Source organism: Alnus glutinosa, chromosome 12 (genome assembly GCF_958979055.1).
Source record: "Alnus glutinosa chromosome 12, dhAlnGlut1.1, whole genome shotgun sequence".
Taxonomy (NCBI): domain Eukaryota; kingdom Viridiplantae; phylum Streptophyta; class Magnoliopsida; order Fagales; family Betulaceae; genus Alnus; species Alnus glutinosa.
The window spans coordinates 16,391,083-16,524,204 of record NC_084897.1 but is presented as its reverse complement, the minus strand read 5'-3'; the positions used below and the strand labels follow the sequence as shown (position 1 = coordinate 16,524,204).

The 133,122-nt window shown below is 38.2% G+C and overlaps 5 protein-coding genes across 11 annotated transcripts; 2 read left to right on the top strand and 3 right to left on the bottom strand.

The window, feature by feature from the left end:
* The first annotated feature begins 12,301 nt into the window (after window positions 1–12,301).
* On the top strand, window positions 12,302–18,053 carry LOC133852297 (eukaryotic translation initiation factor 3 subunit C-like). The gene is made up of 4 exons (XM_062289029.1): window positions 12,302–12,465; window positions 13,690–13,760; window positions 13,877–15,667; window positions 16,812–18,053. The coding sequence occupies exons 2-4, from the start codon at window positions 13,734–13,736 to the stop codon at window positions 17,775–17,777; spliced, it is 2,784 nt and encodes a 927-aa protein (XP_062145013.1). The 5' UTR covers window positions 12,302–12,465; window positions 13,690–13,733; the 3' UTR covers window positions 17,778–18,053.
* A 954-nt stretch (window positions 18,054–19,007) lies between these two features.
* LOC133883142 (uncharacterized) lies at window positions 19,008–22,376 on the bottom strand. Its single transcript, XM_062322362.1, has 3 exons — window positions 22,222–22,376; window positions 21,228–22,139; window positions 19,008–19,869 (listed from the first exon to the last, which is right to left on the bottom strand). The coding sequence occupies exons 2-3, from the start codon at window positions 22,125–22,127 to the stop codon at window positions 19,642–19,644; spliced, it is 1,128 nt and encodes a 375-aa protein (XP_062178346.1). The 5' UTR covers window positions 22,128–22,139; window positions 22,222–22,376; the 3' UTR covers window positions 19,008–19,641.
* Window positions 22,377–29,495: 7,119 nt separating this feature from the next.
* Window positions 29,496–30,329, bottom strand: LOC133852595 (uncharacterized). Its single transcript, XM_062289366.1, has 2 exons — window positions 30,237–30,329; window positions 29,496–30,155 (listed from the first exon to the last, which is right to left on the bottom strand). The coding sequence occupies exon 2, from the start codon at window positions 30,141–30,143 to the stop codon at window positions 29,496–29,498; it is 648 nt and encodes a 215-aa protein (XP_062145350.1). The 5' UTR covers window positions 30,144–30,155; window positions 30,237–30,329.
* A 7,004-nt stretch (window positions 30,330–37,333) lies between these two features.
* On the top strand, window positions 37,334–116,995 carry LOC133851185 (uncharacterized). 7 transcript variants are annotated; one of them, XM_062287514.1, is made up of 33 exons: window positions 37,334–37,408; window positions 37,567–37,693; window positions 38,269–38,356; window positions 45,790–45,898; window positions 46,092–46,190; window positions 46,683–46,725; window positions 63,337–63,408; window positions 74,076–74,171; window positions 74,310–74,546; window positions 77,233–77,416; window positions 82,872–82,983; window positions 83,085–83,171; window positions 83,311–83,449; window positions 83,758–83,854; window positions 83,974–84,030; window positions 84,484–84,593; window positions 88,830–88,934; window positions 89,625–89,698; window positions 90,739–90,814; window positions 91,936–92,172; window positions 93,570–93,641; window positions 106,508–106,579; window positions 106,660–106,724; window positions 106,819–106,921; window positions 107,007–107,138; window positions 108,121–108,264; window positions 112,850–112,957; window positions 113,071–113,121; window positions 113,251–113,328; window positions 113,409–113,522; window positions 113,910–114,106; window positions 114,560–114,629; window positions 116,461–116,995. In XM_062287514.1, the coding sequence occupies exons 2-33, from the start codon at window positions 37,583–37,585 to the stop codon at window positions 116,647–116,649; spliced, it is 3,528 nt and encodes a 1,175-aa protein (XP_062143498.1). In that variant the 5' UTR covers window positions 37,334–37,408; window positions 37,567–37,582; the 3' UTR covers window positions 116,650–116,995. The 7 variants fall into 7 exon arrangements, 3 of the variants coding, with proteins under 3 accessions (XP_062143498.1, XP_062143497.1, XP_062143496.1); XM_062287513.1 differs by having other exon boundaries at window positions 83,971–84,030; XM_062287512.1 differs by having other exon boundaries at window positions 83,968–84,030.
* Window positions 116,996–117,901: 906 nt separating this feature from the next.
* Window positions 117,902–124,352, bottom strand: LOC133851680 (uncharacterized). The gene is made up of 6 exons (XM_062288211.1): window positions 123,956–124,352; window positions 123,659–123,836; window positions 123,363–123,460; window positions 119,122–119,218; window positions 118,185–118,270; window positions 117,902–118,106 (listed from the first exon to the last, which is right to left on the bottom strand). The coding sequence occupies exons 1-6, from the start codon at window positions 124,181–124,183 to the stop codon at window positions 118,053–118,055; spliced, it is 741 nt and encodes a 246-aa protein (XP_062144195.1). The 5' UTR covers window positions 124,184–124,352; the 3' UTR covers window positions 117,902–118,052.
* Window positions 124,353–133,122: the final 8,770 nt, after the last annotated feature.

Genomic DNA, 133,122 nt, shown 5'->3' with positions numbered 1-133,122 from the left:
CAGAGCCCGAATCTCAGCAATTTTAGTTTTCCTGTAAGCCTATAAGTAGAGGGCCCTAGGCTTGTGTTTTATACAGAATTCGACAGCGAATTCCATAGTGCTTTGAGATGGTGTTTAGGGAGAATCGAAGATCCGCTAACTCTCAAGCCGTTGCCGGTGTGTGTTCAGCTGTTCATGTGAAGTCTATCTTAAGGGTCGGCCCTAAGGTAAAGGAATCCATCAAAAACCCCTTCAGGTGGAAGATGTGGTTGGGAAGCGTTCACGATGGGTTTCATGTCAGAGTTAAAGGTATGACTACTGCATAGGGTTATGTGAGTACGAGTGTCTTGTAACTAGCTTTGTTTTTGGATAGTGGAATTCTTGGGTTTGGCTGCCCCGGAGTGGTTTTTCTCTTCACAGAGTTTCCACTTCGTAACAAATATCTTGTCTTATTTAAATTCTGCATTTAAGATATTTGTTTGCACACAAACACACACACTTGGTTTAAATTAGAAGTCAATAATTATTTTCAATTGGTATCAGAGCTTGGTACACTCTATTTTAGATTTATTTCTTGAGTGTATCCTTTTGACTTCTTTTTTTTATTATGTCTCAAAATCTTAATTCTGTTCTGTCCTTTGATAGGACGAACTATGGCTATTGGAAAGCCCGAATGCGCTTCTTTTTAAAATCTACTGACGTCTGAAAAATTGTTGAAATTGGTTGGATTACACAAGAAGAAACAAACGAAGTTACTGTTATTCAAACAAGCGCAAGGCTTTCCAATGATAAAGCTCTCCATGCACTATGTCAAGCACTTTCACCGTTTGAATTCGCAAGAATTTCAAATTGTGAAAACTTAGTGAGTATTATACAGCCGAGGTGGTGAACTCATACCTTCACATATACGGATGTGACTAACACCACGACCATATAGATGTTAATGCTTTGGCTGCAGATACCACGGATGCAGAAGATGACCTAGTTGCCTAGAAGTTGGGATATTATGATTGAAGCATATCGCGACGGTCATATGTTACGAACTCAAGGGTAGTCCGCATTTTGTAGTCTTTTATATATGGCTCGTGTCGCTTGTGACACATGTATTTGTAGAGTCATTCTTTTAATATGTAATTAATATTTTGATAAGTCTTAAACAAATAGATGATGTTATGGCTCTAATTGTTGTAATTAACTTGTGATAGTTTATAAGAGTCGCTTTCCGCTATACAGATTATGTTTTCCGCTGCATAGATGTTGACTTTGAATATCAAGACATATTATGGGATGTGTACCACATGTTGGCTTTGCAACAAATAGTCGTGCCACTGTGATGATCCATTTTGTGTGTTGTATAAAAAAAATGGGTCGTCACAACTGGTAACCCAAGATATTTATTGTACTGTTGTGTGGCCTGCAAGCCAGATAGCTGAGTGATCTCTAGTCTCTTAGTAGCACTGGTATTGCGGTTGAAAAAGATAGAGGTCTTCGTCATATTCAATTTCTGCCTTGAAGCAGCTTCATATCTATCGAAAATCCTCATAAGTCTCCACCATTCCACAAAATTAGCTTTGCTAAAAAGCATACTATCGTCGGCGAAGCAGTGATGGCTCAACCTCAGCTCATGTTTAGAAGTAGAAACACCAGTGATGCTCTTCTTGAGTTCAACTTGTTGAAGGATAGAGCTTAGGGCCTCTGCACAGAGTAAAAACAAATATGGGGAAAGAGGATCCCCTTGACATAGCCCTCGTGTGGGATATATTGTCCCAACCGCTTGGCCATTTATCAATATAGCATAAGTCACTGTGCTGACACAAGCCATAATCAGCTGAATTCTTCTTTTAGAAAACCCCAACCTCCTCATGACTGCTTCCAAAAATAGCCACTCCACTCTATCATAAGCCTTACTCATATCAAGCTTAATCCCCATGAAACCAACTTTGCCAGTATATTATTTGTGATTAGTCTATCAGGAATAAAAGCACTTTGATAGAGAGAGATGATAGAGGGGAGCATCTCCTTAAGTTTATTTGCCAAAACCTTAGATGCAATCTTATATAAAACATTACAAAGGCTAATAGGTCTAAAATCAGCAACACCAACAGGGTTTTTGGATTTGGGGATGAGAGCAATATTGGTGACATTGATAAAAGGATCCATCATAGCAGTATGGAGGAAGTGAACAGAAGCATTACATACCTCAATGTGAATCGTAGGCCAGTTCTGTTGGAAGAAATCAACAAAAAATCCATCAGGTCCTGGCGCCTTGTTGGGAGCCCTTTGAGTAAGAGCTTTACTAACTTCATCACCCGTGAATTCTGCCAATAACAACTGGTTCATAGGACCCGTTACCTTGCTTGTGATGGCTTGCACACATGGCTCAAAATCCTGGGGAATACTAGAAGTGTATAGAGCCGTGTAATATTGAATGAATGCTTGTTCAATGTCTCTTTGATTGGAGCAGAACTGCCCATTCCCATCAAGTATTCTGGAGATTAGATTCCGTCTATTTCTAAAATTTACACAAGTATGGAAGTACTTGGTATTGCGATCACCATTCTTGAGCCAATTCTCATTGCTCGTTGTTTCCACTTCATGTCTTATTCTTCTTCCAAAAGTCCATGCAATCCATCTTTAATGGCTCTCTCAGCTTCTAGATTCTGGTCTTGGGACCTCGTCTGCATAGTTGCCAACTCGCTTGTCTTCTGCTGAATAAGCATCTACGTATTGTGTTGTCTTTCGCGCCCACTTCTTCAATGAATGTTGGTAACCCTGTAGTTTCCCGCGTATGGCTTCCCATTTATCACCACCGTGACCTTGGCCCTCCAAAATTTTTTAACAGTTGGTTTGTAATTTTTATAGGTATTCCAGCTAGCCTTAGTCCAAAAACTTCTACACTTTTGCCATTGAATCTCCTCATTGGAACGAAAGGTGAGCAAAATTGGGTTATGATCAGAACTACAACAAGAAAGCATGGAGACCTCAGTTACCCTATGCATATTGCACCACTCTTTGTTTGCAACACCTCTGTCCAACCACACCTGGGTGAGCTCTCTTCTCGATCTGCCATTGGTCCATGTAAATTTGGGATCATAAAATCCCAAATCACTTAATTGTCATTCCTCTAGCGTCATCTGAAAAGCTTCCATTTGACTCCGGGGTCGATTAGCTAGACCCAGCTTTTCGGCCAACAATAAAATTTCGTTAAAGTCTCCCACACAGAGCCATGGCATAGGTTGCAATTGAGAGAGATACCTCAGCAGAGCCCAGGTCTCATTCCTCTTCATTGCCTCCAGATTGCCATAAATCCCAGTAAACTTCTACTCTATCCCTTACTGCCTCAATTTAATCACAACATTAATATGCCTAATGTTGTAATTTTGAATTTCCAGCTGAACAGAGTCTCGCCAAAGTAGAATTAAACCTCCATTGCGCCCCTTACAATCTACAACAAACATATGCTCAAACCTGAGCTTATGTTTCAAGTTGGTAGATTTATTGCTCCGTAATTTGGTTTGCATGAGGAAAACCACCCCGGGTCTCTTCTCCTTCACCATCTGGCAAAGGTCTTGAACTGTCCGGCAATTCCCAATCCCCTGGCAGTTCCAACTCAGAACACTCATTGGAGAGGGCGGAGCTGAGATCCAACCTCCGCCAACAAATTTTGGGCCTCTTCCACAACGTCCAGCCGCTTGCCCATCTTACCTCTCGTACTAGGGCGTCCCTCTACTGAATCTTCACTCTTCTTTTTCCAGTGGTTTTGACCACCCATTCATCCTGTTTGCCCACCGTACTGCCAGCCCGAGCTCGTTGCTTCCAGCCAGAAACGGAGTCACCTGTCGGGTGTGTAAGTTGAAGAAGAGCTAGGCCTGGGGGAGTGATAGCCAAGTCTGTCTTCGAAGCCTCTGGAACCTCAGGGATAACCTTTTCCACTGACAACAGATATGCTCTGTTGTGTGGCCCTAGAAAACCCACGTGTGAGGTCACCTCCATCTCTTGATTATGTGGCTTAGGAAGGAGATTACCATTTTCTTTGCCAACTGGCCCCAACTATAGGTTATCAGGCTCATTCCCTTATAGAGCCCACATCATTTTACCAGTCAATGAATCCCAGCTACCCACATATTTTGGGGCGTTTTTCCAATTCTAACATCCCTAGTGTTAGTATTTTAATTGGCTACATTATGGATAAACAAAAACACTTTATGTAATGGTTGCAAATTAACAAGGTGGTCGGTTTTAAATTCAAAATCTTCATGTATTCAGACAATGATCAAATCAAAGACAATAACTGATCACAGCTTCTTAAAGATGTCCATGAAGAGTCCTTGCAAAATCCAAGACAAAAACAACAGGTTCCTGTGCAACCGTCCGTACGGGCCTTTGAAGGCGTCCAGACGCCCCTCAGTGTCCAGCAAATAACAGTGAAGACGTCCGGACGCTAGGTCAATCAGTATTCAACAAGGAGTTGGATTTCAGAAGTCGACACTGTTTGGGAAGTCTCTGCAAGCTGTCCGGACGACGTGGCAACACATCCGGACGATGTCCAGTATTTCAGAATATTCCAGAGTTCCGTTCGAACGCGGAAAGGATTTTAGCGAAGACCGTCCGGACGGTCGGTCAAGCCGTCCGAACGTGAACCTAAAAAAGATAGAATTGCGTTGTTTCTGAAATGATATCGCAGAAAACCGCCTGGACGAGGCTAACTTCCGTCCAGACGCTCGCCAGCCAGAGCCTGAATCTCAACAGTTTTAGGTCTCCTGTAAGCCTATAAATAGAGGGCCCTAGGCTTGTGTTTTGTACAAAATTCGACAGTGAATTTCATAGTGCTTAGAGAGGCTGTTTAGGGAGAATCGAAGAACCGCTAGCTCTCAAGCCGTTGCCGGTGTGTGCTCAACTATTCGTGTGAAGTCTATCTTAAGGGTCGACCCTAGAGTAAAGGAATCCATCAAAAACCCCTTCAGGTGGAAGATCTGGTTGGGAAGCGTTCACGATGGGCTTCATGTTAGAGTTAAAAGTATGAATACTGCATAGGGTTATGTGAGTACTAGTGTCTTTTACCTAGCTTTGTTTTTAGATAGTGGATTTCCTGAGTTTGGCTGCCCCGGAGTGGTTTTTCTCTTCACAGAGTTTCCACTTCGTAACAAATATCTTGTCTTATTTAAATTCCGCATTTAAGATATTTGTTTGCACACAAACACACACACGTGGTTTAAATTAGAAGTCAATAATTATTTTCAATTGGTATCAGAGCTTGGTACACTCTATTTTAGATTTATTTCTTGAGTGTATCCTTTTGACTTCTATTTTTTTTTATTATGTCTCAAAATCTTAATTTTTTTCCGCCCTTTGATGGGACGAACTATAGCTATTTGAAAGCTCGAATACGCTTCTTTTTAAAATCTATTGACGTCTGGAAAATTGTTGAAACTGGTTGGATTAAACCAATAGAAACAGACGAAATTATTGTTATTCAAACAAGCGCAAGGCTTTCTAATGATAAAGCCCTCCATGCACTATGTCAAGCACTTTCACCATCTGAATTTGCAAGAATTTCAAATTGTGAAAATTGCTAAAGATGCATGGCAAATTCTAGAAACAACATATGAAGGCACAAAACTAGTAAAATCTGCCAAACTTCAAATGTTGATTTTTAAATTTGAAGAAATTAAGATGCTAGAAGAAGAGACCTTCAGAGAGTTCTACACTAAGATTAGCGACCTAAGAAACTCGATGGTGAGTCTTGGGAAGCAAATCTCGGATGTAAAACTCATCCAAAAGATACTAAGATCTTTGCATGAGCGTTTCAGGATTAAGGTAACAATAATAGAAGAAAGCAAAGATCTGGAGGAGATGAAGATTGAAGAGCTGGTAGGATCTCTTCAGACATATGAATACTCCTTACCTCCAGTCAGAAAGGTAAAGACAATTGCCCTCAAGGCATCTAAGGCATCCAAGAAGAAATCAAGAGTCTTATCTGACGAAGACTCCGATATTGATGAAGATGCAGTGGCAATGTTAACCAAGAACTTCGAGCATTTTATGAAAATAAATTCAAGAAGAAGTTCTCTGACAGACTAAGAAAGGCTCCCCACACAATTGATACATAAGAAGCAGAGAAGAAAGATCCGAGGGGTCCCCAGTGCTTCGAATGTTCAGGCTTTGGGCACATCAGGACTGAAGGTGCAAATCTGAAGAAACAAAGAGGGAAAGCCTTTAATGCAACTCTCAACGATGAGTTTGAAAAGGAAGAAGAAACTCCTGAGGAAGAAAAATTACTGGCCTTCGTAGCCCCACATGAAGATAAGGAGGATTCTCAGTCCTACTACTCTGAGAATAGTGAAGAAGAAGATATGCAGTCAGCCTATCAACTTCAATATGTTGAATTTCTAAAGCTGAGGGAGAAATACAAACAGCAGGTACTTGAGCTTAACAGCCTCAGGACAGAGAAGACCTCTATGCTCATAAAGATCAATGATTTAGAAGATAGGCTACTGAAGACACAGTTGCAGCTAGAGAGAGTTTTAGACGAGAAGCTCACTCACATGTTCTCTATTCAGAAGTGCCCAACTGACAAGACCGGACTCAAGTATGTTCCTCCTTCTATTTATGATACTCCTTCTACCTCCAAGACCATTTTCGTGAAGCCAATTATTCTCGAATCTCCACCCTCAAGAGTGGATAAGGGAAAAGCTGTTATGAAAGGGGAAGTTCCTATCATCCCTCAGCCTCCAACCAAGCTTCCTATCAAAAGAAAGCCTCTCACATGCCATCACTGTGGCGAGCCAGGGCACATCAGACCTAACTGCCCACATCGGCAATTTCAAAGGAAGAAAAAGTGGCAGGTTCCTAAAACTCTCATGTGTCACCAATGTGGAGTTAGCAGCCATGTCAGACCTAAGTGTTCTCCACCTAAGTCACCCAGGCAGCATAGAACTCCGCCCATAAATCATACTCCAAGGCATCAGTAGCTGCAGAAACCTATTCAAGCAAAAAAGACTTGGGTTCCCAAAAAGCTTTATTTGGAAAAACAGAAGACTGCAGAAAGCAAAATCTGTTATGAAGGAAATTCTCCTGCTAGTTCTTTCATGCAAGATCTGGTAAGATTTCTAACACTACAGCTAAAGAAGGAAGGACAAGACAAAGATGAGGACACCCACTCCCTGAGGGGGAGCAGACCTACCTAGTAGGTAAGGTCACACATGCCTAGGATTTTGGTTCCTAAATCCTAGAGCATGACAGGTACACTTGCATAGTTTACTTTATTTTATCATCTTATAAAAACTTTGCATGTTGTTTTGGAACCATCATTTCTATCCCTATATTCCCTCTTGGGTTGTCTTGAGGAAATTCTGCAGGTATTAAATAGGGATGATAGTAAAACCACGTCCAGCGACTGCTTTTCTATCTTGTTACTCTCAAACCTCTCTCCCTGAGGTCATGTTTGTTTCTACCTTACATGCTTAATCAATTCTATCTTTTTTATTGTGAAGCATGTTTGTTGTTTAGGTTTTTTTTTTTTTTTTTTTTTTTTTTTTTTTTTTTTTTTTTTAATGGATAATTACACTTAACCCCCCTGATTTATCCACGGTGTAGCGATTTACCCCCCAATGTACCAAAATTTGTACATGACCCCCCCGAACTTGCCAACGTGTGGCAAAATCAACTTTTCGTCCAATCGACCGTTCGTTTGGACGGAAAGTCGGTCATGTGCAAGTCATGTGACTTGGGGAGGGTCTCTGTCTTAAACGGTCACGTGACTTGCACGTGACCGATTTTCCGTCCAAACAAACGGTCGATTGGACGGAAGGTTGATTTTGCCACATGTTGGCAAGTTCGGGGGGGTCATGTACCAATTTTGGTACATTGGGGGGTAAATCGCCATACCGTGATAAATCAGAAGGGTTAAGTGTAATTATCCCAATATATATATATAAAGGATGGGATAAAGGATGCAGAGCTTTGTTGTTCCATTATATAAGTTTCCAGATATCTTATGTATGTTTAATTAATGTTTCAGTTTCTGATGCATTTATTCATTTGCCTTTATATAACTGAGAGTTTTTCCTTGATATCTGCGAAGTTTCCCAGTGGCATCCATACTAGATAGTTGCTTTTCTCTTGCAATGAAAAATGTGCACTTTCCAAGGCTCCCCTAAGGTATTTTTGTCTCTCCTTTGACTTTTAGCTTCTGGATTTTTTTTAATGAGAAAGATTTTTTTTTTTTTGCTAAGATAGTCAAATTGTCCAACTCGCTAATTGAACCTAGAACCTATAAATTCTAGCATTCTTTCTAGGTTGCAGCACTAAGTGATAAAATACATTCAAAATTGAATAAAAATGGATAAACAAAAAGATCCACTGCGTATGCTATAAATCTGTTCTTGATCTTGTCCCTAAAGAAACAGTCAGTGACCACATCATTGCGGAAATAGACGCTCACAAAAGGACATAGTAAAAGAAAAGTGCTGCAGCTTAGGGGGAGTGTATCAGATGAAGGTAACTAGGCCCTAACATAATAAGGTTTGACTTTTGACTGATCTAACATTGATTTTCTCTCTTCTTTGAAAAGTCTGGGTTAGTTAAGTCATATCAGTATACTTCATACCTTATTGAGAAAGCCTTCACACACACACGCATTGCTTGAGTTAAGTTTTCTATTGAAAAATGTCCTTTTGCAGGGAAATTATTGTGCTGATTAAAACTTAACTCTCAATTATATCTTGGTTTCTTTTTTAAATGCTAATTGAACTAAGATATCAGTGTTATATACATGCGTGCTCTGGAAATTATTTGGGAAATATTTTTCTGCTCTTTTTCCTCTCTTTTTTTCATATTTTTTTTTTTGTGTGAAGCGTTCGGACGGTGTTTCGGGACATCCGGACGGTGCTCATGTATGTCCGAACGGTTATTCTGGTTGTCCGGACGATACGATTGATTCGTCCGGACGTTCATTCTTCTTGTCCGGATGAGCGTGTTTTTGCGACCTCTACGTGGCACTACGTCCGGACGTCATTTAAGTTACGTCCAGACGGTGAATCCTGTAGGGTTAAATCCCTTTCTCCCCGCTCCGCAGCCCATTTTTTCGCCTCTTTTGGTTCGTTTTTGTCGTATTGTGCATTTTCTTTGTGTTTTTTATGCGTAACTCTCTAGTGTACGTGTCATCTTTGCAGTTTATCTCCACCCCAGGTATATTTTTGTACTCTTTTACTAATTTATTTTAAGTTTTCTATACTTAAAATAGGTTGTTTTTGAGTTTCTATTATTTTGAGTTCAATATGTATTATCCTCAAAATATGTTATTATTTGGGTTGAGATTATGCATATTTGGTTCTCCATATTGTTTGAGTTGTGTTTTCTTAATGTTGTAATTTCTGGATAGTCCATTTTACAGCCGTTATAATGCCCAAATTTTTTTTTTGACTAACAAGAATTAATGTTTTCATGGATTTGTGTCTGTGTTTTTTTTAGTCCAGGAACTACGTCTCCAGATGACTCTCCTCCCCAAGTCAAGCAAAGAATTGAAGAGTCAGTGGCTAATTGGTTGCACCACATGCGCTCACGACAGGTCCTATCCGAGCGCAATCTTCTTCGTGCAGATCTGAGAGACCCAGTTCTGCTCCTCATCGCTTAGATGCTACTGGAAAACAACTGGGAGTACTTGTATAATTGTGCCTGCCCAGCATTTCCCAGACTGGTGCGGGAATTTTATGGCCATATGATCGTCATTCAGGATGATGACAGAGGACTGATCATGCAGACTATGGTCAGAGGCCAGACAATTCTGGTTGACCCCCAGCTTATCAGTTCTGTGATAGGTGTCCCTGTTCTACCAATCTCTGGAGTTCATTTTCCTGATGAGGCTCCCAGCATTGATTTTTTACATGACTTCTTTGGGACAAGACCACAGCGAGAGGACAAGTCCCACTCCCAGATAAATATCGATGCTTTTGCTCCTATGCACCGATTCTTAGCAAAGGTTGTTGTAACAAACCTTTGGCCTCAAGCTCGGTGGAGTGAGCTTACTCTCAAGAAGGCCACCCTTCTCTATGCCATAGTGATGCAGACTCCCTTTTGCCTGTGCAAGCACATATTGCACACTATGCTCGAGGTTCAAGCTAAGAAGAACACGAGTCTGTCTTTTGGGTGTTTGATCACTCAAATCTACCATCAGGTCGTGACAGATATTTCAGACTCGAAGCCCTGCTCACGTATCCCAGATCCCCTTGGCATACAGACTCTCATGAAGTCTAATGCCCAGTTGCGGCATAAGGCTCAAGGCGCTGTTCCTCAGCCTCCACCAGATCTCCCCACAGCAGTTGCATCATCATCACAGGCTGTGCCTCCCTCTTTTGACATTGAAGCTGCTTTTGCACTGCTTATGACTTCTATGTCCGCTCTCCAGCGGGAAGTCAATCTTATAGGAAAGCGTGTCGAGCAGAGCCAGATCGACATAAGGGAGTGCCTGAAATATCATCATCCCAAGCCGCATGATGATGATGATTGAGTTTTTTTTATGTTCTATCTTGTTTTGGTTATCGAACAATTTTTAAATTTGTGCTGACACTTTGGTGTACTTTTTAAAACACTTATGTTTTTAAATTAATACTTTGTTTACCCTTTGTCATTGTGTGACAAAAAGGGGGAGTATTTTTTATTGTTTTTGGTTTTTAGACCGGGAATGTATTTCCAAACCGGTCAAGTGTTTTTGTCCCAGAATGGCCAAATGGGGAGTTTGTTAGTATTTTAATTGGCTACATTCTGGATAAACAAAAACACTTTATGTAATGATTGCAAATAACATGATGGTCAGTTTTAAATTCAGAATCTTCATGTATTCAGACAATGATCAAATCAAAGACAATAACTGATCACAAGTTTCTTAAAGATATCCATGAAGAGTCCTTGCAAAATCCAAGACAAAAACAACCGGTTCCTGTGCAACTGTCCGAACGGGCCTTTGAAGGCGTCCGAACACCCCTCAATGTTCAGCAAATAACAATAAAGACGTTCGGACGTCAAAGCAACACCGTCCGGACGCTAGGTCAATCAGTATTCAACAAGAAGTTGGATTTCAGAAGTCGACACTGTTTGGGAAGTCTCTACAAGCCGTCCGGACGATGTGGCAACACGTCTAGACGATGTCCAGTATTTCAGAATATTCCAGAGTTCTGTTCGAACGTGGAAAGGATTTTAGCAAAGACCGTCCGGACGCTCGGTCAAGCCATCCGGACGTGAACCTAATAAAGATAGAATTGCGTTGTTTCTGAAATGATATCGCAGAAAACCGTATGGATGAGGCTAACTTCCGTCCAGACGCTCGCCAGTCAGAGCCCGAATCTCAGTAGTTTTAGGTCTCCTGTAAGCCTATAAATAGAGGGCCCTACGCTTGTGTTTTGTACAGAATTCGACAGTGCTTAGAGAGGGTGTTTAGGGAGAATCGAAGATCCGCTAGCTTTCAAGCCATTACTGGTGTGTGCTCAACTGCTCGTGTGAAGTCTATCTTAGGGGTCGACCCTAGGATAAAGAAATCCATCAAAAACTCCTTCAGGTGGAAGATCTGGTTGGGAAGCGTTCACGATGGGCTTCGTGTCAGAGTTAAAAATATGACTATTGCATAGAGTTATGTGAGTACGAGTGTCTTGTTACTAGCTTTGTTTTTGGATAGTGAATTTCCTGAGTTTGGCTACCCCGAAGTGGTTTTTCTCTTCACAGAGTTTTCACTTCGTAACAAATATCTTGTCTTATTTAAATTCCGTATTTAAGATATTTGTTTGCACACAAACACGCACACATAGTTTAAATTAGAAGTTAATAATTATTTTCACCTACTTATGACTTGCTCGGTTTATTGCTTCAATTCCCTTCAATTCTGTCCGGTTTATTGCTTGCCAAAGGTTGGCTATCTACCTCTGTTGGTTGATCAGAGCTTTGCTGTCTGGCTGGCAGTGTTTGTCCATCGCTTTGGCCACTCGGTCCCGTTCATGTAAAAAATTGCAAGTCCCGACTCTAATCCCTTCGCACTCTCAAAGTCTCAAGCTTTTTGCACCGCAGCCTGAAATGTATTTTCTTATTTTTTGTATTCGGAGTGGATAAAAAATGGTTCTTGAGATGTAAACAAACGGTAAAAGAAAGATTATGAGAAATTGAAGAAAGATGAACGAAAAGAAAAATGAGTGAATTCTGATTGTAAATGGGCTGATTCAGCTTATGGGCTTTTTATAGGAAGCCCATTATTGACTAAAATCAATTGACACCAAACGCACGTTTTATAATCCAAACGATGCGTTTCACTTACTCAACCCTACCACCGTTCCGTAATACGTTATCTCCTCGGAAACAAAAACAGACATGAAACCGAACATAAAGCCAGATTATTCCCAGCGTTACTCTATCTACTGCTTCTTCAGTGAGCCCTAACTGCAGCCAAGAGCCGCTCCTTTTGCGCCGACGCCGACGACGACGACCTACCGCTCCGATTTCAAGGTTTCTTTTTTCTCTCTCTGCTTCGTTTTTCTCATCTGAGGCACTTCAAGCTTGTTACAAGTTTTGCTTTTTGTTACGTTTTAGGGTTGACTGTTGAGTACTCATCTCTGCTTTATTTTTGGTATAAGTATGAATGAATTGGTTTTATATCCCACGAAGCTTTATTTTTGGTGTTCTTTCTTTGGGCGCCTTTCTGTGATTGGGCTAATTAGCGGAGCCTTTGCGAATGGTTGTGAGGGACGAGGTTCTTCTACGTTAAAAAGCAATGCGTTTTAGTGTGGAGCTGGAATCTCTAATTTCAGTTTTAGCCTAGAATTCAACTGGCTCTTGAAGGATTTGTTTTGTTTACTATGATTTTTTCCAATTGAAAACATCAGAATTCATTACTTGTTTTCCTTTTTTCTGCCATCAATTAAATGATACGTACGCATGGGAGTAACGTGTAAATGTTATTCGAGTTCAGGTTGAATTGGGGGATTCAACATCTTTACTTTAATGGGTGGGTTTCCCTTCGTTGCTTGGGTTAAAAAAATTTCTCTATGCATGCATATATCGCCTGCAAAAGCTTAGCTCTTTTTTATGTGATTATTTTTATCAAATCATTATTGGTTAAAAATTTGACTTTATTTATTTATTTTTATTTTTTTTGCTGAGAAATTTGTAGAGGTATGAAGAGTGCAATTTTGGATTTCATTGAATCGGTTTTATATGAAAGATTACTTTTATTTTATCTTTTTATGCTCTTTTGCTCTAAAGAAGATGATCAATCGAAAATTGATCGAAGCTAAGCCAAGTGGCTGCTTAAGGTCTAGTTGAGCATGTTTGTTTGTGTTTGTGTGTTCTTTTGTTACTTGTAAGTAAGAATACAAGGTTTAAAAGTATTAACTTCAAATTTACAATCTTTTCCTGACAACCATTTGCCCTTTTTAGGTTTTTAGCATCCTTCTTGTGTGTTTCTTTTTTCTGTTTTGTGGAGTAAGTGCTTATCTTATTCAAGTTATTGTATTATACAAATTGGTCCTGACAGAACTAAGGTTATTTTCATTGGGACACTTCAATTTTAGATGTCAATTCACTGAGGATGTTGCCCTTTCTAGTTAGGATGTTCCTTTTGTATACTTGATGTATACTAGGGGCACCTTACTCTTTCAATAAGATTGGTTTTATTAATTATCAAAAAGAAATTCACAAGATGTCATAACTTTTGTTTGTGTTTAAATGCAGTTTCTTGAGGTTTCTGATCTGTTGCATTTAGCTCGTTAGTGAGAATGGCTTCACGTTTCTGGACATCCCAGGTTCTTACTTTTTATTTCAATACCTTGTTAGTAACAGTTATTGGATTCTGTATTATGGTTGAACTGTGAGAGCCTTTGTTAAAGGATTTTATAAAATGTTTTTGTGTTATTAACAGGGTGGCAGTGACTCTGAGGAGGAGGAGAGTGATCATGATGAAGAGGTTGAGAATGGACCTGGTGACTCTACCACCGAAGCCGCTGGAAGCAGATACCTTAAAGAAAATCCAAGTGATAGCGATGACTCTATTGACCAAAAGCGAGTTGTTAGGTCCACAAAAGATAAACGCTTCGAGGAGATGTCAGCCACAGTTGACCAGATGAAGAATGCGATGAAAATAAATGACTGGGTGAGCTTACAGGAAAGCTTTGACAAGATAAATAAACAACTGGAGAAAGTCATGCGCATTATGGAGTCTGAAAAGGTCCCTAACCTTTACATTAAAACACTTGTGATGTTGGAGGACTTTCTCACTCAGGCTTTGGCCAACAAGGATGCGAAGAAGAAGATGAGCAGCAGCAATGCCAAGGCCTTGAACTCAATGAAGCAGAAGCTGAAGAAAAACAACAAACAATACGAGGATTTAATAAGTAAGTGTAGGGAGAGTCCTGAGAGCGAGGAGGAAAAAGATGAGGATGAGGAGGATGAGGATGAAGAAAGTGATTCAGAGATTGAGGAGGATCCAACAAAGATTGAATTCAAAGATTCTGAAGATGAAGATGATGAAAAGGGTGGGGATAGCCAAGACGAAGATGACGGAGAGTGGGAGAAGAAGATGAGCAAGAAAGATAAGCTCATGGATAAGCAATTCAAGAACCCTAGTGAGATCACATGGGATACGGTTAACAAGAAATTCAAGGAGGTTGCGGCTGCTCGAGGTAGGAAAGGAACTGGAAGGTTTGAGCAGGTTGAGCAGCTTACTTTTTTGACGAAGGTTGCCAAAACCCCTGCACAGAAACTTGAAATTCTATTCAGTGTTGTCTCTGCACAATTTGACGTCAATCCGGGTCTCAATGGCCACATGCCCATAAATGTATGGAAGAAATGTGTACAAAATATGCTTGTGATATTGGACATTCTCGTCCAGTATCCCAACATAGTGGTGAATGATATAGAGCCTGATGAGTATGAAACCCAGAAGGGGCCAGACTATAATGGGACGATCCATGTTTGGGGAAACTTGGTTGCCTTTGTTGAAAGGATAGATGTTGAGTTTTTCAAGAGCTTGCAGTGCATTGATCCCCATACTCGTGAGTATGTTGAGAGACTCAGGGATGAGCCTATGTTTTCGGCTCTTGCTCAAAATGTCCAGGATTATTTAGAACGGGCTGAGGACTTTAAGGCTGCTTCAAAGGTTGCGTTAAAGCGGATTGAACTCATCTATTATAAGCCACAACAGGTTTATGATGCCATGAAAAAACTGGCTGAGCAGACGGGAGACGGAGATAATGGAGAAGCAGATGAGGAGCATAAAGTAGTTGAGGAAAGTAGGGGTCCATCTGCATTTGTTGTTACTTCAGAGCTTGTTCCTCGGAAACCCACATTTCCAGAGAATAGCAGGGCCTTGATGGACTCTCTGGTGTCCCTCATCTATAAGTATGGAGATGAGCGGACTAAGGCCCGTGCCATGCTCTGTGACATTTACCACCATGCTATCTTGGATGAGTTTTCAACTTCACGTGACTTGCTGCTTATGAGTCACTTGCAAGATAGCATCCAGCATATGGACATATCAACACAGATCCTTTTCAACAGGGCAATGGCACAACTTGGTCTATGTGCGTTCCGGGTTGGATTAATCACCGAAGGCCATGGATGCCTTTCTGAACTATATTCAGGTGGAAGGGTAAAGGAGTTGCTTGCACAAGGTGTTTCGCAAAGCAGATATCATGAGAAGACTCCAGAACAGGTACTGATGTTTGTGTTGTTGTTCCATATGTAGATTAATCCATAGTTGGTGTTGTTCATCTTTTTTTTTTTCTTTAATTGTTGGAAGTTTGTAAATCTGCTTGGATATTCCAAGGTTGATATTTTCTGAAAATTCCCATCTAGGCTACCTCACTGTATGTGCAGAACGCATGGATTGTTATGTCCTCTGAAATAGTTTACTTGTAGTTTCTTATAAGAAATTATGTTGCAAATAAATTAGCTGAACGATGCAAATTCCACACTTACTGTAATGTGCAAGTTTGCTATCTTCAGTTTATGATAAGGTGTGAGAAGTGGCACTGAAAATTTTAAATATAGCAGGAAGTTTCACTGATGATGTGTTGATGATGCTATGTTTTTTAAGGACAGGGTAACATGTTGGCATTATTAATTTACTGATTGTGCTATTCTTGGAGATGATGACTTGTTTTTTTTTTCTTCCTTTTGACAGGGTTAAATGATTATAATCAATTTGCTGAGTGTTTTTCTTTCTTTTTTTCAATTTTTGAATGTGAACAATTAAAGAACATCAGAAGGATTTGGTTGTGTTTTGTCTCACTGTGGATTGTAAATTGAGTTGACCGTGGTTGATATAGTACGATTGCAGTGTTTGTACTACATAAGATTTTGAGCAGATGCTGTTTGGATTTTAATATGTTTTATTGTTAGTCCGTATAGACATGCACACATCTTGGTGGTACATCATAGGTTAAAGGGTACAATTTGATGGGGATGATGTTGTGAAAGCAATATGCCATGTGACACATGATATGCCTATTACATTTTTTATGGGTAAGAAAAATCTGAATATAGATTTTTCTGTGAGGCTAGTGTGATTGTTCGGGTTAATTTTATTTCATCTTGCGTAAGATGATAGTTGTATGATGACAAAAGCCTGTAGTTTCTTTAGAAAGTGCTGTATGAGACTATTTTTTGATGATTTGCCATTCCATCTAGAATCAAGAAATAGAAAGACCTTTTATGTTTGCATCTCTTCATGTAAATATTGTTGTTGGGTTTGCTTCAGTGCATCTCCTATGCGATATAAGTAATTATGCCTATTTATTTATGTATATGTCCAAGGGCTCACTACTGTAAATGCTTCTCCTTAAAACCCAAAACAGGAAAGGATCGAAAGGAGACGGCAGATGCCATACCATATGCACATAAATCTTGAGTTGCTGGAGGCTGTCCATCTAATATGTGCCATGCTGCTTGAAGTTCCCAACATGGGAGCGAACACCTATGATCCAAAGCGCAAGGTCATAAGTAAGACTTTCCGGCGATTGCTTGAGGTGAGTGAGAGGCAAACATTCACTGGACCCCCAGAAAATGTCCGAGACCACATAATGGCTGCCACCAGGGCCCTTCGCAAGGGAGACTTTGAGAAGGCTTTTGATGTTATCAAGTCCCTGGATGTGTGGAAGCTCCTCAGCAATCGAGAGAATGTCCTTGAGATGGTCAAGGATAAGATCAAGGAAGAGGCACTGAGGACCTACCTATTTACCTTCTCCTTATCCTATGATTCTCTGAGCTTGGACCAGCTCACCAAAATGTTTGACCTCTCAGATGCCCAGATTCACAGCATTGTTAGCAAGATGATGATCAATGAGGAGCTTCATGCAAGTTGGGACCAGCCAACCCGGTGTATTGTTTTCCATGATGTTGAACACACTAGGTTGCAGGCTCTGGCATTCCAGTTAACAGAGAAGCTTTCAGTCCTTGCAGAAAGTAATGAGAGGGCAATAGAAGCGAGGATAGGTGGCGGTTTGGATCTACCTTTAAGGCGTAGAGATAACCAGGATTATAATGCTGTGGGAGGTAGGTGGCAAGAGAGCTTGTCTTTCACTCAGGGAAGGCAAGGTGGAGGGAGACCTTTGGCAGTAGGCCAAGCTGCTGGAGGCGGGTACTCAAGGGACCGGACAGGTCAATCCCGAGGCATCAGTGCTGGCTATCTGGGTACACGATACCAAGATTCTGCAAATGGAGGGTCAGGGAGGACTTCTTATCAGAGTGGTTCAGCTGTGAGGGGATCCCAGATGGATTCTTCAAACCGCATGGTCAGTCTCAACAGGAGGATTCGTGCTTAGAAACATAGTAGTGAGACTACTGGCAGAGAAAACATACTGACTAAAGTTCCTGCCTTGCAGATAGAAAGCTTTTCGGCTAAGATCTCTGTTGGTTCTGAAATTTAAGCCAATTTTGTTTTCAATTTCCTGCAAGATTTGAATTTTATGAACTTGGAACCTTGAAAGCTGATAATTTATGCTATGCTTGTTGCTGCTATGACAGCAAGCGTACTCTTTCATCAGTTTCCTGTAATATTAGTGTACTTATATGAGATGGTGGAATGGTTTTGTTTGACAGACTTGAAATCTTATGAGTTTTGCCGAGTTAATCTTCCCAGTTTGCTCGAAAAAGTACCCATGCTGCTGATCGAATTAATCTGTCCTCAACTGTTGAAACTTCTTAATATTTCGTTCGCTTTGAAATGACTCTCCAAAGTCGATAAACTTTCAATTTCACCTCTCAAATTTCTGATTTGACGCGGTTAGGTGTGGGCATTAAATTAAATGGCAAAATGGGTGAAACGACTTTTATGCCTTTGAAACTTTTATAAAATTTCAAATTTATTCTTAATCTCAAATTAAAAATTAAAGGGATCCACTTGTGATTCATAGTGGATCACGCCGTGACCCAACGTGTGTTGCAGTTGACTCAAAAGTGTTTGGATGTCTAGCATTTCTCTTAAAAACTCTTAATTTCACCCCCTCAAACTTCTAATTTGATGCAATGTCTCACATCTGTTAAGGTTATGCGTTAAATCTTAACAGTTTTTGTAAAAAGATGAAAATACCCTCTCTTTTTTTGTTTAAAAAAAAAAAAAAAAAAATTGAAACCCATGAGCGATTATACTGGCAGCCAGACTCATGGCGGAGTCTGGTGATGACCAGCCATGCATCAACTGCGACCCACGTTGGGTCACGGCGTGATCCACTCTGAAAGGAACGCTAGACATCCAAACACTTTTTTTCACAATTTAGTTTCAATCTGATGTGTCACAATCTCATGAAATTTATCATTTTAAAAAATGTATCACAATCTCATAAGATTGCAACACATCAGGTTGAAATCAAATTTTAAAAAAAAGTGTCGAGATGCCAAGCATTTCTCAAAAGCTAAAGTACTCACTCTTCATCGATACTGGTGTTTTTTTGTGATGAAAGATCAAGACTATTGATCTTTCATCTCCCCATTTACAAATCTGTGGTTTCCATCGGCAGCTGGCAGGGCTAAAAAGTCGAGCGATTGCAGTGAAGTTAATGGAATAAGTTTTCATTAGCTTTTATAGCATATGAAGATTTACACATGAATATTAGACCCATACAAAGGGCCATAAAAATAAAAAAAACAAAAAAACAAAATTCAGATGCCATTACTTGGGATTTTTCCCTCTACGAATATACAAACATGGCCTGGAGGAACAGAATAAAAAATTGTCCAATGGGAGGGGGAGGTGTTCTTTATAATTCTAAGGGTTTAAGTAATACTTGGAATACGACCATATCTTGAATTTGGAAATTACACCGATAGAAAGGCATCTCACACCATATTACCAGTAGGCCGAGAACAATGTCAGTAGCAGTATATCTGCAGAGTGAAAGGAACAAGTTTCCCCAATTTATCAACTGTCATGGATAACATGAAGCCATCATTGACTTTGGAATATAGAAAAAGAAATAGGTCAAGGAGGGAAAAGGAACCTCAAGATCTTCAACTGAAATAGCAATGGCCAATGGATGAAATGATGTTAGACAGTACTTGAACAAAAGAAAAAGAAAAGGCGAGGTTGTTTTCTGACAAGGTGAAAGATTTTCATATGATGATGAATAGGGTTTTCTGTAAAAAAAAAAAACATAATTGCCAGGTCTAACTTGGACTTTGAGCTTCGCTCTAGGCATTTACTAGATTTGAAGCCCCCATTCTCTCTTGGATGTCCTTGTTGAACTTGATATGGGTTTCATCCAAGGCATTTGATATGTTTGAAATCTCCACATTCTCTTCACTATCCTTGTTCTTGAGGTGGACTTCTAACGGCCCCAGCTTTGCTTCAAGATCCTTGACTTTGGAGGTTAAAGATCTCACCTCTCGAGCTTCAGCTAGCCGACTCGATGATGCTGCCTGGCACATAGCACAGAAGTTTTTTTTTTTTATTAAATAGAAGTAAGGGAGAAGTTGGTATATCTATCATGTCTGAATATACAGCATCTTGAAAGTATAGGGAAGCTAAAGACAGAATGTAAACGTAGTAGGGATTTATTCATAGATTATTTTAGAGACAACGTGAATATTTTGGCTTCCATATCTTTCAAACTTAAGCCCATAGAAAACCCAGCAAAAACCTTATTTCTTTAAAAAAAAAAAAAAAATTCAAATTTTTGCCTGCTAATATGCTCTATTAGCATTTGGACAACCATCTTATCATTTCCCACTGAAACTGAAATACAGTAAAACACCAACAAAAAAAAAAAAAGGAGTTCGATGGAGGAAAATGAAATGCACAAGGGACAAGGGATCAGATAATTCAGTGTCATATGATATCAACAATCGATCATTGGGTTTTACTTGACAACCAAGCATTGGATTGTACTTAATTATTTGCTTTAACTATTTCACATTCTTCAACATATGTTAGCATCTAAAGTTCATTAAGTTAATTCTGAAAACTTGTTCATAAGTTGCCAAATACATTCTTGAGCCATCCCTTGACAAAATGAACTTTTTGAAAATATCCTTGATATTTCTAATTTTTCCTGGTGGTAGTACCAAATATTGAGAAGCCAAAAGTAACCTTTATGGCATAGTACCTAACATGGTTTAAACTGCACAATTTTGTCAAGATGCAGTTAATATAACTTGCAAAAAGGGGGGCACCAACAGAGGCCACTTGCCCAAAATGGACAGATCAACATAAAAAAACTTCAGGAATAAACATGAAGGTTAAGACCGTTTAGAATGCAGAGCTTTGAAAAAGGCCAATGACTGTAAATTTGGATTCTTTTATTATATTTACAATCATAATGGCAAATAAAATTTTCAATCTACTTCTGAGCAAAAATATCATCAGGTTGGTTGATCCAGAATGTAGAAGTGCCAACACTTGCTTAAAGCATTTAGTTTCTAATCCCATTTCCAATCAGGCAAGAATGTATAAAATATATATTGGTGATAAAGCACATGTCCTTGGGTTTCATCACAATTTCACACAAATCTATACATCCTTAACCATCTCAGACTTTTCAAGTTTGTTGTTACTTTCCACCATCTCAAAGTACATTTCTGTTCTAATAGAGAACTGGTGAATGGAAAGTGTTTCTTTGAAGAACAGAACAACAGGCATAGGAAGCCATTGAACAAAATATATAATTTCTTATGCATGCCACTGACAGACAACTTGTCTTTATCACATAATATCAGCTCCTATATGAATTCAAGAATTGTCCAAAAAAAACATATCGAAATACACCTTTAAAGCTCACCTGTTCTAGTTGCTCCACCCGTCGTTTCAGATCCTCCTCAGATGCTTCTTTGTGAATAACTTGAAGAACATATAGCAAGTGAAAATGGACAGTATCTGAACAGTGTTGCTCAATCATACAGGAAGGTAAAGTGGATTGACAACCCAGTGCATAGAAAGGGCAGTTCACAAGCTTCATTGGACAGACAGTTATGCAATGCCTGTCCATCTCACGTCTCATGATGCTATCTGAGCACTTCTGCTCACATGGAATTATCTTGAAGGGACAAACTGAACCATGCCTCTCCAAGTGACTGGCGCAAAATCTGGCATTACAACCTCCATTTGTGCAAGTCATAGGTCTAAAGCTGCAGCGGCAAACATGCTCGGCAAGCCCTTCTGCCGACATGAATTTCCTGTCGCAGTGAAATGCATTCTTGAAGTCAACATTCTTGAGCAAAATACGTGCAACTGCTTCTCTCCCATCCAACAACCAAAACCCATTTATCTCCATCTCTTGAACAAAATCATCAATCTTTTCTTCCCTCTTTTCACTCATCACCCATTCCGAAACCCGACCGAACAAGTTCCTCTTCGAACTAGCAAAGTCATCAACAAAATCAGAAACAACATCGTAGGGATGGTCCGGACCAGCTTCCAAGATAACAGATTCAGCGAGAAAACTCTCGCTCCTCTGGGTAAGATATTCCACCATTTCTTTTCTCATATCAACGGCTACAGAAGCTGGGGTATTGAAGATATCACCTGTGGTGTTGTCAACGCAAGCTGTGGCTAATCCGGGGAGGAACATTTGAGCTATCTTGTGAACTATTTCTGTATCGGATAGATCGCATTTGAATGAAGGGCCTTCCTCTTTCCCATCTCCAATCTTCTCTGCTACAAGTTCTGCATGAAGATCCATGCTCAAAGACGCCTGCATTGCATACAATTTCAGCGAAAATGAGATCATTTTTTTCCAAATTAAAACCATTTCCAGATAGGAGAAGTTGGGTTACCTGAATCGCGAGTTTAAGGGGTCTTCGGCAAAGAGAGAAGAGAGGATTCCTGTTCAGAAGAATGCGCTCAGCACGCTTCTCCCAGGAACGACCCCGCGGAAGGATCGATGTCTGTCCTTCGTAGCTGGTGATATAGCTTCGACTGGACTTTTGATTTGTTTAATAAATGTGCCTTAGGATTATTAAATGATATGTACTTATATAAATTTGGCTTGATTGGAGTAAAATTTTATTTTTATTATTTTTTATAGTGTTGTTTTAATTTTGTAATTAGAATATCTTAAGTAAAGATGAATTCTCTTTTTTTATAGCACTAGAAAGAGTTTTTCTTAAACTTTTTCTTAATTTTGGAAACTAAAAACCATTTTTTGCTTCATTATTTAAATGCAATCCATAATAGTTTCTGTTATCATTTTTTCTATATCATTTAATTTTTTTTTTTAAATTAAATGATATGAGAAAGAAAAATGAAAAGATAAATCATTTAAATATTGTTTCAAATAAATGATAGAGGAATGAGAGATGAAAGATAAAGTTTTTTGTATCAAAATAATGTTTAGGGAACCACTTTTACTTTCCTAGATCTAGGGTACAACTTTTGGTTTTTTTTTTTTTTTTTTTTTGTCTTTCCCCATCTTAGCACAATGTTGGCACCCTCTCCGGTGGGTTTCTTTGGTTTCCCCTCGCCCTCCAACTTTTTCATCATCAATCCCAGCCCCTCCTCTATCCCTCTCTTACTCATTGCCACCCTATACCTCGGGTTAGCAGGGTATTTCAAATATGGTTCCCAAAAACAAGATCAGTTTTTCCACACCAGTCCGGCCACCAAACGCGCCCTGCCATCATCTCCATTGGCCTCTCCGCTTCTTGCTGCCTTTCTTCGCGTCTCCATCAAACCCCCATGCGCCGGCACGTGGCTTGCTTGCTGAAGCCAAACTCCACTTTCCATCATCATTGCCGCTCTTAGCATTGAATATTGGATTAAATGCTAAAAAGATGAGAAAAAACCATACATCTTCTTTACACTTTCAAAATTGGGGAAAGCAATGGTAGCATTAAAAACATATTCTCTAATGTCCCATTATTGAAAAAAGGTTTAAAAAAATCGATAGTATTAGATAAAAGAATCAAACAATATTAAAATCATTCTTAAATATTGGAATAAATGTTAAGAAGATGAATGTTTTATTATTAAAACAAAGCAAAGAAAGATGATTTTTTATTATTATTATTGTCCTTTACACTTGTTATTCAAAATGTAAGAGTGTAAACCCAGAGCCGGTTCACAGTTATTGGGTAATAATTGAGAACTGGCTCCGGGGTCTCCAATTATTGAATTTCAATAGCCGGGTCCGGAACCGAGTACCCCGATTATCTGGACCGGGTAGTAATTTTTTAAAAAAATACTACAACTACATATCAGAGTTATTGAAAAATACTACAACTATATGTTATATATCTCACATATGTCTTATATATTTAATGTTAGTTTACTGTGTCAAACCCAACCTAAAACATAGGTATATATGTTAAGAATACTAAGAATGTGTGTGTATATATATATATATGGATGGTGTTAAAGCACAAGATCAATTCAATCCAAAGTCCATTACTCCAGCTCATAATAATCCTATCCTAGTTAATCACGACACTATCTCAGAAAGCAATCATTTAGTATAACCATGTAACAACACTCACGTAGGTTTAGTGTATCTAGTAGTCCTAGTTCATATCTGTAACATATTCCTAGTGTAACTCTAATATGTAGTTAATTGTAGTATAATTCCTATTTGTAATATGTATTTTTTTTTTAAGAAGAACTCAGATTTTGTGAAGAAGAAGAAGAAGTAGGCTGTAGGTGGCGACTAGCGAGAAGAGAAAATAAAAGTGGAAAATGAAAATAGGAAAGGGCAAAGGGATGTATGTTTAGGGTAGAGGGTAGGGGTAATTTTTTAATTTTTTTTTTAATATATTATAACCCAGAGTCGGTTACCCAGTTATAACCTGGTGCCTAGAAAACTAATACTAGGCTCTGGCTTCGGGTACCCAGTTATAACCGGGTACCAAACCGGTTTCCCAGTTTTTCAGTTATCCGGAGCCGGTTTCCCGACTGGCTATAACTGGTCCGGAATTACACCCCTATCAAAATGGGAAAAAAAAATTAAATGCTAAGAATATGAGGAGTCTCCAAGCATGTTATTCAATTACAAACTATTCTCTTTATAACTTTACATTTTTTTCCCCTCTCTATTTCTCTATTCAAATTGACAGTAATAACCAAAAAAAAAAAAAAAAAAGTTAATTATCAAAATGTACTCATCAATCAATTGCATTAATTTTTTTTATTTGATTTCACGAATTAGTTGTTTTTTATTAGAGTAAATTGAAATTTTATAAAGACTATGTTTAAAAAATATCGAAATTTCTAATTTTACACACAGTTATTATTTTGTTATAAAAGTATATCACATAGATTTGTAAACTCATTTTAAAATTTATACTAATTTATTTAGAACTAATTTATCTTTCCCTATGCAGGTTGAAAGTGATAGATAATCTTACCATACAAATTAAAGTGAATTCGAAAATAGTCCTTTGACAAATTAGGTTTTTTAATTCTATTTTTAAAATTTATTTTATTCTAGACATCTACCGGAAATTATGCATGTGGATATGAAAAACTTAAAAATAAAAAATAATTGTTAGGCCCCAAAATATGTCCCATCTATACCTTTCACTCACTAAAATTATCTCAAGAAAAATGATCATTGTACTCATTTTTCACAACAACCGCACAACAGCTGACGTGGAAAGGCTCTCTTCTTTTTTTTCGTTTTCTTTTTGCTTGAAAACCGGTTGGAAATGAAATGAATTTCATTTCCCCTCCAATGCAGCCCCCCCCCCCCCCCCTCTCTAAAATTTCTCCTTCGTACAATCCCCATCCCTCTCGGTGGTCAGCCTCATCCGTCTTCCGGCGTCCCTCTCCAGCAGATTTCCTCTCTCTCTCTCTCTCTCTCTCTCTCTCTATGCATCGTCCGTAGCTCACTCACCAGTAGTCCCTGTCCCTCTCGGCAGTCGGCCTCCTCCGTCGTCCGGCGTCCCTCTCTGGTAAATTTCCTCTCTCTCTCTCTCTCTCTCTCTCTCTCTCTCTCTGCATCGTCCGTAGCTCACTCGCCGATAGTCCCCGTCCCTCTCGGCGGTCGGCCTCCTCCGTCGTCTGGCGTCCCTCTCCGGCAAATTTCCTCTCTCTCTCTCTCTGTGCATCGTCCGTAGCTCACTCGCCGGTAGTCCCCGTCCCTCTCGGTGGTCGGCCTCCTCCAGCGTCCCTCTCTGGCTTAAAAAAAAAAAAAAGGTTCTCTCTCTCTCTCTGTGGCCGGATCTGTTGGTACAAAAAAAATGGTGAAATTTTTGGCTACTTCACACAGTGGAGGCAGCCAATGCCCGATTTTATTTTATTTTTTATTCCAGAAATTATTTTAGTAAGAAAATAAATTTCATGCCTATTTATGATTAGCTTTGATTACTATAGGGTTTATGATTAGCTTCTCTAGGTGTACCTTTTGAAAATTATAAATTTGAGAAGATTATTTTTCTTGATGATTTAAACAAAAGGTGTACACAGCTATATATACACAGCTTATGCGTGTGTATTTACAAGGCAATATCCCACAATTATGGGATTATATTTTACAAGAATAACTGAAGGCATATTGCCTTCTGTAGCTAGAATCCCTTGAGTAATGTAGTGCTTGATTCTCGTACAGCCTTGCCTCCTTGCTTTCCATTTACTGCACAATGACTTGCTAGACGCTTCCTTGCTTTCCATTTACTGCACATTGGCTTGCTGGACATGCCTTGCTAGGAAGGTCATTAATGACATCTTTCCTTGTGTGTTGTCCGAGCGTTTTCCTGGAATGAGTTGGGATCTTTACTGTGATTGAGTGATCTGCGGGTGAGTGATGTTTGGTACTGACATGAGCTTGGTTTGGCAACCTTACTGGATTCTGATTATTGTTCACGTGACGAGTGGTGGATAGCTTAACACCTTTTCTTGGTTAAGAACAAGTCAAAAACTTAGAATAAAAGTCAATTATTAAATCAACATTATTAAAAAAAAAAAAAATACTGTCACGTTATTCTAATTATGTAGCAGACGATTATGAACTTGGGAGTTCTAATTTATAAATTGAATGTACCTTTATGAACTTGGGTGTACCTTTATTGATTCATCAATTATCATTAGCCCATAAAAGTTTTTCTGCTCTATATATATATGCCAACATTACTTCCAGGGGCTAGCCAAAAAAAGATAGACATCTAAAAATACTCTATAGTTGTTGAAAAGTATATCCAACTTTAATTATGATGGCAAATGTTCATGCTCTTTTAGGTTGTTTTGCTTCTGTTTTGTTGAGGTTGTAGTATCATTTTTTTTTTTTTGAAACATGATTGTGAACTCAGAGTTTTTCATTGCTTGATTGTGAGATCACTATTAGCTTTTCATCTGCTGTGTTGTTTTGAGTGTATAGCTTAACAGTTTTGCCTCTGTTTTGTTGAGGTTGTAGTTTTGGTTGCTTGTTGGAACAGAGATTCCAATGTTTACTGGAGAGTTGTATTGACTTTGTTTGGTTAATTCATCCCAAAAAAATAAATAAATCTTCTGCTGGATCATTTTTGTCATGCTTGCTTTACAATATGTAGTCATGTTTGCTGCTCAATTGTTTCTTTTGTAGTTTTGTTTGGTTGTTTATCTAGAGACAATCTCTGGTTGTAAGGTGTTCTGCTTGGGGTTGTTTCCCTTTGTTTTTACAGTTGACTATTTTGTCAATTAACCATAGGAGGACGGTAATTATGCAAGTAGATTTCTATAATAAATTTGGCTATAATTGTCTAAATTAGAATCCCTCATTTTGAAGCAAGAGTAAGAGGGCCTCACTCTCACTATTCTTGTATTATATATTCATGTCTAGTCTTACTCTTTTTACAATTCTCTAATGTGTAATGGAATTTTATTGTTATTGGCATTAATTATTAACAAATTCTTACATTTTCTCATTCAATTAACTTATAGTACTTTTTAATATAGCACTTTCTTAAATGGACTCTTCAAGTTCACGATTGGATAACGAATGTGAATTTGACGATACTTTAACCCATCAAGATGACCATAAAAATGGTTAGTTTTTTCATTTTTGTTTGAGTTATAGTTTTGTTTTGACCCACTAAGATGGCTGTCTTTTTCTTCTTCTTTTTTTCTTTATTATTATTCTAGGTTTTTTTATAAACACACTTTGTATTCTTTTTTGGATAGATGTGGGTGCAAAATTTGAAGAACCGAAGGATTTAATGACGTTTATTTCAGATGAAGAGTTGAATGATGATGAAGAAAATGTGATACTATTTGTGGTGTTAAATGATGATGAGAAAGTTGAAGAACCGAAGGTATCAATGACATTTAGTTCAATAGAAAAAGTTTGCTCTTATTATAGGAGGTATGCTAAGCAAGCTGGTTTTGGTATAGCGCATAGAAGCTCGAGAAAAAAGAAGGGTATAAAAAGTTACGTAGTGCTTATATGTACTCGTGGAGGTCCAGAGCGAACTAGAACAAGTGATTTTGCGAAGCCAACTCTAGCAACTAATATAACAGGGTGTGGTGCTAGGATTTGTGCAAATTTATGTGATGATGGAACGTAGTTTTTGAGTAAAGTTGAGCTGACGCATAATCATTTGTTAAGCCGGGGCAAAGTGAGATTTTTTAGAAGCAATAAGAAAATAAATGATGCTGTGAAAAGAAGGCTTGAGCTAAATGATAGAGCATGAATACGTTTAAGTAAGAATTTCAATTCATTAATTGTTGAAAATGGGGGGTTTTAGAGTATTTCCTTTGGAGAGAGAGATTGCCAGAATTACATAAACAAGGCAAGAGAACTCCGTCTCGGTAAAGGAGGTGCTCAAGTACTTTGTGATTATTTCAGTAGAATGCAAAAGCATAATAGTGGCTTCTACTTTGTGATAGATATGGACGATGATTGTAGGATACGAAATATTTTTTGGGCTAATGCACGGAGTAGGGCAGCGTATGATTTTTTCGGAGATGTTATTACGTTTGACAAAAAGTATTTGACCAATAGATATGACATGTCATTTGCTCCTTTTGTAGGAGTGAATCATCATAGTCAATCTATACTTTTAGGGGCATGACTAATTTCAAGCGAGGATACAGACATATTTGTGTGGTTGTTTAAATCTTGGTTGGGGTGCATGAACGGCCAAGCCCCTAAAGCAATTATAACAGACCATGATAGAGTTATGAAAAATGCAATCGCTATTGTTTTTCTTGAAAGTCAACATAAATATTGTATGTGGCACATTATGAAAAAATTCCCTGAAAAGCTTGGATCACATGCTAATTTTGAAAGCATTAAGAGTGCCATAAACAATTGTTTGTATGACTCTCAAACATGTGAAGAATATGAGAAAAATTGGAAAGATCTACTGGAGAGTTATAATCTTCATGATAATGCATGGTTGCATGGGTTATATATGGAGAAGACATTTTGGGTGCCGACATACATGAAATATACGTTTTGGGCTGGAATGAATACTACACAGCGAAGTGAAAGTATGAATGCATTTTTTTATGGTTACGTGCACTCACAAACTACATTGAAAGAATTTATTGATGAATATGATGATGCTTTAAGGAGAATGGTCGAGAGTGAGACACGTGTTGATTTCGATTCTTTCAATCGCGCAATCCCATGTATAAACGCTTGTAGTTAGAGAAATAGTTTTAAGTTGTTTACACAAATGCAAAGTTCAAAGAAGTACATGAGCAGTTTGTGAAAATAATTTCTTGTAATAACTCTCTTCTCAAAAGTGAATGTGTGATTTCTACTTTTGAAGTTATTGAATATGTTGTCGTTGGAGACCATTTAATAAAAATGACATTTCTTGTTTACTTCAATGAAGATGAATTGGAAGTAAAGTGCACATGTGCATTGTTTGAAGTAAGAAGTATCTTATGCAGGCATTCACTTTCCGTGTTACGAACAAAGAAAGTGACAACTTTGCCACAAAGATATTTTCTTGACATATAGAGGAAGGATATTAAGCGAGAATACTCAAAGTTTAAAAGTAGTTATGATGTCATTGGTGATAATCCCAATGCCCAAATACATGACAGGTTGAGAAACAATTTTGAAGAATTACTATCACTCACATTAGTAAACACGAAGAAACGTTGCATGAAACTAATGAAAAGAATTGATCAGTTAAAGGATCAGACAAACCGAACCATGCCTCTCCAAGTGACTAGCGCAAAATCTGGCATTACAACCTCCATTTGTGCAAGTCATAGGTCTAAAGCTGCTACGGCAAACATGCTCGGCAAGCCCTTCTGCCGACATGAATTTCCTATCGCAGTGAAATGCATTCTTGAAGTCAACATTCTTGAGCAAAATATTTGCAATTGCTTCTCTCCCATCCAACAACCAAAACCCATTTATCTCCATCTCTTGAACAAAATCATCTATCTTTTCTTCCCTATTTTCACTCATTACCCATCCCGAAACCCGATCGAACAAGTTCCTCTTAGAACTAGCAAAGTCATCAACAAAATCAGAAACAACATCGTAGGGATGATCCGGACCAGCTTCCAAGATAACAAATTCAGAGAGAAAACTTTTGCTCCTCTGGGTAAGATATCCCACCATTTCTTTTCTCATATCAACGACTACAAAAGCTAGGGTATTGAAGATATCACCTGTGGTGTTGTCAACGCAAGCTGTAGCTAATCCTAGGAGGAACATTTGAGCTATCTTGTGGACTATTTCTGTATCAGATAAATCACATTTGAACGAAGGGCCTTCCTCTTTCCCATCTCCAATCCTCTCTGCTACAAGTTCTACATGAAGATCCATGCTCAAAGACGCCTGCATTGCATACAATTTCAACTAAAATGAGATCATTTTTTTTCAAATTAAAACCATTTCCGTATAGGAGAAGTGGGTTACCTGAATCACGAGTTTAAGGGGTCTTCAGCAAAGAGAGAAGAGAGGATTCATGTTCAGAAGAATGCACTCAGCACGCTTCTCCCAGGAACGACCTCGCGGAAGGGTTGATGTCTGTCTTTCGTAGCTGGTGATATAGCTTCGACTGGACTTTTGATTTGTTTAATAAATGTGCCTTAGGATTATTAAATGATACGTACTTATATAAATTTGGCTTGATTAGGGTAAATTTTATTTTTATTATTTTTTATAGTGTTGTTTTAATTTTGTAATTAGACCAATTTTTTTTTTAAAGGAACTTGTAATGATATTAATTATCTGACAACTAAAGTTCAGCATTTACAATTCCCACGAGACAAGAATTATAGGAGTCCACCCAAATCTTGATCAACCACTTTGAGCAAGCAAGTTTCGCAAGAAGGATAGGAGTCCATTTTCCCGAAGCATTGCTTGAACCACCTCATGTGCATCGCCCTCCATTTCTCCAAAGAAATGGAATTGAAACCCATAAAATGGCCAAATTTTGTAGCAAGCCTAGCACCAAAAGCCTCTACCGCGGTTGGGTCCATAACATACTTTTATGAATAACACATGGTCGCTTTTACACAACCCAACTCATCACGGGCAATAAGACCCACCCCCATAAAATTTTGATGCCGATCTAGTGCGGCATCTCAATTCACCTTAATCCGACCAAGCGAAGGTGCATACCACGAATCTGGATGATGTTTGGATTGCTGTATGGAACTTCCCGGCTCTTGGCTGTGTGCAATACGATAGTCCTTCAAAGCTTTACTTACGCCTTTTATCAAACAGGCTGGGGGCTCAATTTTTCCTTAAAAAACGTAACGGTTCCAACGAAGCCAAATATGATAAGCCACCATTGCCATGAACCCCAATTCATTAGAGGCGAACCTATCACTCAACAGCTCGAATGTAGTTAAAAAAATCGGCCACTGTATGGGTACATTCTTAAGTAAAGATGAATTATCTTTCTTGAAAGCACTAGAATCAGTTTTCCTTAAACTTTTTCTTAATTTAGGAAACTAAAAACCACTTTTTACTTCTTTATTTAAATGCACTCCACAATAGTTTCTCTTATCATTTTTTTATATCATTTAAAAATTCTTTAAATTAAATGTTATGGGAAAGAGAAATCACTTAAATATAGTTTCAAATAAATGATAAGGAATGAGAAAGGAAATATCAAGTTTTTTATATCAAAATAATATTAAGGGAACCACTTTTACTTTCCTAGATCTATGGTACAACTTTTAGTTCCATTTTTCTTTTTCTTTTTCCTTTTGTTTTCATTATTATTGTTATTATTATTATTATTATTATTATTATTATTTTGTCTTTCCCCATCTTAGCACAATGTTAGCACCCTCTCCGATGGATTTCTTTGGTTTCCCCTCGCCCTCCAACTTTTTATCGCCAATCTCAGCCTCCCCTCTATCCCTTTCCTGCACACTGCCACTCTCTACCTCGGATTAGCTAGGTATTTCAAACCTGGTTTCTAAAAACAAGATCAGCTTTCCCACACCAATCTGGCCACCAAACGCGCCTCGCCATCATCTCCATCAGCCTCTCCGCTTCTCATTGCCTTTCTTCTTGTCTCTATCAAATCCCCACGCGCCTGCACATAGCTTGCCTATTGAAGCCAAACTCCGCTTTCCATCATCATTGCCGTTTTAGCATTGAATATTGGATTAAATGCTAAGAAGATGAAAATAAACCATTCATCTCCTTTACACGTTCAAAATGGGGGAAAACAATAAGTAGCATTAAAAACATATTCTCTAACGTTCCATTATTGAAATAAGGTTTAAAAAAATCATAATATTAGATAAAAGAATCAAACAATATTAAAATTATTCTTAAATATTGAATTAAATTTTAAGAAGATGAATGTTTCATTATTATAACAAAGCAAAGAAATTGGATTTTTTTTTTTTTATTCTCCTTTACATTTCACGTCATTCATAATGGGAAAAAAATTAAATGCTTAGAATGTGGGAAGTCTCCAAGCATATTATTCAATTACAAACTATTCTCTTTATAGCTTTACATTTTTTTTTTTCCCTCTCTATTTCTCTATTCAAATTGACAGTAACAACAATAAAAAAAAAAAGTTAGGTACCAAAAACTCATCAATCAATTGCATTAATTTTTTTATTTGATTTCATGAATTATTTGATTTTGATTAGAGTAAACTGAAATTTTATAAAGACTATGTTTAAAAAATGACCGAAATTTCTAATTTTATACGTAGTTATCATTTTGTTATAAAAGTATATCACATAGATTTGTAAACTCATTTTAAAATTATACAAATTTATTTAGAACTAATTTGTATTTCCCTGTGCAGGTTGAAAGTGATAAATAACCCTCTCATAAAAATTAGGGTTAAATACACTTCTGGTCATTGAGTTTTGGAAACTTTATCTTTTAGTATCTGAGTTTCAATTCGCATCATAAATGGTATCTCCGTTTTGGGAAAAGATCAAATTAGTACCTTAGTCAAGTTTTCTGTCAAAAAACTAACGGCTCGCTAGGTGTCGACCCTTGAGAGTTGACATGTGTTTTAGTATAAAAAAAAATAAAAAATAAAAAATCTGTAAAAATTAATTAAATAATTAAACTTTAAAAAATTGAAAAAACAATAAAGAAAAATAAGAGGGGTCGCTAAGCCACCCTCTTGACTAGTCTGGGGAGGCTGAACCACCCCATGACAATAAAAAAAAAAAAATTGGTCAAGGGTTTTGGCCCTTAGGGGGTTGTCGAACCACCCCCGTGGCCCATGGGGGTGGTTCGACCACCCCGGATTAGCCACCCCCTTGGCCAAAATGGGGTGGCTGGCCACCCCTATTCTTTTTTTCTTTTTCTTTTTTCAATTTTTTTTAAGTTTTTAATATTTTAATTAATTTTTTATTTTTTAGTAAAACAAGTGTCAACCCTCAGAGGTTGACACTTGGCGGGCCGTTAGTTTTTTGATAGAAAACTTGACTGAGATATTAATTTGGTCTTTTTCCAAAACGAATGTACCACTAAAAAATAAAATTTTCAAAACTCATAGACCAGAAGTGTATGTAACCCTAAAAATTAAAGTGAATTCGAAAATAGGTCCTTTGACAAATCAGGTTTTTTTATTCTATTTTTAAAATTTATTTTATTCTAGTCATAATCTAATTTCTTTTATTTGTAAATATCTTTTATTATAGATATCTACCGGAAATTATGCACGCGGATATGAAAAACTTAAAAAAAAAAAAAGGTAATAGAAAAATAGAAAAATGAAAAAAATTAATTGAATTTAAAAAGATCTCTAAATATAAAAGTTGTTATTAACAATAAAAAATAAAAAATAAATATTAATATTTAATTAAAGAAATTGTCTTACTTAAATTTATCGTCTTGAGCCAAAAATATGTCAGGCCGGCCTGCATGCATGCATGATGACGATACGCAAGATATGCTACATGAAACATTACACCATGACAACATGCAACTGGAAAAATAAGTGAGAGGAGGTTGAGAAGCTCACCAAAGCATCTCATCTTCTTTCTGTTGGAGGTGGCCGGAATCTTCCAAGTTTCCTCAATTTATCTTCCTTCTCTCTCTTGGACCAATTCCATCTATCCCTTTCACTCGCTAAAATTATCTCAAACACTCTTAGCTTTGTGTGAACAAAAAAGCTTGGCAACCCCCTCTATTTATAGTGCTCTCAAGGCCAATGGGTAATCATTACTGATCATTGCCTGCTTAGGCAAGATTAACATTTGCTTGCACACTATTTGTTTACCCTTCTCTATTGTCTTGACCCTTCTCTATTGGTTGCATGGAGAATGGGAGGTGACAATATCTAAGAATATCCAATAATAGTACATGAATTTTTTATAAATTGGTTTAGAGGAAACTCGTACAAATTAGTATTTAAGAACAACACGTGTCTTTTAAGCTATTAAATAAGCGCGTGAAAAGCACATAGAATTAAAAAAAAAAACATGTGCTTCTTACATGCAATGGACACATGTTACTATTAGGATTTGATTTGTATGAAACATCTGCCCATATACTATTATCACAAATATATAAGAATATCCATTTTTCTTAAAAACCTTTAAGAAAATACTTCTTTATTCACAAGAATCCGAGTTGAGCCGATCGTCCTTGTGATCATTGGGCTCTCTAAACCTTAAATGACCTTTCAAAGCTGCTTACATTCACACTGATGCAGCCTGATTCAAAGGTTAGTGTCCTGAACAAATCCATTGGCCCAAAGGTTAGTATCCTTTCAAAGCCTGATTCAGCTCATTGACAGCTTTTATTGTCACAACATATTCAAAGCCCATTGAAAAATCGTGCCTCTAACCCTTTTGGAAAAAAATCGTAATTCTTAGATGCATAGTTCAGACGAGTAATGCAAGTGATAATTTATTTATTTATTTTTTAATTTTTTTAAATTGATGTAATTTTTAAAATTATTATTAAATTTTTGATAAATCACTATTAAATTTTGATTTAATTATAATTTTAAGATCCACATAAATTTTAAGAAAAGTCTTAATTTTATCCTTGAAATCTACGCAAGAAATTTTAATTTGACCTATGGAACTTCCAAAAATCATATCATCCTCTATAGGCATCCAAAAATCAAGAGAATAGGTTTGATTAAACCTTATAGGATTTCTGGTGGCCAAATCATTGCATCGTACCTTTTCCTCGAGTGGCTACAACACAAATTATTATATCTAGAACTCTTTCCAAATAGACCTATTTACTATAATATATAATATACTATTTATTAAATATTCTTCTTGAATAAGGTATAACATAGTAGCTCCAAGTTCTTCTCATAACTTTTTGAAGATTGTATCCTGAAATTGCAACAATTTGTTCCTTAGCCTCTTTACTAGTATTCTTACTAAAAAAATTGCATGTTTTCTCCTTATTGAGTTTCTGACTTAAGACCTTCTCATGTCCATGAACCTTTGAAATATGCACAATTCAAGAGAATTTGCTTTGCGAAATAATAAACTATCATCAGCGAAAAATTAAATGTTTAACCTGGGCCCTCTTTTAGTAATTGGTATACTTGGGAGTGGTCTAGTGCACTCTGCATGGTGAATAGATGAGCTCAAAACCTTTGCACAGAAGATAAAAAGATAAGAGGATAAATGATTCCATTGCCTTATTCTTATGGTAGGAATAACACTTCCTATTGGACGGCCAATAATAATAAAAGAATAGGAGGCGGCGCTTATACAAACCATAATCAACCTTATCCACCAATGAGGCTATGATCAAAACCCCACTCTATCATGTTATATACTTTACTCAAATCAAGTTTTAAGGCCATAAAAATATGCGTAGTATGCAATGGTTTATAAGCAGTCAAAACGTTATTAGTAATAAGCTTCCCAATAATGAATGCACTTTGATTTTGTGAAACGATGCGGGGTATGACTTTTAGGCTTTGTTTGGTAAAAGAGTGTGAGTTGAAAGTAGTAGTAAGAAGTGATAAATGTAATATAAAGTAAAATGAATTTGTATTGAAAAGTGAAGAGGGGGAGGAAGAATTTTCTCTTACTAGTCAAACAAACCCTTAATTTGTTTGCCAACACCTTAAAAATAATTTTATACAATACATTACATAAAATGATTTACCTAAATTTCAAACACTTTAGTAAGATGCTTAATGAAAATGCCTACTATTATGCAACACATAGACGTGAATAGAGAAATCCACTCCATTTTGTCCAATTCCATCTTAGGCTTTATTTATTTCTATGTAATTTTTTTTTTCTTTTTTTGTTGAAAAATTATATTTTTGATGAAATTATCTTTTAAAAAATAATTTCAGTTGAAAATATTTTTTGGTGTTTGACTCGTATGAAAATTAACTACGGCGGCAATGGTTGATAACAACAAAAAACGACTGGCAACTTTCGACAAACTTTGTCGACTTTTGGTCGGAATTTGGCAGTGGCAAGCAACCTCTCCCCTAACAAAGAATAAATTGTGAAAGAGAATGAGAAGCTCAAACTTAAAAAATAATTTACGATATTAAAAATTGAAAACTATTTTTTGAAAATTAAATAAGTTTTTATAGTCAAACTAAAAAATATTTTCGATTTAAACATTATTTTTGGTCGCATCAAACACAGAAAAATATGAAAAATATTTTATGCCAACAAAGAGAGCCTTTAATCTCAAAATCTAATAAAAAACTAAATGAAATCCCATCAAATCTCCATCATAATTATGTTTTTCATAAAAGTTTAGTAGCTCAAATTTTGGTATTACAACCTCAATAAAGTTTAATTTTCTTGTTTTAAACTAAGCTCCCATTTAAAATCAGTAAAAAATATTAAAACATAAGAGATACTTTTTCTACGTCTTTTCACAGTAATTCTATTTCGTTTTGTTTTATTATTTATTTTGAATAAAACAATAAACCAATAAAGAAAAAAAATAAAAAACATGGCTAGTTCGGTAATTATGCTCCTGTGGATGGAGAAACAGCCATCTTTCATTATAAACTAATGAATTCGACGCAAATTCAACACGAAATTAATAAATTAAGATTAAAAAATCTAATTTACTTAAGTAAATAGATTGAATTAAAGTTGACTATATAATCTTATTCTTATATCTTGATAGGCCGATACGATCTGAACTCCACACACAATATAAGGGTCAGGACAATTTTTTATATGATTTTCTAACTTAACATGAATCAAACATAAAATTATCAACATAACTCGTAAGGTTTAATTCATTTAATTAAATGAGATGTATTAAATTGGCCTATATATTTTTTATTTGAGAAATGATCCCTACTCTTTTCTTACAACAGCCCCACAACAAGCTGACGTGGCTAGTAATATTTTATTATTATTATTTTTTTATTTTGTTTTTTATTGTAAAAAAATAATAAAATATTACAAGCCACTTTAGCCTGTTGTTGGGCTGTTACAAGAAAATGAGTGTAGGCATCATTTCTCTTTTTATTTTTGTAACTTGATGCAAAATTATCTTCTTGGCTGAGACACTATAAAATCCTCCATTAGCTTCCCCTAGTTTAAACCCCCTGTGCTTCTTCCTCTTTTCCTTCCCCCCCCTCTCTCTCTCTCAAATCAAATTTATTGGTTTTCTTGCAATCAAACCAGGTCTATAACTCTCTCTCTCTAATCAAAGTTCTTGTTTTCTTGCAATCAAACCAGGTCTATTGAAAAAAAAAAAAGTTTCTCCAAATGTTTCGAAACCAAAAAAAAGAAAAATTAAAATGTGAAATCTAAATATAGAATTTGGTTGTCTCTATATGCAGAAGCTTCTGGGTGAGGATGCAAGGGTCTCCACAGAGCGGCGTGCCTGGAACGGGTCCGGGGAGCGATGGTTTGGCCCAGCTTCAGGCCACCATGCACGCCATCGAGCTCGCCTGCAGTTCTATGCAGGTCCCCCAGTCTCTTTCTCTCACACTCGTGTTCTCTGTTTGCCTGTTTGGTTACACGGAAAACGAGATGAAAGAAAGTGAAATAAAGAATACACACACACACACACACAAATAGACCGGAATATCTGATGTTATATTAATTTTTTTATTTGTTTATTTATGCTTTTGATTGTGGAATTACACATTCTCCTGGTGGGTCTTGAGCCCAAAACCAAATCGTCCAAACCGTTGAGGAAGTGCCATTGGAGCTAGAACTCTTTGGTCTTATGTTATATGAAGTTTTCTGCATCCATCTGTGTTGGTGATAAAAGAAAGTAGTTTTAACTTGATCCGTGTTTCAGTCGATTTGATTGGTATGCAATTTTACATTTAGAACTTGGAAGTGCTTTAGCCCTTATGCTGCTTTTGAAAATATCCATTTTGACTTGTATACTACCCCTCTAGATGCACACACATGGCACGTGTATACAGGGATATTATCTTTTTGAGGGTCTATACATGCATTTATGAACTAATAGTGAAACAGGCACATGAATAGATGCACACTCTAATACGTATTTGTTACCCCTTTTGCAGATGCATATCAATCCAGCAGCAGCTGAGGCAACAATATTGTCATTGTGCCAGTCTCCTCAACCATATCAGGCATGCCAATTTATTCTTGGTAAGTTGTTTGATATGTTCTGCAAAACACATTTCTTTTCCTACTAATTGCTTATTTAAATGGTTTGGACTGCTACTTATCAAAATATAGTAAATGGTTTGGACTACGACACTTTTAAGTTAACACTTTGGGGCATGTAGAGTTAAACATACACTGGAACATTTGCATTTGAGATGGGTTCTAGAAAAATGACTTTTAAATTTAGCTTATCTTAGTGCATAAATGCTTGAAACTGAACCAAAGGCCTCCCCACTTCCATCCCTTGAAAACAATGCTTGAACATACCATTTTTGTTGAAGCTTTAGCAAGTTGTGTATTTGCTAATTAGTTGGGTAGAATGAGAAGAGATTTGTTGGATCATCTGAAAGGATAAAAGCTAGACCAACACAAATGAGAAAAAAAAATGTTGATGACTATTCGTTAATATCATCTGTATTTGCATCAACCGCGAAGGAATTTCTTGGTGTGTATTGAGGATAATTATATTTATCAGGTTGTCATTAGTGAAAAGTCCAACTATGCTAATCTATTAAACCTAGAGGGGCAAAGCCAACAATTTTGCACAATTTGTAACAAGCTCCCAATTTATCTCATATTCTCAGTCAATCCATAAACCAAATTGCGAAATTCAATAAGATTGATTTTTCATTTGATACATGTTCCAATAATTTAAGACCATAAAAATTATGATATGCTCAAAATAGACGAATTTTGAAACAATCATATGAAGCGAATAATAACAAGAATATCACACAAAATTGCACACGCGAGTTTTAGGTGGAAAACCCAATTAGGAAAAACTACGAGACCTATTCCAGCTCTAAACTATATCACAACTAAAGGAAATGAGCATAGGATATATGAACTCACATATAGACCAACACATTGACTTAAAATCCATGAAATTCATGTTGTACTATTCATCCATCTTTAACTGTTGATATTTCTGTAATCCTAGCTTTCTCTGTTCATTTATATTATGCGTTGACTCCTCACTACGGCCCCCACGCTATTCATTCAATATCTTTGAACTCCACAATCTGAAATTCACATGCCGCAATATTGAAGAATTGATCTCAAAAGATAATCGGTTTTTTTATTTTATGAATAATAATCTATTAGAAAGCGTACAGCGCCCCTAAGTTCCGCATTATACGCAGGAGGCTCCAAAACGGGTAAGAAACCCAAGTCATCAAACCCAAGCCTCTCAAACCCAACAAAAGACATGTGGTTTCTATATTACCATCTAGAATGTTTGTAAAGATTCATAATGGGCTTGATACTGTTAAAGATCTAAGATCTTTTTCTCTCTTAATGGTTCTCAATTTTTCTCTTTTTCTAGCCTCTCTTATGCCCTCAAAATATTTAGAGGAACCATCTGTGGTTATGAAAAAAGAATGTATTTATAAACCTTCCGAAAAAACCTTAAAAATTGTGTGTTGACTTTGCTGAAAGGCACTCATTGTTTAAACAGATTTAACAACACTCATAATGAGCTCTTTAAATTTGTCTTTTCTCTAAATTTTTAACAAAACACACAAAAACTACTATTTAACAAACTATTTATCAAAAGTTAAATTTAACATTTGTTAGAATTTTTATAAAATTTATATGCTTGCTTAAAAAAAAAAAAAAAAAAAACTGTCAGAATCTCTCTTTAAATCTAAAGAGCCAAAAAATGAATGTTAAAGTTTTTTTAATATTATTTTTTTGCATTGATTGCTTCAAAAGGTTTGGCTTGACTTGAATTTAATGCATTGAATGCTTTTAGTAGTTAACTTTATCAGTAAAAAATAGTGTTTATTTAAAGTAGAGAAACATTTAGAGAGTTTGTTATTTAATAGCTTTAAAAAGTGACTAGCTAAATCAACAAAAGTAGATTTTTATACTTAAATTTAGAGAAATTTAAAAGAGCTCATTGTGAACGCTCTTAAGTGGCATTCAAATGCACCAGGTTAAAAAAATGCAATTTTGATTTCTAGCCTAAAGATCTACAAGCCAAAAGGTGCCATAGTCGTCGCAAAGGTTCAAGTAAGGACCAAGTCGAAAGCAAGGTATGGAAAATCGCTTAGCGATAGCTATGGAGGAAGTAGGTCTCAAAAGAAAAAGGGGGAGGTTTCAGAATTCCCAAGCGCCTAGTCTGATGAAGGGTCAGTTCAAGGTTAGCGTTAGATTGTGCGCAACGAAGAAATCAATGTATTTGCGGAATCAATAGAGGGGAAAGATTGCGCTCAATCCCTTGCGCATTAGCTCATTCGTTTTCTTGCTGCTTTAGTTTGATTGCTCCCCCTTTGAAATTCCACTTCCTCTTTCATGGCTTTCACATTATCCAATAGTGATCATAAGTGGTGGTACTTTTTAGTGAAAGGTAGGGTTCCAATCCTTCAGCCCATTAGTAGAAATACTCGAACAACTAGATCAGAATGAATGGTGGTATCTGGTTCCCACGAGACTGTCGTAGCTTTACTTAGATAGGGCTTGACGTCGACTTTTTTCTTTTTGTTCTTGTCATTGTCCGTGGACTTCGATCGGATCCCTCTAGACATAAGGCCATCCAGAAAGTCAGCCTACTTATTAATGATTGACTAAAGGCTTTTTCCGTGTCGATTTTGACTGTGACTATGCCCCTATTTGTAAAGCATATCGCCCAGGTCATGTATGTTGTAGAACGCTTATTGCTTTGCTCCAGTCAAAAAAGCCTATTTCTGCTTGCCCACCCAAGCATTAAAAATGAGGAAAGAAAGAATGAAAGCAAGCCACTCGTCTCCAACACCGGATCAGGAGTTTCGGATAGCCTCTACCCTACGGTAGATCCGCTAGCTCCACTCCTCAGTCCTATTTTGTTCCCTCCTTCTCGTAAGTAGGTAGGTACGATCGGATCAATTCTATATCGATATCGAGTTTTTATGCAATGGTTCAAAGAGATCTATCTCGAACCTATTTGGCTTTCTTCACAAGTATGATGCTTCATCAGGCCAGCGCATTAACAAGTCTAAGAGTGCTCTCTTTCTCTCAAGGAAAACAACTGCAACTAGGAAGATTGTGATGCAAACCACTTCTGGTATCTCCGCAAAAGGATTCCAAATCACTTATTTGGGTGCTCCTTTGTATTATGGAAAGTTAAAAAGAAACTATTTTGAGCCCTTAGTTTCGAAAGAAAATAGAAGGCTGGGTTGGAAGATTACTCACACATGCAGGAAGATTTATACTTGTTAAACATGTCTTGGCTTCTATTCCTGTTCACATACTGGCAGCTTGCAAGCCCTTGGGCTGTGCGAGTCTAAGGACTCGCTTGTCGTCTAGAAGCTAGTAGTTTATATAAGCTAGCTTCATTCCGCGAAGCTTATATAAGCTTCGCTCCATTTGCTTCTTTAGTCAAGAAATAGTGTAATTTATATATTACTCATATTTCTGTCCATTATGTGCACGCGTGCGAGGTGTTTACGTAAGTAAACTCACAAGTGGAAATCCCTAAACAAATTCCATTGGGTGGTTTGTTTATATTTTCTAAGGACTGTAATAGATCGCTTATGGATTCCTTAGAAGATTCCTTAAATTAGCTCAAACATCTATTAGTGATATGAGCTAAATCAAGAACAAGCAAGGTAAAGAAGACAGATGAGTTCTCTCGCGCGCATGTACATAATAGTACGTGTGTGTGCATGTGTGTGTATGCACGTGCCGCAGTTCATCTTTTTCTTACGTTTTTAAGCTCTGTAATACAATCTATCGTGAGGGGTTGTAAACTCAAGTTTTTCTTAAACAAAAATGCCATTTCCGGGCGCCTTTGGGTTGTTCTGAAAGGCCTTTTTTTGTGATGTTTGATGTTAAGATCCTAGAGGATAGGTACAAGAACACCCTATCGGATAGAAGGATCACTACCCCTCTTCGCTACGCTCTTCCCCCTTGGGGGGATCCATAGTCCCTAGGAGATGCTTGCTTTGGCTGGGTTTCCTAAGTGTTATGTTTCTGGTATTTTTCTTTCTTGAAGTCTTTGATTTCCCTTAACTAGCTCTTAGTTAGAGCTTTTAAGAGCTTTAAAGAATAGGAGTTGAAGTCTTTTATGACCTTATCCTTAGCTCAGCTCAACCATGCTTTTAGTGCTATGAGCTTGATTAAGGACAATCATAAACTAGGTGGGATAAGAAGGAAAATGCTTGCTTTGGCTGGGTTTCCTTGTCTTCCATTCGTTTTCATTAATTATAATTATTAATACGTGTGTGTGCGGAGATCATTCCGCTACGCTTATATAAGCTTTGCTCCATTACGCTATCTTATATAAACTACTAGCAGGACGATGACGGACCTAGTGGTCCTCCTGCTCCAAGGCCCTATGGTCCTTTCCACGGACCCAAGGGCTGCAAGCAAGCCCTTGGGCTGCGCGAGTCTAAGGACTCTCTTGTCGTCTAGAAGCTAGTAGTTTATGCAAAACAAATATGAGATTGGTTTTGGTTTGTCATTCAAACGGGTTTCAAATTATCATTCCTCAATGCATTTTGTGACATGCAAGTTTTTTCACATTGTTCAGACAGCCTTTGCACAAGTTTCCCACATCAGCTTGGGGACACCATTTGACCAAGCATCATGTTGTTCGAATGGGCTTGAGCTATGTTAAAAAATAAGTTATATAAAAACATTTTTAAACCATTCAAAAATCTCTCACCACATAATGACGTTAGGTTTATGTAAGGTCCAAACTAACCTAAGGTTCAATTTCTAGGTATCTAAGCCATTTACCTTCCTAATTAATCCGATCAATTCATTTGTGGTGGTGTCTTCATGAGCTTGTAGTGAGTTGTCGATGAAGTATGACAAGACTCATTTGACTTACCTTCTTCGGTGTGCTTTGTTGTATTGGTAAATGGCACTCTGTCGGGTTTCTTTAGTAGTTTCCATGGCTTGAGACATGGAAATCTATTGTCCCCCTTTCCGTTTCTTATTGTTATGGAGATATTAAGTAAAATGATTTCTCCTATAGTGAATGAGGGCCAATTATCAGGCTTCTCGATGGGGTCTAGGAGTGGGAGTGCTTTCAACATTTCTCACCTTTTGTTTGCATATGACACCTTGATTTGTTGTTTGTTTTTATGCTTTAAGTGGTTTCAGTTTTGAGGATTAATCTGGCTAAATTAGAGTTGGTCCTCGTTGGAAATGTCACTAATGTTGAAGGTATGGCTTGCATCTTGGGTTGTAAGGTTTCTTCTTTGCCTATGAAATATTTAGGCCTTCCCTTCGGAGCTTCGTTTAAGGCCAAATCTATTTGGGACAACATTATTGAGAAAATAGAACACTGATTGTTTGGTTGGAAGATGATGTGCTTGTCAAAGGGTGGGGGAGTTACCTTGATTAAAAGCACTTTATTTAATTTGCCTGCTTCATGTCTTTTTTTCCTATCCTGATTGGTGTTGCCAGTCACATATAGAATTTGCAGCAAGATTTGTGTGATGGCATTGGTTCAGAGTTCAAATTTTACTTGGTTAGCTAGCCTAAGGTGTGCACTCCAATTTTTGAAGTAGGGTTGGGGGTCTGAAATTTACTTTTGTTTAACTGAGCTCTTTTGGGGAAGTGGCTTTGGTGCTATGCTCATGAGAGAGAGGCCTTATGGATGGTGGTTGTGGATTCTAAATACGGTAGCTAGTGGGGTGGGTGGTGTTCTAATGAGGTTCATGAGTCGTATGGGGTGGAGCTTTGAAAAATATGAGGGGCTGAAGAGAGTGTTCTAGTCATACTAGATTTAAGGTTGGGTGACGACTCCAAAATTAGGTTATGGCATGACATGTGGTGTGGGGATTAAGTCCTCAAGATTGCTTTTTTGGACTTGTTCAGTATTGCCCAATTAAAGGAAGTTTCCGTAGCAGACCATTTGGATCTCTCTAGTGCCTCTCATAAGTGGAATGTTAACTTTCTTAGAGCAACTCACAAGTGGAAGATGGATTTCTTTACCTTGTTCTTCAATTTGTTGTATTCCTTAAGTTTGAGACCTGGTCTTGAAGGCAAGCCTTGTTGGGTACCTTACAAGAGAGGGATTGTTCGACGTTAGATCATATTACAATGTCCTTGTTCCTCATGATAGTATTCCTTTTCTTTGGAAGAGTATTTGGTGGAATAAGGGTCCCTTTAAGAGTGACGTTCTTTACTTGGTCCACTACATCTGGGAAGATGCTCGCCATGGACAACCTTAGGAAGAGACATATAATTGTGGTTGATTGGTGCTGCATGTGTAAGAAGAGTGGGGAGTAAGTGGATCACCTTCTGCTCAATTGTCAGATTGCCACTGCTCTTTGGAACGTTATCTTCAACTGTGTTGCGTTGGCTTGGGGTTATGCCTAGCTGAGTTGTAGACCTCTTTGTATGCTTGAGAGAGCAAGTTGGTAGGCTTCATTTTGATACAATATAGAAGATGATACCGTCCTGCCTTATGTGGTGTCTTTAGAGAGAGAAATAATCGGAACTTTGAGGATTGTGAACGGACATTGGTGGAATTAAAGGCTTTTTTCTTTCAGACACTTTACCATTGGGTTGTTGTGGTACATCGAAGAAAAGCTAAAGCAGGATTGATTGAGGGCATTTAGCAGTTCTTCTAGTTCCATGTCGGGAGTTGATTCCCCGGTACTTTTCTTCTCCTCCCAGCGGTACCATATTAGTTGAACTAGTTTCCCCATTAACCCTTTTTTCTTATTCACCATATCCTCTTCTTTTAAGAAAGTTAACCATTCGTGATATCTGACATCAATTTGGCGATACCGTTCAACAGAACATTTACTATAAGGGAAAAATTGTAGGTGAGTAAAGAGAGCAAATACCCCCCTTCGCTATGCTCTACCCCCTCGGGAGGATCCATAGTCCCTAGGAGATGCTTGCTTTGGCTGGGTTTCCTAAGTTTTATGTTTGTTTCTAGTATTAACCTCATTCTGTAACGTACACTATGACCTTACCTCAGCTCAACCATGCTTCCTAAGCATGAGTTCGAGTGAGTTATTGTAGTTTGAGTTCATGAGTTCCCTCACTCGAAAGTACAGAATGTCAACTATACCCTTGTTAGGGCCCCTCAGCGAGTACCTCGATTGCCCCATCTAACATTTTTAATAAAGTGTTGGAATAAGCGGTTCCAGTTTCAGTAGATGAGAATAATCCACTATTTTCATCTGGAATCGTAGAACCTTGTAAAAACCCCTTCTTGCCTGAAACCATTTTAGACTTTCTTTTTCGAAAGCAACTCTTTGATTTTAATATTTCTAGCTTTCAAGCTTTTCTAGATATCCTCTCTTCTGTTAATTAGGTGTCTCTCTTCTATACATCTTGTGTATTTGGGTTGCGCCTTTGCGCTTTTTAATAGTACTTGCGATTACTTATAAAAAAAAGATAAGATAGTTTATTGACAAATTAGGGAATAATGCGTGTCTTTTTTGCTGATGGTGGTTTTATCTATCCAGAGAATTCTCAGGTGCCAAATGCAAGGTTTCAAGCTGCTGCAGCCATACGTTATGCAGCTATCAGGGAATGGGGTTTTCTTGCCGCTGATGACAAGAGAAGCTTGATTAGGTTGTCATATGTGCTGTTTTTATTCTTAATCATCCTTGTAGCATTCACATCACTAGTATTAGTACATACTTGTTCTTCTGGTATTAACTATGTAATTACTTATTGTAACACTAAGATGTCTTATCATATTACGCAAGTACTTAAGTTGACATGTTTGTTAACCATACACTGACTAAATTTATCCTGCATGCAGTTTTTGTCTCTGCTTTGTTATGCAGCATGCTAGTTCGCCTGAGGGCTATGTCCTAGCAAAGGTTTCTTCTGTGGCTGCTCAATTGATGAAAAGGGGCTGGTAAGTTGTGTGTGATTTTGCATGTAAATTCCTAACAGAGCATGTGAAATAAGCGAATGCCCTCCATTTTTTATTTTTTGGCTAGGAGGCACACGTATGGAACCCTTGTTGGCAGCAGCTCTATCTTATTTATGATATTGCTACCTTATGTTAAATGGATGTAGACCATGTCCTTTATTTAATGCTCTGTGCGCATGTTCCGTGCTTTGGATGAAAATGGTGTGATCCAGGCCTAGTTTCTGCCTTCTATGTGGATCACAAGCAGATTTGTGGGACTTATTGTAGCCTGGATTTTGTCTGACGAAAATGCTTTGTACAGCCTTCAATATATAAATGCCTATTTGCAGATTTGACCAGCCTTTGTTGCATTTTTGTATTTCACTAAACTTTTGTAACATTGAAATCACAATTGCTTAGATTTCTTGCTTAGTCTCTTAAGAAAAGGAAACCTTGATTTTAATTCACTATTTATTTTATTTTATTTTTGTGTAGGCGTGATTTTACGGCTGTGGAGAAGGAGGCTTTTTTTAATCAGGTACCAGTATACACGTGCGCGTACACATATGTTACACAATATGATGTGTATATGCTTTTTCTTTCTACATTTTTTTACTAGAACCTTTTTCTTCTGTCATTGTCATTTTTTTTCTTCTATTTTGGAAGTTGAGATTTTTTTTTTAATAAATATTTGGAATTTAATTCAATAAAAGCGCAGAGGGGCGCAACCCTTATACACGGGAAGTATACAATAAAGCCCCTAAATGGGACGAGAAGAGAATAAATTTAAAAAGTCTACATAAGTAAAATTATTCAAGCAATTGTGGGACACTATCCAAAAATATAACATATTAAGCAAACGCTTCCGTAACTCCACTATTGATGTCTCTATATTTTCAAAGAGTCGTGCATTCCGTTCCCGCCAAATACACCACAATAAACATAATGGAGCTAATCGCCAAGCTTCTTTAGCACGACCAAACCCAACTAACGCACTTCAACTAGTCAACAATTCCAGCACCGTTCGTGGCATAATCCACTCTACTCCAAATAAAATAAGAATGTAACTCCAAAGATCACGGGCGACTTCGCAGTAAAGCAACAAATGGTCAATAGATTCCCTATTCTTTTTACACATACAACACCACTCAATCACTACGACATTCCTCTTACGCAAGTTATCATGCGTCAAAATTTTACTCAAAACTGCCTACCATACAAAAAAAGCCACCTTTGTCGGAGTCTTAACACGCTAAATACTCTTCCATGGATATGCTGGGCCATTTTTCCTAATAAGCACTTCATAATTGGATCTCACCTCAAATAAACTCTTTTTAGAGAGGTTCCAAACTAATCTATCCCCCTCTACATGTTGAACCGAAGTGGAATAAAGCCGCTTGAAGAAAGAAAGAATCATCTCCATCTCCCAATCTTGGATTTGCCTCGTAAAAAGAATATTCCATTGAATAACTCCATTATGAACTACTAAGTTATCCACCACCATCGCATCTTTGTTCCTCATAATACTAAACAGAACTGGAAAGCACTGCTTCAAAGATCTATTCCCACACCATTAATCATGTCAGGAACTAATATGTGACCCATCCCCCACCTCAAAACGAACAAAATTTCAAAACTTCTCCCATCCCCTTCTAGTATGTTTCCACACACCCACTCCAAAGGAACCCGACACCTCTTTTGAACACCACCCACCCTTTAGGCTCTCAAATTTTGCATCAATCACGAATCGCTATAAAGCCTCTCTCTCCCTACTGTATCTCCACAACCATTTGCCCAGAAGTGCTCGATTAAACTGGGTGAAGTTGTGAACTCCCAACCCACCTGAATGCAAAGTAGTACAAATCCTATTCCATTTCACTAAATGAAATTTGGCCTCATCTCCAAAACCATCCCAAAGAAAAGCCTTTTGAATTTTAGCAAGACGATTAGCTACCCTCACTGGAATAGGAAACAACGACAAGAGATACGTAGGTAGATTGGAAAGCGTACTTTTAATAAGAGTCAGCCCCTCACCTTTTGACAAATACATACGCTTCCATCCAACCAACTTCCTTTCCATTTTCTCAATAACACCATTCCAAATAGACACGGACTTGTAAGATGCACCCAATGGCAAACCCAAGTAAGTCAAAGGCAAAGAAGCGACCCGACATCCAAGTAGGTGAGCCAACCCTTCGACATCCTATATCGCACCAATAGGAACAATTTCTGATTTTCCTAAGTTAATCCTTAAACCTGAAGTTGCCTCAAAGCATAGGAAGATACACCTCGGATGTCAAATTTATTCTTCTTGCGCAACACAAAAAATCAACGTGTCATCAGCAAATAACAAATGATTCACAACTAAAGTCTCAGACTCCCTGGATCTCACTGAAAACCTTGTAAAATTGCCCTGATCCAAAGCAGCGATCAGCATTCAGCTCAAAGCCTCCATAATCACCACAAACACTAAAGGAGAAAGATGATCTCCTTGTTGCAAACCACGAGATCTATTAAAGAAACCCGACGGGGTTCCATTCACAAGAATAGAAGAAAATCTCACTGTAGAAATACAAAAACGTATCCAAGCCCTCAATTTTTCTCCAAAACCACAATGGTGCCGCAAATAGAGCAAGAAATCACAATTCACATGATCATATGCCTTCTCCAGATCCAACTTACACAGCAGCCCAGGGTTTCCTAAGCGAATTTGACTATCCACACATTCATTGGCAACAAGCACTGAATCCAAGATTTGTGGACTACCAATAAATGCATTCTGAGTGTTGGAGATAATCTTTCCCAAAACTGATTTAAACCTATTCGCGAGAACCTTTGAAATAATCTTGTAAATCCCCCTACCAAACTAATAGGGTGATAATCTCTCACATACATGGCACTAGTCTTCTTTGGAATCAAAAAGACAAAAGTAGCATTAAAGCTCTTATCAAACTTGCCTCGAGCGTGAAATTCTGCAAAACCAGCCATAATGTCAGTTTTTAAAAAATCCCAACACTTTTGAAAGAAAGCCATAGTGAAGCCGTCAGGACCCGGCGCCTTATTTCCATTCAAATCCCTGATCGCATCCCACACCTCCTCCTCCTTAAACGCTCTTTCTAGCCAAATGTTCTTATCCGCATCAATGGATAAGAAAGATAGGCCCTCCACCCTAGGCTGCTAGAAACAATTCTCAATGTATAGATTGTTGTAATATTGGACTATATGCTCCTTAATCTCCAGAGGATTCCTGGAAATTGTACCATTAATACTCAAAGAGTCCACTTGATTGAATTTACAATGTGAGTTGGCCACCTTGTGAAAATTTTTTGTGTTCTTGTCCCCCTCCTTCAACCACAAAGCTCTAGATTTCTGTTTCCAATTCATTTCCTCAAAAAGAAGAGTCTTCTCCAACTCTCTTGACATATCTACCTTTCGAACCTTTTCGTCATCCTCTAGGTTCAACTAAATCCAGCTCTTGAATACTCTCCAATAATTCTTTCTTCTTCATCCCTATATCACTAAACACTTCTTCATTCCATTTCTTCAAATTTGTCTTCAAAACCTTCAATTTATTAGCCAAAATGTAACTTGGCAAACCAGAAAACTCATAAGACATCCACCACTTTTTAACCTGCTCAACAAAACCCTCATATTTCAGCCACATGTTCTTAAATTTAAAATACCTGTTTCCCCCTCTTGGTGCCCCACAATCCAATAACAAAGGAAAGTAATTGGAATGAAGTCTTGGCAACCTCCTCTGTGCCACTGTAGGAAAACGTTCCTCCCATTCTGGAGAAACTAAGAACCTATCGATTCTAGACCATATTTGATCTTCCTGATTATTTGACCAAGTAAACTGGCCATCTTCAAGGGAAAGATCCACCAAATATATATATATTTTGATAAGTAAGAAAACTTTATTAAAAAAAGCGTAAGGCGCCCCTAAGTACATAGGAAGTATACACAGGAACAGCCAAAACTAACCCACAAAAACCCACAGCACCAAGGCCTCAGAAAACGAAAAAAACAAAAACAAACTACAAAAGGATTCAACTAAGAATAAGACTACCCACAACCCGCCAAGGCACAACAAGCCTACTACATGTGTGTCTTGCCTTTTCTACGCCTAGAGGGATCTTTCGCGACACCGTAATTGATGGAGCTATATAAATTCAGAAGCCCTTTTCCCTTTAGTTTTCTAGCGCGCAATCAACTGGAATTCCTCTTCTATGGCATCTCGAATAGCCATGGCCTCCTCCCCAAAATCCCCATCCATCGTCCAATTTAAGGGCAATCCATCCCAATAATCACCTTCTTCCTCCTCCCACGCCACAATAATAGCCTTGCTGGCTGGTTGGAAGCGTATGTATTTGTCAAAGGGCGGTCGGTTGACTCTTATTAAGAGCACGCTGTCCAATATCCCCACGTATCTCTTGTCGCTGTTCCCTATTCCTTTGAGGGTGGCTAATCGTCTTGAAAAAATCCAGAGGGATTTCCTATGGGGTGGCATAGGGGAAGAGGCCAAATTTCATTTAGTGAAATGGAACAGGATTTGTACTCCGTTGCATTCAGGTGGATTGGGAGTTCACAATCTTTCCCTGTTTAACCAAGCTCTTTTAGGTAAATGGTTGTGGAGATATGGTAGGGAGAGAGAGGCTCTATGGCGTTTGGTGATTGACGCCAAATTTGGGAGCCTAAAGGGTGGGTGGTGCTCTATTGAGGTGTCGGGTTCCTATGGAGTAGGGGTTTGGAAATATATTAGGAAAGGGTGGGAGAAGTTTTGTAATTATGTTCGGTGTGTGGTAGGGGATGGCTCATATATCAGTTTCTGGCATGATCGGTGGTGTGGGGAGATTTCTTTGAAGCTTTGTTTTCCAGTTCTGTATAGTCTTGTGAGGAACAAAGCGGCTATGGTGGTAGATAATATGGCTGTTCATAATGGCAATATTCATTGGAATGTTCTCTTTACGCGGCAATTACAGGACTGGGAGTTGGAGATGGTGCTCTCTTTCTTCGAGCGGTTGTACTCCACTCCGATTCGACAAGGAGAGGGTGACAAGTTAGTTTGGAACCTCTCTTCAAGGAGCTATTTTGAAGTAAGGTCATATTATGAAGCACTTAGTCGGAAAGAAGGTCCATCATTCCCGTGGAAGAAGATATGGTGTGCTAAGGCTCCGACAAGGGTGGCGTTCTTTGTATGGACTGCAGCTTTAGGAAAAATTTTGACTCATGACAATCTACGAAAGAGGAATATTGTGGTTATTGAGTGGTGTTGTATGTGTAAAAAGAAGGGGGAGTCTATTGATCATCTGTTACTTCATTGCGACACCGCCCGTGAGCTTTGGAGTTTTATGTTTTCTTTGTTTGGAGTTGAATGGGTCATGCCACAATCGGTGATGGGTTTGTTGACTACTTGGGGTGCTTTTCGAGGGCATGGCCTAGCAAAAAATGTTTGGCGTTTAGTTCCTCACTGTGTTTTGTGGAGCATTTGGAGGGAGCGGAATGCGAGGCTTTTTGAAGATGTCGAGACGGTAATGGTGGTTTTAAGGAAGCGTCTTCTTAACACGTTATATCTATGGATAGCTCCCCATCTTTGCCACCTAGGTGTTTCTACTTTTGTAGACTTTCTTAATTTATTAGTTGTTCCTCCTGTTTAGGGGCTCTCTTGTATACTTCCCGTGTATTAGGGTTGCGCCCCTCTGCGCTTTTTTATTGAATTTTAAATTACTTATCAAAAAAAAAAAATAATCAAAACCGACTGGCTAATTCCGGGATTGGGAGAAACCATTTAGGCAACCACTCGGAGGGGACGAAAGACCTATCACCCCGCCATTGTTGACCTCCTGAAGCGACGCGGGAGGGTGGAAATTATTGGGGGAAGGTTGAGAAACCCCTTCCTGATTCACTAGCGTCTCTGTCTTCTTCATTGCAGGAGGCTTTGCCACCTGCTCTGCAACCGTAACCCTCTTATCAGCGTAGCCAACAAACATCTTTGCGGCTTCCAGGGAATCAGAAAGAAGCACATCATTCCACTTCAAAGATTGCCCTTCCCTCAATTTCTTCGCCCTCCTGTAGTAACACTGAAAAGCCTTAGAAACCACCATGGGGAGGGGAAAACGCAGCTTCTCTCCCAAAACAGCTGCTTCAGCGAGAGACGGAGGGGCAGAATAGGGTTTAGGAATTTGGAGCGTCCCCAATGGAGTGAACTTAAAGACAGGAGTCGAAGAAGGAGCATGATCCGCCGAAAAACTCAGATCCGGTGCCGATGAAGGGGGGAAACCAAATTCTTTAGAGGTTGGAGTCCGGCTAGAAGACACTGGAAACACCTGGGAACTGCTCGACTCACCCCCGAAAGAAGACATAAACGGAGCCATCCCTGTAATTGTCGCCGACAAGGGCTCTGACTTAAAAGAATCCCCAACAAAAACCGACGAAGCTGGACTCGCGCCCTCTGTGACTCCCAACTCTGTAACCTCCAAATCCCCATGAGGAAGCCGATTCAGAACTAGCCCAGAAGACACCTCCGGTGTAGTCTCTAGTAGGGATGGCGACGGACGGGAAACTGTAGGTTTTTGCATTAGTCGGGCCACGTGGAAACCTAAGGGTTTTCGATTCAACCCTGACCTTGCAAGCCTGTCCAGAAGTCTTCTTATAGCCCGGCCCAATGCCAAATAAAAACCGGGGCCCAACTTACGCCACATCCGCAGTCTCGAATTTTCGAAATTCAAATTTGAACAAGAGTTCTTACCTTGCCAACGGACATGCTGGTCTTTGTCCAGCAGATCAAGCGGATGAGACTCCAACGAGAAGCAATCCACCGCCGTTCTTGGATTAGCCTCTGCATGCCACACCGCTGGAAGAAGATCAAACTCACAAGGATCTGCCAACGAAGCCCTTAACCAAGAACAACCACCACCCACGATGGGCAATGCCTTCGCAGCAGTGGTCGAATCTGACCTCAACACCTTCGCAAAAGAAGGCCCCGTCCACTTTGGAGCCAAGCCCAAAGTCAGCCGAACACCCTTCACAACCTTCTTCTCTGATGTAGAAGAGGAACAGAGCCCGCAACCCACCAAGACAAAGAGAAAGTCTACAACCTTTCTTAGCTTGTCAGAGAATTTGAGCTATCCCCACCCTCCACGGCCCTCGGGGATAAGAATGGATCCTTTCCGACCGCCCAACCTGAACGTTGTCGCCTTTAAGAAGCGCCCAACTTTATTCCCACCTCTCTGAGCAATTAGAACTTTCGATCCTTCTCTGAACGACTTAACAAAATCTTGCTCTTCCAGGAAATCCAACAACACTTCCAACGTTGATGCAATCCACTCGGAGCTTTGAGAATTCAAGATGACCACACCCAGAAATTTTTTCCTCTTCTCCTCCACCCTCAACGTCAACACCCCACCCAAAACCGAGAAGGCAAAAGACTTTGACTCCACTATGAATTTCTTATCCATCTCACGACACACCAGGAACTAAGACGGCCAACCCAAAAAAACCACATCGTCGGAAAAAGAACCACTCAACTAGAGAGCACACCGACTAACTCCCTTGTGTGAATCGCTCCCCAACAAATCAGAGAATTGAAACTCGAAACTTGAGAACTAAGCGAGAGGCTACCTTAAAATGACTTCATCACTGTGTCCTTCAATAAGTACCAAACCTTTCTTGGCTTTTTTTTCCCCCCCTTTTTTCATTTTTTAATAGGAATCTAGGGGATCAGAGATCGTAGCTTCAAGTACAAATCTAGAAAAATCGAACACAGAAAAACCAGCTAATGAAGACCTCACTTCATCAGTTGGAGAAGTATCAACAAAAGAAAGCTTGAAGGAAGATGAAAGTTCTGTGTTAAGTTTTTGGCAAGATGGATTGATTGTGCTCTAGATGATTGCAAGGAGATCTACATGTAGTCACTCGATCCACCAAATTTTGCATGAAAATGAAGTTTGAAAACTCTTCCATAGCTGCAGAATAGCTGGCACCACTAGACCTCACTTGGAAAACGAACCACATTAAAATCTCCCCCAATACACCAAGGCAACTCCCACAAACTCAAGAAGGATATCTGTAGAATAAAAGATAAAGAATTTGCTACTGTCATTGCATGCCAATGAGGTAACATTTTAGTTTTTTTGGTTCAATATAAAACCTTCAATTGTAGATTTTTTGACCTTTGCTTTCTTGTTTCGGTCTTTTTTTTTATAAGTAAGAAAATTTCATTAAAAAAGCGTAAGGCGCCCCTAAGTACACATGAAGTATACACAGAAGCAACTCAGCTAGCCCATAAGAAAAACCCAAGAAAACCCATAAGAAACTACATACCCACAACATCCAAAACCAACAAAAAACCCAAAATACAAAAGAAGCCCCCAACAAACACCTAAGATACAATAGAAACCCCCCATCAAACACCCAAGATACAAAGTAACTACCCATAAAACAATAAAACCCAAGATCCAATAGAAACCCCCCATTAAACACCCAAGATACAAAAGAACCCCCATAATACAATAAAACTCAAGATATAAAGTAACCCCCCATAATATAATAAAACTCAAAACACAAAGACAATCCTAAAACTCACAAGAAGCACCCACAACCCACCCAACCCTATAACCCACAAGGAACACCCAAATTTGCCCACAAGGAACATCCAAAGCTGTCCAAAAGCACCCCAACCGAACAAACCCTCAAAACCCACGAGGAAACCGAACAGCCCTCCCACAAAACCAGAAAACAGCAGAAAAACAACCCAAAATACAGCTGAAATGCAAACCCAAAATATAAAACAAACCCGAAATACAAAAGAAAAGCAACAGTTCAGTCTTGTGCCTTGTATACTTTCTTTGAGCTGGCTTTTGCCTTGTAGTAGAACTCTCCTATTTAACACCTACCGATCTTTTGTCCTACCTTCATGTCAAAAATGATCTGGTGTGAAAATATTATTAGGTCTTCTCTCATTCTTCCTCAACTCATTCGAGTATATTCTTCATTTATATTAACATCTTGTAAATATTTTTGTGCCAGTGTTGATAAGGAACAACTCAAGTGGTTGCCTTGACCAAGGCTTCTTACTTTACCAAAAGAAAAAAGGCAAAAAAACTTATGCTTGTTGAATTACACAGATAAGATAGTGGGGTGCCATTGCTGTACTCTTATATGGTCTATGGCAAGCTCAGAAGTGGGGAATTGGGTAATCCCTTGTTCTCTCTCGTGCTGTCTGTATGTGTGTAGGTGTGCACAGGGGTGTGATTTTTGGTGTTGGCATGGCCAATCCAACCATTCACATAAGTCCAAAGGGTGTAGATGTAGGACAGTATGGGGGTTTGATGGTTGTGGTGATGAAGAGAAATATGAATGCTAGGATGTCCAAGAGATGGATAAAACATGCCAATGGCTATTGCATCAGACCTCGTCATATTTAAAAGTTCTACTGGTTCTCTCTCTCTCTCTCTCTCTCCAAACACACCAATGGAGACAAAGCAGAGGCTCCTTTAGAATGATCTATCTATTCTTGCTCCCATTATGGGAACACCAAGCCCAAAAGAGCTGCTGTAACATTCTTTGGCACGAGTCATGTAAATAAGTAGAGAAGAAAATATCCAAAGCTCCATGGCCACTGGCCAGTGCAGGTAGACATGATTCACTAGTTACTTATCTCTCTTACCTATGCATCTTTCATTTTTTACTAATTAAATGGTTAATCATTGAAATATCTTTAATAGCCCTCCAAATGAACGGAGCAACTCTAAATGGTAACACTTAATTCACAACATTTATTTGGAGAAACCCATCTGTTCACCCTTTTGGAGTGTAAGAAACATGCTCATTGAGAACCTGCATTTAGTGGAACCACCTCATTGAAGTCAATGATTAACATCAAACGACCTTCTCTTGGAAGGGGCACAACAAAGCTTGTCTTCATTGCACCGTCTCAACTTAAAGGAGTAAATCAAATTGAAGAATGAGGTAAAGAAGTCCACCTCCTTGCATGCGTTGCTCTAATAAAATTAATGTTTCAAAATTTGTTACGGAAGCATCCTTAAAACTAACAATACTGAATAACTCTGGGAAAGCTACCTTAAGGGATTGATCCCCACCCCACATGTCATGTTAAAATTTAATCTTGGAGCTATCCCCCACCTCAAATCTAGTATGACTTGGAAACTTCCCCCTCCCCCAGCTTCTAATATCTTTTCAAAGGCCCACCCTATACGGCCCATGAACATCATTGGAAAACCACTCACACTATGAGTTGCCATATTTAGAATCCAATACCACCCTCCAATGAGCTTTTTTCTCATGCACGTAGCTCCATAACCACTTCTCCAAGAGAGCTCGATTGAACAAAAGTAAATTTCAAACCCCCAAATCCCCTTAGAGATCGAAGAGCAAACCCTGGACCAGCTTATTGGTGAAATTTGAACTCTTCACCTATACCATCCCATAAGAAATCCCGCTATAACTTCTCTATGCGATTGGCAACACCTGCAAGGAGGGGAAAAAGTGACATGAAATAAGTAGGTAGATTAGATAAGGTGCTCTTAATCAAGGTAATCTTCCTATCCTTAGACACACACATCCTCTTCCAATCAGCCAAACGACACTCCATCTTCTCAATTATGCTGTTCCAAATAGATTTGGCCTTAAAAGCTCTCAATGGAAGGCCTAGATACTTCATAGGCAAAGACGAAATCCTGTATCCTAGAATGCTAGCCAAACCATCTACATTAGCGACATTGCCAACAAGGATTAATTTTGATTTAGCCAGATTAGTTCTCAAATTTGAGACAACTTCGAAGCATAAGAACAAGCAATTGCAGGTAATGACATTGATTAGGAGTTGCCCCACAGAATAACAAAATGTCGTCCGCAAACAAAAGATGGGAGATGTTAAGCACACCAACATCCCTAGAGCTCACATAAAAGCCTGATAGAAAACCCCCGTTCGCTGTAGCAGAAATCATTCCACTCAACACTTCTATAACAATGACAAACAATAAAGGAGACAAAGGGTCTCCTTGTCTTAGGCCACGAGAACTATTACAAAATCCAGTTGGAGTAGCATTCATGGAACACCTAAGAAATTTATTAGGATGACTAAGAATATTTTGGTATAAATACTAGTTTTAAATTAGATTAAATATATTTGGAAAATATATTTTGTCTAATTTTATATTCCTAGTTTGATTTGAGAAGTGGACAGTTCGAACTAGGCTCAAAGAGAAATGAAATTTGGAGCTTTGGAAATTTTCAAGAGTTTTGTTTTAAAAGAAGAAAAAAATAAAAAATAAAATAGAAAATGTGCATAGTTCGTACAATCCGAACTTGTAGAAATTTTTGGAGCTTCTAGTGAGTTGGGTAAACTTGTTTTGTTTGGAAGGTAATTCTCCATAATCCGAACCAGTAAATAAAAAACAAAAAAATCCAGATTAGTAATTGTTCTCTTAGAATATGATTTGGATTTCTAAATTTTTTTTTGAGTTGGTGACTTCACGTCTACTTCTATTTCAGTATTTCTAAGCTAAAAGTGGTTCTAATAAAATTTGGAGGGTTCTTTGTGCACTATAGAACTCACGTGAACAGTAAAACATGCTGGATTTGTAGGGTTGTTTTTCACCTTCACTTTTTCACACAGTGCAGTGTGCACTTGTAAACTCTAGAAAGAGTAGAAAAAAATCCCACTGTTTGGTCTTTTTGCAAAATACCAAATTTGCCCCAAACACTTTGCCAATAAATAGCCGAACCACAACAGTATTTTTTTCATTCAAAATTTGCTCTATCTCTCTGTGTTACACAGTTCTAGAGTGCAAGAGTGAAAAAAAATAAAAAAAGAAAAAGAAAAAGAAAAAAAATTAAGAGAGAAATATTTAAGAAAAGTAATAAGCTTTGGAGCTATTTGAAGTGAGAGTGCTAGGTATAATTCTTTTATCCCTAGTTTTTATAATGTACTTATAAAAAAAAAATAAAAAAAATTCTAGTTATTAGAATTTAAATTATGTCGAAATAATGTCTAAATTGCTCGAAAAAGTGTGATTGAATATCAAAGTGAAGGATATTATATTCAATCCTCCTTTTAAATAATACAAATGCGTTGTTGTGCTGCCTAAATATTATTAGGTATTTTATAATAGTGTCGTTGTAATGCCGAAGTAATGTTAGAAATTTTATATAAATATTATACTAGTGTCATAGTAATGCTTGTGCGAATATATGTGGTAAAGCTACATAGCCGATATGATGTCCGAATGACATCATGACATTTTAGATATATATATATTTTTTTATAAGTAATAAAATTCAATAAAAAGCACAAAGGGGCGGAACCCTAGTACACAAGAAGTATACAAAAGTGCCCCTAATAAGAGGAAACAAAATAACATGAATGTAAAAACTCAGCAAACATAATACGATTCGGGCTATGCACTGAGACTTAAACATATAACATATTAAGCACATTTCGACATAAGTCCACAACCGGTAAATTCACATCTTCAAATAGCCTTGCATTTCTCTCACGCATTTTAGATATGTTGTTATGCTGTCCGTTTTTAGATAGTATAAGGAAAATAATCAATGGTCTAGATATTAGCCTTTTAAAATTAATATTAGACTAATATACCGTCGCGCGTGGGCGCAACAAATTGCAGTTAGTTATTAAAGACAAGAAGAGTTTTTAGCAGTCTGTGAAGTAGTAAGTATAACTATTTATTGAGAAATGATACTGTTTTAAGTAAGTATAACTACTTACTAAGAAATGATACTGTTTTTATGAGTATTTTTGTTACTGAAGTATTTGATAAAGTTTTTGAATCATGATTATTACAATTACATGAGCCTGAGTATTTTATGAATAACATGATTATATGTTTTTAATTACTTTCACATGTATTGAAATGATTTGTGAAATGAGGATTATGAGAACAAAATAATGATTTTAAGAGAGACATATTATTGCATACTGTTAAACAATGAGAATAAGAGATAGTAAAACCGGGAAAGCCAGAAAGTCTTCCCAAGTTAAATATGAAGCCAAAAGGTTGTCGTTTGTTAACTGTGGAAGCCGAAGGTACCTTCCAGGTTAAATAAGAATCCAGGAGGTCTTCCTAAAGTTAAATGTAAAGCTATAAGGTTTTCCTATGTTAACTGTGGAAGCCAAAGCTGCCTTCCAAGTTAAATAAGAAGCCAGAAGGTCTTAATGTAAAGTTAAAGGGTTTTCTTATGTTAATTTTGGAAGCCGAAGGTGCCTTCCAGGTTAAATAAGAAACCATAAAGTTTTCTAGAAAAGATATATAAACGTGGAGCCGAAGGTGGCTCCTGATAGTCGTAAACGAAAGGTTCAAGTCCTCTAGAAAGTCGGAAGAGCCAGAGAGTTTTCTAGAGAAAAATGAGAGAAGAATGCATTGCATATAATGAATAATGTGATTTATATATTTTGTGATTATTGAATTGTTTCATTGCTTTATATTTATATACATATGCATTTTAGGAGATGCAAGTAACATGTATATTGATATATGTATAAAGCTATACTATATTTGCAAGAGTCGACGGAAAAGGCAAAATACGGTATCAGGGACTTGGGAAGACAAGTATTAAAGAAATGTCAAAGAAAATATTAGTGGATTTTATTATGTATTATTAAACAACTCTATAGTGCTTATCTTATTAGTTACAAATTATATAAAATGATTCTTTTTTGGTAAACGTAACATAGCTGTTATTATAATCACCATATTAGAGATATTTTCTAAAAAGATGGCTCATATTTGGAAATGCTCAGTAATTCTTATACTTACTGAGACCGTGGACTCATTAATCCACCTATGTAAATGTGGTAACACTACAATTACATAGAAGTTGATGCAGGTATAGAAGAGGGTGAAGATGAACCATAGGCCTTTCTAGGGTATTATGGATATGGTTTTTTGTGTCATAGTTTGTTGTAAATATCATGAAAATGTCTATCTTATGGAATGTACCTATAGTTAGACATGTTCTAAGTAGCATATAATTACATGTGCTGTCTGAGACACTCTAGACTAGTGTTGTTTATGTCATGTAAAGTACAATGTAAGAATATATATAATATAGAACTCATAATTTCAGTTCTAATGTATTTTGTGAGGGTTATCTGTTAAAAAAAAAATTCTGCTGTAAGATATATGAACTCTGATACTTATCAAAAAAAAAAAAAGATATATGAACTCTGATGATATTAAGGTTGAGATAGTAGTGCTTAGTGTAAATTGGAGATTTCCACTTTCGCTTTTCATTAAGTAAAGGCGGGCCGCAATTCACCAAAACAGAAAACACATTGAAAAAATACAATGCGCTATCTAATTACGCCATTTCTCCCACAACCGCACCTCAACATATAAAACAAGAAATCCCAATTAACATGATTATAATCCTTTTTCAATATCCAATTTGCAAAGCACACTTGGCTCCCCAGCTCTGATCCTACCATCAAGGTAGTCACTCACATTGGTGAGGGTTGCGCTATGCCTCCTGTCTTTACCCTGGTAGTACTGCTTTAGCAAAACTAACGGTAGGTTATACAGGTTTGTGACCATCTTTCTTTTCATAGGCTGGAGCAAACCTTACTTTTACATAGCTATGCCCTTCAGTTGCGCATGTTCAACATAGGCAAGACCCTACTTGCTTGTTTATCCATCATTCAATTGACAACAAATCGGATGAAAGCCTAATACTTCTCAACTGTAAAGGTCCAAAAACTTAACCGACGCTAAACCAGCTGCTTTGGCAACCAAGCCACCATTTCTTGAGGGTTCAATATCAGCTACAGTGTCGTCGCTAGAACCAACTTCTCGAATAATCGACCTCCAGTGCTGGAAATGTCACCACAAACACCCACATCGGAAGGACCCAAGCTTGAGAAAGACCATTGCAGCCTTGTCATCGGCATTATCCGAAAGGGAGTGAGAGAGCGGCTTCGACTAGGTGTTTGAAGGTGTCACCATAGGTAGAGGACCAGCAGTGAGACGATCAACATTATCTGTTCCCCCCCATATTGCTTTGATTTCAATTCCAAACATCTCCCACACAAGCACCACGATCGTAGGAATTAGACGGTGAGGCTGTCAGAGATCCAACATGCTAGGCGGATCTCATGCTCGCACCATGCTCTAAGAAGCAGGCCTAACCCGTGCCTTCACCATCCACTTTAGTGTGGGATTAAAATTGGGCCAAAACATGTGTTTTACTCGGGGGGGCCGAATGAGAATTGGTTTGAGCCTTGTGTTACAATAGGGGGTGCTTGAGAGGGTTGGACCCTTGTTGGTTGATTGGGCTTCGATGCTGGTACCACGTCTTGTTTTGAACTAATAATTCTTATGGGTCCAATTAGCTCTAGGCCCACATCCAACTACTCGATTACCGGGTCCACTTTTACTCTAAAAAACGCCAACTGTTTTCTCAAAGTACGAAGGGCCCTATTGACGTCCTTTTAACTACTCGACTCACTCCCACTATCTGTAACCCATAATGCACCAACGTGAAACTTGGGATTTGGCACAGAGGCAAGCCACGATTGTTGGCTTTCTGAGCCTTTGACACTCAAGCATCGGGTTTGGCATAGCCCCTCCTCCTAAGAGACTTGGAATTCACTGTACACTGCCCCGGTCCAACCAATACCTCAACATACAACCTCTTGATAGCTTCCCTTATCGGCTCACGCATCACCGACGCCAAAGGCATTGTTCGGCGCACTTTTGAGCAAGACGAATAGTACCCTGGAAAGGCTGGAATGACTAGCTATTTGACCATCGCCGAGGAAAGTCTAAAAAGTTTCTAGAAGCTTCTGTAACTCGAGCACAAAACCAGCCCATCCCTGACCACTTATGCCTTTCAGTATAACCACAGCCCCTCCGACCACCACATTCCGCAATAGCCAAATATCGTTTGAACTTGTTTGCACACCGTAGAGCGATAAAGTCTTTAGAACCCACCCTGGAGGATTTTAGGAACTCCATCGAGGCCTCTACTAGAAGCAAATCTTCCATGGTAGCCAACAACCAATTCACACTCTACCCAGGGACACAAAATGCACGATGCCGCTACTCCTTTCAAAAATTCGTAATACCGAAACCATCTTCCAATGCAAACTTGAAAGACTTAGCTTCCACATAGAATCCACTTGAGAAACCCATCGCAGAATACCAAAAAGGAAAAACTAGACTAACGCCGTTGTCGGAGAAGCCAACAAACAGTTAAGGAATGTTGGGATGTGCCTACATGGGCCGACGAGAGAGAAAAGTAAATGTCAATAGAAAAAGTTTTCTATTTTTTTCTTTTTTTTTTTTTTTCCTATAAGTTGATAGAAGTCTGTACACAAATTAAGCAAAAAAATATGAACTTAGATGTCAATTTTTTTTTTTTTTGGACAAACAACTGAACTAGTAATTAATTCTTTGTTTGCTTTTGCCAAAAAAGAAAAAGCTGAACGAATAACCGGAAAAAGAAAATGAAAAACAACAAAAGCATTACATCAACAATCAACATAACATGCTTAGAAAAAAAAAAATCAACATCTTGTCGCCCACAAAAAAAATAAAAAAAAATTAACATCATGAACGAGACATTCATATGCTTTCACTTAATCACATGCCTATACGAAACAATAAAGCACCTAGGCAGTTTACCAATTTAGCAAGTTTTGTGTTGTTTGTCAATGTGGGCGTGGCCTGTGTAGAGGCCTAACAGGCACATGCTAACAACTAAAGTAGTTAACTCTATTTGGGCTTATAAAATCTATAAACTATTTTATTTCAAGAAGTATATTATGAGAAGCCTTTTCGATATAATTTTTTTAGGGGACCGAATCACCTTATAGGGGAGCCCATATGAAATTTCCTTTTTTTGGGGGGCATGGGCAGGGGCCATGGCCCCCCTAGTCCCCTGTCTCTGCCACTGAAGCTTCCTCTTTACTTTTTTAGTTACTCCATGTTGGGCCAACAAATTACCTCTCTCTTTTATCTTTACTGTTTCTAAATTAATGTATTTGATTTTAACAAAATTTTAAAGCAATGGAATCACCACAGTATCTGGACTTGAAGTATTTGTTGGATAGATTGGGCAATTTACCTTCAATGTTTTCTTCAGCATACTAATGCTTTCACTGTTACAGGTAAAGCAGGCTATTCTTGGCATTCATGGCGTAGACGTGCAGTTCATCGGAGTCAATTTCCTGGAATCTCTGGTATATGTCAATTTATAGATTATCATATTTTATATTATTTATCAAAAAAATAGTATCATGTTTTATATGTAGATACATGTGGAAACATTTCTCAATATTGTTCAGCAACTTAAAGAGTCTTCCCTTTTATTTTTCCCGATCCTGTTTGGTGGGGGTGGGGCACACTACCTTCAAATTCTGGCTCTTGGTCCATAGACAATGCTTCTACCCTGCTTCTTATGCATTTAGGGGGTTAAATCGAACCTTGAATTCCCCAATGAGTCATAAAGTTAGTCATATTCAAAGTACTACAAGTAGAAAAAGAGTAAGAGGAAAATTATGTGGAGCAAAGGTTGGCTGAGAATTGAACTGAAGAACTTTAGATAGGATCCTATGTTGGATGTCACGCAAAGACACACTGAAAGGTAATCAGAATGGGGAAGTTGAGATGGTTTTTCGTTGAATCCAAGTCTTTTCAGTTTGCGGTTGAGGAGTGGGTCTCTGTTTTACGGATTTATGAAGGAAGTAGGGAATCTTACATTCAGTCTTCTTGGGTAAAGTGAGTGTGGTTTGGCCATCGGCCACCATGGAGGCTTTGTTGCAAGCGGAGGGGTTGAAGGAGTTTATGAAGTCTTCTAGGGTTGGAAATATAGCCTTTATTGCCCAACACTGGTCAAACAAACATGGTTGTTTCTTGGCAGTTGTGTATGGAGGTGGTGGTCGGAGTGGTTTTCCTGTCATACTGGAAGGAAGAGGTGGTAAGGGCTGGTGATGTTTCGCTCTTGAGTTGTGAAAGTTTTTAGAATCTATCTAGTCGTCCAACGACGCTAGAATCAAATCAGAACCTCCCAGGTTTTCTCAAGGTGGTTACCCATAGTCTAGCATGGGTGTGTTGCTAACAGCGTAGATGTTGAGAGTTTCAGCTGAAGATGTTGGTATACGGTTGTATGAGGAGGTGTTACTTTGGTTGGGGAAAATTTCAGCAAACACCACGACGCGCAGTAATTCTTCTAGTTTTTCCAATACTATAGAGCCAAAGGTACGGAGCGTCAGAGTGTGGTATAGACTGCATAAGTGGCTCTAGGGGTGATAAGGGCTTCAACTTTGATTTTCAAAACTCGAGGAATGAGCTGGAGTTTCTTAAAGGGGAAATAGACAGTTTAATTGATAGGATTGATGTAGGCTTGGGTCCTGAGTTGGCCTTGAGTGGGCTGCTGTTACTGAGCTGAAGCCCAACTCAGCAGGGAGGATCCGTTCTTCCCGAAAGTCTCTTGTTGGCCTTCAATCTTCAGACACTCTTTTGGGCCAATCTTATAGGGCGAAAGCTAGAGGAAAAGGCCCAGTGCTCATTAATGGTTTTAGGGCTAAATGCTCGTTTCGGCCTAGACCTAAATCCATTTTTAAGTGGAAAGTGAAATTGCTGGTTGGGGCTTCTTCGTCAGGTTCAGGTGCGGTTTCATGCTTGATCGTTCCTGCTGCCCAACTCCCTGGCCTGCTGGTGGCTACGCCGCAAATATTTGAGGACTCTGTTGAGTGTTTCAGAGGAGATTTGAAGGGTATTCAAAGCGTCTTGTTGGTCGGTGTCTCAGAGAGCTCTCTGGCCGGCGGTCCCTTGCCAAAGGTGTCTATCTCTAACAACCAGTCACCGCCGCTTCTCGTTGGAGATACAAAGTTGGGCTCTATTCTTGTCGGCGCTGACTCAGTTGTCGGGCTCTCTAATCTTTGTGTGGGGGTTGACTGATCCATGGAAATGGGTGGGCTCCCAGCTAACGCCAATGTTGATACCTTGGCTAATTCTTGATTGTGTGTTGCCGGTGGTGTGGTTGATCTTGAGGTGTTGGAGTGGGCAATTGATTTTAGAGGTGGGAAGAGGGTCTTAGTTGCTGGTTTTAACCCTCGGGCTCTATTTTCTTCTTATGCAAAGAGGAGAGGGGAAGTTTGTACCGTGGGTTAGGAGCAAGAGAAAGTGTGTTCAAGCCAATTGGAGGTATGCGACCGAAGGAAAGGCTTGCTCTGTCGAGCTGCTCATGTTGATCGAAACCAGTCTTTTCTTAGCTAGTATGAAACTAGTGTGATTGATAAGGTGGGCTCTGCTTAAGTCCCCTCTCTGATCGAGCATGAAGAAGAGACTAGCTTCTATGGAGATGAGATGCGTTCACATTCGGAATTGGACGTAAGAGCCTTGTTACTGTGAGCCATTGAATTTTTCTCTCCCTGTTGGAAATGTAGAGACAGGTTCTTCCGCCCCAGAAACATCAAAGTTTTTTTGTGGGGCTCTCCTGTGAGGGGTTGAAAAAGAGCAAATGGCTTTGTTCATTGCCATTGAAGTGAGTCATAACCAAAAGGAACCAGTTAGATCCCTTATTTCTCATTCTAAGTCAGTGCAAAGAGGCAGCCACAAATTAAAAAAGATTATCTTGTTATATATATATATACACACACACACACAATTCTGATCTAAAGGGAGGTTACTATAGCAGAGGCAGAGGTAAGGGGTAGGTTTCTTCCTGTTGTTTGTGAAGCCAAAAGTCTTGTCTTGGAATGTTACAGGGTTGAATGAGAGGGATAAATGCTAGGGGTCAGGAATCTACTAAGAGAATGGCAGGCATTATATGTTTACAAGAATCTAATTGGAGCATCTATCAAGGGTTGTGCTTAGTCTGTAGGGTTGTCAACATGTGGATTGGTGTTACTTGGGTTTGAGAGGGGCTTCCAAAGTGATCTTGTTAATGTGGGATTGGAGGGTGTTGGAAAAAATTGAGCGTGTGGGGGACTTTACTATTGCTTGCGGGTTTCTATAGTCCTAATATCGACTATGAAATAAGGTTGTTATGGGATGAATTGGTAGGATTGCTTGGTTGGTGGAATATTCCGTGGTGCATTGGGGGTAATTTCAATATTATCGATTTTCGTGTTAGAGATCAAGTGATTCCCAATCCTCCCTAGCTGTGGTGCAGTTATCTGAATTCACTTTTGAACAAGGTCTTATGGATATCCCTCTGGGAGGTGGTAATTTTACGTGGTCTTAATAATCGAGACCCTCCTTCATGGTCCAAGAATTGTCAGGTTTCTTTTTTCTCCTAATTGGGAAGCCCAATATCTAGATGTTTCTTAGAGGAGACTACCTATAGATTTTTATTGGATCACTTTCCAATTATGCTTATTGTAGATGTGTTCATAGGAGTAGACGATATTTTTTTTTTAATAAGTAAATTTAGTCTTATTGAAAGCGTATGGCGCTCCTAAGTACATGGAAAGTATACAAAAGGAAACACCTAATTAGGAATAGAAAAATGAATAAGGAAATCAGCAAAGCTAATTGACAGTAGGGAAAAGCTACCGTCCAAAGATACAACATATGAAAAAACGAAGCTAAAATATCCTTCAAGGAACTCTCAAAATCCTCGAAACACCTAAGATTTTATTTCCTTCCAAAAACACCAAAAAATGCAGATTAGCATTGTCTTCCAAATCCCAGCACTCTTCGGCCTTCTAGACTTTCACCACTGCAACTCTCCACCAAGCATCTCTCAATTCGAAACCGCCATAACCATTTACCTAACAAAGCACGGTTGAACATCAACAAGTTCCTAATACCCAGCCCCCCCTTTGAAATTTGGGTACAAACCTTCGACCAACTCACCAAGTAATCACGAACTCTTCACCAATCTCACCCTATAGAAAATCCCGTTGTAACTTCTCAATGCGAGCAACAACACTCCTCGGGATAGGGAACAGAGACAAATAATATGTAGGTAGATTGGCAAGGGTACTCTTAATAAGGGTAACTCTACCACCCTTGGAAAGGTATAACCTTTTCCAATTGGCCAGTCGATGCTCTATCTTCTCGATTACCTCGTCCCAAATATGAGTGGACTTATAGAAAGCCCCCAAAGGAAGACCAAGATACTTCATCGGCGAGGAAGCAACCCCATACCCTAGAGTGCCGGCTAACCTTCCCACTTGATCTACATTCCCCACTAGAATTAAATTTGACTTTGCCAAATTAACCTTCAAGCCCCAAGTAGCTTCGACTGAGAAGAATGAGCACTACAGAAAATCAGAGTATCATCAGCAAACAGAAGATGCAAAAAAGTAGCATTACCAACTTTGAAACCTTCTAGGAAACCCCCACTGACCGCAACAGAAATCATCGTAGCTCAAAGCCTCCATCACAAACACAAACAATATGGGTGACAAAGGATCCCTTTGTCTCAGTCCTCGGGAACTACTGAAAAAATCATTAGGAGAGCCATTGACTAACACTGAAAACCGCACAGAATAAATAAAATGAGCTGTCCACGAACGCCATTTTCCCCCAAAGCCACACCTCCTCATCATATACAAAAGAAAATCCCAATTTACATGATCGTTTGCTTTCTCCAAATTTGTTTACATATGACGCTTGATTCCCCTGATCTTAATCTATTATCAAGGAATTCATTTGCAATAAGGACCGGATCGAGGATTTGCCTTCCTTTGATAAAAGCACTCTGAGATTTGGATATGACCTTCTCGAAAACCGACTTCAATTTGTTTGCTAGAACTTTAGCAATAATCTTGTAAATTCCTCCCACAAGACTAATGTCTTTAAGGGACTTAGCACCAGGAATCTTTGGAATAAGCGAAATGAATGAAACATTCAAGCTCTTCTCAAACAAACCTCTCATGAAAGTCATAAAATACCTTCATAATGTCCAAGCTCAAGACATCCCAGCATGCTTAGAAGAAAGCCATAGAGAAACTATCAGGAGCCGGCGCTTTATCACCATTCATAGCTGACACTATCTTTCTAATCTCCTCGAAAGCTCTCTCCAACCATCTAGCTTCAGACTCCAAAATAGAATCAAAGGAAATACCATCCACCATAGGCCTCCACCTACATGGCTCAGTAAAGAGCTTTTGATAGAACTTTACCATGTGCTCGCCTATTTCTGTCTAATTAGAAGGAGTATCTCCAATCAATAAGGAGTCTATTGAGTTGTACCTTCTATTTGAGTTGGCTATGGAATGGAAGAATTCAGTGCACTTAACCCTTTAACCACATCACCCTCGAATTATGAGTTTCCAATGGATTGGCATTATATGGGGGCACGTGGGGCCTTGGGTGGGATTTTGATTATGTGGGATAGGAGGGTCGTGGATAAGATTGATGAGTGTGTGGGAAGATATACTATTGCTTGTTCTTTGCGTAACACCGATAACAATTTTATGTGGGTGTTTGGGGGGGTATATGGGCCTAATGATGATGGGGAGAGGAGTGTTTTGTGGGATGAGATGGCTGGTTTGATGAGCTGGTGGGATATGCCTTGGTGTTTTGGGGGAGATTTCAATGTGGTGAGGTTTCCTGGTGAGAGATCGGGTGTGATTGGATTCTTTGCAGCTATGGAGGAGTTTTCGGAGTTCATTTTTGTGGAGAGATTGGTGGATATACCTCTCCAAGGAGGTCAGTTCACTTGGTCCAATAATTAGGTTTGGTCTTAAATTGATAGATTTCTATTATCTCCGGAGTGGGAAGAACATTACCCTGAGGTGTCACAATGAAGATTGCCTAGAATCTTATCGGATCATTTTCCTTTACTGTTGGATTGTGGGACGTAAAGAGAGGGGAACAAATATTTTAAAATTGAAAATATGTGGCTGAAATCTGACAGTTTTGTGGAACAAGTACAACGTTGGTGGGAGACATATGAGTTCATGGCCTGCCGAGTTATGTTTTGGCAAACAAGTTGAAAGCTTTAAAGGTGGATTTGAAGAAATGGAATGCGGAGGTGTTCGGTGATGTGGGGAAGGAGGAGGAGTTATTGGAAGGTATCCGAGAATTCGAGTGTATTGATGAAGGTCAGGGGTTAGTACATGATTAAGGAGTTGGAAAAAACGCTCCTCTTTGAGTAGGTAAATTGGAGACAGAAATCTCGGACTTTGTGGTTTAAGGAAGGGGACGATAACACTAAATTTTTTCATAGGGTGGCCAACTCGCATTGTAGATACAATCATGTGGGCGCATTGAGGATAAATGGGGCTATGTCTAGTGATCCTGTGGACTTCAAGGAGCATATTGTACAGTACTACGACAAATTGTATATCGAGCAGAGTACGTGGTGGCCTAGGGTGGATAGACTCTCTTTCTCATCCATTAATGCGGAGGAAAGTATCTGGTTAGAACGAGAATTTGAGTAGCAGGAGATGTGGGAGGTGGTGCGGGATCTGAATGGTGATAAGGCGCCGGGTCCAAATGGGTTCACTATAGCTTTCTTTCAAAAGTGTTGGGGGGGTATTGAAACAAGATATTATGGCTGTGTTTTCAGAATTCCATAATAGACGCCAATTTGAGAAGAGCTTTAATGCAACATTTGTTTCTCTAATTCCTAAGAAGGCAAATGCTATGGATGTAAAGGATTTCAGGCCTATTAGCTTGGTGGGAGGGGTCTATAAACTCATTTATAAGATCCTTGCTAACAGGTTCAAATCAGTGTTGGGAAAAATTATTTCTAGCTCTCAGAATGCTTTCATTACAGGACCCCCAATTGGATTCAGTTCTCATAGCTAATGAAAGCTTGGATAGCCGAATGCGGTCAGGGGAGGCTAGATTGTTGTGTAAATTGGATTTGGAGAAAGCGCATGATCATGTTAATTAGGACTTCTTGCTCTACATGCTTCAGAGGTGTGGTTTTGGGGAGAGGTGGAGGGATTTGATAGAATTTTGTATTTCTACAATAAAATTTTCCATTTTGGTGAATGGCACTCCGTCTGGTTTCTTTCAGAGTTCTCGTGGGCTTAGGCAAGGTGATCCGCTGTCTCCTTTGTTGTTTGTGGTGGTTATGGAATTGCTAAGCCGGACGTTGAATGCGAATATGCTCCAAGGTTTGTTGACAGGTTTTTCTGTGGGAACCAGGGATAATGAAGAATTAGTGGTGAATCACTTGTTGTTTGTAGATGATACTTTACTTTCTTGTGGTGCACAGGCAGAACTTGTTCGTAATTTGAGGTGTACTTTCTTATGTTTTGAGGCCGAATCAGGGTTGAGGATCAATTTAGCTAAATCTGAAATTGTTCCCATAGGCGAGGTGGAAAATGTTGATTCTTTGGCTCATATTCTGGGGTGTCGGGTTGCGTCATTGCCGATGACTTATTTGGGTTTGTTGTTAGGAGCATCTTTTAAATCTATTTCTATTTGGAGTGAAGTTCTTGAGAAAGTGGAACGCTGGTTAGCTAGTTGGTAGAAACTTTATTTATCCAAATGTGGTCGAGTGACTTTGATTAAAAGTACTCTCTCTAGCATTCCTACTTATTATTTATTGTTGTTCGCCATTCTTGTGAGTGTAGCTAAGAGACTGGAGCGACTTCAACAGGAGTTTTTGTGGAGTGGCATGGGGGATGAGGCTAAATTTCACTTAGTAAACTGGCATAGAATTTGTACTCCAATTAAGAAAGGTGGTTTGGGAGTTCGAAATGTGATTCAATTTAATCAAGCTTTACTAAGGAAGTGGATGTGGAGGTTTGTTCAGGAGCGCGAGGCTTTGTGGAGATCGGTGATTGATAAGTATGGGAGTAAGAGGGGTAGCTAGTGTTCTTTACCGGCAGTGGGGTCTTATGGTGTGAATGTATGAAAGTATATTTGAAGGGGGTGGGATACTTTTGCTAAGTTTGTGCGATTGGAGGTGGGAGATGGGTATCATGTTCGTTTTTGGCATGATCCGTGGTGTGGAGATAGGCTGCTCAAGCTCTGTTATCCAGTTTTGTTCAGCCTTGCTCGTTTTCAAGACGCTTGGGTGGTTGATAATTTGTCTGTGGTAGATGGAGTTGCTCATTGGAGTGTTGTCTTTACTCGTTATGTTCAAGATGGGGAGGTGGAAATGGTTCTTTCCTTTTATGAGCATTTGTATTCTAATTGGATTCGGCATGGAGAGGTTGACAGGTTGGTGTGGAATCTCTCTAAGAGGGGGAACTTTGAAGTGAAGACTTTTTATAGAGCCTTAGCCAGTCAAGAGGCCGTCTCTTTTCATTGGAAGAGTATTTGGTGTGTTAAGGCTCCGAAGCGGGTGTCGTTTTTTGTGTGGACAGCGGCATTAGGAAAGATTTTTGACACATGACAACTTGCGTAGGCGTCGTATAGTGGTGGTTGAGTGGTGCTGTATGTGTAAGAAGAATTGGGAATCCATTGATCACCTTTTACTTCACTGTGATGTGGCACGGGCTGTTTGGAGTTTTTTCTATAGTTTGTTCAGGGTGGAGTGGGTCATGCCAAGAAGAGTGTTGGATTTGTTGAGTGGTTGGGGCACTACGCTAGGTCGTAGTCAAGTTACGCAAATTTGGAAGCAAGTTCCCTTGTGTCTTTTGTGGGATCTTTGGCGTGAGAGAAATGCAAGGCTTTTTGAAGATGTGGAATTATTGGTTTTGGAATTGAGTCAAAATGTGCTTAATATGTTATATGTATGGGTCTCGGCTCATAGCCCGAGTCGTATTATGTTTGCTGAGTTTTTACATTCATGTTCTTTTGTTTCCTCTGATTAGGGACACTTTTGTATACTTCCTATGTACTAGGGTTGCGCTCATCTGCGCTTTTTAATGAGATTTTCTCCCTTATAAAAAAAAAAAAATAATAATAATTGTCAAAAATTTGCACCCCGTTATCCTCAGGTGGTTTGAGGATTAGGAATTTGCTTTTTCTTAACCGATCTCTTTTGGGGAAGTCGTTATGTTATTATGCCTTAAAGAGAAAAGCTCTGTGGAGATTGGTTGTGGATATTAAATATGACCGCATGCAGGAAATGTGGTGTTCTAATGAGGTTAGTGGGTCTTAACAGCATTGGGGTGTGGAATTATATTAGGAGGGGTTGGAGGGAATTCTCTAGATTTATTTGATTTGGCAAGATATGTGGGGTGTGGATCAGTCTTTGAAGGAAACTTTCCTGGAGTTGTTAAGTATATCTCGCTTCAAGGAGGCTTTAGTGGGTGCAAATGATCAGTTCTCTAACGATAAGCTACAGTGGAACATCACCTTTATTAGATCAGTGCAAGATTGGGAGATGGATTCGATTACCTCATTCTATACCTTTTGTATTCTTTCAGGTTGATACGGGGTGGCGAAGATAAGATTTGTTGAATTCCTTTGAAAAGGCGGGTTTTTGAGGTTAGATCTGTTTAGAGGGTGCCAATTTCCCTTGATGGCTCTCCCTTTCCTTAGAAAAGCAAATGGAGGGATATGGCTTCGTCAAAAGTGGTGTTCTTGGTTTAGACGACAGCTTTAGGAAAGAAAGAAACACATTATAGTGTGAGATTGGTGGGTTCAGATCTTTCAGTTTAGGGCATCTCCTCGCTTTCAGTGGCCTTTTCTTCGACGCCGGAAGCGGTGGGTTCTCCTGGCCAGTCGTCTGGTGCACTGGTGGCTTATCCGGCGGTCATTCCACCGCTCTCGGTCGGGTTTGCTTCTGTGGGTTCTGAGCTCTCGTCCCAGTTAGCGTCCTGTAGCTGGGTATCTTCTCCTGTGTCTCCAGATTTTGCCGGTGGTGCTTTTGGTTTGGTTGGGTCTCTGTCCAAGCCGGGTGAGGTCTCTGCTTTAACGGGTCCAGCGCTTTCTTCATTGGTCTCTCCCCTCTTTTTGACGAATATACTAAGCCAGGGCCATGGTTCGCTCACCCCAGGTCTAGATACTATCTGTGACTGCTTAGGGGTCTTGAGTTCTTCGCAGCAACATTCTCCAGGTCAGGAGAAAGTTCCCCAGGCTGGGAAAATAGGATGTGGGTTAGCTTTTCCTAGTGTTTCCTCAGGGGCGATAGAGTTAGGTGAACAACTTCATCTCTCCCTTCTCGTGCCGTTGAAGTTTGGGGCACCTATCTATCCTTCGTAGTCTAAGTCGGTGATGAGGTATTCTCAAAAGCGAAAGGATGCGCAGTTGAACAAGTTTTTGATAGCTGAGTCTTTGGCGGCGATCACCGGCTATCCTTTTCTGCTGGGTTTTTATCCTTTGCCACCTTTGGAGTCCGTGGCAGTTAGGGAACCTCTAGTCAGCTTTTGTCGGCATGGGTTCCTTATTTTGCACAACCATTCTTCCCCGCCTCTATGCCTCCAAGCTGTGAGGATCTTCTTTGAGGAGAACGTAAAGGATTTTTTAGATGTCATGGCTCAAGTGGTTGAAGGGTAGCATTTTGAGGTCCCAGTCTCCACTCCTAAGATTAAAGGGAATAGAGAAATACATAACCTTGAGTGTGATATCTGTTATGATGCTAGGAGTCTTGGTTCTACTCGGGGCAAAAGCAAGAGGGCTCTTGCTGTGATGTACTGTTACAGAGGGTTTTTGGGTTTTTGTTGGGGTGCATTGCGTTTTCTGTTGTGGTTGGGCCTTTGTGGGTGTTTTTTTTTTTTTCATGTTTCTCTTGTCTTTTTTGCCTTTTCTATTTTTGCGTCCTTTTGTATACTTCTTGTATGCTTAGGGGTGCCTATATCTTTTATAAAATTTCTCTGCTTATCCAAAAAAAAATCTCTTTATGTTTGGATGATTGCTTAAACTGTTATAATTTCTCTAATTTTTTTCTTTTTTTTATTTTTTTTATATGTATTCTTCTTCTGTTTTTTTAATTGGGTGTTTCCCTTCTATAGTCCCCGTGTACATGAGTTGCGCCCCTCTGTGCTTCTTGATGAGATTGGATTACTTATAAAAAAAAAAAATGTGTTATATTTCTCTTCAGGTATCTGAATTTTCACCCTCTACTTCAAGTGCCATGGGCCTTCCTAGGGAGTTTCATGAGCAATGCCGGAGGTCATTAGAGATAGACTATTTGAAGGTTCTTTCAGTTTCTGTTTGCAGTCCTCTTTTTAGTTTTCCTTCCAGAATGAGCTATTAATACATGGACTTCATTTTATGGTTCTCATTTGTTTCTTCTGACATTGGTCATTGTTGTTTTGATGCCATATAATAATAGATGTTCTACTGTTGGGCTCGAGATGCTGCTATATGTGTCACAAATAGGATAATTGAATCCAACTCTGCTGTACCCGAGGTTAAAGTCTGTAATGCTGCACTCCGTCTCATGCTTCAGATCCTGAACTGGGATTTTCGGTACAACAACAATAGCACAAAAACAAGTATAAATGTTTTCTCTGCTGGAGCTAGGCATGATACTGATTCACTTAAGAGATTTGAGTGTACCTTAGTGCAGGTAACGAGCTTTGTGTGTGTGTGATTAGCAGCAGGGAATCTTAAACTTAAGATGCTGATTAGAAGCAGTTATAAGAGATAGAAGAGTGGTTGTGTCATGCTAATAGATAGCATAATAAATTCCTGCTTCCCACTATCCTTACAATTGCTTTCCAAATCAAAAAGAAGAGAAAACTTGAGAAAAGAAAAGAAAAGAAAAGAAAAAACCAACCTTAACAATATAATTATAATCTAGTCTATTTTTTGTGTATCTGGGTTGTGTCTTTTGCGCTTTTTAATAATATTTCAATTATTTATAAAAAAAAAAAAAAAACAAGATAATAATCTAGTCTACATCAATGCTGTGTTGACAGCACTTTTTTGGTGTGTTGTCTATAAACTTCATATTATGTTACTTCCAAATCTTTTGCTAGATCACACTACTATACGCTGTGTTTTTAAACTTTTCAAAAACTGTTTTGTTTTCAAAAATAAGAATACTTTTTTCTAAAAACACTTGATAAATAAATCACTTTTCAAAACACAAAACACTTTTCAAAAAGCAAACACAAACACACATTTAAGAAAACTTTCCACTTCTTATAGGAATATTTTGAGAAATCATATGCCTATTTTTTCAGGTGTGAAAGCTGACTTATTACTTAAAAAATTATAAAAATAGAGAGGGAAGGCCGCACAGCCACCCTAGCGGAGGAAAGGGGTGGCTGCGGGGCCACCTCCATAGGACAAAGTGTGACCACCCCTCTCCGCTACTGATGGTAGTCGCACGACCACTATCTCTCTCTCTCTCTCTCTCTCTCTCTCTCTCTCTCTCTCTCTCTCTCTCTCTCATTTCTTTTTAATTTTTTTTTTTTGGGTAATTGCCTTTTCCCTCCATCAACTACCAAGAAATGCGTGATGCCCCCACAAACTACTAACTCGACCAAAATAGAGCATTCAACTACCACAGTTATATACTTTGTCCCCTTCTGTTAGTCAGAGTAGTTAAAATAGACGATCAACGGGTCACGTGAACGTCACATGTCGTCTAACAAATTTCTCTTCCTATTTTACCCTCGTTTTTCGTTGTCAGTTCATGGGGGCATGTTGGAAGAGAATGGTAGTTCATGGGGGAAAAAAGGTAATTACCCCCATGTACCAAAGTTACATTTTTTTTTTTTGATAAACGCCAACAATTCTTTTTTACAATTCAAATCAATTTCTTCATATTTTTATCTAAAAAGGTTTAAAATTACGTAATTAAACTTTTATATTTAAATTTGTATTGATTTGTATGTATCCTCTCCTGATTAATAGTTTATGTAATTTCTTTATATTTTATGCTATACTAATTGATTTGTTAATCTCAATTTGTATATACAATTTTATTGTTGAAAATAGTATGGCATTTGTGTAATTGTAGCTGAATATGGTTGTTTGTATATATAATTTTCTTGGTATATATTACCTACACGGCAATCACCAACAACAATTCTAGTAAAATATGAAGTCAAAGATGTTATCATAAATCGTGTCCTTCCTCTAGCAAGCCCTTTCATCATTTGAGGATTGTCACTTGGAAAACCGCATATAAAAAGCTGAGAGAAAAAGACCAACATCTTAATCAGGAGAGGATACATACTTAGACCAATTTAAAAGAACAATTTAAATATAAAAGTTTAATTATGTAAACTTAAACCTTTTCAAATAAAAATATGAAGAAATTGATTTGAATTGTAAAAAAGAATTTTTGGCGTTTACAAAAAAAAAAAAAGAAAAAAAGAAAAAAGAAAAAAAAACTATAACTTTGGTACATGGGGGTAATTACCTTTTCCCCCTTGTGAACTACCATTCTCTTCCAACATGCTTCTATGAACTGACAACGAAGACAAGGGTAAAATAGGAAGAGAAATTTGTTAGACGGCACGTGACGGTTACGTAACCCGTTGACCGTCTATTTAACCACTCTAACTAACGGAAGGGGGCAAAGTATGTAATTGTGGTAGTTGAATGCTCTATTTTGGTCGAGTTGGTAGTTCGTAGGAGCATCGCGCATTTCTTGGTCATTGATGAAGGGAAAAGGTAATTATCCTCCCTTTTTTTTTACAAGAACTCAGTCTTGCACCTTAAAAAATAAGCTTGTGTTTTCTCAAAATATGTATGTTTAGTGTTTGTTTCTTTGCTGGGTCGTGGTCCTGCTCACCGTGTTTGGAAGCAGGTTCCTCTTTGTGTTTTGTGGGGCTTGTGGCGGGAGAGAAATTCTAGGCTTTTTGAGGATGTGGAGGTTCAGGCTGGGGCTCTTTGTAGAATTATGCTTAATATGTTGTTTTTTTGGGTGTCGGCGAATGGCATGGGTAGTATGTCGTACGCTGATTTTTTACTTTCTTGTTCGTTTCGGTCCTCTAATTAGGGGCTCCTTTGTATACTCCCTGTGTACTAGGGTTGCGCCCCTCTGCGCTCTTTAATGAATTCTTACTTATCAAAAAAAAAAATTTACCAAATAGTTTTCTTAAGTGGACCCTACAGAATATTTTTCAAATGTGGACCTGCCGAAAACACTTCTCAACTTTCTATCACATTAATAATCTTTTCAAATCAAAACACAAAAAACACTTGACAAAACACTTGACAAATATAGCATAGAATTTTGAACTCTTTACGTTTTAGTCATTTACATTCTCTGGATTCTCTTTTAATGCTGCTTGTAGCCTGGTCCTGCTTGGCATGATGTTTTGATTTCAAGTGGCCATATTGGGTGGCTCCTGAGCTTATATGCGGCACTTCGACATAAGTTTTCGTGTGAAGGTTACTGGCTTGACTGCCCTATTGCAGTCTCTGCTCGAAAGCTAATTGTACAGTTCTGCTCATTGACAGGAACCATTTTTCTTTCTGGTACAAGTGTTCCTGCCTATTCACATCCTTTGTTTATTCATTTTTTTTTTAAGAATAGGAGCTTGTCCTTGATGTAATTGTAGTGCCGTTATCTTATTCTGATTGAATCTGTCAAAAGTTTGCTTTTGTTGACTTAATCACTACGTGTTGCCCGTAATAAATTTTGTCAAGAATTTCCTTATTATAAATGCTAATATTTGTGTCTTATTGCTCATTGTATGAGTTCATACTAAGGTATTCTAATTTTAATAGATTTTAGAAGAATCAACTCATTTATAATAATTGTTATGATCTAGTTAACCCCAAGGGGATGGCTCAGTTGGTTAGAGCGTGGGACAATAAGGTTTTTCTCCCATTTGATCCCAGGTTCGAATCCCCCTGGGTGCTACTTCTCTCTTGGGGCCAGCCGCCTGGGTTGTGTGGGGGTCCTTGCGGGCCTCTAACCATCTGCTCATGATTTAAGACCTAATGCTTGAAGTGGCGTTGGACATTGGGCTAGGGATTAGTCATTGGTTTCCTGGCAAGGCAGTCACTGTGCTCGAAAGGTTCGACTACCATCTTGGTGGGATAGTCGTTCAGCGAATGAGGTACATTGCAGTCTATAGGGGGCGGGAGATGCCCTAATAAAAGAAAATTTGTTATGATCTAGTTAAACTTGTTCGCAAGAAGTTACAACTTTTGGATCTTTAGAGCGGTTTTGTTGAATTTATTTTTTATTTTTTCCAAATCTTATAATAGTTCAATGTTTCTTCACTTACAAACATTTCATGATAAACTACATTAGCTTCATTTGTGAGATGATGAAACCCAAACCATTTCCTTAGTAAAATATGAATTTTTTCTCCCGCTAATGTGCCTTGCGGGGTGCCCTGTTAATATTTAAATCACCTTATCATTGATGGGTGGGTTTCAATGGGGTTTAATCTAATACTCCTGATGAAAAAGAAGGGTTAAATTTTAAACTTTAATGATAATTCCAACCCTGCTAACTTGTTAATTATGATGGGAACATTGACATGTGTAAAAGATAGAAGGAATTTTCCAGAGAATGAGTGCGTATTTTGTATAAATAATAATGCCTTGAAAGATGATTCATAGAAATGGAAGGAGCTTTGGGGATTTAGGGTTTTGGAAGGGTAGGGTGCTTGATGAGATTTAGATTTTGGACACAGAGGACGGGGCTTCATATTTATCTCAAGACGAATGGTGTGGAAGGAACTCAAGTTTGATTTGAAAATGTTATTTCAAATGCAGACTTGTTAGTGGCAGAAACTGAGGTTGGCTTGGCTTTCATAGGGTGATAACAGCATCAAGTTTTTGCATCAGCTTAGGCGTTCGCATAGAAAAGCAAAGTTTGTTGGGAATGTTCAATCTGATGGCCCTTTTTTTCAAGGAAAGAGAGGTGAAGGAAGACATAATTTGGTTTCTTGAGAATCTTTATTCCTTTCTCAGCCATTAGACGTTATGGAGTGACTAGAGGGTCTGTTTGAAGATAAGGTAGTTGTTAGGACTGTGGAGATCTTAATGGGGATAAGGCCCTATATCTAGATCTAGTTACCATGGCCTATTGCCAAACTTGTTAAAGGATGGTGGAGGAAGATGTCATGTATGCTTTATTTTTATTTTAATGTTCCGTAGTAAATGTACATATAAAAATTGTCTAGATACTTCTTTTCTTATTGTTGTGCCAAAGGAAGTAGAAAATGTTCCCTAGAATCCTGTCGGACCATTTTCCTTTGATGTTGGATTGTGGTGTTTCGGATAGGGGTAGTAGTTATTTCAAGTTTGAAAATATGTGGCTAAAAATATAGGGTTTTATGGAGCAAGTGAAACCATGGTGGATGTCCTACAGTTTTTAAGGATCTCCTAGTTATGTGCTGGCGTGTAAGTTGAAAGCCTTGAAATCGGATTTGAAGAAATGGAATGAGGAGGTTTTTGGCAAAATAGGGAAACAAAATAAGGATCTTTTGGATGGTATTCGGGAGCTGGATGTTATTGCATAGGGAATACCTTTAACTGAGGAAGGAAGATATTTCCAAGGAATTGAAGAGATTTATTCTTCTTGAAGAATTGAGTTGGAGGTGGAAGTCAAGGGCTCTGTAGTTGAAGAATGGGATAAAACACTATATCTTTCCACCGGGTGGCAAATTCACATCAAAAAAATAACTATGTGGATTCTTTAGTTTCATTTCACACTTGTAGTTTGCGGATGATACTTTGATTTTTTGTGGGGCTAAGCCTAACCACCTTCGCGACCTTCATGCTTTATTTTTATACTTTGAAGCTACCTCTGGATTGAAGATCAACCTAGCCAAGTCAGAAATGGTCACTGTGGGTATTGTTGAGAATGTGGATGGATTGGTTGGCATCTGGGGTTGTAGGGTGTCTTACTTGCCTTTGAAATATCTTGGTCTTCCGTTACGGGCCTCCTTTAAGGCCAAGTTTATGTGGGACGGAGTTATTGAAAAGATAGAACGTCGTTTGGCTAGCTGAAAAATGATGTACTTTTATAAGGGTGGTAGGATTACACTTATAAAGAGCACACTCTCCAATTTGCCTACTTGTTTCTTGTCTCTCTTCCCTCTCTCTGCAAGTGTTGCAAATCGTGTAGAGAAGCTTTATCGTGATTTCTTATGAGGTGGTCTAGGTAAAGAGTTCAAATTTCACTTAGTTAGCTGGTTCAAGGTTTGCTCTCGGATCTCTCTGAGAGAGGGTTGGGTGTTTGGAAATTGTTGAAATTCAACTGTGCTCTTCTAGGAAAATGGCTTTGGCGCTATAGGCATGAGAGAGAGATGTGGTGGAGAGTTGTGGTGGACTACAAATTTGGTAGATTGTGGGGTGGATGGTATTCTAATGAGCTTGCTGGTTCGTATGGGGTAGGGTTGAGGACTAAGGAAGAGCCATTAGTGTCTCATTTATTGTTTGCAGATGATAATATGATTTTTTTTTTTTTTTTTAGGCAAATTGTGAACAACTCCGTCATCTGCGATGTCTATTTTTATGTTTTGAAGCAGTTTCGGGGTTGAAGATTAATTGGGCAAAATCATGTTGGTGACGTGGGTGACGTTGAAGGTTTGGCTCATATTGTTGCTTGTAGAGTAACTTCTTTGCCGATGAAATACTTAGGTTTGCCATTGGGAGCTTCTTGCAAGGCTACATCTATTTGGAATGGCATTATTGAAAAAATGGAACATCATTTAGCTGGTTGGAAGAGGCTTTATTTATCAAAGGCAAGTAGATTGACTTTGATAAAAAGCACTCTTTTCAATTGCCTACTTATTATTTAACTTTTTTCCCAATTTCATTTGGCGTGGCTAATAGGCTTGAAAAACTTCGGAGGGATTTTTTATTGGGGTGGAATTGGGATGAGTTTAAGTTTCATTTAGTGAATTGGTCGATAATTTGTACTCCAATGAAATCAAGTGGTTTGGGGGTTAGAAACCTGATTCATGGCATTAGCTACGGAGATGGAGGCGTTAGCTATAGAGAATTTGTGGTAGAAAATAAATATATATGATTACTTATGGGGAGGTTGGTGTTCTAAGGAGGTAGTGGGGCCATTCGGAGTGGGAGTGTAAAAATATATAAGGAGGGGGTGGAAAGTTTTTCTTGTATACTTCTTTGGTACTAGGGTTGTGCCTCTCTGGGCTTGTCTAATTAGATTGAATTACTTTTCAGAATAAAAATAAAAAAATAAAAAGAAGAAGAAGAAGAGAATTTTTGCTTATTAGTTTAGGGGGGCAGTGTTTCTGAACTTTTGGCTAAGGCATTTGCTAACCATTTAAAGAGTTGTTTGCATTTCAACAGTTGATTCTCAATTTTGCTCATCATTAGTCCTTGCTTCTTCTAAGTTCCAGAGGTTTGAGGCTACAGATGAATCATCACCTCTTCTCTTCATTTAGGCTATGGAGATCCCTAGTAGGATAATAACAAGATAGTTGAGGGTAGGCACCTTGTTGGTTTTCAGGGTGGGGATAGTTGAGTGATGGAGATCTCCTACTAGTTCATAGATGATACCATGTTCTTATATGAGCCTGACTGACCGTAGTATATGGGCAAGCAGAATAAGGCACCATGGTATTCTATCCAATTGAGAAGCCCACACAGTTTTTCAACAGACAAATAACAGCCAATAAAGCCCCAAAACAGTCTTCAAAATACTCAAAATGCACTCCCAAGACACTATAATTCACACCAAGAATATCTAAAAGTTCGTGAAAGAAATCCAGAAAATTTGGAACTCCAAAATGATACAACTTTTCAGAAGTCTTACCTGATCAAAACAACTCTGTGATGCCTTCGAAAGTAGCCAAAAATCTGCCAACAGCTGCGGAAGCTGCGGTTAAAGCAGTGCCAAGGTTCTTCCTGTGCACGGTGAAGCCTAAGCTTCCAGGGCATCTATGGTTGTGGTAGGAAAAAGAAGCTTGGAAATGCTGAGATATCCATGAATTCCTCTTCGCTCTCAAACTTCAAGGCTCCCTCTCAAGGCAATACCCTAAACAGTCCATCTTTTCCAAAGAAACCCGACAGCTTAGTCTGCGTGACGATGGTGACATTTGCCAATATCATCGTCTCTTTACTTGGATCGTCATATATTACTAATGCCTGCACCCCATTATTGCTAAAATATGCCTCCTTGGCACACCCAGAATGTTAGGCCAGAAATTGCAGTAGAGAAGAATTAAATCTTCCAAAGCATTCGCTTACAAATAATTTGTACTGATTTTGCCACAATTGATCATGGTTGCAATGCCGCCTCCACCCCTCGGTCATCTAGCAGATTTTTCGTCTGCTTGAAAAGACACAATCTCAAGTATCGTTCTGAGTTCTATGCCTGCTAGCGCAAAAATCACTGCCCAACCACTACTTAAGGGTGTCTACTCTCCCAACTTGGCAAATGCAGAGCGTTTGGTCTACGAACTGGAGATGAGGGAAAGGAGAGAGAAGAGAAGGGACACATCTATAAAAGATGCTAAGTCAGATAGGAAGCTGTGTTTCCAGTGGTGGATGGGTGAGTAACATGTAAGAACCCGTCCTTGGGAGGGAACAATAGCTAGAAATAGATCAAAAAGAATAATTGGCAGGAATTGAATAACAGTACTTTCAATGTTGTTGAACTTCTGGGGCTGAGCTTAATTGGAAGAGTACGTAAGGCAGAATCCTACTTTTTTAGATTTTCTATATCCTTTTTATTTTTAGATTGTCAGTTCCAGGTGGATCTTTGTTCTCTTCCTGTGAATTGAGGTTGCATGATGGTCAAATAGGCCGAGGGCAACATTCAATTTATGATTAGAGTATTTGCTGGAATCTCTTTTACGTGGATATACTTTTAATGGTTAATTGACTAATTCTCTGATATTGGTAAAATATCTGTTTTTGCTTCAAATTTCATTGGATAGAGATTCTTGATTGTGAAAAATATATGTATTAGTGATTAAGCTGTTCATTGTTGTAGATAATGGGCAAATGCACAAACATCATTTGCTGCAGCTGCTCTCTGGGATATTAGAGTGGATTGATCCCCCTGATGCTGTTTCAAAATTGATTGAATGTGGAAAAAGTGAAAGGTCATATCTTTGTAAATCAACCGTTTTTTCATCTGTATAAATCTATATATATGCACCCTAGCAAACTGCCACGTTAATTCTTGTTTTTTTATTTTTTTCAGTGAGATGCTTGATGGTTGCCGTGCACTGTTATCTATTGCAAATGTAACAACTCCCTTTGTGTTTGATCAACTCTTGAAGTCGATAAGGTTAGTAACAGAGCAGAAGATTTTTGCAATTCATAGTTTTTTATGTATCATTCTTTTAGAGGTTATTCATATGATGGAGCTTGCATCTTTGACAGATATATTATATGTTCCTGGCTAAACGTTTTACCTTGATGTTCAGGCCCTTTGGCACTGTTACGTTGTTATCCAGCTTGATGTGTGAAGTTGTTAAAGTCCTTATGATTAACAATACTGAAGAGGAGACATGGAGCTGGGTGGCACGTGATATCTTATTAGATACCTGGACTGCCCTTCTTGTGGTATATGCCTTTAATGCACTATAATAAACATCTATTTCTCTTTTAGCATATTTTATCTTGTTACCATTTGTGTGAAACAAGAACAATGTTTTCATATTTATGAGTTCATCAATAACTACCGGTTTTGAAAGATTTTGAGGGTGACCTTAAGTCAGATTTGTTCAGTGCTCATTCTAGGTTACTAGCATTGTTGTCATTGATGATATTTTACAGTTTGTTTCTGATAGTGTAATCATTGTGGTGTGTGCCTATTTCTAGCTGTTTGGTATTGGTCATAGAACTAAAGAATTTCTACAATTCTTCTTCAGCCATTGGATAGTACTGGTGGGAATGCAATGCTTCCTCCTGAAGGGATAAGTGCTGCAGGCAATCTCTTTGCCTTGATTGTAGAGTCTGAGCTAAAAGGTAATTCTGGCATATTACATGCTATGTTGCTTCTTCTTTGCTTTTCTACTTGACAGTCAATTTCTCTGGGGGTTTTATCTGGTCATAACAGTGAATGTTATTGTGTGATATAGCAGCAGCTTCTTCAGCATTGACCGCGGATGATGACTCTGAGTACCTTCACGCTTCAGTCTCTGGTATTGGAAAAAGATATCGAAGCATATACTAGGCTTCTTTATTTGTTGGGTTTTTTATTTTTATTTTTATTTTTATTATTTTTATTTTTTAAAGATTGACTTAATGGTTAGTATGGTACAATCTTCTAAATAGATCATGAGTTCGAATCTTCGTAGAAACAAAATGGTTCATAGAAACAAAATGGTGTTTTAAAGTGTTTTGTCTGATTAGGGCTTCTCTTATGTGTGCTAGGGTTGTGCCCCTTTGCACTTAATTAATGATAATGAAATTACTTATCAAAAAATTTAGTTGTCGTTTTTTACTCAACTTTTTATGACAGTACTAGGTCTTGATCAGTGTTAAATGGTGATGCCCCATGATAATGACTGTTCTTTTTCTATTTGTTATCATCGTCTTTATCTTTAATGTTTGGCTTAATTTCACTTTAAGTTATTGTCATGTGGTTCTTGCAGCCATGGATGAAAGGTTAATCTCCTATGCTCTTATTGCGAGAGCAGCAATTGATGTCACGATTCCTTTGCTCACGAGGCTATTTTCTGAACGCTTTTCACGGCTTAATCAGGTGGTTTTAATCTTCCTTTTGAAAGACATTTTCATTGTAAGCTAATATTTGGTGCTCTGATTATCCTGATTGAAATTGCAGGGGGTATTATTTCCTAGAATTGATCATGCGGTCTGACAAATTATGATTTGCATTAGTTGTAGCCTATCTAAGCTTGCATTGCGCTATAATGATTAGGTTTTGTAACAGAAAACAATGCGTTAAGAAAAATTTAGGAAATTGAACAAAGGTTCATATCTTCTCTTCTGTTGCAGTTTGCGGATTTATGTGAAAAATCTTTTTTTTTTTTGAGAAGTGCAAATATTATAAATAACAGCGTAAGGCACCCCTAGTACACACGAAGTATACGAGAAACAAACACCTCAACACCAACCCGCCCCAAACAACATCCCACAAAACAATCCAAACCCCTAAGCCCCTAAAGCTCTCAACCCACAAGATTATCCTCCCGAATATGCTCCTCATCAAGGGCAAAGAGGAAAGCCACAGTCTTATCCTCTTGTCCCTGGGACCCAAACCCCACCGTGGAACATAACAGAGACCACTCCAAAGGAGAGAAAGACTGGACATCACCCGCAGCCTCAATCACCGAAGGAGCATCAAGCAACGAGCTAGAGATGTGGGACGATGCAGAATCACCGCGATCTGCTAGGAAAGGAGAGGACAAGCTCGACTTGAGAAACCCCTGCCTGAGAAAGCCCACATCATCAAGCTCTCCTTGACCCACAACCAACGTTGGCTTCCTCATGTCCTTGTATTTGCACTTATACTGAATCAGAGTCTAAAGTGTGGAGTCTTGCAAGGATGATTTTGGAGGAACCCTACCTTCCGACGAACCCACCTCAGGCGAGGATTGAGGAAGAGAAAACCCTGAACCAGCAGAACCCAAAGCAGAAGCAGCCCTGCTTCCTACCTCTTCCACCACCCAGCATCAACGTTTTCCAACTTCACAACCTCCTGAGCTACGGGAGGGGCATACCCGTAAGGCCAAGAGTATCTGACAACTCTCTTCAGCGGCGGCACTAACAACCACCTTCAGACCTCTCTTAGCCTTGGACTTACGGAAGTAGAAGTTTAGAGGCTTAGACATTGCCGGCCCACTGTCTGATTAGCGAGATTCTTCTCCTGAACAGTCGCCGAGGAAGCCACAGAAGTAATCGGAAAAAGAAAAAGAAGAGAATCGGTGCTCGGATCCGAACCCGGGTTCGAAACCGCATCTGGACCTGTACCCGGATTCGAAACTGTATCCAGATCTGAAATCGAACCCGAACCCAAACTGGACTCCGACACTACAGAAGTGAGCTCACGCCCCGCGGGCCACAGTTACAAACCCTCTAGCCTTCTTCAAGATGGGCTTAAACCCAACCCAAGCACTCTTGACACCTAGAGAGAGTTTGGGCTTCAGACCCAACCCAAAGAACTGGGCCACGGTCGTTGAAACCCGGTCCAAGTCTGACCTAAGGAGCTCGAGAAGCTTCTTCAAAAATCTAGGATACTCCAGCTTCATCTTCCTAACCTTGCCGCTTCCATGACTCCGAATCTTATGTTTCTTCTCCATTAACCCCGGTGACTTCTCCTCCGAATCAAAGCAGTTCACCACCACTCTCATATCCTTTTCGTCTCTAAACAGCGACATTAGCAGCAGATCCAACTCGCGCATCTCCGCCATCGGCACCAGCCTAGCTGAGATCTTAACAGAAGAACCAACAGCCCCATGCACCACCTCCGCGTAAGACAAAATCACCCCACTCTTCTCAAGGCTAACCCTAAAAGAATGTCTACCAGAGGAATTCTGCAACTCCTTCCCCTCCGAAGAACCCTCTGCGACCACCATCAACCCAGGCGCTGATTCTAGAAACGCCACCATCTTGCTAAGCTCACCCGCAACTCGCCTCCAACCCCGCCCTTCTTGACCCTCAGGGAGCCAAATTAACCCTTTTCCGGCCGCCAACTGCGAAAGAGGCCAACTCCAAAAACCTACATGCATGATTTCCACCTCTCCAAACAATCAGCACCTTCAAATCCTCCCAAAAAGACTTGACAAATTCCTCAACCCCTGGCGACTTCAGTGCCTCCTTTACCGTGGCGACCAACCAGGCAGAACATAGTGAGCCCAAAACCACCACCCCTGAGAAAGACTTCCTTTTTACCTCCAAACGAAGCTCAAATATACCAAACTCGCCGAAAAAAAAAGAAAGAAATCTTTAGCTTCCACGGCAAATCTGCGCTCCATGATAGGCCTCAAGCGTCAAGCTCCGAAAAACCACATCACGGAGGACGAACCCAGAAAATAAAGGGGGAAAAAAAAAGGCCTAGCTATACAAAGAAAAAAAGTAAAGGGAGGGAGAGAGGGAGTGAGAGAGAGGAGAGAGATGCGGTTTAAAACACATCATTACAATAGGTGTGAAAAATCTTGTTATCTAGAGTTCATTTCTTGATTGGACCATGTATTAAGAGAAAATTGATGAAAGAGTTGCAACATTTGCAGATCTACCATTGGTTAATATCATCTTAATTTTAATACTAATAGTGGTATCTTGCTCAGGAGGAGAAGATACTCACTGTTTTCTGAGGATATGATTATATATTTGCTCAAGTTTTTTATTTGGAAAAAAAAATGCTTAGATCTAAGATCAGGTAGAATGATGTTTCTTAGCAAGTTTTACTATAATAATATGCACTTTCCTTTGTGAACTTCCTTTAGTTGATCTTTTTTCTTTTTCTTTTTTATTAGCAGATTTTGTGTTAACTTAATTCTTGGATGATGAGGGGGTTAAGACTATTAGTTAACTCTAGTTTAAAGAGTCCCAGACACCTCTCAAATAAAGAAAAAAGAAAAGCTGTAGTTTCAGCTACAGGTGCAAACATACAAATTCCTGTTTGGGTACTTCTTGCTGCTACTTATTGTCATCAAAGTCAAGGAGATGGAATCAACCCGTTAGAATTACATACTTTATATGACTTCTAAAGTGACTGCATTAAGTTTTGTCAATACTAAATCCCAGATCCCTATAGACGACTAATGGTAGGGGCTATAACACCATCCATTTGGAACTACATTCATAGCCCGTGGAGGTATATACGAATATATTGACTGAATGAAGTCAATACCATATTCAATGATTTCTGCAGTAAAAACAATTCATGGCATGGGAATTAGTTAGAATGATGTTGAAAAGCAAGTTGGTAGAAGCTATTTGAGTTTGAAAGATTTGTATTAGCACTTCAATTTTTATTTTTTATTTTTTATGAATTAATTAATAAGCAAAGTCATGCAAATGCACATGACCCAAACTTTGTTGGCACATGTTGCGAAATGCGCAACACTTCTATTGGTGGAAGCTCCCTACTGAATTACCAATACTGCAGTAAGTGCAATAATATAAGTTTGGCGGTTAGTTCCGTTGTGTTTAATGTGGTGTCTTTGGTGAGAGCAGAATGCGTGGTACTTTAAAGATGTAAAGACTTCGATGTTGGAGCTACGGAAGCATTTGCTTAACACGTATATTTGGATAGCGGCTCATGATAGCTTGAATGTTTTTTAAATTTACTTTCTGTCCGTTCCTATTAGGGGTACTCTTGTATACTTCCTGTGTGTATATATATATATATATATAAGTTTGTTCTGTTTAGTATAATATGTTGCAATAAAATAGGGTTGTATCTTCTGAAACCAACACTTAATGATGTTATTTGATGGTACAATAATTTATGTATGTCAATTAGGAATATACACCCCTTAGATTTTAATGGTTCGTGGGTTTATTCTTGCATATTCTGTTCCTAGTAATTAAGAACGTTCCTTGTGCTTTTACACTGTACGGTGAAGTGGTGTGGATTAGCAAATAGAGGAAGGAAATTGTTGGTGTGTCTAAGCTGGAGTGGACTTGTGTAATTGAAGACTGATATTTTAGAAGTACAAAAAATTGAACCAAACGTAGATTTCTGATTGCATAGTTGGAACCACCTTTTTTTTTTTTTTTACATAGATTTCCTGTATAGTGATTAGTTGAAATGTTGGATCAATTCGATGCCTTATCGGTTGAATTCACACCTCAGTGATCTAAGTGCCACTGCTTTGCATTGCTTATATATTTCTGATGACTTCCTTTTTTTTTTTGGGTAATGATCTATCATATGTTCCATTGAACCTTCTTCAAGATGCTTATATAATTATTGAAGGTATTCATCCATAGACCATTTACTCATATCTCAGATTTTTCACTTTGTTTGTAGGGCAGGGGCGTTATTGATCCAACTGAAACTTTGGAGGAAGTTTATTCACTTTTACTGATTGCTGGGCATGTACTCGCAGATGAAGGGGAGGGAGAAACACCCATTGTAAGTAATTAATCATTCTGTTTCTGAACTTTTCTATTGCCAATAAGCTTATACCAAATTTTCTGATTACTTTGTCCATTCACATAAGTTTTTGGTGGCAGTGCTTGCTTATATGTATCAATGAAACTTTGTGATTTTGTATCTGTACTTCATTTGCTCTCTGTATGATATCCAATGTCAACCGAGAATGTTTTGCATGTAAATGATAAAATACTTACTTATTAGTCAGATGTTATATGCTTTAAACTGCTGAAACATCCTGGCTACTACGTATGCAGGTAGGAGTTTATGTACTGCCATTAACAAATAATTGGAAACTCACTGCTGTAGTTTTGTGCGTTTAAGAGCTTTTCGCCCTTCATATTATTGATTTTATACCTTGATTGTTTAGGGAACTTTTATGTCTAGTACATGTTACAGCTGTGCTTATTGGAAAATTATCTACTCAGTAAAGAGAAAAATTATATTTTAGCATCTTTCTTTCTTCATATTTTACATATACGTTGTTTCAATAGCCAGTATTTTTGTTGCCTATGTCATTGCGTCTTTTCAATTGTCAACATATCACTTTATGTCTTAGATACAACTCACTTATTCTCTCTATAATGGGCTTTGTGGCATTTTTGCCATCTAAGACTAGTCAATCCTGTGACTGCAAATTCTAATTATGGTTATGCTATGAATTTTCAGGTTCCATTTGCTATACAAACCTACTTCGCAGGCAACATAGAAGCAGACAAACATCCTGTTATTATACTTTCTAGGCAAGTTTTTTATCCTCTCTCTATCACCACAAAACAGCAATCATGTTTATTCTAACCCATTGTGAAATTCAATGTCAGCATTGCAAAACTGAAACAAATAGCCGCACAACATCTTATTTATGATAACACGTATTCAGAAGAAAAAATATTTAAAAACAAACTGCATTCAAGATAACAATCAAGAGAACAAAATAATCAGCTTGCTGATGCCTCAGCTCATGATTTTTAATATGCAAGACTACTCCTTTACCTGAAGGAGATAGTATTTCTTGTAGATCAAGTTGCTGTGAAGTTTGAGTAGTGACGTTATTTGGAAGTGAATATTGATTATCTAAATTTCAGAAGTTAGTAAATTCAGCTTATGTTTTATTGGTATTATGTCGCCGTGGACCTTGGTATCGTCATATTGTTATACATATTATGTGCCCAGTGGTTCAACTTTTGAAACCAAGTGTGAGGCCTGTTTTGTTTGTAATTGTGGATGTGCTTTATGAAAAACACAAAGGTTGGTGCACAGGTTATGTTGAAGCTTCAAATAATTGTTCCTTTATTAAACTAAATTATATATTAACTATGTACCACAAAAAATTGTTCTTCATGTCAAAAAGTATTGATAATTAGATAGGGCCAGCATCGGGTGATGACCCTTTTCTTAGCCTATCTCCTTGAGCATTTAAGAAATCCTCAATTAGTTCCCAATGGGAGAGAGGCATCATCACACATCTCTTGGCATGTTTCAATAGTCAAGATTAAAATGTGGGTATATTCGATTTTTGATAAGTATTTGACATTTAACCATCAGGACAGGAGTCCTTCTGAAGGTATATATGCTATAATGTGATAAACAGTAAGATTTTGTTGTGAAGCTATTATTACATAGCTGGCGTTGTGCCACCTCATAGTGCCTTCACCATGCTCCCCGAAGAAAAATCAAGTGCACCATTATTCGCCTATTTTTAGTTGAAACTTAGAAATTTATGATTTTCTAAATTTTAGGCTTATTACCATCTCTTCTCCTTTTGCTCTATCATTTGATGCAGCTCAATTATAAGGTTTGCTGAGCAGAGTTTAGATCCTGAATTGAGAGCTTCAGTTTTCAGTCCTCGACTCATGGAGGTAGCAAATGGATTTCATTTCCTTTTTGCCCCAGATTACCTTGACCCTGTTCAATTTGCCCCTTTTAGCATGTGACCAACTACGGGTATCAAATCCCACTCTGATGGCTTTCTTCACAAGTATAGCTTGCAATAAAAGCATACATAACCATAGTAACATATAAATTTGTGATTTTGTATTGAGAAGTTTAATACATTAGCAAGGTACAGTGTTCCATGCTCTCCTCCATAACATTTTTTTTTTTAATTTTTTTTTTTTTATAGAAGTAAATCAATCTCATTGAAATCCGCAAAAAATATTTCCGGCAAAAATGGTTGGTTCTTACTTTCCTTGAGCTGCCATTGATGTCATGCTTGGTTGATATAATTTTTTTTTTTTTTGTTATGTGTGCACCCCCTCATATGCCCTATGTATTTCAGAAAGTAAAGATCAAATTTTGTCAAATACTAACTAGTAGAGATCCTAGATTCCTTTTATTATCTCTGAAATTTTTGTTCACCGTTCCCGTGCAAAGCACCCTTGTAGTGGGATAATGGCATGTTTATTTTTTATGATAAGTAATTGGAATTCAATTCAATAAAAGTGCAAAGGAGTGCAACCCTTATACACGGAAAGTATACAAGAGAGCCCTTAAATGGGACAAGAAGATAATAAATTTAAAAAGTCTACACAAGTAAAATCATTCAAGCAATGGTGGGACGCTATCCAAAAATATAACATATTAAGCAAACGTTTCCATAGCTCCACCATTGAAGTCTCTAAATCTTCAAAGAGCCGCGCATTCCATTCTTTTCAAATACACCACAATAAGCACAATAGAGCTAACCGCCAAGCTTCTTTAGCACAACCAAACCCAACTGACTCACCCCAACTAGTCATCAACTCCAGCACCGTTCGTGGCATAACCCACTCTACCCCAAATAAAATAAGAATGTAACTCCAAAGATCACGGGCGACTTCGCAGTGAAGCAACAGATGATCAATAGACTCTCCACTCTTCTTACACATACAACACCACTCAATCACTTTTCAAGCATGATCTCCCATTTTGAATTTTTCCAGCTGTTTTTTGCCCTATTTTATTGACTCAATGCAGTTAATTGAGCTAATTATTTGTGCAGGCTGTTGTATGGTTCCTTTCTAGATGGTCCCTTACATATCTTATGCATCCTAAAGAAATTAGAGAGGGTACCTGTGATTCAGGTCATGGTCAGGCTCATCAGCTTCAGTCGTTGCAGTCAAGAAAAGTTTTACTTAGTTTTTTTGGAGAACATAATCAAGGAAAACTTGTGCTTGACATTGTTATTCGTGTATCGATCACAACACTGATGTCATATCCTGGGGAGAAGGATTTGCAGGTATGAGTTACAGAAGCATATTTACTTTGACAGTCACTTATGATTTACTTTTGTTAAACATTTGCTCCTTTTTTTTCTTTTTTTTTTCCTCTTGTAGCTCTGGCTTTTCTTTGTATTTTGGGTTTGCTTTCTTGTATTTGGGGTATTGTTGTGTGGGTTTTGGGGGTATTGTTTGGGGGTTTTCTTTGGGGGTTTTTTTTTGTGTATGAGGGGGGGTTACTTTGTATCTTGGGTCTTATTGTATCTTGGGGGGTTCTTTTGTATCTTGGTGTTTGATGGGGGGTTTCTTTTGAATCTTGGGTTTTATTGTATTATGGGGGATTACTTTGTATCTTGGGTGTTGGATGGGGGGCTCTATTGAGTTTTATTTTATTATGGGGGTACTTTGTATCTTTGGTGTTTGTTGGGGGGTTTCTATTGTTTCTTGGGTTTCATGTGGGTTTTGGGTGTTGTGAGTATGTAGTTTCTCATGGGTTTTCTTGGGTTTTTCATGTGGGCTAGCTAAGTTGCTCCTGTGTATACTTCCTGTGTACTTAGGGGCGCCTTACGCTTTTTTAATGAAATTTTCTTACTTATCAAAAAAAAACATTTGCTCCTTTTTCCTGATCCCCAAGTGCATTCTTATTCACAGTCTTACACAATACTTTTTTTGATCCTGCTCTATCACATTCTAATGTTTGTAATGATTTTAACTGGATTTTGTTCAAATTATTTACAGAGTTTGCTTTCGGTATGGATTTTTCTTTTTTAGTTACTTTGGTAGGAAAACGCTCATTATAATTGAGTACATTTTTTTTTTTTTTTGCAATTTTTTAAATACTAAATTACGGGGGTAACTTTTATCTAAGTTTTGTTTGTTTGATATGTAATTTTCCAAACACCTATGTTATTTTGAAAGTGTGTCATCATTTACTGTAGCACCTGTTTAAAATCCTAAATGGTACTTCCTCCACCCCATAAGCATGGGGTGGAGGGTGAGGTTGTGGATTCACAAGCCACTAGGTGCTTGTGTAATTTACAATCATTAAACCGAATATAATTGGACTATGCGTCATGCCCCTGAATAAATAGGAAAACCTAACTGTCAATAAAAGTTTTATTGAATATAACTCTTGCTAATGGCATCAGTTTGATATTCAATGTAACTTCTGGAAAATGTTTTCACTAACTTGATTTATGGGGTTAACATACTCCAAATGACTTACCCCTTTGGTGAGTTCCATACATTATTCCTTGTTCCTGAAAGTGGGAAAATGTCTTGAAAAGCTTTCTTGCATCATGATTTTTGAATGATTAAAACGGTGGACTTAATTTGTAAAATCTAATTTCACACCTTCAATTTCATGTTGGATAAATAAGATATTGCTGGTGCTATGATTTTTGTTTTTGTTTGGCAGGTGCTCACTTGTTACCGGCTACTTCATGCACTTGTTCGGCAAAAACATATTTGTGCTCACCTTTTTCCACTTGTAAGTCATATAACCTGCACATATTTTTGAGATATACAGAACTTACAACATGTGTCATCACATTTTGGGTGTCCTTGCCACAAATATTTCTGTCTTCTCTGTCATTCCTTGTGTAATTACTACCTTATTGAATTTGGTCCCTAGCCTAGTGAAAAGAGGATGTTGCATCCAGTTGACAGCCTCTATAAGTGTCACGACCCAAGGAAAAACACTAGTTACATCAGCTCTATTACTGCAAAAGAATTCGTCAAAGTTACAAATGGAACTCCGTGAAGTCACTTATAAAGTCCAGTCTTATTGATGTAGGACAAGAATTCCATCTTGTTCCCAAGATGCTATTATTACTGAGGGGGCTCGTCTTGACATTGGGATTGTTAACAAATGGACTTATTCAGAAACAATCTTACTATCAGACAAAGAGCTTTACCAAAGAGTTATTAGCAAGCCAGGACGAAAATGTTTTACTGTCGGAACCAAACAATAGGTTCTGACGAGTAAAACTACTTTAAGCGAGACATTTTGTATCGTCGGCACCAAGTGAACATGAGGACAACTAATATCTGGCAGTGGAAGTACAAAAGGAAAAGGCTACCGGCCGGATCGATGAAGAGTGAGAAACGACCGACAGGCATGAGTGGGAAATTACCGGCGGGACTTTTAGTACCGCCGAGAATTAATGTCTATGATGTGGTGACAAGATTGTTTCTTTTACATCCATAACAGATATCATATTAATATACCAAATCAAGATGATTTAAGCAAGAAAGGAAATGGTCAACTATCAGATGTCGTTCAAGAAGGAAAGAGGAGACTATTGACTGATTGTGATTTGAAAGATACTCTGCATAAGAACTTTTCTTAAATTTCCGTATTCCCCTTCTAGAAGATTCTCATATTTAGATTGACGTAGTCGTTAAGAATTACCTTAGTTATTATATTTTCCCTTCTTTGTTTATTTCCTTTCTTAGAAGATTTTACTCTTTAGTAGCTTTAGGATCTTTCCATTTTGGGCTTATGTAGCCACCAAGTATTTCCATTGTTGGTTTCTTTTGTTTTATTTCCATTCTAAAAATATTTTATCCTTTTGTAGTTTTAAGGTTTCATTATAAATTAGGAACAATTGTAATAGAATAAACAGTTCAGTTTTTGTCATTAATAATATTATCAACAGGGGTGGTTCTGTAGTCAGGCCAAGTCTTCCTTCGGTATTCCCTGGGTTTTCGGGTTCTGTAATTGGACTTTCTGAGACTTCCTCTCTTCTTCTAGCACTGGAGACGTCTTCCACCCATACAGATTTATTCTCTTCGGCTGAGATGGATGAGAAGTTGACGTCGGAGTGGGAGATAGATGTTAGGAAGAAGGTTGCTGGGTTTTGGGAGAGGTTGTCCAAGGAATATGCGTGGAATGTATCTGAGGAGCATAACGAGTGGTCCAGGGCTATTACGAAAGAAATGATTAAGCGTCAAGGAGCTTTCTACAAAGCTCTGTTAATTATGGCGACTCTAAAATTTCTTCTAGGTGTAGGAAAGGCAAGACCCATGTGATGTAGGGTTGTTTGCCTTGGGGGTTTTTGTGGTTTTCTCGAGGCCTTAAGGTTGGGTTGTTTTGTGGGCTTCTTGTCGGGTTGGTGGTGAGGCTTTTATTTCTTGTATACTCCGTGTATACTAGGGGGGCGTCTTACGCTGTTTTTTTAATAAAATTGCAATTACTTATCAAAAAAAAATATATTATCAACTTTCTCTATCAACATGTGTTCATTTTGTGCATTGAGAACACAGTTTCTCTTTCACGTTTATCGCTTCTCGTTACGTCACTTATCTAATAAGAAACTAATGTGGAATTTGACACCCATGTAACATCATTAGAATCCACTCACCTAATGCGAGTCTAAATTTTTTAGGGTGTCACAATCTCTCCCACTCAAATCTCTGACGTATTCGTCAAAGCTCACATCACGGTGCAACGTTCTAATGTCACATGGTGTTATTAAATTATTCTAATACCATTTGCCACGACTCAAGGAAACAATTAGCTATATTTGTGCTATTACTCCAAAAGGACTACTCAAAATTATAATTGGAGTTCCTAAAATCACTAACAATCTCACCTAGTAAGAAACCAATGTAAGACTTGGCACATATATAACACCATCACAATCCACCCACCCAATGTTGAATTTAACTTGGGGTGAAACTTATCTTTTTGGGGTGTCACAGTGAGACCTTGTCAAACTGATAAACCCAAAAATAGCACAAAAACAATCATGTAGCAGATTCTAATATTCGGCATAAGTCGTTGTCTTATGTAGTTGAACAAGGCATTTGATTGAACTTTGTCTTGGTTGTAAAGAAAGATTTTTTGATAAGTAATTTCAAATTCATGAATAAAGCGCAAAGGGGCGCAACCCTAATACACGGAAAGTATACAAGAGCTCCTTAAAAGGGAGGAACAAGTAATAAATTTAGAAAGTCTACAAAAGTAAAAACACCTAGGTGGCAAAGACTGGACACTAACCAAAGAAATAGCGTGTTAAGCACACGCTTCCTTAACACTACCATTACAGTCTCTACATCTTCAAAAAGCCTCGCATTCCGCTCCTGCCAAATGCTTCACAAAACACAGTGAGGAACTAACCGCCAAGCTTTTTTAGCTAGGCCATGCCCAAAAGACGCACCCCATGAAAGATAAAAAGAAAGAATTCGGTTATTATTTCTTGATGATAGAATAATACATCTACACCTGTATGGAATTACAATAAATTAAAAAAATTAAAAAAATTAAAAAAAAAAAAAAAAAAAAAAAAAAAAAAAAAAAAAATCAAATCAAATCTGGGAAATTATATCAAAATCTAACCAGTCGCATATCTTCGACGCTCCCCTCAAGCTGAGGTGAAGATCTCTCACATGCCCAGCTGGCACAAAGCTGAATAAAGAACACTATTGGACACGCCCCTTGTCAAAATATCCACAATTTTGTCTCGTCTTCACGTAAGGTGTACAAATCAACCCTCTACATAACTTTTCCTAGATAAAATGTTCATCAATTTCAATGTGTTTGGTTCAATCATGCTAAACTGGCTTATGAGCAATATTAATCGTAGCCTTGTTGTCGAAGTATAATCTCATAGGCTTCTTACAATCATATCTGAGTTCTTTCAGTAGAATCTTCAACCATTATATCTCACATATCCCATAGGCTTCTTACAATTTAGCTTCTGCACTAGATCTAGCAACTACTGGCTGCTTCTTACTACACCATGTAACTAGATTTCCTCCCACAAGTGCGATATCCCGAAGTAGATCTTCTATCTGTGATTGACCCAACCCAATCTACATTTGTATAAGTTTCTGCATTCAGGTGATCATGTCAGGCAAACAGCAATCCTTTCCCTAGTGAAGATTTCAAATATCAAAGTATTTTGTAAACTACTTCCATATGAGACCCTCGGGGTGCATGCACTGATTGCATAGGCAATGTCCGGACAACTATGCAACAAATCCTATTTCAAGAAGGATAGGATAGGTCTAGGGTTTCAAAGAAAACCCTAGTCCTTATCTACCAAGGGAGGCCACACACCTAAGGGTGCGATCTCCCTAGGTGGTGCGGCAACCTCCAAAGCTACCTCTCCTTGCATGGTGGCCAAACCACCATGCCAAAACCACTAAAGATTGAATCTTGATTTTTTTTAAACATATATCAAGACATGCAAATCATTTTTTTTTTCATAAATAATATCATTTCATTAAAAATGCATATTGGGGCGCAACCTCTAAAAGTATACAAGAAGTATACAAAAGTACCCCTAAAAGTAGGAAACAGAAGAGCATGAAATTAAAAACTCCGCAAAAGTTACACTACTTGGGCTATGATGAGCTGAGACCAATAAAAATAAAGTATAAAGCGCAGTTCAACTCAACTCCAACACCGGGTTTCTACATCTTCAAAGTGCTGAGCGTTCCTCTCACGCCAAAGATCCCACATCACACATAAAGGAATCTACTTCCAAATCTGCTTAACTTGACCACGACCCAACGAATTGCCCCAACTACTCAACAAATCCAACACCCGTCTCGGCATAACCCACTCCACCCCAAACAAAATAAGAAAATAGCTCCATATATCCCATCACAATGAAGTAATAGGTGGTCAATGGATTTCCCACTCTTCTTACACATACAACACCACTCCACCACCATTATATTTCGCCAACACAAATTGTCATGCGACAAGATTTTTCCTAGAGCTGTTGTCCACACAAAAAAGACACCCGTGATGAAGCCTTAACACACCAAATACTCTTTCAAGGAAATGAGGAACCCTCTTGACTATCTAAAGCATTATAGTATGACTTCACTTCAAAATGCCCCCTCTTAGAGAGGCTCCAAACTACCCTGTTATCCAAATCAAATTTTGAAACATCACAACATCAAATTAGGGCCAAGAAAGTTCATACAAGTAATCTAACATGCTTAAATGGCAAAGGTCTGTTTAGAATTCAACCAAAATTCATCAAAAAAAAAAAAAACAAACTATTGTGCATTATTATCCATGTGTATTTTCAGCTATACCACCGAAGTCTCTTTATCTTTAAAGCTTTGTGCTTTCCATTCTCTCCAAATACACCATATTAAACATAAATGAGCCAACCTCAAAACTTCCAAAATGCTACAACACCCCACCTGACCTCCCTGCTCATCAACAACTGTCACCCTTTTAGACTTAACACAATCAACACCAAACAAATTAAATAGTGAGCTTTGTAAATCTCTTGCTAATTCACAATGAAGAAGAAGGTGATTAATAGACTCCCCACTCTTCTTACACATACAACACCAATCCATCACAATGATGTTCCCCGTCCTCAGGTAATCCAACGTCCATATTTTTCTTAATGCTGTCGTCCATGCAATAAACGTCACTTTCGAATGAGTCTTAACTCTCCAAATAGTCTTCCAATGAAACAGGAAACTCGTAGGTATGGTTAACACTTGATAATATGGCTACACTCCAAACTTGTGCCTCTTGGAAGGGATCCAACATATTCTATCTACTTCTTCTTGCTTTACTTTGAGAGAATACAACATCTTAAAGAAAGAGGAGACCAAATCCACCTCCCAATCTTGTACGGGTCTAGTAAAAATTATATTCCATTGAATCCTTCCATTTGGAACTGCATATGATCCTCCACCCACATGTCCGTACAATGTACAATGCTAAAGAAATTGGAATAAGATATCTCCAATGGTTGTTCCCCACACCACACAGCATGCCAAAAACGGATCTTTGACCCATCACCCACCTCAAAACTAACAAATTTTAAAAAGTTTCCGACCCCCTCATGTATTTTCACACCCCCACTCCAAATGACCCTATTACCTCTTTGGAACATTGATTTCTATCACTAATCTTCATAAAGATTCACTCTCTGTAACATATGCCATAGCTATTTACCTAATAGGGCTCGATTTTTAAATGGAACAGGATTTCTAACCCCGAACCCAGCTAATATCATCGAGGTACAAATTCTTGACCAAATAGATGTAGCCTTGTAAGACGCACCCAAAGGCAAACCCAAGCACTTCATCGGCAAAGACGATACTCTACGGCCAAGAATATGAGCCAAACCTTCTACATCTCCCACCTCGTCGACAGGAACTATCTCTGATGTTGCCATATTAATCTACAATCCCGTTTCAGCTTCAAAACATTAGAAAAGACGTCGCAAATGTTGGAGTTGTTCAGAATTTGCCTCACAAAAAATGTATCATCTGCAAACAATAAGTGGGATACTACCAGCTCTTCATTATTCTTTGACCCGCTGAAAAACTAGACAAAAGTCCCTTATCCACTATAGTAGTCATCATCCTACTCAGTTCCTCCATAACAACCACAAACAGTAATTTTTTTTATTATTATTATTATTATTTATTTTATGACAATGAACTCTTCCAAGACAGGGCCAATTCATGTACCCACGCTTGTCGGGTAAACCTCGGACCTGTGAAAAGCGCCCCTCCATACAAATCGGATTAGACTATGGCTTCGCTAACGGGTGTGGCCCCGAAGAATTGTTTGCATCCAAGGAAATTCGAGCCTTAGGCCTGATGGGCATGCCACCAAGACCTACACAATCCTCAATCTTCTTCACCACCCCACTATCCCACATTAACAAAATCCCACCTAAAGCCCCTCTCAATCCTAAATGTGTCCAATCCACATGTTGGCATCCCCATAACTATGAATCGCCTCCCTAAAAATGTACTCCAATTTTGTTTTCTTGTAAACAAACAATGTTCGCCTTCCAATCTCTGAAAAGACTTCTAATCCTCAACCTTGTCTCCTTCTCAATTAGCCCCCTTACATTCCAAGACACTATCTTGGGTTTCATGAAGAACCAGTAGATTGCATCCCTTTTCCTCTCTTTATGTCATAATTAACTGAACATTCCAGCCTCTGTAGCTCCTGATTTCCTTTATTCGGTGTTCTAAAAAAAATCTGGAGCACTAATCAAGTTATTATGATGTCTACTTGCTTCAATCACAGAAAATAGAGCCAACATTTGATCCTCAAAGCACTCGCACGACAACCCCACTATATGACAAAAATTCTTCACCCTTTCAAACACCCAATCTGAAGAGTAAATGATGCACTTCCTATGCTTCAATCTCAACAATTGGGTTTACTACTAAAGGCTCATTTTCCTTCACTTCCTTGTTAGGCACTTCCACTGTCTTCTTTCCTACGGCCCATTAGACATGTTAAGGCAAAAGTCCATTTTATTCCCTAAATTATACAAGCCCATTTGCTTTTGGCCCCCTCCTTGAGTTTCATTGCCTTGTACCTTCACTAGGCTTCAAAATTCCCGGCCCATCTCTATTCTCTCTAAACGCCAGTCTACGTCCTTTTTAAAAGCAATCAAAATCGTCTGAAAATCAGATACACCTTCCAAACCAGCCAAAGTCTTCACACTATCATCTCCAACTTGACCAGTGTGACTTTGGGGTGATGTATGCGCTACCTACCTTCCAAAGCTTTCCAAATCTTCTCCGTTTGTATACCCGATTTGCCATTATAAACCTGCTTCTAATCTCAATTTCCTTAAAATTAATCCCTTCCCTACCAGACCATCTATATACAACTGCTGTCCTTGCTCCACCATCCGTGGCTTTTCCTAGTTTGTATTGTCACCCCCCTTATTTCTACACCTGACAACATATTTCTGCTCAAAATATTTCACCACCTTCCACATCTAAGAGATGCAGTTGCCTCACCCGCTACCTTCTCGATCCTCCAGGGTGATAATGAAGCTGTGCTGCCCTCCTACACGATACACCAACAGCTCCAAAAACCTTCCAGAACTGTTCGCTCACTGCTATACTACCATCTCGATGAGTTCTATAGAACTCTCTCAAATTCTCACCTTTAATCAATTCCTCCACCATGTTCAACCACCATTTCACGCTCAACTTTACCATAATCACCGCTCGATATACTCCTCTCAGCTAAACGAACTCCGTTGTTCCCAACTACTGACAGAACCTCAAATGCCTTTGCTTCGATTTAAAAATAGCCTAAATATCTTATCGCTGTTCAACATAAAATAAGACTACAAACTCTAGTGACGGTAATGTCAGACCGTATAGTATGCCACAATCATTATCTAGAGAGAGCTTAACCTTTATGAAACCAAAGATCAAACAAGAGAAAGGTTGGGATGGGACTTTTTCCCAAAAACTAAGAGGGAACGACTCACTTTGCCAAATTATTTGTGCTTGAATTAGCAGGTCATCAGATATCAAGAAAACTGGTTGCTGGAAAAAATTCCAGCAAACTGGTTTTGATGTAATTCATAAGATGCAATCAAACCATGCAACCAGCTTCATGCATTGATCAATCACCGCTTTAACATGTTTCTAAACATCATTTAAAGCCGAAATTTATGAGCAAACAAGTATTGAAGCTTGCTGGAAAAAATTCCATCAAGCTTACCAAAACATGCGATCAAGCCAAATAAGAAGTTTTCATGGAAAAATACAATCCAAGTCATGCAATCAATGAAGCTTTGCTCTGATACCAATTTTTGGGAACACGTGAAATAATCAGATCAATTTCAGCAGAAAAATTCCAATGGTCAAGCTCCATGATGAACATAAACACCAGTTTTTCAAAAGCATAAAACATGTGTATTCTTAAAGAAATCACATACCTTGGTGAGTTAGACTTTAAGAATAGTTTTGGATTTTTGTTTGGCGGCTAGGTTTCATGCTCAAGAGCTCTTTGGTCTTCTCCTTAATTTTGAAAATTGTGACCCAAGAGTGTGGGCTCTCATATACAAGACCCCTTTAAATAGATTTGTGAATCCTAGTTAGGGTAGGACTTGGAAACCAAGTCTTACATTAACACTTAATTGCACACCTACTAGGAGTTCTACTCCTTGTGTTATTAGGCCAAGCTCAACTCCTTGGATGTCGGGTCGCATCTTTTGCCTATGACATACTTGGGTTTGCTATTGGGTGCTTCTTACAAGACCATGTCTATTTGGAATGGCGTCATTGAGAAAATGGAAAAATGGTTGGCTGGATGGCAGCGAATGTATTTGTCGAAGGTTGGTCGGCTAACTCTTCTTAAAAGTACGCTTTCCAACCTTCCTACATATTATTTGTCATTGTTCCCTATTCCAGTGAGCGTTGCTAATTTTCTTGATAAAATTCAAAGGGATTTTCTATGGGGTGGCATTGGAGATGAGGCCAAATTTCATTTTATGAATTGGAACAGGATTTGTACCCCATTGCATTCGGGTGGGTTGGAAATTCACAATTTCATCCAGTTTAATCGAGCTTTTCTAGGGAAATGGTTATGGAGATATGGTAGGGAGAGAGAGGCATTATAGCGATTGGTGATTGATGTCAAATTTGAGAGTCTAAAGGGTGGGTGGCGTTCAAAAGAGGTGTTGGGTACTTTTGGAGTGGGTGTGTGGAAACATGGTAGGAGGGGGTGGGAGAAGTTTAGCAATTTTGTTCGTTATGAGGTGGGGGATGGGTCACATGTTAGTTTCTGGCATGATTGGTGGTGTGGGGATAGATCTTTGAAACAGTGTTTTCCAATTTTGTTTAGTATTGTGAGAAACAAAAATGCGATGGTGGCAGATAACTTGGTTGTTCAACATGGAGTTATTTAGTGGAATGTTCTTTTTACACAGCTAGTCCAAGATTGGGAGATGGAGATGGTACTTTCTTTCTTCGCTCGACTTTATTCTATTTCAGTTCGACATGGAGAGGATGACAGGTTAGTTTGGAACCTCTCCAAAAGGGGTTTACGACACCCTATACACAAAGCAGAGTTCATGGCGACCTAGGGTGGATGGGATTTATTTCTCTTCCATTGATGCGAATGAGTGTCTTTGGTTAGAAAGAGTTTTTGAGGAGCAGGAGGTATGGGAGGTGGTGAGGAGATGAACGGAGATAAGGCACCGGGTCCAGATGGTTTTTCTATGACTTTCTTTCAGAAATATTGGGTGATTCTCAAAAAAGATATCATGGCGGTTTTTTTCAGAATTTCATAATAGTAGCCAGTTTGAGAAGAGTTTGAATGCAACCTTTGTTTCCCTAATTCCTAAGAAAGCAGACGCGGTGGATGTTAAGGACTTTAGGCCTATCAGTTTGGTGAGAGGGGTCTATAAAATTATTTCTAAGGTCCTTGCTAACAGGCTCAAATCAGTGTTGGAGAAACTTATTTCGAGTTCTCGGAATGCTTTCATTGGTGGACGGCAAATCTTGGATTCAGTTCTTATAGCCAATGAATGCCTGAATAGCCAAATGCGGTTGGGGGAGGCCGGGTTATTGTGCAAACTGGATTTGGAGAAAGCATATGATCACGTGAATTGGGATTTCTTACTTTACATGCTTCAAAGGTGTGGGTTTGGGGAGAGGTGGAGGGAATGAATTAAATTTTGCATTTCTACAGTAAAATTTTCCATCTTGGTTAATGGCACCCCTACAGGTTTCTTTCAGAGCTCGCGGGAGATTAGGCAAAGAGATCCTCTTTCTCCATTGCTGTTTGTGGTGGTTATGGAAGTGCTTAGCAGTATGTTGAATGCGTTTATGCTCCAAGGCTTGCTGTCAGGTTTCTCGGTGGGCATGAGGGATAATGAAGCTTTAGTGGTGAATCATTTGTTGTTTGCAGATGATACCTTAATCTTTTGTGGAGCACAGGCCGAGCATGTTCGAAATTTGAGGTGTACCTTCTTATGTTTCAAAGCGGTGTCAGGGTTGAGGATCAATTTAGGCAAATCTGAATTGGTCCCTATTGGCAAGGTGGAAGATGTAGAGTCTTTGGCACATATTCTGGACTGTAGAATTTGGTCTCTGCCGATGACTTATTTGAGTATGCCGTTGGGGGCGCCGTTCAAATCTTTTTCTATTTGGAATGGGGTTATTGAGAAGGTGGAACGAAGGTTGGCTAGTTGGAAGAAACTTTATTTATCCAAGAGTGGTAGGGTGACGTTGATTCACAGTACTCTTTCTAGCATTCCTACTTATTATTTATCTTTGTTTCCTATTTCTGCGAGTGTAGCTAAGAAATTGGAGCGGTTCTAAAGGTAGTTTCTGTGGAGTGGTATGGGGGATGAGACTAAATTTCATTTAGTAAATTGGCATCGAGTTTGTACTCCAATCAAGGCTAGTGGACTGGGAGTTCGTAATGTTATTAATTTTAATCAAGCCTTATTGGGGAAATGGGTTTGGAAGTTTTCTCCGGAGTGCAATGCTTTGTAGAGATAGGTGATTGAGGTGAAGTATGGGAGTGTGAGGGGAGGTTGGTATTCATTTCCGGTGACGGGGCCTTATGGTGTCGGTGTTTGGAAGTTTATTCGAAGGGGGTGGGATAATGTTGTCAAGTATTTGCGCTTCGAGGTGGGTGATGGGTCTCATAGTCGCTTTTGGCATGATGTATGGTGTGGGGATAGGCCTCTCAAGCTTTGTTATCCAGCTTTGTACACTATTGCGCATTCTCTTGATGCTTGGGTAGTGGATAACTTGTCGGTGGTAGGAGGCGTGGCTTATTGGAATATTCTCTTTACGCGCTATGCTCAGGATTGGGAGGTGGAGATGGTGATGTCCTTCTATGAACATTTATACTCTATTCGGGTTCGGCATGGAGAGGTTGATAGGGTGGTGTGGACTCTTTCTAAGAGGAGGAATTTTGAAGTGAAGACTTTCTATAAAGCTTTAGTTTGTCACGAGGCGGCTTCTTTTCCTTGGAAGGGTATATCGCGTGTTAAAGCTCCGAAGCGGGTGGCGTTCTTTGTTTGGACTGCAGCTTTAGGAAAGATTTTAACTCATAACAATTTACGTAGGCGTGGTATTGTGGTGGTAGAGTGGTGTGTTATGTGTAAGAAGCATGGGGAATCCGTTGATCACCTTCTTCTTCATTGTGATGTGGCTCAGGTTGTTTGGAGTTCTTTTTATAACTTGTTCGGGGTGGAGTGGGTTATGGCTAGTAGTGTCTTGGATTTATTGAGTGGGTGGGGTACTTTGTTGGGTCGTGATATTGTTAACCGTATTTGGAAGTAGGTTCCTTTATGTGTTTTGTGGGGCTTGTGGCATGAGAGAAATTCTAGGCTTTTTGAGAATGTGGAGTATCGGTTGAGGCTCTTTGTAGAAATGTGCTTCATATGTTATATCTTTGGGTGTCGGTGCATAGCACGGGTAGTATGTCGTTTGCTACTTTTTACTTTCTTGTTCATTTCTTTCCTCTGATTAAGGGCACTTATGTATACTTCATGTGTACTAGGGTTGCGCCCCTCTGCGCTTTTTAATGAATTTTTTACTTATCAAAAAAAAAATTGTCACCTTATGACTTGTTCTAGGTTAACATTAATTACAACTTATTCCACTCAAAATTTGATTAATCAAGAGCTTACTTGACTTCTTTTAATTGTATTTGACCCCTCCATGAAATATTCGTAGTGCAATTAAAGTCGATTTGAAATTTATTGTCACTTTATTCACTATCTATTAATCTTTGAGTCCCTGATATAATCTCTTAATTATTCTTGTACTGTTGAAATCATATTCATTGAGTATATTTTATTTCGTAACTCCTTACTAAAATGCTCAAGCCTGAGACTTAGAATAATCAATTTCCATTAAATCTATCTCAATGGGATATTTTACATCTCTTTGATTCCAATCAAAGTGATTATGGATTCCATCTTGAGGAGTAGTGTTCCCATAAAGCCACATCTAATCGCTTAACACATCAAGATTTTGATCATAAAATATCTCACTTCTAAATTTATCAAAGTGACTTACACTTTACATTTGAGTTCACATTCCTCTTGAGATTGAGCGTCAATGTTATAAGCAATCGTGAGTTCAAGTTATTCAATTGACAGTGGTTTATAGAATAACAACTCACGTGATCTAGTTCAATGTTTTCTAACCATACCAACTTATCAATTAAAAGTCTCTACTTCCATGACCAAGATAAATCATCATGATTGATTTGTTAGTCTTATCAGATAGAATGTCCAATCCCATCACCGACTATAGACTTGGGTTTATAAGTCCTAAGGTGTTATGGTGTAGATTGTTTGTGCGATAATTTCATTAACACTCCTAAACTATATTCAATGTAATTTAAGGGTTACATATACATAAATGTATATAAGCCACTCCCTCATGGAATTAGATGGAAGAATTTATTTGATAATAGCTCAGATTTTGACTTTAATGTAATACCTTGCTACATAATTAGAAGAAAAAAAAATTGCATATATCAATGAGATCGACATATTTGTTTTCTTCTTCTGAATGGAACTGGTTGATTTAAGTCAGTTTGTTTCAATTTCTGGATATATTCTGCAGGACTCATGGTGCAACCTAGCACATGTTTTTGCTAATGAAAAAAGTTTGTTCTTGTTGAATACTGCTCATCAGGTAAGAACTTTGTCTGCTTTGATCCTTTGAACTACTTTTTTTGCTCCAATTTGTGTAACCACAAAATTTCCCTGTTTCAGCGGTCACTTGCACAAACACTTGTTTGCTCAGCTTCTGGCTTAATAAATTCAGAGGCATCAAACCTGTGAGTCTTCCATTTTAGGTTTCCTTCTGCTTATGAACTTTTCGTTTGCAGATTTTATATGAATCTGTACAGCCTAATATCTGTGTACATAAAGGTACATAAGGGATCTCATGAGTCATACGGCAACATATCTAAGGGAATTGTCTAGCAGGAATGACTTAAAAATTGCTGCTCAACAACCAGATATAATCCTCTTGGTAAGGACATGAGACTTTTATTTGTCTATTATTTTATTTTTGGAGAACAAATAATTGTTTTTATAACATCAAAAACATCATGTAGGTCAGTTGCATGTTGGAACGGCTTCGTGGAGCTGCAAGTGCCTCAGAACCTCGGACACAAAATGCAATTTATGAATTGGGTTTCTCAGTGATGAACCCTGTTCTTGTTCTTCTTGAAGTTTACAAACATGAGGTATACTTCCCATGCATTAGAGTTGCACCCATGTGCGCTTTGAATGAGATTAATTTACTTATTTTAAAGAAGAAGAAGATTCTATTGAAAGACAAAAGGGCATAGGGCCAGTACATGGAAAGCACATAAGAGATACACAGAAAGAAAGAAAAAAACTAGGAGCTGAACTTACAAAGAGCAAAATAAATCCATAGAGGATGAAAAAGAGATTTGAGCAAAATAAATCCATAGAGGATGAAAAAGAAAAATCCCCTAGTGCTCTAATCCAATTGAAAAGCAACCTGAAAAATATTGATTTCAATTCAAGCAATAATACTTCAGTTCCAGCAAAAGTCCTAGCATTTCTTTCCTCCAAATGCTCCACATATGGCATTCCAAAGATCACTACTTTGATATCTTTTGAAGCCTTTATGCCAACATTCCAGGAGCTCCTTCACCAATTAGGAATATTCCAATAAAGAGAACTAACAACCAAAGCTCTCTAGCAATAGCACAATGTAGAAGGTGTAATTATATTCTCTTTAATGATATGTCAACTTTCCAACATGCTTTAAATCTTACTCAAACTACCATTGCCTTAAACACCTACCAGACAATACACAGTTTACATGAAGCGAAGGTAGTTTATGATGAATACTTGGTATCTTTTAAAAAACTATATGATGAATATTTGGATCCTCATGTATCTCTACCTGTTGTTTTCACTCATCTCTATGTTGTTTTTTTTCATAATCTTCTTTTATTGAACATGGCAACATATCTATTCGAAGTCTTCTTTTCCAGAGACCATTGTTTATTGTCCTCCATTTTCTTAAGAATTTTATAATTTTTTTTTCCTTTTCCAAGTTTACAATCTGTAGCTCTCAAAATTGACTTTCACAAACCAATTCCACTTTTTTCTGTTAAAGCTTAATCAGCAATCAACTATGCTTCTGAAATTTAGGGGTTTCCTCATCTATTCTGACCTATAATTGTTGCTTAGTCTGCAGTTGTTTATCTGCTACTTAAATTTGTTGTTGCGTGGGTAAATGGACAAATCACTTACTTAGAGGCTCGCGAAACGGCTGTAGTTGTTGACTTCTGCATGCTTTTGCTTCAGCGCTACTCATCGCACAACCTAGGCAAGGTAAATATTTTGCTTTTCCTGTGTTATGTTTTATGATAGCCAATTAAGCGAGCCAAAAGAAAACTTTTTTGATACATGACGTGTGTGTGTGTGTGTATGAATGTTGTATGTGTGTAAATGTTGTTTGTCCATCTGTTTGTCTATATATATTTTTAGTCCTATCCCTTTCGTTTGCTCTATTTCAACAATCTTTCTATTTGGGAAGCTTTGTCTCTATCATTTATCTTGTGCTTATATGTGAAAAAGGTTGTACATGTTGATGGTGAAAGCTATGAAAATTTGGACAAGCTTATGCCATGCACATTGTCAGTGTGATATTTTAATATTAAACTACATAGGAGTATGCTCTTCTTTTTGATGTTTCTCAATATAAAACTGTGAGGGGAAGTAGGGTTAGTACAATGATCGTCTACGCCTGTAGACATACCTCACATTAAGGGAACCAGCCTAAATTCTGGTATTCTTGTGTGTGATTATCTTGTCTTATTTATTGTAATTGTGGTTTATTGCACAACAAGTGGTATCAGAGTCAAGCGAAGTATTCAGATCAACAATTACGCTAAATTGGTGAATACCATCTATGAAGTTGAGATGCTCAATGTCAAGAACTTCTCTCTTTGGCAGAGAAAGATAAAAGATCTTTTGATTCAATAAGGAGTCTACATGGCGTTATTGGGAAAGGAGCCAAAAGATGGACAATGATGAGTGGGAAGAGATGCTTGCCAAGGTTGCCAGTGCGATCCGTTTGAATTTGTCAATTGGAATTATTCTTGATGTGATTGATGAATAAAAGACAGACAATTTGGTTAAAACTCAAGTACGTATATGGCGAAAAATTTGACAAATAAGTTGTATGTGAGGAAGCAGTTATATGATTTACAGATGGAAGAAAATACAGATTTGCTTGAGCACCTAAATAAGTTTAATATGTTGAATACACAGTTATTGAACTTGGGAGTGAAGATTGAAGAAGATGAAGCGATACTTTTGTTAGCATCATTTCCCCTGTGGTTTTGAGATTATTATATGGGAAGGAAACTCTAGAATTGGAAGAGGTGACTAGAGCTCTCTTGTCACATCAAACGAGAAGAAAACTTGTCAATGATTAGGCTAATGGGCTTGTGGCGAGGTTTGAGCCGAAGCGCAGAAGTGATAATTTTAAGAGGAAGAATGACATAGGTAGGCCGTCTTAGTCTAAGCTACGATTGGCAAAGGATAATAATCTCGATTAGATGCAAACAATGTAGAGTGCTATTATTGTCACAAAAAGGGGCACTACAGAGGATTTTGCAGGGTATTGAAACAAGATTTGGATGATTAAAAAAAAATTAGAAAAGTTCCACAAATTCAGTCATTGTTGCCAATGACGAGTCTGTTGATAGTGAGGTTAGCGCAAGCCTTCTCTTAGTTTCTTTAGGTACAGAGTCTCATAGATTCTTTGATTTATGATTTCATTTGCTCATACCATGTGTCTGAATAAGCAGTGATTTAGAAAACCTCCATTTTGGAAAAGACAATAGAATAAGCACAGAAAGTGGGCCATATGGGGGGTTAGATGTGGGTAAGGGGTCAATGGGGCAAACTGGGTTATATGGCCTAATCGGCCACACCCAAAATAGAAATCCGAGAGACGTCATACCTTAATTGTATCCATGCAAGAGGTTTGTCTTGACGAGAGTGGGTGAAACCAGGGACCAATGGATGGTTCAATTTGATCACCACCTTGACTGTAAGGAATTTCCTTCTTTGCATGCCTTTGTTTCCAACATTTTTGACCTCTAGGTGTTTTCCCAACCTTTCTCCAGCTGTAGTAGCAGTTGCAGAAGCATATGCTTGAGGGGTAATCCATGGATCTGTATCTAGAAAGCTTCAACTGAGAAATCGATTTCTTCTAAAGTTGCACCCAGATTCCAGTTTTTGAGGAACATCGGATGACCCTTGATATTCTAAGGGGTTTCTGACAAAACATGTTCTTGTTGTTGCGAGGAGGCAAAGGTAAACAAGAAGGTGTTTGTGTCTAGGTCTTCAATGGTGAGGAAGGTTAGAAAACGCCATGCATGTTGCAAGTTGGCTTGAACAAAAGTTTTTGGAATAGGTTTAAGGGATATAATCTTCCCAACCGATTTGCATTCTTCTTGTGATGTATGTGGATATTGTGACTACTGAAAATGACTTGGTGGTGTTACCAAGTTGAAACAGCTTTTGCAGTATGAGTTTCATACGAAAGACTTATGGACACGTTCTTAGTATTGAAGTTTCAGAGTTTAAGAAAGGTATAAACTCATCTTAGAGGAAGCATTACTTGATTTATTAGATGAAACAATTTTATTAGGTGGTCGGCCTATTGCTATCTTTAGTGAGCCCCTAGTCTTGTATTTTTGTTCAGCCAAACTGATACTGCAGAACGGTAGGATTACTGATGCTGATTGGGCAGACTTTCTTTTGGTTAGAAGATCTACGTAATTTAGTTACATTGAAGAGTAAGAGACGTACAACAGTAGCATGATATCATGCAAACGCTGAGTACAGAGCAATGGATATGGCTACTAAGTTTTAAGTTGTAATGGATTGAAGTTCATTTATTCCAAGCTTAGCTTTCATGACATATAGGCTCTAAGTTGAGGGGGATTTTTGCTGGGTATCTTTGTAATATATATACTATGTAAGAGTACATTTATCTTTTTGTTATTTCCCACCATATATATAGGTTTAGTAGAACAATCCTCTTGTCCTACACTTTCTCCAAAGAGTAATGTTATATGCAAGACTCCTATCCCCTTCTTATCCCCCCATATGTGACATGGCTTTTAACATCACCATTGGATCAAAATCTAATAGTGATCCATCTCAAATCCGTTGGTGATTTTAAAAGTCATATCAAATATGAGGGGATAGGAGTCTTGCATATAGCATTACTCTTCTCCAAATTCAATCCCAAACATTGACACACATACTAACCTGTAGATGTCTCGAAGCTCCATTAAAATTGTGACTCAAGCTGGAGAAGCTCTTGTGGGTCTATCCTTTATGATCTGTTGAGAAATGTAAGTGATTGACTAAGAGACTCTTGGGGGAGAGGGATGGGGACAGGGTCTGGGAGAGGGTAGGGTAAAAAGAATGGGTTTAAGTGAACCAGAAAATGATCCATCTCTACTTCCAAATATCAGTGCTACCTCCTCCATATCAACATTGGGGTTGTCTGGTTAGTGAAGTAGCTATGGATTCATACAATAGTTTGGCATATGACATCTCATATCAAATTTCACTTTCACATTATTGGGTTGTATATCAGCCAAAGAATCAATTCCGATATATCTCTTCTGCTTCTCTATAACATAGGCGTTATCCACACAAGGAACGGAGAACATACAAAAGCTTTGGAATATTATTTTAGGGCACTAGAACGAAACCCGTTCATATGAGTCACTGAAAGGCGAACGATGTGTTGCAACATGCATTTGGGATCAAAGTCATCTAAAAAAAATTGTGGCTTTATGGGACCCAAAATTCACAAATTTGAAACAATTTGGTCGAGCTTTCATCAAGTTCTTCCTTGTTAGGTTTGCTAAAGTTTTTTCTATGTGGGATTTCATTGTTTTCAAGAGGACTAAATCCCTTATTTATGCCTACAGTATAATGAAACATAAGGTTCATTGTTTCTTTGATTGTAAAGGGAAAGGGAAAAGAAATTGCTTATGAGGACAGCCTATTTTTGTTATTTTAATACCCACCCTGTGCTTTACCATGTTATTTTTCCAGATTGAAATGGGGGCTCAAAGATTAACATCATTGTAGCTGCTGCTTTTTCTTAATCCTTCATAGCCTTACATTTTCTTTTTCATTTTGGAAAACTTCACTTATAACCCCAGATCTTTCATCACTTTTGCAAAAAGGTACCCAAACTTTAAAAAGTGTCAATTTAGGGTATCCATCTTTTATTTTTTTTTTAGGTTCAACCCTCCGTTAGAAAATTTTCCGTTAAATCCTATCAAAATTCCTAAAATACCCATGTGTTTATTTTTTTTGAAAAAAAATATATAAAACTTTTCAAACATTCAGGCATGGGTATTTTTACAAATTCCGTTAAATTCTGACCAACATCTAAATCCTAGCAATTTTTTTTCTTTTTTTTTTCCTAAAAAAAATGAGGGGTATTTTGAGAATTTTGACAGGATTTAATGAAAAATTCTAACAGAGGGTTGAAATTAAAAGTTGGATACCCTAAATTAATACTTTTTAAAGTTTTGGTACCTTTTTGCAAAAGTGATGAATGATAAAGGGTTATAGGTGAAGTTCTCCCTTTTAATTTTCTAATATGTTAAGAAACCACTTAACAGGAAAGACCTCATTTGTTGCTTGCTATTGTTGTACTTTCATATTAATTTGTGTTCTGGAATTTATTTCTCTGCCTTTGTGGGTTGGAAGTTTTAATCTAATGTTGTAATTGTTTTTGTTGTTTTTTAAAAGGAATTGACTATTACACAATCATTGTTGTTGACATGGTTTCTTACCACTTTAATAGCATATTGGTTAGTAACTACCATTTTATTGTTCCCTTGGCATTTTTCCTTCACCGTTTTTCCAGATATCACTAAGCCTTTCAAGCAGCTTACGTAGTGAGGCAACGACCGAGAAGTATAAGGATTTGCGTGCTCTTCTTCAACTCCTTTCAAGCCTTTGTTCAAAAGATCTGGTATAATTTTCCTTTCGGTTGTTGTTTTTTTGTTTTTTTTAATAATTTGAAGCGTTGGAAAGGGTGTTGTTTACTTCTAAATGATTCTTATTGGGAAGTATTGAATATTGCAGGTCGATTTTTCATCAGATTCTATTGAGACACAGGGCACAAATATATCTCAGGTAATTTCAGTTTGCAGCTAACATATATAAATTATGTAGGTGGCATCTAATGAATTGCCTGGAAAAGAGAAAGCAAGAGAACAGAAATAAAAAATTAGAAATGAAATTTCTTATGGATTGATCTTGCAGGTTGTTTGTTTTGGTCTTCACATAGTCACCCCTCTGATATCTTTGGACCTGCTGAAATATCCTAAGCTCTGTCATGATGTAAGCCTTTGTATCAATCATGAAAGAAAAAGCCCTGGTGTTATTTTTTGGAAGCTGATATACTGTACGTTTTTGTGCAGTACTTCTCTCTGCTATCACACCTCTTAGAGGTTTATCCTGAAACAGTTGCACAATTAAATGGGGAAGCCTTCACTCATGTACTGGGCACTCTTGATTTTGGTCTTCACTATCAGGTAAATGGCAGCATGCTTTATCAGGTATGAATGACATTGAAAAAGAATAATAAATAAAGACCATGGTGTCAATTGGGTAACATATATAAATATTGCTCTACATATCTGCATGTTGATGTATTAAGAAGTGTATGTGTCTTAATCATTGACGACCATAGTCTTCACGGACCCTACCCTTAACGGGTGGTTAGCATCAGATAGAAAGGGGTTTTTGTTTGTGTTGAAGGGGAGGGTAAGTGAGTTGTGGCCTCTGGGGTTTATTGCATTTCTCTATCTGTACAATTTGGCATTTTTTTCTTACACAAGAAACTTCTTTACAAGCCTTATATATAAACGAACCTTCATGTGTTGTACTTCTGGCTGAACTTTTTCCATGAATTTTTGTAGGACACAGAAGTAGTTGATATGTGTCTAAGAGCTCTGAAATCTCTTGCTTCCTACCACTACACTGAGACAGTTTGTGGTAAAACGGGCTTGAGCTTACATACTGCTGGACTTAAAGATCCAGGTGGAAATTTGCAGGAAGGCATTTTGAGCCGGTTCCTTCATTCATTGCTGCAGTTACTCCTCTTTGAGGATTACAGGTCAAGGGTTCACTTCTTCTTTATTAAGGTTTTGTATTTGATGATTTATATTCTTATGTCAATATACATCCCATATGCATATGTAGCTCCCTTGTATTGGACACCCCTCATAGTGGCACTTGAGGTGAATAAAGTTTGCTAATCACACTTCTTTTCGCTTTTAAACCAAAAAAAGGAAAGAGAAAAGAAGAAAAAGTGAAGAAAAAAGAACAAGGGGAACATATATTTGACAAGTACCCATGTGATTTCTGTACAAAATGATAGTGAGGGACGTGCAGTGCTCCATTCAAGAGAAGGGAGATTAGCCTCTCTTCCACACACACACACACACCCACACCCACACCCACACCCGCACGCATGCATGCATTTATCCATACATCCACTTAGTTAAGATGGGTTACCTTTTTTGCTTTCTTTTCTATCATTTTCTGAAATGCTTATTTTATGATTCAGTCCTGATCTGGTCAGCAGTGCGGCAGATGCTCTCCTTCCTTTGATACTTTGTGAACAAGGCCTATATCAGGTATTTTTCTCCGAGTTTTGGTGCAACCGGACATTCTTTCAATTCACGATATAGTTTTGTGAGATCCATATTTCCCAACTTGTGTTAGTTCTCAAGCATTCATTTGATTTAGTAACAAAATTCAATCAACTTCCAGTCCCCCATGTGATTGAAAAATATAGGCCAAACTATAAATTAGTCACTCCCAAGTTTGGGTTTGTTATCAATTTGGCGCCTCAAGTTTTGATTTGGCTCATTTAGTCCTCATACTTTCAGATTGCATTCAATGTGGTCTCTCCTTCCAATTCCAATAATTGGGCATCCCCCACATTTTATCATATTTTTTGACTGAATTTTCAATTTGTTATTGCACAAAAAATGAGTTCAATTTTGTTTTATCATTGTTTCTGTTCCACCTTGAAGAAAAGGTTGGATCACTCCTTCAACCCTGATGAACCTCATAATATGCGAACAAGCAGCCACATGCTGTCATCCCCTCCTGAAAATCTTCCCTGGCCACAATAAACTAGAAATGCTCTTCAGCGGAAATGTGACCACCACTTCATCTCCAGGCTTCAATCTCCTTCCTTTACATGCCTGGAAACTTCACCCCAGCCCCCCAAACCATTGGATCTTCATGGTGGTGCAGCAAATGTATTTTCCTCCTTATTCTGCTCTGGTGAAGAAGGTGGAGATGGTGAAAGGGACTGCCTATCTTGATCTGAAGCATTCAGTATTCTTGGTGATTCAGCAACCAGATTTTTCTCCGAATTTCGCTCCAGTGAAGAAGGTGAAGATGGTGAAGGAGGCCGCCTATTTCAATCTGAAAAAACTGATGATCTTGGTGATAATTCTGTTTTTTTCTTCTCCAATCACCTCCTGAAGGTAGAGAAATTGGAGACCACCATGTTTGGTTTGAAACATATGTTATTCTTTGGAGCTGCATCAAGTTTTTGTATGGAGACTCCACATTTTGATTCAATGTTGTCAAAGAGACCCTCTTGGAGCTTGGTGTGCTCAAAATCAAACCGAAGTCCCTCTAGTCGAGCGGATCAGCGGCGTCATTGGTGGCCTAAACATTGGTCAATCAACACCATCAGTCCTGCATCCATGTCAGCATCATCACCATGAAATGAATGGGGGTAGTGGGTCAACCCTTAATCATGGAGGTGGCATTGTTGTTGACCATGTGTAGGGCTTTGACTATTCTGAGCCTATGATGGATAACAGCTTGTATTGCAATACAACGTTGTATTTTTGGGTGGGAAGGTTCAGCAGAGTTGAGGGAGAAAGGGCTGATGCGACCAGATGTTCAGTTATCCACCATCCAATGACTCCTATTCGGTTAGAAGAAAAGAATCTAAAAATTTGTAGAGGTGACACAATGCCGTTGTAGAAACTTAACAGATGTTAATGGAAGTGGACGGAGGGACCACATTGAACACAATCTGAAAGTTCGAGCACTAAATTGACAACAATCACAAATTTATTATTAGATTAGCCAAATTAAAAATTGATGGGCCAAGTTGACAGCAAATCCAAATTTAGCGAAAAAGTATATTGTGTTTCTGCATTTCTTAGGGGTTTTCTGTATTCCCAAAAATCTTTCCTGGTGAGATCCAAATAGATAATCCCCAATAAACAATTGTATCTTTCTTAAACTTGCTGAGATTGTATGGATTACAGGTGGGGTTTTGGAAGCCAAATCACTTTTGTCTTCTTGTATTCGAAATTGATTAATTTCTCAAAAATTGTTAAATGAATTTCACGTGTGGAAGTTGATAAGATGACCTAGTTTTTTTCCTTGTCAAAGGATGTTCTCTGATTGGTGTGGGGTATTCTGTCTTTACAGAGATTAGGCAATGAGTTGATAGAAAGGCAGGCAAATCCGACACTCAGATCAAGGCTGGAAAATGCATTGCAATCTCTCACAAGCACAAATCAGCTCTCTTCTACCCTCGACCGTATAAATTATCAGAGATTCAGGAAAAATCTTAATCATTTCCTAATCGAAGTTCGTGGATTTTTGCGGACTATGTGATATTTATCTTAATGTTAAAGTACGGAATTTTTTTTTGTTCGTTTTTTCTTTCTGTGGTTAAATAGGAAAGTTTCTCCTTTTCCATGAGCATTCTTGTCTTGTAATTTCTAGGCATTCCATTTCATTGCAGTTAATTATTGAAAAACATAGGGGTTCTTATTTCTTATTCAATTTGTAAGACCACATGAGAGAAATGTGGAGACTGAAATTGGTTCTTAAGGGCATAATATCACTTCTTTTTTGTTTTGTCAATTTATCAGCCATCAATTTACTAGCTATATGTTGCCAAATCCAACTCTTAGCATTCTTTAACTGAATATTATTTCAGCATTTTGAACTTTTCACTTCTCAAGTGTAATTTTGATTTGTGTCTGCTTTTGCAATATCTCCTCTTTGTACTCTGCCATATATTTTTCTTCTTGATGCTTTTGTTTTGGAAGTTGGAACAATTGAAAGTCGAGACATCACTAATCCTCACAAGAGGAAGCTTTATGTGAGGGTTAGTAACATGGCGTGTTTTAAGTGATTTTTCATAGGAAAAACAAAAGTTTTAGTCATTTAAAACACGTCACATCAATGTATAAATTTAGTGTCAAAACAAGTTCGAGCAACATCCGATAGAAACTTGAAATAGGTCCGAGCTCGCCTGGACTCTATATAATAACTCTCTCCAAAAGCCGAATTGAAGAAGTTGCTACAGAGGAAACCCTCGGGAATTGTCTAAAAAGAATAACCTTCACCCTACTGTCGAAAATTTCAGTGATCCCAACAATTTTTCTGTTCCATTTTCTTCCTCTTCCAAAATTTTCACACCTATTTTCTCACATTATTAGCACCAAAGGATCAATTAACCCAACATGTTTTGCGAATATATTCAACCCAAAAGAGGGCATCGCTAAAACATCGAATTTTGGATCAAAGTCATCAAATAGAAAATGCTTGTAGTCTTCATTGAGCCCACGATTCACAATTTTGAAACAAATTGGTCCTAGTTTTGAACAAATTCTTCCTCCTGGGTAGAATGGTATAACGATACATTCGCTTCATATATTAGAATCGTTTAACCCTAGTCCTTCGCTTTCTCGCGTTGCCCTTCCAGATCTGGATGGAGGCTTGCAGATGCACGCTCTTCACATGCCCCTTTGTCTTAAGCCTTGTCTTCACTTTTTATTTTCCAATTTTTATTGGGGTAATAAATATTATTAAGGGTATGTATGAAATAGAATAAAAAAGAAAAACAAAACAAAAGGGAAAACAACAAAACAAAATCAGCAGAAAGTTAGAGATCGCATCGGTTCATCGTGATTGTTCAACATCATTACATTCACATAATCATACATATAACCTTAGTCAAGAATGGGAGAAAGGCACAGAAAGCTCTTTAGACTGTTCACTTGTTATTCTCACTTGTGCAATACACTCTTCTTCGAAAGCTTCGGTTTCTTATGACTTTGATTCTGTCAAGAAAACAATGAACACAATGAGCATGCAAGAAGGAAAATTTACATCACGCAGTGCAAAATTGGGAACAATACCTTTTGTCTTTCCAAAGCGTCATGGTCAATCCTCTCCTTCCAGTTGCTCTTCCGTAGTTTGATTGGCCGATTTCCAACATATTTACCTGATTTCAAGTGATCATTTGACATTATTATATACAGCAATCCCAGGAGAAATTTAGTCAAACTCTTAACATTGGGATTGTGACCATAGCCTTATCCAACTTTCACATCTCTAAACAAGCATACTACATGAAATCAATTCCATATGTGATCTATATAAAATGCTCTTATACTACAAGGACCGTACACTGCATAAGTAATTACTTAAGAGTCCCTGAAGGGTGCATTCAGGCCCCAACATGGATTGCAAAGTTCATCCTAAAATTCCTATTTTCATTGCCATATTGAAAACTTTCTGTCATGCAAAATAGAATGGTAATCGGTTGTGTGATTAAATCCATAGGTGAGAGACATTACTTCAGTAATGAAAGTTGTTTAGGCACCAACATCCATTGCAAAGTTCATCCTATTTTTCATTCCCAAGTACGCCATTTTTTGAGAACTCATCATGCCTAATATCATTATCCTGCCACTAACCTTGCTGCATAAGCAGTTCAGTAATTTTGATCATACAGTCTATTCCAACACTATATAAACACAGATATTGGCTTGTAAGTAGAATCATTATCCAAAACCACCTCTACCTGACAAAAGATTAAAATGTTAAAATTTATTCTCACACCGGTCAAACATGTAGCATATTAAAGTATATTTATAGCTTGGAATAAAATGGAATCATGTGAGCATCATATTATCCCTCAGTTCCTCATAGAAGATTATTATACTAACCACAGCGTTAGGGGTTTGTCTTTACTAAGAACAGCTCATGCATAGTAACACCAAAAACATATTGTTCAACAGAGAAAATGATACAATCGAGCAAGTACATTTATTAGTAAAAAGAATGGCGTACCGTTCATTTCTTTAAGTGCTGCAGCAATGTCAGCGGGAGTCGCAAAGCTAACAAATCCATAGCCCTTGGTCTTGCCAGTCCTCTTATCTCTGACAACCTGAAGATTATGAAATACATTATTTTGCAATCATGTGATAAAAAATAACATTTCATTTCAGATGAAAAGGAAAAGGGGACAGCACAAAACAACAAACATGACCCAGTCTGAGCGGAGACATAGAAAGACACAAGAAGCAATGCACAGGCAGAACAATCAAAGCTTGATGCTACCACTCACAAGCAAGAAGAAATAAACCGTCATGCCAAGAATTTAAAGCACAGTCAAAAGTATTACAATGAATTGCCTCCCACATCACAAGGACCTAGGTCAAGATCAGTTCACCATTCTTGCACATCCATGTGCGCCTCTGATACACTTTAAAGGGGAAAAACAGCATATACAATGGTCCCCTATTGCTAATAACTAACCTTTCAAAACACCCTTCTCTTTCTTTTTGTGTTTTTTTCTTTATTCTTTTTTTTTTTTTTTTTGGATAAGTTGTTTCTATTCTTTCTTAACTCTAAACGATCACACAAATAAATGCAACAACCAGTGTGGGACTAGAAAAAGTGATCCAATATGGTGCAGTCGATGAATTCACATAGGTCATTGATATGATCATGTAAATTAAGAGTTCTTGCTTTATTTGTTGAAGAGATGCAGATTTGAGGAGAAATGGAAGGATTGGGTAGAGCATTCTATTTCTACAGTGCGATTTTCCATTCTTGTCAATGGTACACCGTCCAGATTTTTTTCTAGCTCTCATGGGTTGAGACAGGGGAATCCGTTATTGCCGCTATTGTTCGTGGTGGTTATGGAGGCATTGAGAAGGATGATGGCTGCTACAATGGATAGGAGACTTTTGCCAGGTTTTACAGTGGAGTCGAGGAATAATGAAGAGTTGTCAGTGTCTCAATTATTGTTTGTGGATGATACTTTGATTTTTTGTGATGCACATTCTAAACAAATTTGACATTTGCGATGTATTTTCCTTATATTTTGAGGCAATTTCGGGTTTGAAAATCAATTTAGCAAAATCAGAAATTGTTCCTATAGGCGAAGTGAGAGATGTAGAAGAATTGGCCAATATTCTTGGTTGTAGAGTATCTTCGTTGCCAATGAAGTACTTGGGTTTAGGCTTGGCAATTCGGGTTGGTGGGTCGGTTTTGTGTCAACCCTCGTCGAGTTGGCGGGTTGCAGTATGACCCGAATACAACCCGATTAATAATCGGGTTGGAACGGCTCAACCCGTCGGGTTGGCAAGTCAACCCGATTGTATTTTTAAAAAAAATAATAATAATAATAAAATAATTCAAAAAAAAAATGTTGTAAACGGGTTGGCGTGTTGAAAAAATTTAATCGGGCTGTCGGGTCAACCCCAGCCACGATTCTAATCGGGTATGACCCGAACCCGATTAGCCCAAACTCAAACCCTGTATTTTCGTGCTGTGTTCGTACCGGGTTCGCGGGTCATGTCAGAAATTGCCAGCCCTACTTAGATTTGCCATTGGGTGCCTCTTATAAGACCATGGCCCCGTTTAATAACCCCCTCCCCTCCCCCTTCCCTTATTTTTACCTTTCCCAAAAAACATTAACTCAAAACATTCTTAATCTTTTTTACTTTTTATATCACATCAACAATTTTTTATTATTATTTAAATAAAAAAATTCACTACAATACAAAATTTTCTACATTTTCATATAAATTCTTTTTACTTTATATCACATCAATCACTTTTTACTCGCACTCCAAAAAATATTCTGGGGAGGGGGTTACTAAACGGGGCCCATATCCATTTGGAATGGCATTATTGGAAAAATGGAACATCTATTGACTGGATAGAAAAAACTTTTATTTATCTTTGGGTGGTAGGTTGAGTCTGAACAAGACTACGCTATCCAATTTACCTACATATTATCTGTCTCTTTTCCCTATTCTAGTGGGAGTAGCTAATTGGCTTGAAAGACTTCAGAGAGGTTTTTTATGGGGTGGAGTTAGGAATGAGTTTAAATTTCATTTAGTGAATTGGGCAAGGATTTGTTCTCCAATAAAATCGGGTGGGTTGGGAGTTAGAAATCTGATTTAGTTCAATCAAGCTCTTTTGGAAAGGTGGTTGTGACGGTATGCTACGCATAGAGATGCACTATTGAAGATTGGTAATAGTTACTAAATATGATAGTATAAGGGGAGGTAGGTGCTCTAAGGAGGTAACGGGAACATCTAGAGTGGGAGTTTGGAAATATATAAGGGGGGCCTAGGAAACATTTTCAAAATTTGTTAGATTTGAGGTGGGTGATGGGTCAAAGGTTATTTTTTGGCATGATGTGTGGTGTGGGGATAGTCCGTTGAATGTATCTTATCCGGATTTGTTAAGTATTGCACAGAGAAAGGATGTGTGGGTGGCGGATAACTTGCAATTTTAAGAAGGGAATATTCATTGGAATGTAATTTTTACTGGACTATTTAGGATTGGGAGGTGGAAATGGCAGTATCTCTCTTTGAGAGGTTGTATTCTTTCAGACTAAGACATGGAGATGAGGATAGAATAGGTTGGAGTCCTTCTAAAAGGAGTAAGTTTGAAGTGAAGTTGTTTAATCAAGTGCTAATTAGTCCGAAGTCAAGGCTCCCCCAAGAATGGTGTTCTTTGTGTGGACAACAACCTTAGGGAAAATATTGACGCCGGATAACTTGAGAAAGAGAAATGTTATGGTGGTTGAGTGGTGTTGCATGTGCAAAAAGAGTAGGGAGTCTATTTATCACTTTATGATCCATTGTGAAGTAGCTAGGTAGTTCTGGAGTTCCATTCTTAATATGTTTGGTGTAGAGTGGGTTATGCCTAGACGGGGTGATTGATTTGTTGGTTGATTGAGGAGGACAAGTACAGCATGGTACAGTTACGAAAGTATGGAGGTTGACTCCATTATGATTAATGTGGTGGCTTTAGCGAGAATGGAATGCTCAGATTTGAAGATGTAGAGACTTCGGTGATAGAGTTGCGGAAGATCATGTTCAACACGTTCTACACTTGGATATTTGCTCATCATAGCTTGCTTGCTTGTCTCTAGTTATGCAGATTTTTTTAACTTTTGTTCTTTTTCTTCACATTAGGGTTCTCTTATATACTCCATGTGTGCTAGGATTGTACCCATTTGTGCTTATTTAATGATATTGAAACTACTTATAATAAATAAATAACAGATTTTAGAGCAATTAGGGTGCAGTTTGAAAATATCAAGCAAAAGAAAAGGATATCCTTGGCCATTTTTAAGCTGTTTTTTTTTTCTTATGTATCTAACAGATATTGTAGTTCGGTAGCCCTGACACAGTCAATTTTCCAAAGCGGCACGCTGGTCCTGTCAAGACTGTAATATTAAATAAGATCCCTCTCTGAGTTTAACCTGTACACAACCTATTCATTTATTTAAGCTCAAACCTCACTGGTTAACCCAATTCCTATTCCCCCTCCCCAGACCACCCATGAAAAAGAAAGAAAGCCATACAGCCCAATTTTTTGTCTCAATGTATGGTCATCTTAAAATGTGCCACACATGGCTTGAAAGGGGATCAACTGGACTTCAGTTCCATTCATTAATTCAGCATATTCAAGAGCATATATCAAGGGCCTAAAATAAAGATCATGTGAATTTTGGGGTTCCTACTACTCTTGGTAGAAAATACTCAGGAAACTTGGATATTAAAACCTATGGTTCCAAAACACTATTGAACAAAATAAAACCCACTTTACAGGCTCAATTTGTTTACTAACCTGACTACAACTCATTTGAATCAACCCAACCCCGCTATTACTCGAGCTACTCCACAAGTCAGGTCAAATTTAACGGACACAAGCTCCACATGAGAATTCCAGCTGTCCAAGCCCCAGAGATTAGGTTGTGAAGTATACAAATTATAAATTTATTTCACAGCGGACAATCTCAACTATTATAGATGTTTACATTATTTAGAATACCAATCCACGCCAGACAACATAAACTACTTCATCAATTTGCAACTTGCAAGTTAGGGTTAAATTTCAAACCAAAATGTGAATTGCAGGCAAGACCTACCTTATACACAAAACATTAACTGCTCTGAGCACTTCAAACAAAAATCTGAAGACAAAAAGCGAAAAAGTTGACACCAAACAAACATTTGCTAATAAGATGAGAACTGAAGAAATAGAAAGAGATAAAAACTTACTCTAGCCATGTTAAAGGTAGGGAATCGTGAGAATGCTTTTGAAAGAACATCATCATTCACTTCATTCCCAAGATCACCACAAAAGAGGCGGTAATCATCTGCAGAATGCCAACACAATCGAAAGACATAAGAGACGCATCCAGCTAAAAAGAATAGGAAAACTGACAGTGACATTAACAATCTTGCGAGTAAATGCATGCGGTGTAAAATCCTCATAAAAAAAAATAATAATAATAATAATAACTAAGGCGTCAAAATGATTCGTTGAAATAAGAGAAGGGCGACGTGGTTCATACTTTCTGGCCACTCTGCGAGTGTTGGGTCCTCCCAAGAATGGCCAGCGGCTTTGCGAGGCAGAGCTTTCTTCTTAGTCTCCGCTTTGTGCTCAATTTCACTGCTCGCAAGGGCAGCCTTCACGCTCTCAAGTGCTTCTGGAGTAATCGTCTGCGCATCCCTCTGAAACAACTGTTGGGCCTGTTCAAATACCACAAACAAATATCAGATTTCTGCATGTCCTTACAATTACTTTCGTAATCACAGTTTCTCAAATCTCAAAAACCCTAATAAGTCTTCTCCGATAAAACTTTAGAGACCTGGTGGTACTGAGGAAGGGAGTAGGCGGCGGCGGCGGCGGAGGGGGCGGGGGCGGGGGCGGCGGGATAGACGGGTGGAGTGGGGCCCACGTAGGGGGTGGGGTACTGAGACGGCGTCGTTGCTGCGGCCGAGTGCTGGAGGTGGAAGGGCATGGGGAAATAGGATCCGCTGGTGCTCGTGCCGGTGTTCGAGTAGGTGAATTGGGAGGACGACGAGGGGATCGACATGGTTCCGCTGCTAAACGGCGTCGTAATCGGATTCCACACAGAGAGAGCGAGAGAAATAAGGTATCGATTCTGTAAACACGGGGCTGAGGAGGATTCGAGAAATCTCCGGGTGTTTTTCAAGTCCTTTACGAAAGGGAAGAGCTTTGTGTCGCCACTTGTGAATTTGTCTCACGCCACTCACGTGCGACTTTGTATAAAAGCCATACCACATTTGGAGTAGGGGTGAAAATAACCGCCCGCAATAACCGCCCGCTAACCGCTAACCGGATAACCGTTGAAACCGTCTAAAAACCGGTAACCGGTAACCGCCTTAAAAAGGCGGTTACCGGTTTTAAGAAAGCCGGTTACCGGTTATAACCGGTAACCGGCTTTCCTATTATATATATATATTTTTTAAAAAAATTTTATATATAAAACGGCGCCGTTTCATTCAGCCTAAGCAAAGTTAACCCTACACTGCAGTGCGCACACTGCGCAGTGAAGTCTCTTTCTCCTTTCTCCCGACTCTCGTCTCGCGCCGTCTCACTGTCTCAGTGGTCTCACTCGTCTCACTCGACTCACTCGGTCACTCCTCAGTCCTCACTCTTCAGCCCTTAATCTCTTAGACCAGAAAAATACTCTCTTCCCGGACGGAGGATTCTTCTCCATTTTCGTATTCTCTACTTGTCCCTGAAAATCCCTGAAAATCCCTACTTCTCCGATTCATCTATCAATCTTCGAAGGCTAATTTTTATAGTCTCCACTGACTCTCCGAGCCTCCGAGGTACCTTTCGTTGATTTCAGAATTTTATGTTTAATTTTTATAGTTTATTTCTTTCGCTTATTAATTCTCCTGGGTCTTTGAATTTGATAATTTGTTATTTTTATTTTTTTTTTTTGTTCTTAACTATCTCAGATCTTCAATAATCGATATTGTCTCTTTTGTGGTGTTCAATTTTCCAAATATATAGGGTTGACTTCTAGGGTTTCTTTTTCCGTTGTTTGAATTATTATTGTTTTAGTTTCTGTCTTGGTTTGTTTTTGTTTTAGTTTCTGTTTTGATTTATTTTGATCTAGTGTGTTCATATTGGGACTCGGAGGGCTGTTGAATTTGGGCGAGAGTTGGGATTCCACTCCATTGATGGTTCTTGATGGTTCTATTTGAAATTTTGTTCTGTAGATTTGGAAAAGCAATTATATATTTGGAAGAGAAGCAATCATATATTCCTTCAATGTTTGTGCAACATATGATCTATACTGATTTCAGTCCTTACTGTTTACTGCTTGCTTTTTGTGTGTGTGGATTTTCTTTATTGAATGATGTTTTATTCTAGTTAAACTAATTACTGGTTATTGGTTATTGGTTATTGATTATTGGTTCATTGATGATAAACTCGGGCTTCGATTGCTTTATGATCTAAATTTTGATTGCTTTATTTGAGATGATATTTCTTTTGTTTTGAGGTGTGATTCTTATTCCTTTTGGTTAAATAAATTTTATTGTTTATCTAATAACAGATGGCAAACACTTTGAGTGATGCAACCACCCCTATTATGGTAGATGACAATTCTGAAACACCTTCCACTGCAAATATTGAAAGCCCCACACCTTCCAGTTCCCAACAGTCACAATGTAAAAAACCACCTATGAATCAATCCATTGTGTGGAGTCACTTTAAAAAAGTGGAACCGATCGATAAGGAAAACCCTAAAGCTATGTGCAACTATTGCAATAGGTTAATAGGGTGTCATTATAAGAGGAATGGCACTTCAGCCATGATGCACCACCTTACCTATAATTGCCCAGACTCTCCACTTAAGAAATCAAAAGATTCAACACTACCCAAAAACCAAACAATGTTGCAAATGTCATTCAAGAAACCGGTAGAAGGTGGTAGTGGTAACCAAATTGGATTCATGAAGTATGATTCAAACAATATAAGAAATTTGATTGTTCGGTATTTCATCAAAAGTGAGCTGCCTTTTAGGCATGTGGAGAGTGATGGGTTTAGGGAATTGATAAATGGAATTGAACCTAGGTTCAAAGTGCCATGTCGTATCACTTTACAAAAAGATTGTTTGAAATTGTATGAAGAAGAAAAGCTTAGGTTGAGGACTTTTTTGAGCGGTAAAAGGGTATGCATCACTACCGATACATGGACATCCCTGCAAAATATAAACTACATGTGTGTTACCGCTAGCTTCATAGACTCTGATTGGACGATTCATAAAAAAAATCTCAAGTTTAACCAAATTCCCAATCATAGGGGTGAAACTATTGGAAGAATGATAGAGAATGCATTGACTCAGTGGGGGATTGATAGTGTGTTCACTATTACAGTCGATAATGCCTCAGCCAATGATGTGGGGATTGAGTATATGAGAAAGAGGATGAAGAACAAGAGTCATACTGTTTTAGGATGAGATTTTCTTCACATGCGTTGTGCCGCTCATATTTTAAACCTTGTTGTGCATGAAGGCTTGAAAGACTTAGGTGACTGTGTTACTAATATAAGGAACGCAGTGAGATATGTGAGGTCTTCACCGGAGAGGATGTCAAAGTTTAAAGAGTGTATAGAGCGGGAAAAAATTAAATGTAAAAACATGGTGTGTTTAGATGTTCCAACTAGATGGAACTCTACATATTTGATGTTGACCACTGCTGAGAAGTACCAAAGAGCTTTTGACCTATTGGGGGAGGATGAGCATAATCATTTTCTTGTTCCTCAACCTGATTGGGAAAATGCTAGGGCATTTGCGACATTTTTGCAAACTTTTTATGAAGCTACATTGAAGTTCTCTGGTTCAACTCATGTCACCTCCAATTCATATTTTTTGCAACTTTGTATTATTCAAAATACTTTGAATGATGGTTGTCTCAGTGAAGATCAGGTCTTGAGTTCTGTGAGTTTTAGTATGAAACAAAAATATGAAAAGTATTGGGGGACTATGGATATGATCAATTTAATGTTGTATGTTGGTTTTGTTCTTGATCCACACAACAAGATGAAGGCGTTGGTGTTTTGGTTGAAAAAATGTAATGGGCCTATGTGGGCGGATCAAATAGAGGCAAAAGTGAGAGACCTCCTGAATCGTTTAATTGAGCAATACAATAAGTTTCATGGGAGGGGAGTAAGGGAGTCATCTAACATTGTTGAAGATACAAGAAGAGTAGATGTCAATCCTATTTGTGGTGATGGAGATAAAGAGACACAATATAGGAATATGTTTTCCCAACACCTTGTCGCAGAGAATGACTTGGAATGTAGGTCGGATGTGGATCAATATTTGTTGGATGGGTGTGAAGCAAATATTATAGATTTTGACATCTTAAATTGGTGGAAGGTTAATACACCAAAATATCATACTCTCGCAGCCATAGCTCGTGATGTATTGGCCATCCCTATTTTCACCGTTGCCTCTGAGTCTGCCTTTAGCAACGGAGGACGTGTATTGGATACCTTTAGGAGTTCATTGTCTCCGCTTACCGTTGAGGCCTTGATTTGCACACAAGAGTGATTAAAGAACCGCCCAATGATCTATGAGGAAGTGTTTCAGGACTTTATGGAAAGCTATGATGAACCTGGTAAATTTTTATGAATTAGTTATTTATAAATTCATTTCATTTACTTTTCATTATTATTTTATTTAACTCAAACTTTTTCTATTGTAGATGGGCCTAAGAATCAACATTCTCATTCAATGACGACTGACACATCTTATTCCTAGAGGAAGGTTATCATTTTTTGACTTGTCATTATATTTATATTACAATGCAATTGCTTAGTTTGTCAATTTTTTAAGTTTATAATATTTATTGTTGTTATCTCCACAGGATTTTGCTAGAAGACCGAATAGGAGTCGTGTTGTTATTTCCACAAGATGGTTTTGTTCTTGAGTGTGGACTTATGGACTATGGATATGGTTTGATAATTGATGGGTGTGGGTGTGTGGACTTTTGGACTATTTGGATATGGTTTTTTTTTTTTATGTTGTGAATCAAACAATGTTGTGAGTGTGGGTGAGTGGACTTGTAGACTATGGACTATGGACTATGGATTATTTGAATATGGTTTGATTTTTTGATATTGTGAATCAAACAATATTGTGAGTGTGGGTGAGTGGACTTGTAGACTATGGACTATGGATTATTTGAATATGGTTTGATTTTTTGATGTTGTGAATCAAACCATATTGTGAGTGTGGGTGTGTGGACTTGTAGACTATGGACTATGGATTATGGATTATTTGAATATGGTTTGATTTTTTGATGTTGTGAATCAAACCATATTGTGAGTGTGGGTGTGTGGACTATGAACTATTTGAATATGGTTTGATTTTTTGATATTGTGAATGTAGGGGTCTTAACTTCTAAGAGGTGTGTTGATAGTTGACTTGTGTTTTGAATATGGTGTGTCCACTTGTGTTTTAAATTTTTTATTTTATGTAAACGCATAATTGCTTGCAAATTGATTTTATGTAAACGCATAATTGCTTGCAAATTTGTAATTTTGTATTTTAAACAATAGCCTAATTTAACAAATTGCATAATAGAAAACTAGTAAAAAAAAAAAGGTTCAAAACAAAACAGGTCCAATAGCTAAAAAAGAAAACAAAAGAACCAAAAAAAAAAAAAAAAAAAAAAAAAAAAAAAAGGAAAGCCGGTTCCCGGTTACCGGTTGGCGGTTATAACCGCCAACCGGTGGTTATTTGAAAAACGCCAACCGCCTAGGCGGTTGGCGGAGGCGGTTAGCAATTTTTGCTAACCGTAACCGGCTTTTCAGCCCTAATTTGGAGTATAAGAGGGGCATGAGTCTTACCCATAGGCATAAGGCATTATTTATGCTCCGTTTGTTTCGACGTAAATCATAGGCATAAGGCATTACTTATGCTCCGTTTGTTTCGACGTAAAATGATTTCCGTCGTAAAATGATTTCGACGAAATTATTTTCAGAAAAAATGATTTTCTTGAAAATATTTTTCGGTGTTTGGTTCGCACAAAAAAATTACGAAATGCAAAAATCAGAGTTTGACAAATGTCGCCGGAATCCGGCAACGTTCGGTCGCCGTCGCCGGATTTCGGCGAAAAAATTTGACCGGATCCGGCCGGATCAATGGCCGAAACCAGTCATATCCGGCCGGATCCTGGCCGTTTTGGCCAGATCCGGCTGGATCAATAGCCGGATCCGTCCAGATCAGGCCGAATCCCGACCGTTTTGGCCAGATCCAGCTGACTTGGCCTGAAACCGGTAAATTCTGGCCGGAATTTGGTCATCCCGTGGCTGGATTCCGGCGCCAGTACAATTTCGGTGACCTGATTCCGGCGACTGGATGTTCTCGGACTCCGGCGCCGACTGGATTCAGATGACCAGATGTTGACGGACTCCGACGCCGGCCGAATTCCGACGACCGATAATTGTTAAATTCTAACGATCGGATATTAAACATACGTGTAAGGATGAAGAGTTTCATTTCGGAAAACGATTTACGGTTTTAAAAATCGTAAATCGTTTTCCGAAAATTAAAGAAGCTTTTACGGTCAAAGCAAAAATGATTTTCGTTGACCATTATTTTCGCCCCTACCAAACACCGGAAAATGCCGAAATCGTTTTCTAGAAATCATTTTACGCCGAAACAAACGGAGCATTAACCAAAAAAAAAATCCGTCGATTATCAAATTCATTAGGTGTATAAAAATAAGGATAAATTTCATTACTTTTACAATTTCTTTTTTAAAATTCAAAACTCTCAATTTAGTGTATCGAATTTTTAGTTTTTTATAATCTCACTCTTCCTCCTATTAGGATTTTGGGTTAAATTAGATAGTCAAAAGAGTAAAATGACACTTCTATCCCTATAAACTTTATAAAATTACAAAATTATTCTTAAATTAGAATTTTTTTTTTTTTAAAAAAAATAAGGGTATTTTGAGAATTTATAATACCTTCATTAGGATTTAACAAAAAATCCAAACAGATGGGTGAGATTGCAAATTTTTTAAAGTTCGATATATTGAATTGAGAGTATTTAAACTTTGGAAGAGAGATTTTGCAAAAAAATGATAAGAATTCAAGAAAGTTAAATGAAGTTTTCCCTAAAAAAATAACCTATACAAAATGGGGCAATTCTTATATACGAAAACTCAATTTAATTCACAAGTTATTCTAAAACCTCTATTCTTGATTTAAGTTATATTACAAATATTAGCATGTACTTTCTATTATTTGGTTATGGAGTTATCATGATTCAAGTATATCATTGGGTTATAAGCGAGCAGAATTACTTATAAACGTGCTCAGGCTCAGTTTGGATTAATTCAGCTTGAGATCGATTCGTTTATTAAATCAACAGAACTTGAACAATAAATTATGGTTCGTGTTATAATATACGAAAAATATATTATATTTTCCGTATATTTTATATTTAGTTGATATTTAAATATTATCTATTTACGGAGATTTGATTATCATACTTTATATTTACTCTAAACCCTATAAATAGGACCTTTGTATTATCATAATGTAGTTCTTATGGCTAATTCATGGTGATAAACGTAAACGTCTAACACCAAACTACCCGTAATTCTTTGTGTTCTTTTTTCTCTCTTGCTTCCATTATTTTTCTACATATTTTACTATTCTTTAATTATTTTATACGGTATCAGAGTCACAGTTTTTTCGGTGCCTCTCTTTAAATCTTCGTTTCCCGTCCGTGCAGTTTCTTTAATTGTTTCTTTTTTCTTTTTCTTTTTCTTTTTTTTTGTTGGTTTTTTTATTGTGACAACAGTACATCAAACACTTCGTTAAGGTTGTTTTTGCACATGACGGAATTTTGTAGTTCATCCGCTGCAACACGCATCTCCCTTAGTTGCTGCCGTCTACTTCACGCACTACACACGCTACCTCTTTTAGCCAACTTCAGTTCACAGCCACCTGTTCAGTCATAGATCGGTAGTTTTATGCAAAAATTTCTCCAGGAATCCCCCCCAACGCGCTCAGACGCGCCACCTTCAGATCGGGTCCTCCTCCACGCGCCATATAGGTTCCCTGAACCTCCACCGCGTCATACTAGATCCTTGCTCCCGTTATATCTGTCCTTGTGCCATACCAAAGTTCACCCCACGGTTGCATGGTTCTTTAAGTGTGCTGCGTCACATAAGATTTATGCTCTAAGGTGTATCCTTCTTTCCGTGAGCACGTCACACCAGATTGTAGCCCGCAAGTCTACTCTTCTTTGAGTACACTGCATCGCACCAGATCCAGGTTCGAGGGAAAAACCAAAAAAGAAAAAACCATTTTTTGGATTTTTATCTCTATTTTGTTGTGGCCAGCTGCTTGATTCATCCGTGGATCTTGGCATAACGTAGTTTGGCCCTTCACAAGATTCTTAACGGCTAATTTTCGTTCTCCTATCATCATTATCAGTTACAGTTTGGTCCCTCATGGGATTAACGGATAATATCGATCGTCACTTTCAGTCATTCTCGTCGTTCATTAGCGAATCTTGGCACGATGTGGTTTGACCCGTCACCCGATTTTAACGACTAGTTTCCATTTTTCGAACATCATTATCAGTTGCGGCTTGGCCCCTTACGAGATTATTTTAACGAATAGTCTCCGTTATTCAATCGTCACTTTCAGTCTTTCTCGTCAGCACTGCTTTGATCCAACCATTCGACTGCATTTAAATCTATTTTATATTTTCATACTCAAGCTTCCATAATCTTTCACCTTGAGTTTGAGGCGAGATGTTAGAATATATAAAAAAAAATATATATTATATTTTTCACATATTTCATTTTTGGTTGATATATAAATATTCCCTATTTATATATTAATTATAATCAAATCATTACCATTGTATTCCTCTAAACCCTATAAATAGATACTTTTGTATTGTAAATAAAACAAGTTAATGAGCATAATGTAACCCTTAGGGCTAATTCGTGGTGATGAACATAGATATCTAGCACCGAACCACCTATAATTCCTTGTCTTTTTTTTTCTCTCTCTCTCTTGCTCCCACTATATATTATAACACCGAACCACCCGTAATTCTTTGTGTTCTTTTATCTCTCTTGCTTCACTATTTTTTTATACATATTTTACTATTCTTCAATTATTTTACAGTTTGTATAAAACAATTTAGGTTCGGCTCGTATAAGCTTACATAACTTCATTTTTATTATTTTTAACTTTGTAACGAGAACATGTTGAGTATTTAAAAAAAAAAAAATTAAAAAAAAAAATTCTTCGTAATGTAATAAATATAAGTTGAATTATTGTAATTGTGAGTCTAGATATAAATATATGTCTTGGTGTATATATTAGTGAGTTTATGCGTGTGTGTGTGTGTGTCTATGAATGCATGTGTGTGTGTCTATGAATGCATATATGTGTATATATGTATAAGAAAAACAATAAAATTGAGATTATATTATTTAAGATTTGAGTTAATTTATCTAATTACTCTAACAATAAATCTTAACCATAATTAAATAACTAAATAATTAGTATTATTAAAACAAAATTAAACAATCACGACATTTTACTTTATATATAGAATGACTAAATTAATTGAGTAGCTTATGAACAAGTTCGAGTCCGTTTGAAAAATAAATGAACATAGCTTGAACAGACTTTCTAACTCATAAATAGGCTCGAGATTGACTTGTGTTAAAAAAAAATAAAACAAATAGAACTTGAATATTCAATACTAGGCTCGGCTCAGTTCGATTACAGTATACGGTAACTCTTTCGTGACAAACTAGTTAACACTATACCATCTAATGTCATCCAAAAAAAAAAAAAAAAAGGGTATATATATACTATGCCAATTACCATATTACCATCCTTTAATTGTTTCCGCCTACAATATATTGTAAAGATAATAACAACGAAAAATCCTTTGCCACCGAGGCTGGCATTCTTTATGGACAAAGTATATCTCGATTACACATA

What these genes read in the sequence shown, in the direction of transcription:
- LOC133851185 (XM_062287512.1), top strand. Translation starts at nt 37,583, where the DNA reads ATGCAAGGGTCTCCACAGAGCGGCGTGCCTGGAACGGGTCCGGGGAGC. An exon ending in CAATTGATGAAAAGGGGCTG is followed by an intron (nt 46,191 to 46,682) that starts GTAAGTTGTGTG and finishes ATTTTTGTGTAG; the next exon opens with GCGTGATTTTACGGCTGTGG. An exon ending in GTGAACAAGGCCTATATCAG is followed by an intron (nt 114,630 to 116,460) that starts GTATTTTTCTCC and finishes CTGTCTTTACAG; the next exon opens with AGATTAGGCAATGAGTTGAT.
- LOC133883142 (XM_062322362.1), bottom strand. Translation starts at nt 22,127, where the DNA reads ATGGATCTTCATGCAGAACTTGTAGCAGAGAAGATTGGAGATGGGAAA. An exon ending in GGGTGGAGCAACTAGAACAG is followed by an intron (nt 19,870 to 21,227) that starts GTGAGCTTTAAA and finishes GCTATGTGCCAG; the next exon opens with GCAGCATCATCGAGTCGGCT.
- LOC133852297 (XM_062289029.1), top strand. Translation starts at nt 13,734, where the DNA reads ATGGCTTCACGTTTCTGGACATCCCAG. An exon ending in CACGTTTCTGGACATCCCAG is followed by an intron (nt 13,761 to 13,876) that starts GTTCTTACTTTT and finishes TGTTATTAACAG; the next exon opens with GGTGGCAGTGACTCTGAGGA. An exon ending in ATGAGAAGACTCCAGAACAG is followed by an intron (nt 15,668 to 16,811) that starts GTACTGATGTTT and finishes AACCCAAAACAG; the next exon opens with GAAAGGATCGAAAGGAGACG.
- LOC133852595 (XM_062289366.1), bottom strand. Translation starts at nt 30,143, where the DNA reads ATGGATCTTCATGTAGAACTTGTAGCAGAGAGGATTGGAGATGGGAAA.
- LOC133851680 (XM_062288211.1), bottom strand. Translation starts at nt 124,183, where the DNA reads ATGTCGATCCCCTCGTCGTCCTCCCAATTCACCTACTCGAACACCGGC. An exon ending in CTACCTTTAACATGGCTAGA is followed by an intron (nt 119,219 to 123,362) that starts GTAAGTTTTTAT and finishes CATAATCTTCAG; the next exon opens with GTTGTCAGAGATAAGAGGAC. An exon ending in ACGCTTTGGAAAGACAAAAG is followed by an intron (nt 118,107 to 118,184) that starts GTATTGTTCCCA and finishes TTTTCTTGACAG; the next exon opens with AATCAAAGTCATAAGAAACC.